This window comes from Oncorhynchus clarkii, chromosome 3 (assembly GCF_045791955.1).
Source record: "Oncorhynchus clarkii lewisi isolate Uvic-CL-2024 chromosome 3, UVic_Ocla_1.0, whole genome shotgun sequence".
Classification (NCBI taxonomy): Eukaryota; Metazoa; Chordata; class Actinopteri; order Salmoniformes; family Salmonidae; genus Oncorhynchus; species Oncorhynchus clarkii.
In genome coordinates, this window is record NC_092149.1 from 29,163,185 (window position 1) to 29,285,080 (window position 121,896).

The 121,896-nt window shown below is 43.2% G+C and overlaps 2 protein-coding genes and 1 pseudogene across 3 annotated transcripts; all 3 read right to left on the minus strand.

The window, feature by feature from the left end:
* Positions 1-22,869: 22,869 nt before the first annotated feature.
* On the minus strand, positions 22,870-39,526 carry LOC139392633 (nuclear receptor subfamily 2 group F member 5). The gene is made up of 4 exons (XM_071140750.1): positions 38,465-39,526; positions 27,489-27,769; positions 26,851-27,097; positions 22,870-24,933 (listed from the first exon to the last, which is right to left on the minus strand). The coding sequence occupies exons 1-4, from the start codon at positions 38,829-38,831 to the stop codon at positions 24,617-24,619; spliced, it is 1,212 nt and encodes a 403-aa protein (XP_070996851.1). The 5' UTR covers positions 38,832-39,526; the 3' UTR covers positions 22,870-24,616.
* A 24,417-nt stretch (positions 39,527-63,943) lies between these two features.
* Positions 63,944-64,426, minus strand: LOC139385415 (bolA-like protein 1; annotated as a pseudogene).
* A 9,061-nt stretch (positions 64,427-73,487) lies between these two features.
* Positions 73,488-121,632, minus strand: LOC139392638 (synaptic vesicle glycoprotein 2A-like). 2 transcript variants are annotated; one of them, XM_071140763.1, is made up of 13 exons: positions 121,504-121,632; positions 97,448-98,215; positions 84,393-84,573; positions 83,870-84,021; positions 83,403-83,536; positions 83,074-83,163; positions 82,546-82,653; positions 80,337-80,425; positions 79,783-79,947; positions 79,401-79,534; positions 77,836-78,042; positions 77,321-77,480; positions 73,488-76,615 (listed from the first exon to the last, which is right to left on the minus strand). In XM_071140763.1, exons 2-13 carry the CDS (start codon positions 98,052-98,054, stop codon positions 76,432-76,434), a joined length of 2,211 nt encoding a protein of 736 aa, XP_070996864.1. In that variant the 5' UTR covers positions 98,055-98,215; positions 121,504-121,632; the 3' UTR covers positions 73,488-76,431. The 2 variants fall into 2 exon arrangements, with proteins under 2 accessions (XP_070996864.1, XP_070996873.1); XM_071140772.1 differs by lacking the exon at positions 121,504-121,632 and adding an exon at positions 111,533-111,548.
* Between the last annotated feature and the right edge of the window lie 264 nt (positions 121,633-121,896).

Consider the following 121,896-nt stretch of genomic DNA (forward strand, 5'->3'; position numbering starts at 1 on the left):
ACCAAAATATTGATAAGAAATTACATTAGATCAATTGGCAATCCTGAATTATGTTTTTAAAAATGTATTTTGTTTATCTGATAATATCATGCAAAATTATTTCAACTTTAGTTTGCTGGTTCTCATCAAATCAAATCAAATGTATTTATATAGCCCTTCGTACATCAGCTGATATCTCAAAGTGCTGTACAGAAACCCAGCCTAAAACCCCAAACAGCAAGCAATGCAGGTGTAGAAGCATGGTGGCTAGGAAAAACTCCCTAGAAAGGCCAAAACCTAGGAAGAAACCTAGAGAGGAACCAGGCTATGTGGGGTGGCCAGTCCTCTTCTGGCTGTGCCGGGTGGAGATTATAACAGAACATGGCCAAGATGTTCAAATGTTCATAAATGACCAGCATGGTCAAATAATAATAATCACAGACAGTTGAAACTGGAGCAGCAGCACGGCCAGGTGGACTGGGGACTGCAAGGAATCATCATTTCAGGTAGTCCTGAGGCATGGTCCTAGGGCTTAGGTCCTCCGAGGGAGAGAAAGAAAGAGAGAATTAGAGAGAGCATACTTAAATTCACACAGGACACCGGATAGGACAGGAGAAGTACTCCAGATATAACAAACTGACCCTAGCCCCCGACACAAACTACTGCAGCATAAATACTGGACACTGAGACACGAGGGGTCAGGAGACACTGTGGCCCCATCCGATGACACCTCCAGACAGGGCCAAACAGGAAGGATATAACCCCACCCACTTTGCCAAAGCACAGCCCCCACACCACTAGAGGGATATCTTCAACCACCAACTTACCATCCTGAGACAAGGCCGAGTATAGCTCACAAAGATCTCCGACACGGCACAACCCAAGGGGGGGTGCCAACCCAGACAGGAAGATCACATCAGTGACTCAACCCACTCAAGTAAAGCACCCCTCCTAGGGGCGGCATGAAAGAGCACCAGTAAGCCAGTGACTCAGCCCCTGTAATACGGTTAGAGGCAGAGAATCCCAGTGGAGAGAGTGGAACCGGCCAGGCAGAGACAGCAAGGGCGGTTCGTTGCTCCAGAGCCTTTCCGTTCACCTTCACACTCCTGGGCCAGACTACACTCAATCATATGACCCACTGAAGAGATGAGTCTTCAGTAAAGACTTAAAGGTTGAGACCGAGTTTGTGTCTCTCACATGGGTAGGCAGACCATTCCATAAACATGGAGCTCTATAGGAGAAAGCCCTGCCTCCAGCTGTTTGCTTGGAAATTCTAGGGACAATTAGGAGGCCCGCGTCTTGTGACCGTAGCGTACGTGTAGGTATGTACGGCTGGACCAAATTAGAGAGATAGGTAGGAGCAAGCCCATGTAATGCTTTATAGGTTAGCAGTAAAACCTTGAAATCAGCCCTTGCCTTGACAGGAAGCCAGTGTAGGGAGGCTAGCACTGGAGTAATATGATCACATTTTTTGGTTCTAGTCAGGATTCTAGCAGCCGTGTTTTTGCACTAACTGAAGTTTATTTAGTGCTTTATCCGGGTAGCCGGAAAGTAGAGCATTGCAGAAGTCTAACCTAGAAGTAACAAAAGCATGGATTCATTTTTCTGCATCGTTTTTGGACAGAAAGTTTCTGATTTTTGCAATGTTACGTAGATGGAAAAAAGCTGTCCTTTAAACAGTCTTGATATGTTCGTCAAAAGAGAGATCCGGGTCCAGAGTAACGCCCAGGTCCTTCAAAGTTTTATTTGAGACGACTGTACAAACATTAAGATTAATTGTCAGATTCAACAGAAGATTTCTTTGTTTCTTGGGACCTAAAGCAAGCATCTCTGTTTTGTCCGAGTTTAAAAGTAGAAAGTTTGCAGCAATCCACTTCCTTATGTCTGAAACACAGGCTTCTAGCGAGGGCAATTTTGGGGCTTCACTGAAATGTACAGTTGTGTGTCGTCCGCATAGCAGTGAAAGTTAACATTATGTTTTCGAATGACATCCCCAAGAGGTAAATATATAGTGAAAACGGACAAGTTCTGGCCTGGTTTAGATCTTATCTGTCGGAAAGATATCAGTTTGTCTCTGTGAACGGTTTGTCCTCTGACAAATCAACTGTGGTCCTAAAACGGAGCCTTGAGGAACACCGAAATTTACAGTTGATTTGTCAGAGGACAAACCGTTCACAGAGACAAACTGATATCTTTCCGACAGATAAGATCTAAACCAGGCCAGAACTTGTCCGTGTAGACCAATTTGGGTTTCCAATCTCTCCAAAAGAATGTGGTGATCGATGGTATCAAAAGCAGCACTGAGGTCTAGGAGCACAAGGACAGATGCAGAGCCTCGGTCTGATGCCATTGAAAGGTTATTTAACACCTTCACAAGTGCAGTCTCAGTGCTATGATGGGGTCTAAAACCAGACTGAAGCATTTCGTATACATTGTTTGTCTTCAGGAAGGCAGTGAGTTGCTGCGCAACAGCCTTTTCTAACATTTTTGATAGGAATGGAAGATTCAATATAGGCCGATAGTTTTTTATATTTTCTGGGTCAAGGTCTGGCTTTTTCAAGAGAGGCTTTATTACATGAAGCAATGTGTGTGCTTATACAGTGCATTCTGAAAATATTCAGACCCCTTCACTTTTTCACCTTTTCCACATTTCGTTACAGCCTTATTCTAAAATGGATTAATTTATGTTTCCCCTTCATCAATCTACACACAAAACCCCATAATGACAAAGCGAAAACAGGTTTATTGGAGTCCACCTGTGGTAAATTCAATTGGTCTGATTTTTTTTCCTTTTTTTTCTCACCTTTATTTAACCAGGTAGGCTAGTTGAGAACAAGTTCTCATTTACAACTGCGACCTGGCCAAGATAAAGCAAAGCAGTGTGAACAGACAACACAGAGTTACACATGGAGTAAACAATAAACAAGTCAATAACACAGCAGAAAAAAAGAAAAAAAAGAGTCTATACATTGTGTGCAAAAGGCATGAGGAGGTAGGCGAATAATTACAATTTAGCAGATTAACACTGGAGTGATAAATGATCAGATGGTCATGTGCAGGTAGAGATACTGATGTGCAAAAGAGCAGAAAAGTAAATAAATAAAAACAGTATGGGGATGAGGTAGGTAAATTGGGTGGGCTATTTACCGATGGACTATGTACAGCTGCAGCGATCGGTTAGCTGCTCAGATAGCAGATGTTTAAAGTTGGTGAGGGAGATAAAAGTCTCCAACTTCAGCGATTTTTGCAATTTGTTCCAGTCACAGGCAGCAGAGAACTGGAAGGAAAAGCGGCCAAATGAGGTGTTGGCTTTAGGGATGATCACTAAGATACACCTGCTGGAGCGCATGCTACGGGTGGGTGTTTCCATCGTGACCAGTGAACTGAGATAAGGCGGAGCTTTACCTAGCATGGACTTGTAGATGACCTGGAGCCAGTGGGTCTGGTGACGAATATGTAGCGAGGACCAGCCGACTAGAGCATACAGTTCGCAGTGGTGGGTGGTATAAGGTGCTTTAGTAACAAAACGGATGGCACTGTGATAAACTGCATCCAGTTTGCTGAGTAGAGTATTGGAAGCTATTTTGTAGATGACTTTGCCGAAGTCGGTAGGATAATCAGTTTTACTAGGGTATGTTTGGCGACGTGAGTGAAGGGGGCTTTGTTGCGGAATAGAAGGCCGACTCTAGATTTGATTTTAGATTGGAGATGTTTGATATGAGTCTGGAAGGAGAGTTTACAGTCTAGCCAGACACCTAGGTACTTATAGATGTCCACATATTCTAGGTCGGAACCATCCAGGGTAGTGATGCTAGTCGGGCATGCGTGTGCAGGCAGCGAACGGTTGAAAAGCATGCATTTGGTTTTACTAGCATTAAAAAGCAGTTGGAGGCCACGGAAGGAGTGTTGTATGGCATTGAAGCTTGTTTGGAGGTTAGATAGCACAGTGTCCAAGGAAGGGCCAGAAGTATACAGAATGGTGTCGTCTGCATAGAGGTGGATCAGGGAATCGCCCGCAGCAAGAGCAACATCATTGATATACACAGAGAAAAGAGTCGGCCCAAGAATTGAACCCTGTGGCACCCCCATAGAGACTGCCAGAGGACTGGACAACATCCCCTCCGATTTGACACACTGAACTCTGTCTGCAAAGTAGTTGGTGAAACAGGCAAGGCAGTCATTAGAAAAACCGAAAGGCACATACCTGTCTACATAAGGACCCACAGTTGACAATGCATGTCAGAGCAAAAACCAAGCCATGAGGTCGAAGTCATTGCCCGTAGAGCTCCTAGACAGGATTGTGTTGAGACACAGATCTGGGGAAGGGTACCAAAAAATAAATCTGCAGAATGTCCCCATACACAGTGTCGTCCATCATTCTTAAATGGAAGAAGTTTGGAACCACCAATCTGGCCTTTATGGTAGAGTGGCCAGACGGAAGCCACTCTTCAGTAAAAGGCACATGACAGCCCGCTTGGAGTTTGCCAAATGGCATCTAAAGGACTCTCAGACCATAAGAAACAAGATTCTCTGGTCTGGTGAATCCAATATTGAACTATTTGTCCTGAATGCCAAGCGTCACGTTTAAGGAAACCAGGCGCCGCTCATCACCTGGCCAATGACATCCCTACGGCGAAGCATAGTGGTGGTGGCAGCATCATGCTGTGGGGATGTTTTTCAGCGGAACACTAGTCAGGATCAAGACAAAGATGAACAGAGCAAAGTACAGAGAGGTCCTTGATGAAAACCTGCTTCAGAAACCGATATTTCAGTTTTTTATTTCTTAAAACCTGTTTTTGCTTTATCATTATGGGGTAGATTGATGAGGAGAAAAAATAATTGAATCTAATTTAGAATGAGGCTGTAACGTAACACAATTGTTGGTCAGGTCATGTCATAGTTCTTTGTCCCTGCTCTTTTGAACAGTGCTGAATAGACTGTTGAACAGCCATCACTAGCCGTCTACCGGGTGATGCACACTCACTCACACAAAACACACACACACACACACACACACACACACACACACACACACACACACACACACACACACACACACACACACACACACACACACACCTCATACTCACAAACACATGCACATGCACATGCACATACACACATATACACACTCATACACACACAGCCAATGCTGCTGTCCCATGTTAGAGACATTGAACCACTGGTCACTTCCCGTTTCACACTGTGTATTTAAATACTTTATCCCCAATGTAGCTCATCATAATATTTCTACTACTGTACATTGTATTTTAGTTACACTGATTATACACACAATATATGTATTTACAGAATACACTGGATTCTTGACAGAGCTTACTCTAATATATCCCCTGCTATACATATATTCTATTTGGGTTGTTAATCAGATATGTCCCAGATTTCTTGTCCTTTTTTGTATTTTATTTCCTTACATTTTAATTGTTTGACATTTTACTGCATTGTTAGGCACTTGTAACATAAGCATTTCACTGCACCAGCTATAACACCTGCTAAACTGTACGCGACCAATAAACTTTGAATCGATTTTTCTTTGAATAAGTTATTCAGTCTGTTTCATGTACAGAGGACAAGCTAAAAGTGAAGGGGATCGGGTCCAGTTTGCCACCACCACCCACAGGGAGATGTGCATTACATGCTACATTGGTGTTGGCACCTCTCATCTGAACTCACTATCTCTGTAATTTCCTTTTTATCCCTTCCATGACTTTGACCTTCTCTGCGCTGCGAGCATTTGGTAAGCAGTGATTTATCTGCCAAATAAATGTGTTGGCTCCATTGAAATGTGTTTAAGGTGGGGGTCATTCTCCAGGCCAAAGATGGCAGCTAATAAATCCAAGTTGGGGTGAGGGGCGAGAGGAGAGATAGATGGTCCAGAAGATAAAAGGGGGGAGTTTACAACTGTGAAAAATGGGGAGGGCATTCTAAGGAGATATAGATTGTTTTATAGAGGCTTGAATGCTAAATGTCTCGGTACAGTGCAGCATGGGAGACCTCACCTTGAGTGAGATCTGGCAATAAGATGGAGAATCATTCATGTTGACAGTTTGAGCTTGAGCCAGCAGGTTAGAGGGCTCATCTAAAGAGTAAAGGGCGGTGTCCCTCCCTCCCAGCTCTTTGGGTTTAGAATGCTTTAGTTACATCACCTGCCTGAAAAATGACTGGCCTCATTCACATTATTACCCACAAACACTTCTCTACTCCTAGCCTGTATCACTGGCGTTATACATTACTTTGATGATCTGACTCTTTTAATGAGCATTTATGACAGTGTATATGATTTTATGAAGAAGGTGAAGGTTCAAATCTAGTTTGAATACTGTACTACTATCCCATATACACTCTTAGAAAAAAAGGTGCTACCTAGAACCTAAAAGGGTTCTTCTGCTGTCCCCATAGGAGAACTCTTTGAATAACATTTTAGTTCCAGGTAGAATGTTGTTATGGAAAATCAACAAAACAATGAGTTAATTTGACAAATCTGTTGAAATCACACTATATGTATTATACTTTAGAATTGCATTGGGGGCATACTTATTTCACTGTACAACCTTACCTATAGATTGTGGATCAATGACATGGGGTATCGGTCTACTCAGTGACACCCAGAGAACATTAGCTCTTATTGCGGGACTCTGAAACAACTGTGAATTAAGCCACATTTATTGTCAACCTATGTGGATTGAACACTATTCCAGAGGAAAATAATTACTGCGTGGATGTTTTGGAGTCTAACTCTAAGGAGGACATTGGGAGAAAAAAATATTGGGTATTGAGTAGACTGATACCCCATTTCATTGCTTCACATTCCAACTATGTGTAACAGTATATAGTCTGATTCCACCAATTATAACCTTCTGCATCACTTTCAAAGAGGTACTTTTATTTTGAAGGCAAACTGCAAATTCCACTATTGTGCCTAATCCTTACTGTGGCTAGCATCACAACACATAACCCAGTCCGGTCGAGCTTCCCTAGTCAGATGAAGCTAGCTGGATGCTTATAACATTAGCTTTGGGCAACAGGGTTAAGTAGCTGGCTAGCTATTTATTTTCATGAACTGAAGTTCAATTTCAATAGGCGAACAACAAGTGGCTACTTAGCTAATACTTACTCACAAGGATTCCTAAATCTTTGCTAAGAATAATGAAAATAACTGCAGTTTTTACAGGTCATTGTTTTCAGGCTGGTTGTATTGGTGCTAGCTAGGTACCAAGCTAAAGGTAGCTAGCTACCCCAGAAGTTGCGGTCGAACAAATAATGCTTTATTACCAACGCGCTATTGTAAACACATCGTTCGTGGCCGGTGTTTGCTTGTTTACAGACTTTTTTTGTACAGCTTTGACAGTGCTACTGATAGTAGTGGGGGCGCTTGGCTTGCATGTGCAAATTCAGAACACACAACATTCTACAATAGAACTGTTATTTGACGTGTCAAATCAAAAGCTTATTTAACACGTCAAATAGTGTTATTTGACGTATCTTTTTTGACACGCAAAGACCCAAACGGCGTTCCATATTATGTCATGAAGCTAATAGCAGTGACGTTATTACTGTGTAACTCTGGTAGGGCAACGTGTGTACCGGTGCTCGACCAGTCGGCGAAAGCCAACATCACCCACGACATAGAACGGTTGATTGTCAAGGGCAATGAATTCCATTATCTTGGCGTTAATGGATTTTACCGTTTGTGTTGTCTCACTGACATTTTCTTATTCTTTCAAATGACTGCTTGACTTGTTGACTGCTCGATACACACAACAGACATTGTGGGCTAGGTTAGGAATGCTGTGTTGCACGTGTAGCGCAAAATATTACACGTCAGCTTTAACATCGGTTTTGCACATCAGTGTTAAACTAGACCTCAAGCCGATACCGACGTTGGCATTTTTAGCTAATATCGTCCGATTCCGATATGTTCACCGATATATTGTGCATCCTTAGTATATACATATGAAGTGGGTTAAACAGTATATTTTTAGTAGAAAGAGGAGGAAGGGAAGTGCTACTAAGGTACACAATAGTACATTTTGGTACATAGAAGGTGCTCTTTGCTAAAAGGGGTAAATTGGTCATCAAAAAGAAAGGAGGACCAAGACACTCTTCATATAATTGATTAAAATGCCTTTATTAGTATGGCATGTTCAATAGAAACAAAGTTTTTTAAAACCAACACGTTTCGGCTGCATGGCCTTCATCAGGGAGTACAAAAACAGGAATACAATGTCCTCTTTTTAACAGCTTTTCAATTAGCCCTAATTGGAAGAGGGCGTGGTTACACAATTGATTGGACAAACCTAGTAAGCAATACTATACACATTCACGTTACTAGGTGTGTCCAATCAATTGTGTAACCACGCCCTCTTCCAATTAGGGCTAATTGAAAAGCTGTTAAAAAGAGGACATTGTATTCCTTTTTTTTTTGTACTCCGTGACGGGACTGGACTCTTACCAATGCCAAGTCGCTCACCCACCTTGTATGAAATGGTGGGCTGGACCTCACTTTACATGCGCGGACAGCTACATTTTTATGTGTTCATCTACAAAATGTTTCTGGGTAAACTCCCCCTCTATATTGGTACCCTGCTCTCCTATCAGATGCTTTCTGCTAGGTGGTTGATACTAAAAGTCCCCAGCCTTTTCCTATTGTGCACGGGAGGAATGGAACAGTCTGCAAAGTGCGCTTCACCTATATGTACTAGTGCCCCTTAGTGAGTTTAAAACTCTGTAAATGTTTCCTGTAGGCCGGATCATCTCTTAATGAATGTGCTGTTTGTATTGCATGTTTTAAATGTTGTAATGTTGTATTGACTGCTGCTGCTTTCTTGGCTAGATCTCCCTTGCAAAGCTGTGACTCAGTGGGTGTATTCCTGGTTAAAGAAAGATTAAATAAAACAAGATGGTGCTACATATCCCAAAAACATCGATCAAGAAACATCAAACATTCTGCAATCTTAAACTAAACCAAGGCCAATACAGCACATGACTGTACAAGCAACTTGTTGGCGAGTGTTGCTCAGTGTCAGTCTATCCATGATTGCCCTTTTGTTTACCTTAATTCACCACCAGCAGTTTCGCCACAAATGAGGTGGCCAGCTCTGGTACCAGGGGTCGTTTGGTGTGTTCACGCTGCTCTGAATTGCGTCACCGTGGGAGGAGAGGGGAGTGCAAGTGGCCAGAACCCCGAGCAGATGTCAGCAGCTCACCATTAATGAGGCCTAATCACTAATTAGGGAGGGGTGGCTAATGAAGGTTACTACTGAGAGGGAGCCAGGGAGCAGCCTGGAAAAGGGAGGATAGGACAGTCACTTGCATCTTATCAAAACAGGGCTATTATGGAAGGTTCACGGTAAACCGTAGACATATCCAAGCTAAATGTGCTCCATTGTTGTCCTTGGACCAGATGCGGTGTCTGTGAACGTTTGAGTTCTGAACTGTACACGGCCGTCGACCGGGGGTCAAGCACACGCTTGTTTGTCTTGGAATGGGAATAACTTTGTACTGGGGATTGCATTTGCTCGTGAAGGCAGCACAATGAGGAAATCAAAAGAGGTAGTAGCAGATGGATACAGAGATGGATGGAGGGTCCTAAGAGGCAGATGTTTATGGGCCATTATTTACAAGCTCTTTAATCTGGGCTATTTCCTCGCCCTTGGCAATGGACAGGTCTATGGGTCACGCTAGCTGAACCCTTCCACTCCTGGTCATCCATCTCCCACTGGCTATGAGATACAGAGGGATGAAGGGATAGAGAGAGGGAGGGAAAGAGGGGGGAGAGAGAGAGGACTAGTGGAGGGAGGGAGAGAGGGAGATTGATAGATGGAGATAGAGAGAGACATGGAGCCACTCCACTGAAAAGCTGTCACAACCATTATTCATTCATCTTTCTGTCGTTCTTTCACTCTTTTTCTCCCTCTGCATACATTAAATTAGTGGAGCCCTTACAGGGCTGTTACAATGCCAACAGCGCTCCTCTGGCTCAACTCTCGCCTAATTTTCCCATCTGCGAGATGAATATTAGCCGAATTGCTGTCCATATTGATTTGAGCTAAGGTTAAAAGTTTTGAAGACCTTGGCTTGAATATGAGTTGCCTAGCAACCGGCCCTTCGACCCCCCCCCCCCCCCCCCCCCCCCCCCCGTTTGACTGTGGTCCCGGCCTACCCAGACAGCTTAAGCCTGGACCTTGATTTCCTCTCCCATTTGTGATTAAATGCAGCCCCTTCTGCCTGACACAGCGACCTTAGCCCCGGACCTCCCTGCTCCAGGGTCACTTAACCTTGAACCCAATTACAAGATAAGGTTACTTAAGTGTAACCCATGCCTTGCTTCACTCAGTTAATAGGACAGTCAGGAAAATGGGCCAGCGCAGCTGATTCGCTTCTAGCTAATTCGCTGGTTTGACAAAGGTCGGGTGGCTTCCAAAAAGAACGGGCAGCTTCGATTTCTCCTGCAAAATGAAACTCAGCAATACAATATTGAGGTGGACTAAACAGCAGCGCTAGCAAACCTGGTATTCAGATAGGGCGGTTTCATCACTTCAGACACCTCTGCTGAGCCTTGTCTTCTGTGTTGCATATCAAGTAGGAACTGTCTTGTAGACATAGAGCTATGCTCTACGAAACAAATATATTATCTATTGTCAGTCCAACATTGTTCTAACAAAGCCAATTTGCTTTGCTATGATGCTTGGGACCCGTTATGGCTGAATTAACTAGTCATTATTTTGTTCTGCCATTCACCCCTCCAATCTGGCTCTACTCCTGTTGGAACCTGGCCAATGGGCTGGTTTAACAAGCTGTGCTACATCCATAGCAGACCAGAGGAGGGAGATCAAAGTCTACAACTGACGAGCTAGCATTAGCAGCTAATCCTGCTAGCTTGCTAGTTTTAATGCTGCTACTGGTGTTGCTGCTACAATGTACAAATGTGACACAAATGTATTCAAAGACTAGAATAATTCAAATATATTAATATGGACTGCAACTGTCAAACACTACAACTACCAAGCTAGCAATACATCATTACAGTGTGCTAGTTCTAGTGCCGCTACTGCTTGTTAATGTATCATTATGGGCTGCATTACTGTTATTGGTGTTACACTTTGTATTATTCTCCTGATCAATTTAAGATAGACTTAAGCGAAGACTTAATAGTATGTTACTAGCACCATGTATTTTATGCACTTGCCGTCATAGCAAAATATCTTCAAACTCCATTTCAAATGCAAATAGCCATGTATATGAAACAATGATCTTTGACCACAATGAGCAATGCGACAAGGGAATGACAATAATGTGAGCACATCGGCATTCGTAATGGCAACGACTGGCATATGTTCAGCCACTGACTGTAGAGGACACACTGTATTATAGTAGTCTGGTTTAGCCTATGTGGGCTTTGGGCTTGTTTTTCCCTGGGTTGTTGTGTCACAGTGGTCCTGAACTCTCTGGAACTTCCCACAGATCAACACATGGTTAACCTTATCAACACATCGCCTTTTTTTATCAACTCCCAAATAGGTCACACATTTTACCCATAGTGAAAGACAACGGGTTTCTGATCAAATTTTGCAACCATGTTTGCCGACATATGGATTTAACCAGATCACAGCATGTCAGGTCATACACACGTACTGTACAACCTCATCACATTCTCCCTCGTGAAATAAATGCTTTCATATGGCAGACCACAATGTACCACAACACAAATTATGTTCAATTGGATACAATCTCAACTACAACCACTTTACTTTGGGTATAGTTAAACGGTAAACAGGCAAAAACATTTACACACAGACACACATGCACTTAAACACTTAGCCAAACGCACAGCGTATATCTCCCTCGATCGAGCATGCATAGAGGGAACAATAAGGCTGTTGTGTTGGCTACGGCAGTAAAAATAACACTCTTTTTTAATACACTCCTTTGGAGAGAGTGCTGTCTGATTGCTTAACGCAGTCAAAAAAAGAGGCGGAGAAAGGAGAGGGAGAATGAGAAAAACAGAGAGGGGGGGGGCGAGCAAGCGAGAGAGTGCCCTGGTAGCAGCTTGCTGACCGCCAGTTGAACCTGTCACTGAACTGAGGATGAACCCTCAACTTGAGGAGCATCCGTCACGGATCTCCCTGGGAGCTACAAGCGAGGGCAGCCACCGCTGGGACACACACACATTGGTACGTCATACACGCATAATCCTCATTCATCCGGTACTGGGTGTGCAAACATACGCACAGACACATCCCCATTCACGCACGCGTGCGCACGCACACACACAGCAATGTAATAATGACACACTCACATGCACACTTTCGATCCCTGACACACAGGTCGACCCTGCATGCCATTTTCACAGGCACATGCCCTCTGGCCCGCAGAGGTGTGCGTGTACAAGCAGACATGCAAAAGCATCACGCACAGCGTTTGTGTGTCACACACACACGCAAGCACGCACATACACTTGTGCACGCTAACAACAGCTAACACTTTACCAGACACATTCGCGGCAGCTAGCCCTTTAACCATCCCACTGTGACACGCCCATGGGGACATGGCAGAATGCACCGCAGGGTCATGGACAGGTCAGCACAGAGCATACCAACCCTGTCCCGGTTTGGCATTCATCTCCAAATGTCAGGGGAGGGGAAAGAGAGAGATGGAGACCGAGAGAGATGCACGGGAAAACAGTTAAAGGTTGCAGAAGGGGCGCTGTTTTTCATGTCATCTGACTTTTCTGAGGGGTATTTGGTGTTACCATGAGATCCCAATGGAAATCCCCACTGTACGAAGTGGGGCAAGAGGGAGCTTCGGGGTGAGGAAGGACGGTATAAACAGGAGGATTTCGGATCACAAACCCCCCCCAACCCCCCTTGTCTGGTCTGGCGGTGCACTGTCAACATGTCAGACACAAAAGCACAAGAGTTCCATGTACTGGACCCCCCATCACGAAGCCCGCCCCTTCCCCCCCTAAATGTGACTTTTCCTTTTGTTTATTTTGATTCAGTCACATTATGGCGACCTTGAATCTAAACGCCACCAGGATGCACTGTGTTGGAAATTCGGTCTGTTGTTGAATGTTTTGACAAGGCCACAGCCTCATAGGATTACAGTTTGCGTGGTATGTACAGTGCGTTGAGTTATTGTCACAGATGCTTGCAGCAAATATACAATATTCCAAATCTATTTTGTCTACAACAGATTGTCTATCCTGAAATACCCAACAATATATTATGCAACCATTTATGTCGTAATTTAAATTAATTATCAACATATATATTATTCATTGCCCAAAAAATTCCTAAATACTAGTGTAAATTGATTTTTGTGAATTAGCATTTGCTCTGTAAAGGTAAGCAATATTGTCCCCATATGGAATTGACTCTGGCTTGGACACAGTCAAGCTTCTTGTAGAACTTGCAATATCCCATTGTTTGAGAATAGCTGAGTATTTAATTGAACGGGTGGATGAAATAAAGACATTTCCTACGTTTCCTCTGATAATTTATTCATATCCCAGAGGATGGATGTGGGAAGGAAAATGACAGAGGCTTGGTGTACTTGTACAAATGGGCGTACCCCAGGGACAATCATCACACAATCATTTCCTCTTTTAGTGGTGTTATGTTCTGTCTTTTTTCTTCTAACGTTTTTTAGCCACTTAAGTGGATCCCAATTAAACTGTAGTTGTTGTGTCAACCTCCTTACACTACATGTGTAATGGATGAGGCACTGCATAATTGGATAACCTATTACAGGGTAACGACACCTAGGTCATTCCACTGGCTGTATCTGGTGTAGGGCTTATTCATTTTAAAGTGTGACCTCTTTATTTTATATAATAAAAATGATCTTGAACCTCTTTGCAGAACATGCATATGTCAAAATGATAAAGACATAGGTCTGTGTAAATGATAAAAACATAGGTCTGTGTAAATGATAAAGACATAGGTCTGTGTAAATGATAAAGACACAGGTCTGTGTAAATGATAAAGACACAGGTCTGTGTAAATGATAAAGACATAGGTCTGTGTAAATGATAAAGACATAGGTCTGTGTAAATGATAAAGACATAGGTCTGTGTAAATGACAAAGACATAGGTCTGTGTAAATGACAAAGACATAGGTCTGTGTAAATGATAAAGACATAGGTCTGTGTAAATGATAAAGACATAGGTCTGTGTAAATGATAAAGACATAGGTCTGTGTAAATGATAAAGACATAGGTCTGTGTAAATGATAAAGACGTAGGTCTGTGTAAATGATAAAGACATAGGTCTGTGTAAATGATAAAGACATAGGTCTGTGTAAATGATAAAGACATAGGTCTGTGTAAATGATAAAGACATAGGTCTGTGTAAATGATAAAGACATAGGTCTGTGTAAATGATAAAGACATAGGTCTGTGTAAATGACAAAGACATAGGTCTGTGTAAATGATAAAGACATAGGTCTGTGTAAATGATAAAAACATAGGTCTGTGTAAATGATAAAGACATAGGTCTGTGTAAATGATAAAGACATAGGTCTGTGTAAATGATAAAGACATAGGTCTGTGTAAATGACAAAGACATAGGTCTGTGTAAATGATAAAGACATAGGTCTGTGTAAATGATAAAAACATAGGTCTGTGTAAATGATAAAGACATAGGTCTGTGTAAATGATAAAGACATAGGTCTGTGTAAATGACAAAGACATAGGTCTGTGTAAATGATAAAGACGTAGGTCTGTGTAAATGATAAAGACATAGGTCTGTGTAAATGATAAAGACATAGGTCTGTGTAAATGATAAAGACATAGGTCTGTGTAAATGATAAAGACATAGGTCTGTGTAAATGATAAAGACATAGGTGATCAACGGTTTGAAAGACAAAACGCACACAAGTGATTTTTGGAGTGACAGGAGGTAAGAGGATTTCCAGTTGATCCTCTGTTGTTTACTAACTGTAAGATGGATATGAGTGTCATCTCAGGTCAGTAAGTTATGTCAGACATAGGTCACGGAAGCATGTCTTACCCTTGTTGTTGTCCAGGCCAGCAGGCATCACATTGAGAGTCCTCACAGAACACTTTAGGTTTACTTGTGATATCACACACTGTGAGTGAAAAAGTGACTGTGTGACCCCTGGAGGGGTGGGTCGGGGCCCCCGCTTTGTTGTTCTGTCTCCGTACAGGGACACTGAGGTCTTTATTGGGTACTGAGGAGGTTTGAACATTGGTTCATGAGGTCTATCATGTTGGGAAGCGTGTTTGCGAGTGTATAATTAAAATTATGTGGATGTGATATAAAAAATCTACAGTATGATTGCGTATCAGAACGTCCACATCTAATCCTGAATTAAGTTCTAAAACCAAGACAAGATTTACAGTCTATTGACCAGCACTGTTTAAGTTTTTGTCCTCATTGTTTCAATACTGAATGAGACCTCTCAAACCAATGACTCTCACCATTAATGAAATACAAAGGAATAAATATCAACCAGCAGACATTTGAGCCTTCATGGAAACATGGACATTTTCTGGACTTTATAAAAACAACAGCTGGGAGTCTGGCTGTCCCTGAGGTAATGACAGGTGTTGGTATCTCCGGGTAACATGCCTATCGACAGCTGCCATGGAGACCTGGCTGGGCGTTGGCCACACAGACACCAGTGCAGGGGAGGCTGACAGGTGGTGGAGAGGGAACCGCTGTCAACATCCCTGTCATGAGTCATGACCTTAGATGGGGTTTCCCCTCCAGGCAACTGGTAGGTCATTGATACACATACGCAATTCCCTTTGATAGACCAGTGGTGGTTGCTTTGTTATCGTTCCTCACAAATACCGGAACAGGGTCCATACTGGTTATTCGAGGGTGACTCTCACACTCACTTTCTAACTTTCTCACTTTGAGTTTATGTGTGTGTGTGTGTGTGTGTGTGTGTGTGTGTGTGTGTGTGTGTGTGTGTGTGTGTGTGTGTGTGTGTGTGTGTGTGTGTGTGTGTGTGTGTGTGTGTGTGTGTGTGTGTGCTTGTGTGTGCGTGTGTGTGTGTGTGTGCGTGTGTGTGTGTGTGTTCAGTGTCCAAGCCAAATAACACATAATTTACAGCATTGATGGAATTTCTTTCATTCTGACCCCTGTGGAGAATTCATACACTCATAAAAGACTAATTTCACCAACACACACGTGCACACCAACATACACACACACACACACGCGTGCCCAAAAGTCTCACTCTTTAATCACACTCGATGAAGTACTCAGGAACATACAGCTGCATCACCCAGCACCAATTAGCACGGCGGTGACCTCACACATCCGGGTCAGTGATTCCCACAACAGGAACAAAAAGAAAGCTCGTCCTGGAATCCCTGTTCCCAATTACTCTACAGTGAGCTGCCCGGTGGACAATGCTGCAGGTGAGAAGTTGGATGGGGCCTCTGTTAGAGCTTGGCAGAGACACAATGGAACACTGTGGCTTCGGCTGGAACAGCTAGGCTACATGCTCGCTGGCGACTTGGCCCTCGCCCAGCTCTTGTATCATCTGATTTTTCACATAAAGTATGACAAGTCACAATTCTGGAAATGGATATGCTTGTTTTACTACCTGTCCTGATCTGGCGTCTCTATAACTTTTATTTAAATGGCAGTGCGTTGTCTTTATTAACATAACATAATGATCCATAAGGACATCAAATGTTACATATCTGATTTTAAACTATTTCAAATCTGTCCTCAACTTCAGTAATACATTCTGTAGGGTTACATGGAAACAAAGAAGATGAATGTATGGATTGCAATGCACAGACCATCTGAGGGCAAAAACCACAGAGCTCTCCATTGATCCCACATATGTGGCATGGGTCAAAATACAGCATGGGACATGTACTCCTGGGCCCATTGTAATTGTTTATGTTTCTGGGAAAACTTGCACCATGTTTTCAGTCCAATGGCCGCTCATCTCCGCAACAATGACCCCGCCCTCTCTGCATCCTGTGCGCTCAATGCAACATGCATGTGATCTAATATTCCTGATCTATGGCCACTGGTTTGAGGACAATGGAACCAGAGGACCATAATTAGTCTACTGTACAATAGAATGGAATGTTTCCTTTCCACAAAGAGTGGTTACAAAATCTATATGGTATAAAGTGTTCGCTCCAAACATAAAAAACAATGTTGATCTGCGAACCGAAACGGACTGACTGGCACTATTCACTCCAAAGACCAATCCTGAAATGGATCTGATAGGGGCATAGTGGATGATGGTTCGCATTGACCCCAGCAGCCAAGGCTTCAATGTCACAACCTCTGTGGGTCTTCTGTGGTTGGATGTTTACGCTCAGTTCACAACCAATTACAGAGGGACCCTTCTGCACACAATGCGCGATTGATATGCCTCTGGGCCATGTGAAGATGACTTAGTGGGTCAAATGGAGCCTGCAGACATGGCAGTGAATGAGAGAGAAACAGAGGGAAAGAGAGTTGAGAGGGAAAGACGGAGGAAGCAAAAAATAAAAACTGAAAAAGAGAGAAAGAAAGATAGAGAGGGAGAGAGACCGAGAGAGGGAGAGAGCAAGTGAGAGAGTAATGGAAAGAGACAGGGAACAAGAGACAAGGAAAGAGAGGGAATGATAGAAAGAGAGAGAGAGGGAACAAGAGATAGAGAGATGCACTAGTGAACACACGAGGGGAACGTACAAAAAGTGGAAACAGACGGGCTAAAAATAAATCATCTGAAATATTTAACTTACTGACCCAGAAACAGCCCCAGTGTAATCATATCTGTGCTCCAACAGAAGAGACTGCAATGGCACAGCCATGATATCATTTGTGCCAATGGAAACGGTAATGAAATGCCAGGAGTACGTGGCTCGTCGCAGGAGAACACAATAGAAAACCTACGCAAATGAACCACATAATGTCAGTGTGTCTGCCGGGTATAATGTTGGCAGCGAAAATCTGCATGACTGAGACCAGAGTACCATTGAGTAAAATGAAGACGACACACACTCAGAACGTTTGATGCGGTAGTAATTTATCAATGAACTCACAACACTTTTCACTCTGGTCCGGTTTTGAAACTCTCACGTGACCTTTCTCTGCAATGAACAGCAATAGGGTATTACTTTTTCAGATATCTCAATCAGGTATGGAAAATACAACTTTTGCATGGCAATACTGAAAGAAAACATAAGAACAATAGTCCTTCTCCTTATGATAGAATGGTCGAATGAAAATAATTGAAATGTATTTGTTTATTTGGATCCAAGTCAGCTTTTTGCAGAAGCAGCAGCTCCTCTTCCTGGGGGCCACAAGGAACAGTGACTAAACAAACCGTCGACAGACACGTATTGTGATGGTGAAGATGTTGGAGAAGACCTGGTGATTGGCATGTACCTTTGTCCCTTTCTACCTCAATCTCAATGCTCTCCATGTCCATATTCAGCAGTGAGATTGGCCTATAACCCCAGCCCTGTTTCCATTACCATTTTAGAGTTCCGACTGAGCAGCGAGGATGCTGCACAACACCATCAATATTAATGTTCTGTGGCTAAACCGGCTTTGGAAGAACTTTCTCCCACATTAATATTGATGCTGTTGCCAGATATTGGAGTTGGGCTCTCTTTAAGGATTTATAGCAGGAACCGGGGAGGCGCACTCCTCGCGAGGGGCAATGCCATTTTGGATCCGTACCTCGATGATGCAGACGATGTCTCTCTGTTCGTAGCAATTTCCGTGGGAGAGGGGTGACTTCTGTGCACCCTTGATGAGATCTGAGGAGAGAGGGTTGCCTTGACGCAGATCCAATTCCCTTCTGATGCTGCACGGCCGGGATGATTGTTATGAGCTTTCCCCTTTCAAGGGATATGGGAATGCCAAATGGGTTTGTTGATTCTGGAATATGGGTTATTGCTTCTGGAACATCTTCACAAACAGTCCACTGTTTAGCCACACACACTGACTCCCATATCACATTCATTATTTGTTTCTAAGATGTATTGCTTTACATATCAAGTGTCAAGTGGGCTTACTTATGAAGCGTTTCAGGCCTGGAGATTTTGTCATGGATTCTGTGAGAAATTGACTTTGTAGAAAACCCAGTATAAATAAAAACGGATGTGAATGACCTTGACATCGCTGCCTGACATACAATCATTCTATCAAGACTTAATAAGGACTCGGCAGTCCCGTTCTTTGAGCTTGTGTGGCCTACCACTTCACGGTTGAGCCGTTGTTGCTCCTAAACATAAGGAATCCAGAAGCATTGGTCATCTTCTTGACTGTTAAATTTAGTGACAGAGACATTATTGGTCATGATTTTGGGGGTCTCCTTCTGAATCTTATGTCCCTACTAGCACTTTATGAATCTGTCTATTTCCATCATGGACAAACATTTCTAACTAGGCAACACAAATTGCTTATCATACACTACATGTCCAAAGGTGCTGTACACCTGCTCGTCGAACATCTCATTCCAAAACCATGGGCATTAATATGGAGTTGGTCCCCCCTCTTCTAGGAAGGCTTTCCACTGGATGTTGGAACATTGCTGCGGGGACTTCCATTCAGCCACAAGAGCATTTGTGAGGTCGGGCGCTGATGTTGGGCGATTAGGCCTGGCTTGAAGTCGCCGTTCCATCACACCTGGAGTTGAGGTCAAGGCTCTGTGCAGACCAGTAAAGTTCTTCCACACCAATCTCAAAAAAACGTTTCTGTGTGGACCACGCTTTGTGCATGAGGGCATTGTCATGCTGAAACATGAAAGGGCGTTCCCCAAACTGTTGCCACAAAGTTGGAAGCATAGAATCGTTTAGAATGTCATTGTGTGCTGTAGCATTAAGATTTCCCTTCACTGGAACTAAGGGGCCTAGCCTGAACCATGAAAAACAGCCCCATGCCTTTATTCCCCCACCAAACTTTACAGTTGGCACTATACATTCAGACAGGTAGTGTTCTCCTGGCATCCGCCAAACACAGATTTGTTTGTCGGACAGCCAGATGGTGAAGTGTGATTCATCACTCCAGAGAACGCGTTTCCACTGCTCCAGAGTCCAATGGTGTCAAGCTTTACACCACTCCAGCCGACACTTGGCATTGCGCATGGTGATCTTAGGCTTGTGTGCAGCTTTTTGGTCATGGAACCCCCTTTAATGAAGCTCCCAACGAACAGTTGTTGTGCTGATATTGCTTCCAGTGTCAGTTTGGAACTCGGTAGTGAGTGTTGCAACCGAGGACAGACAATTTTTACATGATATGCGCTTCAGCACTCGGCAATCCCATTCTTTGAGCTTGTGTGGCCTACCACTTCACGGCTGAGCCGTTGTTGCTCCTAAACATTTCCACTTCACAATAACGACACTTAAAGTTGACCGGGGCTGCTCTAGCAGGGCAGATATTTTACGAACTGACTTGTTGGAAAGTTGGCATCCTATGACGGTGCCACTTTGAAAGTCACTGAACTCTACGTTAAGGCCATTCTACTGCCAATGTTTGTCTATGAAGATTGCATGACTGTGTGCTCGATTTTATACACCTGTCAGCAATGGGTGTGGCTGAAATAGCCGAATCCACTAATAGTGTATATTAAACTTTTGAATTTGCATGGACTATATAGAACAAAACGTGTCAACAATGAAAACCATGTCTTGGATCAGACTCCCAATGACCATGTTACTGACAAAACCCATATATCTCTGACATGGGTTGCCAAATACAGCTGTCCAGCTAAAATCCCCCTCTCTCCATCCCCCTCTCGCTCCATCCCCTTCCCTCCCTCCATCCCTCGCTCCCTCTATCCCCCTCCCTCCATCCCTCTCTCCCTCCCTTCAGCCCATCTAGCTTTTGCGTGCGAGCCAGTAAGTGGGACCTCTTAGGGGACAAAGAGTGACCTCAATTCGATCTGACGTCTCGCCTATCGATCTCCTTCGATGGCGGCCTGGGCTGCCGTATCCCCCGGAGACAGACAGCTTGGCCGTCCTTGTATGACTGACGTTCACGTTTAAAAACCTCTGGCCTGTTTATCAAGCACAACCCCCCATCTCCCTCTACCATCCCCCTCACCGAAATATAAATTACACAGGCTCAATCAGAATACACCCCCCCCCCCAATCCCCCAACCCTGTTTTACAGGTTTTCTTCATACGCATTGCTCATTTGCGGAACCATTTGCAAAATGTGAAGTGTTTGTCATAACAGATTGAGGAGGTGTCTGGGTTAAATGCATGTGACTGGTGCCTGTGTGTGTCATCTCCAGAGGCACCTGCGTGTTTTAGGGGGTGATGGGACCTGGAACAATTACTGTCAGGCTACGGGTGACGTATCGGCAGAGTTAATGTATTCATCATCCCAACCTCTGACTTGAGCCTTGATTGGTGAGAACTAACCTCCTCTTACATGCATGCAAGTCTTTTGCAATGCTGTTCAAATATTGGTTTATTCAATGAAATACTTCTATGTTCCCACATGGGGAAGTACTATACAACCTTGAATTTGGTGTTTGACTCCACCTACAGATTCATATGTCTATGTAGTTATGTTTTGATGGTATGTGTAGGTGGAAATGTTTGCCGTAAAAAGGCAGGTGTGCAAAACGGAAGGCAAGAGTAATTATTCTCAAGCCATTCAAAGCAGCCATGTCAGGGTTTGATTTACCCTTACCCCCAGTAGTGCACACACACAAACACACACACAGTCACTCACACACACAGATACTCACACACACACCTTTGGGCCACATGTGTTTTTTATATTCATACCAAGGGAGGGAAAAAATGTGTGCCTTCAAAATGGGGGTTGAGGGGTCATGGTGTTTGGCCAGGAGTGACAGCTCTGAAATGAAGGCATAAGTCACTCTCCTACTCACCACACGCACCATTCTGGGATAGTGTGAGAGGGGAGGGGAACAGAACAAGGCTATGAAGGGTAGGGGACTGAGGAGGGAGAAGGCTTTAAGGCAGTTGGTGGGAGGGAGGTGGGGTGTAAAGGGCACAAGGTTACAGTGTGGGGTAGTGGTGTGTGATGGGAGGAGGGGGCCGGTGGAAGAATGACTGAATATAAAGCATGTCTTTAGGGAGGCGGAGGACCTGTGAGCTCTTCTCTCTTACCTTTATCAGGCTGCCACAGAGCTGCCAATCTGAGTGAAGGACCACAGATGTTGTTTACACATACAGTACCCACCCACCAAGCCTCTCTCTCTCTCTCTCTCTTATACACACACACCACCTTGAACTGAAGGGTCGAAGACCATGTGTGCACTTTCTCTTGATTCTCTCTCTCTCTCTTTTTCTCTCTATTTTTCTCCCTGACTCAAACACACACATACATCATTAAGTGAGAGGTCAGAGTGTTTGTTTACACTCTCTCTCTCTCACACGAACAGCAGGGGAGTATCAACATTTGGGCTACACCCTGCCGTGAGAGTTGGTTGAGTCCCCCACTTTGTTTCTCACTGATTAGTTTAGAGCATTGATTTGTTTCATGCCTCTGTACCCCATCATATCCAAACAGCTTGAGATAAACACACTGTCCACACTGAGTGACTACTACTCATGGCCAATGGACTGCACTACATGGAATTATCCATATGACTTGAGCCACCTGTCATAAGCTCCGTCTAAAATAGCCACTTGAATTCATATCGACTTGGTGTATCACCTGATTTCAGCCTGTTCTTTGGCAAGATAATTTAGTTGTATTATGTTGTAGTCATAATGACAGAATATGCCATGGTGTTTGAAGTGAATAAAACTTTGATAGTATAGTTTAACATCTAAAATGTTAGTCATGGTTATGACTGGTTATGACATCTGTAAGTCATGTGTTAACAGCATTAGGCAATAAATTCATAGAGTAGGATGTTAGCTGGTTCGGATCATAGCAACACAAGATGGAGAAATAACTGTGAACAACACATTTTTATTTCAATTAATGGATCCATTTTTCCCAAACAAAAATAGAGAAAAAAAAACATACTCTTATAGAAATATTCTGTGAACAAATTTATCAACAGACAGTCCTGCTCTCCAAGGTCCCAATGGCTTTCAAATCCCAATAATTGTTGCTGATACCCCAGTGCCATGTTAAAAAACAGACTGGTCGTCCAACAATCAATGTTGCCTTACAGCCCGTCATCAATTGATGGTAACAAAAACACAATAATATCTATGCTAAATCACAGTAATGACCATTGTAACTTTAATTGAGGTTTGGAGGTTAGTAATACAATTTCCTAGTATGCTGCTTGAATGACAATTGAATTGAGGTGGCCTCATATGGAGGACATATTGCCTGTCATAACAGGTAACTTCAGATTATGGCACAGTCATAAAATAAATGCTCAGTGACAAAATCTTGTTCTAAGGCAAAGTACAACTATAGTTTTCAAATGCTTATTGGTCCAGGCTCCATAACAATTTACATTTTTTTTGTGATTGTGACATGAAACTAACAGGGATTAACTGGCATGTGTTATGTCATTCCTTTGACAGCATTATATAGATGTTATGAAGGGATACTTGTATGATATTCTGCTTTGAAACAGTGGCGGAAGTACACTGACCATTACCAGTTAGTGGCCCTGTAGTTTTGACCTCAAAATGGCGGCTGAGGAAGAATCTACCCGTGCTGTGTTTATGATGGGAGTGGGTCAAGTGTGGGTTCTGGATAGTTTCACATTGCAAGTGCCTATTTTTGTAAATATATATTTGTTTTGCAACTTCTCACACCCTCTGACGTCTAAATACAAGTAAAAGGTCAAACCAATTTTGTCACCACTACCACAAAGATAATCCAAACAATTAATATCCATGTTCCACTGTTGATAGGTGTTTTGCCCTGGGTGAGGAGTGATTCTCTGTTACCTACTGATAGTGGCATGTCTGTCCTGTCTGTCCTGTCTCCCCAACCTGAACCTGAGCTAGTCCCAACATACCCCTTAATGTGGATGTCTATGAGTCAATGACATACATATGGACACAATCATGAATTTCTCTCATTATAAACAGTGCTAATACACACACACACACACACACACACACACACACAATAAATGTCTTCTGAAAATTCCAAGGAAATTTGGCATTTGTTTTTTAATGGCTTCGGGTTAATTAAAAAATTATTGGTTGATGAAGAACCTTTGGCCTGGCTCTCTCGGTCAAGCAGTTATATCGGCCAAGGCCTTGCTCTAAATCGCCATACAGTGGAGATTCTTGGACACGTCTCCTTTAGATGCAAGCACAGTGCCGACAATAGAGTGACTGCGTCGCCAGTAGCCAACACCGCGTCGAGTCCAAGACTGACAAAGTCGTCTTTAACGGCGTAAGTCCGACAGAGCTGCAGGAGAACGGCGCAAAAACCCTTCTGCCAGCCTAGTGTCTAGTGTCACCTCTCAAATGTGGCAATGGCGAAGTAGGAGGGGCCATGGCAGCCTCCTTGTCTCTCTATTGGCCGTGGTCCCCTGGAGAAGAGGCATGTGAATGGCTGGATTGGTGAATGGGGTAGGGATGTGGTGAGGTGGTCAGTCTGCTTTTTGGCAGAACGGTGGTGGAGGGAGGAGATGGAGGGAGGAGATAAACGGAGGGAGGGATTGAGGGATGGTCGATGAAGGATGGATGAAGAACTGAATACCCGACGACTCGTCCTCCTCAGGGCCCGTTTTCATTGTAGTGGAGGGAGATGGGGCGGTCGCGCTGCACGGGCATGTAGGGCCAGTTGTAGCTGGAGCCAGAGAGGAGCATGTCGCGCAGCAGCGTCTCGATGGGCGTCTTGCCCACCAGGCGCACGAAGAAGAGCTGCTCGATGACGGGCGAGGAGACGATGCGTAGGGAGGGCAGCCGCAGGAGCAGGCGGCCAAAGCGGTTGGGCTGGCTGGGATACTGGTTCCTCACATACTCCTCCAGGGCACACTGGGACTTCTCCTGGATGCTCTCCACGTGGGCCACATCCGACAGGCCCATGGCATCTGAGAAAGGGATAGGAAGGTTAGGTGTTGATGAGTTTCTGGTTCATGTTTTTGATGAGTTGACCTCACACTGACATGCAATGTGAAATTGTGTCCAGCTACGTACATACCTTAGAGCTGAAATGTCTGCATCCCTAAGTAAATATGTCATTCTATGTAGTGGAATACAATTCCCTTTGCCTTCAGTTGTGGGTCGAGGTTTTGTCCCTGCTCTCACACCTCCCCTAGCACCAGTCCCTGGTGTGAGTCTCACATCACACAGAGAGTGTGTCGACTGTGTGAGATACTTTTCACATCCTTCGAGCTCCGTGGTTATGGGGTCAGAGATGGGTGAACTCAAAACAAAGTCCCATTTAGTGTACTGCACGGTGCTGTCCTGTACTGCACAGTGCCGTAGTGCACGTTCAGTACTACTGTGCCAGTGTTTCTGTCCCCAGTATGAACCTTGTTTAAAGGCTGCATCGAACAGCGAGGGTAATTTTCTCCCAAGTGCTTTACTCTAGTGGGCAGCAGAAGCACTGGGCCAGGATCTTTTACCCACCACCCAGCATGCTGGTCCCTTTGTTACAGTACCCTTTAATCCCCCCCCTGCGCAAACTTGGTCCAGCTGAGCTTCAGTTCCGCGTAACAAAAGATTCATGTGCCTCATAATTTTGTCTGGCTCCCTGGGCACACACAGCCACACTCTGGGGATGAGGATGGTGGCGGTGGTAAGATGGCCGCTCCTTGATTTAGGGTGATGGGACTGGGATATAGGGTGGAATGTCTGAGGGCGGAGGTGAGAGGGGGGTATTGAGATTTTGTCTGTCCTTGTTAGCTCATGCAGGCAGGTCTCGATGGGGGGCCTGGTCTACGAATGGTCTGTCTATCTCATTGTGTGTACATGCATGTGTGTGTGTGTGTGTGTGTGTGTGTGTGTGTGTGTGTGTGTGTGTGTGTGTGTGTGTGTGTGTGTGTGTGTGTCTCATTGTGTGTACATGCATGTGTGTTGGCTGGAGTTGTGGGACGGATCACATGGATGCTCAGGGCTACAGGGGTTGTGTAGGTCAGGGCCTGGGCTGTGGCGAATCCCCCTTGTCGCTGCAACCCACCATGAATAATTCAAGCACGGTGGTGAAGGCAGGGGTGAGATGGCTGGGGTTAGGAGAGGCGGAAAGGGGAGGGGCTGCCTGACTGGTTTCAATAATAGATGGAAGCGTGAAGGAGAAGAGGGTGATGAAATAAATGAGAAGAGCGAAGGGGTTCTTCAGCCATCCAAATGGAAGAGTGCGAGCCAGAACTTGGTATATGCAACGTGATTCTGACAAGCTGTGCGATGGAGACGAGGAAAAGGCCGATCGACAGGAAACAAAAAAGCAAGACCTCAGAGTTGGGTGCTCTCACACTCATACCCCCTGGGTCATAAACAATGAGTCCTCCACACATCCCAATCCCAGATCTGACAGACCTCAGAGTTGGGTGCTCTCACACTCATACCCCCTGGGTCATAAACAATGAGTCCTCCACACATCCCAATCCCAGATCTGACAGCATTCTGGGTGGCGTAGAATAACCAAAATGATGTACTGTGCCTCATACAATGGCAAAAGTGGTGTATCAAAGCAATAAGCAAAGTATTGTTTTTATATTGCTATTTCACCAATATTTACGCTTCTTTAGCTCATATAAGTAGTCCATCCATGATAATACTGATATGGTATCCATACATTATTGATACATTGTTTACAAAGACATTGTTAACCACTTGGTTGTTAACCACACGCTGTACTGCAGACTCTATACGTCAGCTAACTTATCTGGAGTGACCACTACGACCGAAATGTGTAGTTCCGCACAAAATACAACGCAAACTATCCTACAGGTGGACATAAACAAAGACATATAGAAACAGAAACCACTAAAGTCAACGCCACTCACCGGAGGTGAAGAGCACGATGGATTTGAGGCAGGAGTACTCAGCCGTGTCCACCTGCAGAACCTTCAGTTTCTCCACCTGCTCCTGGAACACCCGGATGTGGTCCATGAACGCCACCACGCGCTCCGCAGACATGGGCGATGCGTGCAGGCCAGCCGCCGCCAGCAGGGGCGCCACGTGCAGCGGCATGGAGCACTGGGCCGCGTTCAGCACAAACAGCTCACTCCATGACATGCGCAGGAGCGCCACCTAGGGCACGGGAGGAATGATGGCAGAATTGGTTAGTTCAGAGTGGACGAGGGTGGTTCTGGGAAACAAGGACAATAGTGTTTATCTTCCTTATGCAAATTATTGAGTATGGCAAATGTTAGTGATATGCTCAAACTTAAAGGCTGCTGACCCCACAATTGAACCTTTACATGACATACCAATATACATATATTTGTTCTGGGCAATATCTGTGTTGAGCATCTACAGCTCATCCATAAGGGACTACCCAAATAAAGTGACCACACCACATCTCTAAGCATTCATAATTTCTATTTTCTAGTCAGGCATAACAAAAAAGATCTAGTCAGGCATAAAAAAAAGATCTAGTTAGGCAGAGTTTCTAGTCAGGAATCAGGGTGGTCGTCCTCACCTGGTCCATGAGCTGCAGATCAGGGAAGAAGGGGATGTTCTTGGCCCACTCCACAGCGCTGAAGAGCAGCCGTGCGGCCAGCTCGCAGATGTTCTCGATGCCCATCAGGTTGTTTCCCTGCATGCACTGGGACCCGTAGCGGGACGTGGGATAAGGCTCGGCGCGCAGCAGCAAAGAGATGAATCCTGATAGGTAGGGCTGCCCGTTGTAAGGGTCGCTTCCATTGGTCAGGTACTGACCCGGGCTAGACTGGGAGTTGGACATGCGGCCTCTCTGGACAGCTGAGGGAGAGAGAAAGAAAGGGTTAAGAAAATGAGGAGATAAAGCATTTGAATTTTATGAGCAAAATACATTTTCCCTCTTTTGACATTTCATAAGTAAATACTCAAGTGCTAGAAGCTAATTGTTTGGCATGGGGCTAACTTGGTTAGACTACTGCATCTTTCATTCATTCATGTGGCTGTACTCTATCCATCTATCCTAAGAGGCTTTATTTCAATCCAGGCTGGCATAGTTACAGTAACATTTAGGACCTGAAGCTTCTCTGCATTCACATCGTCATGACTGCGTCCAACACTAACTGCCTTGATTTAGTAGGCTGCAATTACCACTGTGTCATAAAGCAGTATCTAGAGGCACTCAGACGAGTCTACTCTTTCTCAATGGGAATATATAGGGCCAAATCACACTGGGGCTAGCAGCTAAAAGCCATGTCTGGGGAGAGGAGGAAGGTGGGTGGAGGTTGGAGGTGGGGGGTGCAAAGTGTGGAGAAACGGGGGGAAATTTCTGCAGCTCTAAATGTGTCGGCACTCTGTCTCCTGACCGGCAGACACCGGTGCCGTGCATCAGTGAGTAATAGCAACCAGCAGCCAGTAAAGACACTAGGGTTCTTCACACCTCTGCCCCCCCCCCCCCCCCCCACTGCCAAATGGCTCAGCCGAAGGGGAAGGGGGCACGCAGAGGCTAAGCACACATCCCCACCCCCGCCGAGCTAAGAAGCGGCGGCTCAAAGCCCATTTGGAAAACACCTGTTCAGTCATCCCCGCTGTCTGACTAATAACTCCCTCTACAGTTACAGAACAAGGGAGAGAGAGAGTACGCGGGAGGGAGGGAGGGAGGGAGGGAGGGAGGGAGGGAGGGAGGGAGGGAGGGAGGGAGGGAGTACGCGGGAGGGAGGGAGGGAGTACGTGGGAGGGAGGGAGGGAGGGAGGGAGGGAGGGAGGGAGGGAGGGAGGGAGGGAGGGAGGGAGGGAGGGAGGGAGGGAGGGAGGGAGGGAGGGAGGGAGGGAGGGAGGGAGGACAGGCTAGGGTTTGGAAAATACTTTGAAACTCAGCATCACCTGTCCTTTGACACAACAGCTGTGAAAATTGAATACACTACAGTGTACCAAAGAGTACAGGTCAAATCACTCAAGAACATAGTAAGTCAATAGATATGTCCATCGAATTTCAAGACTGTTGAATGATTAGAAAAACATTTGAGTTTGTGACCAAAAAAATACTGGTCTCCCTTGAACACAAGCAACTCCTGTCCCAGGGAAAGAATGTTGCCTCATTTTGCAAACGACAACGTAGCGTACAGAGACAGCATTGCACAATGGGCCGTACCATGTCACTCACAAAAAAAACAAATCCTGGTCGTACCCAAACCTGAACTTTTTCTAGAGCATGGTTGCCCTTCATTAGAGGTTAGTATGTTATAACTATCTGAATTAAAATAATAATAATCAATGCATCATAATGATTAATGACCAGATGCCAAATCCACCCCATCCACTTGTCTTCTGAAAAGCCTCTTTGAGGAGGTTGTGTGTGAGTGCATGAGTGCTTGAGTCGAAATGACGCTTGAAAAGCATCTCTATGTGAATGAGCAAGGGAAATGAATGAGACAGGGAGAGAAGGGCATAGACAGGATAAAAGGGAGAGGGAGAAAGATAGTGAGTGGCATGGGATGAGAGAGAGTGAGAGTGAGGATGTAGAGACAGATTTGAATGCCTGCCACAATCGATTTCCAGATTTCTAATTGGTCAGCAGTGGCTTAGTGTGATTGGAAAGACCAAATCCCCGATCTCTTGACAGTAGAGGTACTGGCAAACAGTGGGACCAAACAACTAAAGAGCCTAAAACCCCAAACAGAAAGACCATGGCACTACATATAACCTCCTCTCCCCTGTAACTATTCCCCAGGTCGTTGCTGCAAATGAGAACGTGTTCTCAGTCAACTTACCTGGTAAAATAACGGATAAAATATGGTACATAAATAAGGCAGAGGGGAGAAAAGGGCACTAAACAGGTATCATGGGCGATTTCAGCCATGACTTTTAAAAAACACCACCAGTACAAGACAGTTGAGCAAACTATTGTAGATAAATACAATGAAGGACTATATGCTCCTGTAAAAGGTCATAGTCAGGCTATGCACTAGAAGCATGACATATTTGGCACAGCCTCATTGTCAACGGAGATAAGTGGTATAATGGTTTTCGTGTAGTCCCTTAAAGGTCTGCTAACAAAAAACACAAGATACTGTAACATTCAAACACAGATACACAAAAAATGGCTTATTTTGGACAGTAAAGCAGTGTGTATTGTGTAAGCCCGCTCAGAGAAGAGTGTGTGATGTGACATTCATGTGTTATTCCTGTGCTTCTGACAGACTCCTTTAGCTTGGGTTGAACTCTGAACTCTGGGGTCACTGCTCTCACTCTGCATGCAAGGGTTACAGTGAAGCACCAATCCCAAAAAAGTCAAACCATTTACCCTGTCAACTCCATATCCACAGAGGAAAGGGGGCCAAGGCTGTGAGAAAGATGTAGAGAGGAAGAAAGGGTGAGAGGAAAGGAGAGAAAAAAAGAGGTTGAGAATGAAGATGAAGGTGAGTGTAAGAGTAGAGAATTGAGAAATAGAGGGATGAAGTGAAATAAACCAGTGGTTCCCAAACTGTGGGGCACGCCCCCAAAGGGTCAGAAGGGGTGCCCCACTGGCTTTAAACGTACTCTTGAAAGTTGTAATAGTAGAATGCACAAGGTTGGGTAGTGCATCATCAGTTCCTCTTGTCATGTTAGTCACTGCATACCTTAGAGACCTATAAATATCACATGAATACACATTAGACATGACAAAATGCGTAGAATTGCAGGAAAGAAGCTTTAAACCTGCAAAATTCTCTCCGCCAACAAGAGGGCTGTGAACAGTTTGTGCCATGAACAGTGTTTGTGCCCATAGAAATAGACGTGGCGTGTGGCAGCGGGATATTCCCCCAATGCTGGAGGGGGATCCCTGAAAGAGGCAATGAGATCAAGGAAGAGGGAGGGAGGGAGACAGAGTTAAGTATGACATTGTATGGAAAGGGAGAGGGAACGGGTAAAGAGACAGGGAAAAAGAGAGACACAGACAGACGGAGATGGAGAGAGCTCCCGGTGAGGATGCTCAGACGCGTTAGCTGCAAACGTAGGCCCTTTAATATCCACCCAGTCATGTTGGCGCTGGTTTGATGAAGCAGATATGAATTAATAACAGAAATGCACCCTGCACGGAGGAGTGCTCTGGCTTTCTATCCATCTCTCTACTCACTCATATCCATTTCTACAATGGAAGAGATCACACAACAAGCTATGCTATACAAGCGATTCAATCATTTTCATTACATTGAGTTAAAAACTCAATGGCTGTATCTCAAGAAAATTGGTGTAAAGTGGCCTGGAATCAAAAACAACACGATACTTCAAAATGTAACAATGAATATGGATAACGCTGGACTTACTGTAAATGCTAGCCTTTCATATTGTGGCCACAGGCTAACCTGGCTATTGTACAGACAACAGAGAAAATGAGAGACTCAACAGAGAAATATGACAATATGACACGCAATGTATCGTGAACTGGAGTCTATTCACCTTGAGGTGTCAAAGGAAGCCCATCTCTGCAGAGTGAGCTCTATTCCTCCACTCACATCCCCCCTCCTCTAAAATATTAAATGCTAGCCTTGGGGATATCAGAATGGGAAACGACTAGTGCCTCAGCTCTACGGTCTCTTTGTGGCCTATCACTTCAATGGAGGCTGCTTTCTGACAGTGAATAATGGCAAGGCCTCTGTCAATATGGAAGCCATGGTGCTGGAACCTTACAGCCAGCTTGGACTTAAAGAGACCTATTCTAACATGTCAATAAACTATGACAGTATTGTAATAGGGGAATGTTTTGGCAGGCCAGAGTTTAGGGGTCAAACTAGTCTCGGTTTGTGATTGCCTGCTCATACAAACTGGACAACGTGTATGGATTAGTCAATAAAGGCAGTCAGTTAGCGAGCCCTGGTACTTTCTCAATAGAGTCAACCTCACATTTGGACCTTGAACATCGCCATTATTAATGTTTAGTTTCTGGTTCCTGTTGACCTACAGTATATCCGTCTCTGTGTTTGGTCGGTGTGAACCAAGGGTCACCAGCTGTAGCAGCGAGTCTCGTCAAGAGTGATGTGTTTCATAATCCTATGTATGAGTAACTGAATATCAATATACAGGTCTTTCCCTGTGTTATTTACCATTGAAGGACACACACACTAGGAGTCATAATGAAGATAATCTGTCTTTGAATGTTCTGTCTATGAACAGTCGTAACTATGTACTTACTATGAACAATCTAGAGCAGGGTTCTCCAACAGGTTGATAGCAAGCTACCAGTAGCTCGCAGCCCACCTATGAGTAACTCGCCAAACAATTCTGAAAGTACATGCAATTTTCATGTATTCCACGACAAACTGTCATAAACAAATCTCAGAAGTATCAGACACCACAAGCTCCCAGCTACTATTTATTGATATTATCCCACCCCTAGTTGGCCACTATTGGCTTAAAAAGCCAAACCTAACACCATCTGCCAATAAATGTCCATCAATATTGCCCCTGTCTGTCTGTGTGGTGCGTGTTTTTGTCACTCCGTGTGTAGCCAGTTGATGTGATAACTGTCTTGTGGGTTGACAGAAATACTTTCTCCCAATCCTTCTCAATTAAATTTTAACTGCAAAGTAGGCATACCTGGCAGAAGTATATCATGAGTAAGTATATCATTTGTATCTATTATTTGAAAACTTTGCCATGAAATGAGCATTAGTAGTACAGAGCCATTACTAGACCAGCACATTAGATGGCACAATCCTCACTTGCTAGATGTGCAATTAAAAGGCCAGATGCACAACTAAAGGGGAATAACACACAAACATAATAATTTGCTAGTTTTATTTCCAGACCTACAAAAATATATTTAATTTGAGCTTTGACATGGACTCAGACCATCCAATTATGTTGTTTCTCTATGAATCATTGCAACTTTGAGAGTGAAAAAAATCTGAAAATCTAAAACCAGAAAAAATAAAACAAAGAAAAAAACATCAGTTGGGAAAATCTAAAAAAAAAATCTAAAATCAAAAAGAATTCTATAGGACCCCGCTTGTTTATTAACCATTATTTTAGCAGGTATATTGACAGAAAACATAGCTAGAAAAAATGAGTAGCTCGCAACCCGTTTCATTTTTTAAAAGTAGCTCCCATACTAGAAGTAGCTCCCATACTAGTGGACAGGGTGCCTGTCCATGCCAATCTCTGTGACCATGTCACTATGTGCGGTAGCTGGTAGGGAATGTATTGTATGCATGAGAAGGCTGCTAGTTGTGAATGTAAAATTGTCAATGTGTCAAGTATACAGTGTGTTCTTCGAACGTGTGAATTTGACAAACATCACAGTCTATATTGGTCTTTTTTGGTCTCACTAAGGTCAGAGGAGCACATACGGAACATTCCGACAGCAGAACATGATATGCACTTCACTCCCAACTAGCCCAAGGAACTGTCAGCCAGTTGCACAGGTTCACTGTCTCTCTCTTCCTCACTCCCTCCTCATCCCTTAAACCAGTGTTCTACTCTAAGCAGGAATGTCATTGAGAAACATGTAGAGTAGAGATGCCAGAGGTGCCAAACAGGTAGAGCAGTGAAGAGGTAAACATGACCTTTTACATGACTGTTTAGTATAAATCAACCTTTAACACGAGATATTCGATATGTATGTGGGCTGAAATAGAGTGACCTCTCAGTCAAGTTACACACGAAGGGTCACCCTAAAGATCAACTGAACTGTCCAAATAACACTCCTGAATTAGCCAGCGAATGTGACACTGATCTTAAATAATGAAGATGTGTGTGCAGTACATTTTGTAGCAAGTTATGGCATAGATAGGATCAATTACTATTTTTTTGTACCTTACTAAAACGTTGCCATGTTTTACAGAATTTCGCCACTAGGGAGTGGTGCATTTTTGGAGAGGGAGGGGAGATGCTTCTACTACCGTGCTTCTACACCTGCATTGCTTGCTGTTTGGGGTTTTAGGCTGGGTTTCTGTTCAGCACTTTGAGATATCAACTGATGTACGAAGGGCTATATAAATAAATTTGATTTGATGAGGGGCAGCGACTTGGTCGACAAGAAAGGCCCGCCTAACCACAAACATAACCTGTCAGGTTTGTTTTTATATGCTTTGTTGTTGATATTCTGCTATATTTGTTTATTTTCACTGGCAGAGGCCTCCTACACCATCAATACGTTACTTTTACGCATGTTACCAACAGTAGAAGGGCGTGGGTAGAATCACTAGGGAAGCCAGGAAAAATGCCATATTACAACTTACTGTATGTGTTGTGATAATTACATGGTTTGCTCTATAACCAGTTAGTTCATATGCTTTGACACCGTGATATATTGGCCTAAAAGCAGAGACAATAAGAAGACACAGTGGTAGAATAAATTCCACCACACCTTTGTTTCATCACAAAACCAGAGAGCAACTTCTGTCCGGTGAAGTCCACAAAGTATTTAGCCTGTAACAAACAGCTACATGACCTACAGCATGGTCAAGCAGTTAATGTTTCTGACATTTTTGGACCTTTTAAACAACTATTGACTTAGAACAATGGAGAGTTACCTCAAGTCGAAAAGGAAACAGGAGCTGCCTCCACTATTCCAGCACCATTTCAACTTCAACATTTCAACCTCATCAAAATGTTTTGTCTAATACAGTGACAGCTAAAAGATACAAAAAACTATTTAGTCCAATCATCAAGCTAAATATGATGTGGCTGTCCATGGTTGATTTATGTGTGTGTGTGTGTGTGTGTGTGTGTGTGTGTGTGTGTGTGTGTGTGTGTGTGTGTGTGTGTGTGTGTGTGTGTGTGTGTGTAAGTAGAAAAAACATGTTGATTCACCCTACTTGTTGAGAAAGGCCAATGCCATCCTCCTCTCTTTCATGTTGACGAAGCGGTCTTTCACTCTGTCATACAGTACATGCTTTTATTTATTGTTGTCCTAGGCTACCTGGCTAAAATGTTTGCTCACTAATCTAACTTCCTTTCATGGGCAACATTAGCTCGTTACATTAGCCTTCTAAAACTTGCTACATACTGAACTTCCATCCTCTCAGGCCAGTGGCACAACAATGTATGAATTAATGGTTGGATCAGAATCGCCATTATAATTATTGCCAGTATGGAGAATTAAGTAAAACCACAAGTCCAAAGCCACCGGATGACAACAACACAACAACGCAACAATTCAAGTTGTTTCTGTCAATGACATATGCTCTCAATTCAATTTGATAGGAGTGACGCCAAATCCAAGCTGCTTACCCTTAACACTTTTGTACTTTTGGTGCACCAGGACCATTCACAGTTGAGCTCACTCAGTTTTGCTCAATGCTGATTGGCTATTATTTGATACTTTTTTATCAATAGAGGCCAAATGCTCGCTGGCTTCCCTTGCGTTCAATGCTACGAGAGGCAACAATGTCATACTCTTTTAACCAGACAGCATCAGATACATGGCCTACACATACAGAGACAGAGGGGTAGTTCATATAAGGTAATCAGTCAGTTGAAATAAATGAATTAGACCCTAATCTATGGATTTCAGCCTGGCTCCCCTGTCGGCCCACCCACAGGGGAGCCAGGCCCCGCCAATCAGACTCAGTTTTTCCCCACAAAAGGGCTTTATTACAGACAAAAATACTCCTCAGTTTCATCAGCTGTCCAGGTGGCTGGTCTCAGATGATCCCTTAGGTGAAGAAGCCAGATGTGGAGGTCCTGGGCTGGCGTGGTTACACTTGGTCTGCGGTTGTAAAGCAGGTTGGACGTACTGCCAAATTCTCTAAAATGACGTTGGGGGCGGCGTATGGTAGAGAAATTAATATTAAATTCTCTAGCAACAGCTCTGATGGACATTCCTGTAGTCAGCATGCCAATTGCACACTCCTTCAAAACTTGCCATTGTGTTGTGTGACAAAAGGCACATTTTAGAGTGGCCTTTTAGTGTCCCCAGCACAAGGTGCACCTGTGTAATGATCATGCTGTTTAATCAGCTTCTTGATATGCCACACCTGTCAGGTGGATGGATTATCTTGGCAAAGGGGGATTTGCTCATTAACATGGATGTAAACCAATTTTTGCCATTTTGTTTGAGAAATAAGCTTTTTGTGTATATGGAATATTTCTGGGATATTTTATTTCAGCTCATGAAACACTTTACATGTTGCATTTATATTTTTGTTCAGTATATATTTTTTTATTGGTCAATTTTTTGGGGACGCCTAGCTTCCCTTGGCAGCCATGAATTAACGTCACTGGTTACCAATCCATGTGCCGAGAATAGCATGATATTTAGATGATTATTTTGTGCATGGCTTGCATAACACAAGTAGGCAATACCTTGTAGTGGTAATAACTATTACAAAGTCAATTATTGATAGTTTCAACAATCAATTTGAGATGATTTCAAATCCATATTCAGGGCAGGAATGTACATTTGTGTATTTCCAAAATGTTCCAAAATTCACACGGATTATAACTCAGAAAGCCCAATGGCCTCCTCTGTCAGCCGACCCAGGTGCATTATGTAGAAGAAACATGACTTATGTATGACCTCTGGGGAAGACGAAAAGTAGCTTTGGGTGTGTAGTCTTGCTGCTTTCTCGCTGCTACCAGTAAGCCTTTAATGTGATTGCAATGCTGCATTTAAATGTGTACAATTGGTGATTTTATTATTAATTATCCCCACCATTAGGCTACCTCTGAACTTTTCAGGGCAAATAGTTAGCAGGACTTTATCTTTATTGCTGAGTTAGAAACATATAGGTAGACTATTTCACACCAAATTATGCCTCTAATATTTTGTTAATTATAATCTGATTTGATCATTTGATTTTCTTTCAGGGTTGGAAAATTATTGGTAGGCCTAAAGAAAACAATTTTATTTTAAATATGTTTTATCTACTACCTCACAAAGGTTGCCGTTTAAAAGCATTGCTAAAACTTGGTTGTAGTACAACACAACTCTGCATAGCATTTCAATTATAATTATTGTATTGAATGTCAATTAGAAAATTAGGCATATACAAAATAGTTATGCCTAGGCCTACATTAACCACGTCATCATCTTCAATTTAAAACCAACACTTTTAATATTTTAAAGAAGTGCGATTTCAAAATGTTCCTCAAAGGCACTGACACTTACGAGGACATGTCTCTAGGCCTGTAATCCAAGATGAGGATGAGTCTGTTTTGCGTATGACAGACCTGTATCAATTTAATCAACACTTGAAAGAATTGAGATTTTTTAATCGTGTTTTTGGTGAATATTATTCTAGACCATATAATAGTAACATAGCAAATCAAATCCCTTTTAAAATGTTATCTTCAGTAGTTAATATATAATGTAGCCAAATAATGGTCTGATAACATATTGAGCATGTTTATGTAGATGAAAGGTCAACAGACTGCACTGTGTCAGGAGATTTCCTCGGGTTCATTCAGTCAGAAAGGGGCATGGCTGACTAAATTTACCCTGCAGTGCTTTACATGAACTGTGTACAGTTTACACACTAGCACACTAACGAGATCCCTTGAATGATAATATTAGGCGATAGGACGGGTATTTCCACCTACAATGTATTGTATTATTGTAGTTCATTTTGACAGAGGCTACTGTATTCAAGACCTCGTTTGTAATAGGCCTGCCTGCTTGATACACTCACACACTGGAAGTTAAACACAGCGTGCTTCCTGCACAGAGCGCACGTCTTCTGTTGACTATTGTTTGTGTCACTATTTGCACTGTTTATGGTCATATCATAGGAACCTTTTGGGGTATCCACAACAGCTTGCGTGGCCAGATTTAGCAAGAATTACAGTACATAATATAATTGTTTATAATTTGCGATAAAAATCTATTACAATAAACTAACAAGGTTGACTCCAGAGTAGGCTACACTGCACAGCGATAAACATGTATTTAGGATTAGAGAAATGTAGTATTGTTGGTGGGTAACGCATAAAACACAGAGTACAACGACGTCCAGCATGGAGAAAGCTTTTATGAGGATTTCAAGTGTATGGTTCGCGTGTTGTAATTAACACAACTCGTCTGATTGAACATGACGCAGCAAGGTCCAAGCTGACTGATTAAAAGTGAAACGCAGTGCTTTGCGAACACGTTGCCACTGTTCATCTTTCGCACTAATTGACCCTTTCATAATCATGCACAATACAATACATGTAGCGGGCCCTCTTGTAGCGGATAGGGTGTAGAGGAGCAAACACCAGAATTAATTGGGGAGACAAAGGGAGCCCTTTTCCGAGGGGAGAAAAATAATTGCATACTATGGACTGAATAGGAAATACAAGGGTAGACGATCTGAAACAACAAACATTGCGTTACAGCAGACTACAAATGCCTTTTAGGAGAACTATGACTGATAGAAGCAGGAAATCTATAAGACACGGACATCCATCGTTAAAGCACTAACGTTATATGGTTTCAACTTTACGCACTAATATTCTTGACACCAAACGTCCGCCAAAACCCAATTTGATCATTTTAGTCATTTACATTACATTTGCATAAAGGCTACAGTCTTCACCGAATCTCAAATCCTGTCTTACCTTCTCTTCTCATGCCGACTTTGAGGCACTTCTTCAGTCGGCAGTACTGGCACTGGTTCCGATGATGTTGGTCGATGGGACAGTCGCGGTTCCCCCGGCATGTGTAACTGAGGTTCCGTCGCACCGAACGCTTGAAGAAGCTTTTACAGCCCTCGCAGGTGAATTGACCGTAATGCTTGCCACTGGACTTATCCCCGCACACCATGCAGTCCACGTTGGGAATCTTGTCCCCGGAAAGTGCATCGTTCCCCGGGGTGGAACCAGAGGGGGTTCCCGGTGTCCCGCCAGGCTCCTGACTGCAAATCTGGAGCTGGGACCCGGGATCCGCCGAAATGTTCTCTTGCCACTGGTTTACTACCATTGCCATGCTATCCTAAAACAATTTGGTTAGACAACAGATACGAGTCCAACTCCGTAGCGCGGGGAGGAGATAAGAATCCGTTCTGACGTCTTGGGAAAACAAGGCAGGACGAAAAGGCGCTTCCCACTTCCTCCAAAAAGTATTTAATATATTATCAAATTGATTTTCTCTAGTTAATCAAATGTCCCTGTCGTAAACGTATCTTCTGTAAACTTCTATCAAAGTTTACGAAGACAGCACGGTATCAACATGACTATTGCGTAAGAATGGAGGCTACTGCCAGTGTTCTGCTCTGCGCAGAAATCCATAAACACGCTCTCTCAAAAACGTTGATTGTATTTGAAAAGTCGACTAACAATACAGCATGTACAGAATGGAGAAGTGGTCGTTAAAGTGTCATTTTCATGAATATCGACTGCCTAGAATCTTATTCTGCTTAATATTCGAACTGAACTAAATCAAAATATTCTCTCAATCACAAAAACACAATACTGACCACAGTTCTACGCAATTATGTGATCGAAGTTATCTAGTGAACTCATACGGACGTGCAATCCCAAAATAAACGTTACTTTCGTTCCTCTAATGTTGTGCGCCACGATGAGGTCTGAATAGAAATGTCGATAAACCATGGATGGAGTGCTCTGTGGTAGATGCAGTATGTTCACAAGCAGATATCTCTGCCAAACATGTACTTCACTCGTCGGCTGTCTGTCCCATCTCTGAGAATCATAGTTAGAATTTGGTGAAAGTGACACGAAACAGCCGTGCCCATATAAGGCAAAAACTACCATATAAGGCATGACCCCTCCTCTCATCGAGAACGGTTATACGCATGTGCGGGCAGTTTCAATTGGCCAGAGGAGAATAAAGCAGTAAGGCACTCTCCAATTGGCGCAGCCGCCGTTTAGCTATACAGTATGTTCTGGTTGATAGAGTGGCTGTGTTATTACTGTATAGCAGAGTGTAGCTGGATACACAAATCACTGTATACATAGATATTGATTTATTTTAAATATAATAACACAAAACTGTTAGGCCTCAGTCAAAGGGTAAAATGCCTTTATCAAAGTAATATGTCAAATACGTCCCCAAACATCAGTCTTTATAAACTTTTCCACTCTAATTTAGCTTTTATTTTCATTGTTTATTTGATGGCTATTGAACTCAATCATACCCACTTTAATTCACTTAAAAAATAACAAATAAACGTTTTAATTATTTGTATATCCTACTGATACCACAATGCACTCTTTCGGAATGTTTAATGCTGAAAGCTATGCAGTTTTCACAGTAAGATTATCGATTGTGCCAAACCAAGTTGACAAACTTCTCACCAAGACAAACATATGGAGTGTTCATTTTGTCAGTTTGTTGTGCAGCTAAACTTGCCATCTGGATATCAATGCACAAAAGGTCATAGCAGTAATTAACGATGGCTACTGTGTTTTTCTCTAATGGGGTTTTCAAGCTGAAAACAGCAGGGACCTCATTATTTTTCCAGACAGGTCCTGATCTGTCATTTGAGGAGTAATAAGACCATTGTACATGACAGCAGCAGAATCCCATGTGAAGACTAGAAGCAAATTCAACTAAAATAGTGCATGTTTTCAACCTTTCACTCTGCAGAATTTGATAACCTAGGCCTGGGTCATTGGATATTAATAGTAGTATATGTAACAGACATTTATTTGTTTGTGACTTGAACATAGGCCTATAGCTTACCTTCGATATTGACTAACTCAAATACAAATTCATATTTTCTAACTCCGGCCTGAAATGTCAGATGTTGATAACAGCATTTAAGCCTAGCAACTTTGACAACACCAACAATGTATGTTTTCTCGTAACAGATCTGTGAGTAGATTTTTTTTCCCCAGACGTGTCATAACATGCAGAGAGAAATACTCCCTAAATGTCCCCAACCTTTGTGCGCCAAAAGTTAGCTCTCATAAGGCCAATAAATTGTCACAAATGGAAATGCCATTAACCCGTTGAAACTATTCTGACTTGAACTCATTCACACAATTTTAAGCTGTGCATTTTCTATTTAGCTTTTGTACAGTTGTACCAGAACAGACCGAACAGTGTGTCGTGAAGGCTTTGCGCTTTCAGAAATGCAAAGCTACACACATTTTGCTTTTAGGACTTTTACTTTTTCAATGAGGATAACTCATCTTTAAAATATCTTAATTACAATGTCATTAGCCAACCTATTGACGGTGCAGGTTGGTTTGAAAACCATGCGTAAAACCAAATATTCAGTAGGCCTAAAGTATAAACAGAGTACAACCTGGGTTAATCACATTCACAGAAATAAGCTACGGGAACGGAAAAACTTCATTAACGTTGAAGTGATTTACCCAAAGGAAAAAAGCGCGAAGAGGACGGGACCCCACTTAGCTTTTAGACAGGTTGAGTGCAGTGCTTCAAGTGCCCCGGGCGAAAACGTTGGCCTCGCGCTCGGCATAATTGTTGTCACATGTAACCTTACCTGTCTTCCAATTAGCCCCTTGACTCGCTATTAGAGCATTCCACTGGCTATAGGCTAGTGACCAAGGGCACTTTTTGGTTTGGGGGCCTAATAATTAGGGTGTAATTCTATACGTTGAAGGCTTATGAGGAAGGCTGGAGGAGTTTTCAAGTCAATTTAATTGAGCAAAGCGAAATTTAATGAGGTTCAACCAAAATTGTTCATTTTTTAATGCATACTATATGTACTCCTCCTCCATTCTTCAACATAAGTAGATGGACCAATACTAGTTGTATATTATGTTTTCATTGACTTAAGTGAACTGTTGAGATTTGGAACTAGTGAAATTGGATCAGTTTCCATGGCAGATTAATTAGAATGCATAAAAACGATCCATCAAATTCTAATTGTATTTATTTGTCACATGGTTCGTATACAATAGGCATATACTAACAGTGAAACGCTTAATTATGAGTCATTTTCTATCAATGCAGAGTTATAGATATAAAATATAACATAAATACTGACAGGAGTGGGAAAACATTACACAGTGAATAACGAATACCAATGAGTTAAAATAACATGGCTGTATACAGTACAATGAGTACCAGTACCAAGTCAAAGGTAATTGAGGTAACTATGGACATAAAGGTAGGGATAAAGTGACTAGGCAACATGATATATAATAGATAGTAGCAGCAGCATATGTAGTGAGTGTGAAAGTGTATAGGCTGTGTGTGTGTGAGGGGGGGGGGGGTGTTTGTGAATGTGTGTGTGGAGTCAGTATGCATGTGTGTGGGCATATGTAGTGTGCATGGGTGTGTGTATGTGTGAGTGTGTGAGTAGAGTCCAATGGATAACCAGTTCAGGAGAGTCATTGCAAAAAAGGGTCAATGCAGGTACAGATGTGCCATAAAGAGACCTGATTTGATGGACCTTTGTTAATTGCTTATTAAGATGACAATAAATCTTCTGATTGTATTTCTGAATATAAATTAGGGTAATTGTTCTTGTTATTTAGCTGTAACTTGGTTATTGAAATAGATATTACAGCTCATGCCAAGCTAACCCATGTCAAAACTAGTTAGTCCTAAATTAATGAACCAATACCGTTGCGTGTTTAAGTGATAAATGACCCCAGCAACTGGTGGTCAGGTTTGGGTTTAAGGGGTAAGAGGGGTTGGAGGGTAAACATGACCGCAAAGGATTGCCTAGCAAATGCAAAGGCAACAGGTTTACTGGGTAATTTATGGAGGCCCTGACAACACCAGAGGCCCACAATGCAATGCTTCTTCTGGCTATGCTAAATATGACCCATTTTCAGAAAGGTGTCCATAAACTGATCAGGTATGTGAGCTGAGTGTGGGGCAAAAATAGAAGTGGGACTTGAATGACCTGTTGGACAGGGCCTCGCTAAGGCCCTTAGAGAGACAAGAAGTGGTGTTTGGACTCTATGTATGTGATCAAGTCCAACTAGTTACATGGAGTGTAGTTTTCAAGAACTAGGCTAGCACAGAGACAGACATAAATGAAAATCCAAGGAAATGTGTGTTTGTGTCAAAGTGAATGTGTGAGCATGTTTACTTTTTATAGTGGTCTGAGCCGACAGTTTTTTTGGCCTTGCTGTTTCCTTTGGCCGATTGGGGTTGATTAAGAGGTTAACCATGGAGAAGCATGGCGTCTTTAAGGGAGATTTATCTGTTCCTGCACTGACCCCGTACGGGTTGCTTCCCTCACCCCTGTGTCCTTAGGATTTATTTAGTTATTTGTTTGTATGTTGGAAGGTGTCACATGTTTCCCCACTCCATTTTCCCTGTTTGTCCATCCCAAACTCATTCCTCATCCTTTTTTTTGCACTGGTTATGAAGTTGTTGCCATTTTGCTGAGCAAGCTATGTTATGACATGAATGAAGTCCCTGCTAAGTCTCATGACCTTAACAAAACCAGTAAGACACTCCCTAAAATTGCTATTATTATTATTGGTTCAACTTTGACCCTTGGATAAATGACTGTGTTTGTTTTACAGTATTCAATGTTTATTTTAATTCAGTACCATCTTATTGTTTTCAGTTTTCAGTTTCCCATTTTATGTATTTCTACATTAATTCATTGTTTACATTTTTAACAAACAAGCTCACTAACTTCCTGTACATTTAGTCCAAAGAGGAAGCTATGACATATAATCAGGCTTGTTATAGTTATATATATAAAGAGTTAATAGTTGTTAAACAATCTATTATAATTAATGTCTTCTAACTACTGATATTAGGACTTGGGTTGGAAAAACTACACATAAAAAAATTCTAAACACACGGACACTTTCTCCCAAAAGTCTCTTTCAACTGACTGTCTTAAAAACACACACACTTACTCACACCTTTTGTGTAGGGTCCTGCCACAACCTAAAGTCAGTGGGCCTTTTCCAGTGGGGCTATACAGGGAATGCTATGTGCTAGCATGACCTGACATGTCTCTGAAGTTGGAGGGGGTCTCGACCTCTGAACTCAGGCTCCAAAACTAGGAAGATGAAAAAAGGGATTGGGTGGGAGGGTTGCTCCTAAACAAGGGCTTCTGTTTCGACCACTCCAGGAATGTCAGTTCCATAAAAAGATGCCTACAGAGAGAGAGAGAGAGAGAGAGAGAGAGAGAGAGAGAGAGAGAGAGAGAGAGAGAGAGAGAGAGAGAGAAAGAAAGAAAGAAAGAGAGAGAGAGAGAAAGAAAGAAAGAAAGAAAGTGGAAGATACCACACTTTACCCATAGTCCTTTATGGCTGTGCCACATGAGGACCATGTAAGTCTATGACTACCAAAATCCATACATAAGACTGTATAAGGAGGCCTTGTGGCAGGCAGCCTTGAGTCCTAATAGACACAATTATAAATGATCAGGCGTTGAGACTGTGACCAATGGGCTTAACAAGATAGTGTACTTGGGGCTGAAACAGATACTTTTCCACCTAACCTCCTCAACCTTCATAATGCAATGTTTACAGGCATTTCTACACTGATCTGCGGTCATGCGATCGGCCAATAAATGAACCCCTGGCCCCTGCGGAGGGAAGGGAAGCCCTTGTGACTTGCTAGCCCGTGCGCACTAGGCTAGCCTGAACAGTTCTGACGTTGCATGGCCGGGGACTAGTCAGGAGATAACCTTGTGTGACACTGTTTTCCATTGAAACAACCATGAAGAAGACAGACATCTGGAGAAGAACACCCAGCACCGCCCAGCAAGGTTCCTAATGCATTCCCAGTGGAACCTCGCTGACACAGGCCTGCCAACCGTACGTCTCCTGGAAGCGGCTAGCGTTTTAGCCAAATGTCGTCTTTGTGCTCTTGTGGTGATAAGAATGCCAAAAACAGGAAATGAGGCAGCATACGAGCACAATGCGGAAAGATTGGGAATCCTGATGCCATTTAAAAAAAAAAGATTAATCTCCAATAACTCCAGCATGAGATTAAGGAGGTTTGTCTGTGTGGGCGATGATTTAGTCTATTCAATTTAGTCTGTCTAGTTGTCATGCTTTTGGACAGCATGCTGTTAGATTCACCTCATCAGGCCGTATAGATTATTTTATGATTATGATTCACCAATGGCCATGTCAAGGGCCACCCAGACTTCTGACTGATCCCAGACCTGCTCTAGTGTCTGATTGCATCAGATGTCCTCTATGTGACGTCCTTATGATGGAATCTCAACTATCCAGGCTATAACCCATGGTCCAATATCTAGGCACAGAAGACAAGAACCACCAGCAAACGTTTGGAGAAATCCTCTGTTCTCAGTATCAAACATTTGGAGAATACTCCTCTTTTCCTAGTAACGTAACATTAGGCCAGCAGGCCAGGTCAGTCCAGTCATCTCTGCGTAGTTAACGTGTGCAGGGGTGGAAAAAGGCCAAATTCTCTCCCCACTGTTAAAATCTCAGACGGTGGTCTTTAACACATTCTCCCTCTCCCTCTCCCTCTCCCTCCCTCCTCCTCTCCCAATAAAAATCTCTGACCAACAGTTGACCTTTCGCCATGGCCCCCTCCGTTTCCTCCTCCTCCTCTCCTTCCATTCCCTTCTTCTCTCCTTCTAACCTCCACCACTGAGGCTCCACTGCTGGCCAATAGGAACCAGCAGCTGTGGGGAGGTGGGGAGGGAGGAATGGTGGGGAAGAGAGAGGGGAGGTGTGGGGGGTCGAGGTCACGAGGGTCATGGCACTGGTAAAGTCATCGCTGGGACTCCGATGCGGGGCATCACTTCCCCCTTCAAAGGCAGTGTGGGGACGTCCATATCCCCCCCCCCCCCCCCCCGCCCCCGCTGTTCCTGGGCTCTCAGGGTCGAGACAGCCGAGGGTTAATAAAGTGATACCAGGTGTTGGCCAGGGAGGCATTTTCCTTCTTCTGTTTTTTGTTTTACTCCGCCACCAAACTGGGGGCCCCCCTATTTCACACTGCTGAATCCTGCTGGGGATCAAGCATGAGAGCAAGTTAGCCAGGAGGGGTGGCCATGTATTTCAACATGAAAACACCCCTCAGGTAGCAGTGAGTCACAGAGACATGGTGGACCTGTGTGTGTGTGTGTGTGTGGACATCCTAAGCAGAGGGGAGAACACATGTCATGTGACGGCAAGCTGAGTAGCATCAGAGTTCCAATGGGCCTCTATGACAATATGGGTTAACTGAGCCAACAAAGTGTCCGATTATGTACCACAGAGGAGGATTTTAGCCAAAAAGATCCCAATCCCAAATCCCACCAGCCACTTTCCCGGCTCAGTGGATACACAAGCACAGATCAGAGGTTTATAAGGTGGCATACTGGGGTTAGAGTTGTGTGGGGTGGCTTGAGCCCAGGAACAGTAGAAAAGAGGACCCCCTGAATAGCTGTGAAGATAAAACCCAGCGAGTGAAGAGCAACAGAGGGAAGCCATCAGCGGACAAGTGCTAGTGGCTGCAGTCACCATGCTAACAGAGAGTCCCTGGCTTGTGTGTGTATATGTGTGTAAAGCTCAAATTACAGTATATACAGCAGACAACCACCAGATTTGGTTGCAACACCCCGTGAACCAACTCATTGTAAAGCCCCCACCCTATGGCCCAACCAGCAATTCATATCAGTCCGATGTGGTCCTGATGGCACGTGAAAAAAAGGGTCAGGGCACGGGGTCTGTTCCATCAGTCTTGTTGTGTTTATAGACTGCAGCAAATGTACCTGTCACAGCAGGAAAAAAGTTACCAGATGATACATGCATTGTCTGCTCTGTGCTCCATCCATATTGAGATGCACTGTTTTTCCCCACGTGGGACCAATGCCATGCTTTGGGAACACCCCCGCACTCTGTGGTGATTGGCTCGTGATTTGCTAATGTCACAGGATGTCGAACCGACAAGACCGGACAAGACGATCAGATTCTCCGGGAGAATTTCTACCAATGCACTCCCGACATTTTCCCATCATGCTCCGAAATTCATTCACATAAAAGTGACGGTACTTAACTCTTCCGAGTCGCCCAGGTCTAAATGGACCCCTATGGGCTCTGAAAGAAAGCCTCCAGCGTACACACACAGGTTCCATGGCCGTACCCCCATCGCGTTTAATGAGGGGCTCCTAATTAACGCTAATTAACGTCAATGACAGGCAAGGGGCCATTAGTCGATCTAATCCGTAGTTTACATTTTCCCCTCTCTTGGAACCCTGCTGGCGATATCTCACCCCAATCACAGAAAGGACACATTGTTAAGAAACCCAGCCGGCATCAAAGCTACGGCCCCCTCAACGAGTTGCCCCATTAGGACCTGAGAGAGAGAGCCGGGCCTGATCAGAACACACCACTCACACAGCCCTAGGACTGGAAGGGGTGATTGGGGGTGAGGCGGGGTTTGTGCCCCCGGCCCCCCGAGTTTAGACCCCGGTCCGATCCATCAATGACTCGTTTGCTCTCTTTCATGATCCCTGGTCGTGTAAAAAATGTTGAGCGTGAAAGAGGGTAGTAAGGGATCTGAAACTGTAAACAGGCCTCAGTGTATAGGCTCTGTTGGGATGGGTTTGGGGCCTGAGAGTGGAGGGAAGTGTGTGTGGCTGAGGGGCAAGGGAGGGAGAGTCTCTGGTTTTGGAAGGGGGAACAGGGGGTGGTGGGAGTAGGTTCTGACCTTTGTGTGTTTCTCTGTGTGACTGCACTGTTCTCTGGGCCAAGGTTGTGCAGTGGAAGCTGTGAATGGGACAGTGAGTGGAGCACTTGTTCCCTGTTAATGTATAATAAAGCCGATACGTCTATTGGCATCCACAGAAAACCCCGAAACCGCATGATCTGCAACACACATTTTGTGCATAAATCAAAAGGGATAATTAAAGTAACTGTCCAGTATTTCAGATTTCTATGAAATATGACCTATAATTAATTACAATATGAGTCAAATATTTTTTCTTCCCAAAGGGATGATTTGGGATCCCTTTATCCACTTCCCTGGAGTCAGATGAAATTGTGGACACCATGTTTATGTCTCTGCATCCAGTATGAAGGAAGATAGAGTTAGTTTTGTGCGCCAATGCTAACTAGCGTTAGCACAATGACATCCAGTCATTACGCTAACGCTAGTTAGCAATTGCGCAAACATTAGTTAGCAACTTTCTTCAAACTGCACGCAGGGCATTGCCAAAATCTCGAAGTATCCCTTTAAGTACTTTAAAAAGCATATTTTCAGTGTTGGAATGGTGTCGGCATACACCAACAACAGAATGGTGTGGGCATATACCGGTCATTAAAAATATGAAATATATGACATCATCCTCTATAAGGAAATAGCAAATATTTTTTTAACAGTCTGATGTGGTGTTTTTTTTTTTTTTACCCACACGATTAAATAGCTATTACATCCACTCATTGGTATTATAACAAACATGGCTTGAGGAAGAGCAGTTGTAGTTGAATGACTTTCCCCATGTTTGCACCGTGCAATAATAACACACTATCCAGCTAATTCTCCATGGGTTTGACCTGACATGTCCCTTTAAACTCTCTTTAGTTCTCTGTGTAACTTTATCGGCCACAAACCACCTGTATGTCCATAAATCAGTCATTCTTTTTGAAATCATAAAAGTGAGCCCCTCACATTTACTCTAGCGCTTCCTACACACGTCAACCACCCAACACCTTTTTCACTCATCTCCTACAAGTCTTGGAAAGTAAACGTTAGAAATTCCAGCACATAGCCAGGCAGTAGGCTTCAGAGCGTTGTGTTATTTTGTGGCTCCATGGATAAGTACAATGGAAAGACAGCTGTGCTCTCTATTTGGGGTCTTGGAGCCACTGGAGACTTGGGAGCACATGTTCGTTAATGATCAATTACAAAGGCTACAATGGTGGAAGTAGTCGCTGAGGGCTGTAGTGCTTTGCATCTCAAATCATTTGAATGACCGAACCTTCTGCTAAATGTATAACCGAGGATGTCGTCTTAAATTGATCGTGGATGAGTCGACGGTTTAAGCCCATTGGGGCTGGGTGTAAAAACAGTTATTAGCTATTGAACATCGATTTACAAAACAAATCAGCAAGTTACTTGCTTCCCCTCAACTCTCCTCTAATTTGAAAGAAATGCTGTCATTAATAATGTTTGGAGAAACTTCTACATTTTTATTTGACCTTTATTTAACTAGGCAAGTCAGTTAGGAACAAATTCTTATTTTCAATGACAGCCTAGGAACTGCCTGTTCAGGGGCAGAACGACAGATTTGTACCTTGTCAGCTCGGGGGTTTGAACTTGCAACCTTCCGGTTACTAGTCCAACACTCTAACTAATTAGGCTACCCTGCCGTCCCAAACATCTGAAAACACCTCAGATTGTTTAAATGCTTTTCAAGTTTTCCTTATCAAAATAGTTCAGTTACATTTTCAAACACAACTATTTTGGTAAAACAATATATACTGAACAAAAATATAAATGCAACATGTAACAATTTCAAAGATTTTACTGAGTCACACTTTATATAAGGAAAACAGTCAATTGAAGTAAATGAATTAGGCCCTAATCTATGGATTTCACATGACCGGGAATACAGATATGCATCTGCTGGTCACAGATACCTTAAAAAAAAAGGTTTGGGCGTGGATCAGAAAACCAGTCAGTCAGTATCTGTTGTGACCACCTCATGCAGCACGACGCATCTCCTTTGCATAGAGTTGTTCAGGGTGTTGATTGTGGCCTGTGGAAAGTTGTTCCACTCTTCTTCATTGACTGTGTGAAGTTGCTGGATATTTGTTTTATTTAACAAATTAGCAAGTCAGTTAAGAACAAATTCTTATTTACAATGGCGGCCTACTGGGGAACAGTGGGTTAACTGCCTTGTTCAGGGACAGAAAGACAGATTTTTACCTTGTCAGCTCTGTGATTCGATCCAGCAACCTTTCGGTTACTAGCCCAATGCTCGAACCCCTAGGCTACCTGCTGCCCCAAATTAGAACGGAACTGGAACATGCGGTCATCCACGTCGATCCAGAGTATCCCAATAGTGCTCTATGGGTGACATGTCTGGTGAGTAGGCAGGCCACAGAAGAACTGGGGCAATTTCATCTTCTAGGAATTCCTTGCGACATTGTCATGCTGAAACATGAGGTGATGGTGGCGGATTAATGGCACAACAATGGACCTCAGGATCTCGTCACGGTATCTCTGTGCATCTGAAGACATTGGAGGTGGCTTATGGTAGAGAAATTAACATTGAATTCTCTGGCAACAGCTCTGGTGGACATTCCTGCAGTCAGCATGCCAATCGCACAAAACATGCGACATCTGTGGCATTGTGTTGTGTGACAAAACTGCACATTTTAGAGTGGCCTTTTATTGTCCCAAGCGCAAGGTGAATCCACCATATAATCGAGCCTGTGTTCCAAGTTATTTTGAAAAGTGCTTAAATCATTTATGTTTGGATGAAAAGGTTTAGCTTTGGTTCTCAAGTCCTGTCTTAAAATCTCTTCACACCATAGTCACTTTATCAGTAAATGCTTACTCTACAAAATACAGTGTGATGGGGTGTTCTAATCTAGACACCAAGTTAGGAGTGTTAGTTTTGCAACATGTTGGGCAAGTTTTTCCCAAAAGGCTTTTGCAGAGCAGTAAACTTCAAGAGAAAGTTTCAAATGCTGTGAGCACTAAAGCTGTAAGGATAAGTTTTAAATAAAGAGCTGTCCGGACAAGCTCACACACACAAACGCACACACACACACACACACCTATCCCTCTAGGGCAGTCCACGTCCCTCCCCCACCCCTGAAACCCGATCTGTAGGCATGCAGCACGGAATTCTCCAATCGCCCTGACTTTTGACCTCTGCCCTTTTTGGCAGCACAGAGAAGAGAAGATGAAGTGTCCAAGCCTCTCTTTCCCCCCAACACAAAAAATCCCCTGTTCTAGCAATCCTCCCTCCCTCCCTCTCTCCCACTCACACACACACACACACACACACACACACACACACACACACACACACACACACACACACACACACACACACACACACACACACACACACACACACACACACACACACACACACACACACACACACACACACACACACACACACTTGGGACGCCTCTAGGCCAAACCCTCCCCTCAGGCACATGGCATAATGAGTCTTAATATCTTGGTCTCTAACCAAGTTTTGAATGCGTGTGTGTGTGTGTTTGTGTGTGTGTCGGTGTGTGTGTGTGTTCATGCTCGCATTTATGCGGGCTTGCAGACGTGCATGTGTGTGCATGCACGTTGTTGTGTTAGTGTGGTGCGCACATGTGCGTAAGTGTGTGCATGTTTGCGAGATGTTGTGAGTCCTCCGTTCCCATGCCGCTGCCCCAACAGCCCCAGTACGACTCTAAAACCCTGTGGTGCACCACCTCTCTTTCCACCATCTGACCAGTGCCATTTGTGCATTGTGTGTGTCCGGCGTGACTGCTCTCGTCATTTTCCTTTTTGATTGGCCCTCTCACAATGTAATCAGTGTTGCAGCTGTCTGAAAAGGCCTCTTGTGCAGTATCTGAGCAATGTCGATCTGAACGATGTGTCCGCACTTCTCGTTTAGTTCCATTCACGTCCATGACAAACGGCAAACTGTCTGGTGAGTGTTTGTCAAACCACTTGATTTACTTCTGTGTTGGACTGTGGTGGCCTTTTAATGCTGTCTCATTTCTGTATTTCTAAGAAATGCCATGGCCATAAGCTTGAAATTCTAATGTACAGACTGAGAGACTGGAGAATAGAACCACAGACTGAGAAGAGAAAGAAGGTCACATGATCCTGCTAAAAAACAAGGCTTACTTTTTCCCCTTTTGCTAATTCTTTGAAGATTGCCTCATTTTGAAATTATTTGATGGACTCATCAATTGAAAACATGGCTGACCAATATCCTTATTAACTAACCCAGTCTAGCTTCTCCAATGACAAAGTTGTAACAATGACAAAACAGCTTTTTATGTTCGAAGCCTAAAAAGACAAGAAAAATTCCAGGAAACACCATGTGGTTTGAGTTAGTTTGTTACCGAGTGGCATGCCTTCATCTAAGGTAACTCGGTGTGGTGGATCCCTAAACTGTAGCCAATCCATTAAGACAAAGGTCTCTTGATCCCTTTCTTTAAACTCTGCACCGTGTCTGATTAAATGTAGCCGATTTTTACGCCTGGGCTATGGAGGCCAAGAGGCTGAATGGGTCCTCACAGTCAAACCACCATGTGCTGTCACTTCAATAGCCTGAGGAGAATAAGCCAAATAACTGCCAGACTGGTTAGAACTGCCAGCTTGCGATATGAAGATTTCATCAAGAGCCGTATGAAAGGTCTGTTTGTAGTTTCTCTCAAAGAGCTGCAACATAAAGACATACTGGGGCAAAAAAACTACAGTAGTATGGATATTAACAAGAACAAATGTGATTAGGGGAATGGTAACTGGAACTACTTTTTTAAAACGTGTCGGTCCAAAAATCATAGTTGAATTAACCCTATGAAGGTGCATAATTAAATAACTATATCCAATTGCAACTGCATTCAACTGTCAATTTGTGTTGCCCAAACTAACCATGTAAAATACTAGGCCTGTAAAATACTTGTCTTTACAGGATACTTTTATGGAGAACGACCCAATTAAAAGCCAAATCAGTAAAAGCACCCGAAATTACACCAAACAACGCATTCATTATGCATCACTTGACGCCAAATACATGACCCCTGGACAACAACAACCCCCCCCATCCCTCCATCCCCAAAAGGGCGTTAAGACCTGTATACTCTCTCCCTTGGGAATGCTGGGAAAGGAAGGCCTCTGCATCTGTCCTCAGCCCCAGGGGGAGAGAAAGGGAGAGGGACAGAAACAGAGAGAGAGAGAGAGAGAGGGAGAGAAAAAGAGAGAAAAAAGAGAAGAAGAGAGCGCAAGGGAGGGAGAGAGAGGCCAAAATTCCTTCACCACCACGAGCTCCTACTACCACCCCAGAAAATGAGAGAGATAGAGAGAGAGAGAGGCTGAACCACAAATCAGTGTCCCAAAGCTGAGGGAGTGCAAATTATTGAGGGTGTAGGGGCTAATTAGACCCTCCAATAGCCACTTCAACGAGCCAGCTATGCTGCCGGCTTCACAGCGAAGTTGTAACCCAACACGCACCGCGATATGTTTGGAGTTTGCATAATTTCATACAGAAGAATGGAGAGGCATGACTAATTATATGACATTGATTTCCAGGTGTGACACATGTAACAAATGAAACCATTTAGGTCACGGGTGTGTCCCAAAGTTGATGGGTTTAGTTGATCCCCTCACCACTCTGGAAGTCACCTTTTAAGTTCCGTCAGCAACACATGACAACGAAGGTCCTTCCAAGCAAGTTGGTAGGGGCAAGGGGCTGGTTTGGGATTCAACAACAGTCTCTTTATGAAGCCATCCATCACATCCTCAATAGCCCAGTGGGCAGAACTAGAGAACCAGGCACCCCGGGCGTCCTCTCAATAGGATGGGGAGGATAGAGGGAGGAGAAAGGAATACAGGAGAGGGAGGAGTATGGGACTGCTGCATTGTGCTTGTGGGGCTGTGATCTGTCACTCCTTCCCCTCTGAGAAGTCAGCGGGGAAAGTGATTAGGCAAAGCAGCCGCTCCTCCTCCTTCTCCTCCTCCTCTTCTGCCTTCTAATACAAGTTGTGACAGTTTGCACTGTTATAGAGAGCCTTGTTGCTATTTTCCTCACCTCTCAATGGATTGGAAATGCAGAATCGTCCTCTCTCCACTTCCCAATACACATCCTTGCTTTCCCTCAATACACATTCAAGCACACACTCTTTCGCTCTCTCTCGCCTTCTCCCTCCCTCCCCTTCTCCTATGTTTCTCTAGCAGCAGGTTACCACTGATCATCATTCTATTTCAGATGTGTCATTGACATTGGTCATTGAGCTAGCCATCTACCACAGGTTCCCAGTGAAGAGACGTGCAGACCAAGCCAGCACAGAGCAACACTCAGTCAGCACTCTTCATTCTCACCATTGTGTTTTACCTGCTTACTCTGTACTTGTTGTCAGAAGTATGTGACATTGTTGACCTTAGCTTGTCCTCTTCTCTCTCAGGTTTCCTAAACATTCAGCAGGTTTTATTGGCCCTCTAAAGTCATCAGCGCTTTGGGATTGGGTGAAAGCTTTCTGATGGAGTTGGTAATTAGTCCAATCAGTTTATTAGGTGCTCTGGTGGTGGGAACAGCTTTAGAGAAAAGTATACATAATTAGCAGAATACTCGTTTATTCAGTCAAGGTAAAGGAAATTCAGAAGTTGAAATTGCTTTGATTAAAGTATCTGTATTGTAAGGTAAAAACATACAACACTGAAATGAGAGGAAATGGGAGAGGTGGTCTAGAATGGTGCACATTTTGTACAACATCATAACTGCTTCATCCACTTTTTAAAGGGATTCCCTAATACAAACAGTGCTGCTAACTTGTCGTGAAAGTGTATTTCCTCTATTTGCTCTATTTGCGGTCGGTGCTCAGAGAATTGACAGAGTTGTAAAGAATCTCTCCACTGTGCCACTGAAAAAAAAGGAAAGCTTTGGTCTTTGGTTTGACCCGTCCTCTTAAAACACAGGGATGAGTGAAAGGTCCTGACTCTGCATTGAGCCTCAGCTTAGATGTCAAACTATGGCATTCAATCTGCAACACCCCATTCACTCGCACGCACACCCCTCGATAAAACCACTGCCGATCTTCTCAAACCAAGGGTTCTGGATGAGCTGACGAGAAAGAAAAAGAAAACAAGAGTGGGAAAAGCCCCCAAAATAGCCCCCACAACCCCCTAACCCATGGGGGGCTTTCTCCTCTGACCACTGTTTAGGAGCCCCCCCCCCCCCCCGGCCCTTTCACTCCAGCACAATGGCGGCCTGGCCGTGTTATTTGAGGCACTAAAGAGGTGGACCTCCTCGCCGTCCCCGGGACAATAGCTCCCCCGTTGAGGCCTTTCTTCCCTTCACCTTTCTAATGACAGGTTTCATCCTCTTTCCCCTGACCTGAGGGAGGGGCCTAGTCCACCATCACCGCCTTCCTCCTGCTGACTGACCCTCCAGCCCTACCACCTACCACTCCTAACACACACACATGAACACATACACACACAATCACAAACAAAATGGAGACCGAAAGAGATGCATACTATCTGTGAGTGGACTTTTTTGGGGTTGTTTTATGGTTACCGTACTTGAAGATTTATCAAATATGCTAATATTTCTGTAATAATGTATGATTGCTCATGGTCTTTTATTTCCTTTTGCAAAGCTGTTAAAATACATTTTTCCCGTCCAGCACACACCACCTGGTCCTCGCACACGCACAAACACACTCCCTGGTCCTCTGACTGGCCTTTACAGTAAATTCCTCAGTCATCAATTCCAAGCTGTGACCGTGGCTACCATACCAAACTATGCTCACTCGGGAAATCCCTCTCCATGCTCTTACATAAGCTTAAATAAGGCCACTCTCACTGATGATCGATTATGGTTTGGATTCTTCTGAAAGAAGCAAGCTCTGTCCAGTTTAGTAGTTTACATGAGTTTTGGACTGAAATGACCTTAAGTCGTTATGAACATAACACCACTGTCTTTGGTTTTGAATTAGTTGACGTCCCAAATCCTAACATAAGAAGTGTGTGCATTACTCACATTGTCATGTAAATCTTGGTTTGACATCAGTGCATGACTGTCTTACGCAATGGTCAGAGTTAAGCGTGTTCAACTCAAGTTTATGGATGGGATTTGGGCGAGAAAAGGAACACTGAGTCCAGGACTCCCTGTGACTCTCTAGGACTAGGATGGCTACTACTTGAATGAGTCAATGTGATGTTCATTTAACACACATTTCAAAAGGAACAGTGGTCACTGGTCAGTCTGCGTTTTTGAGGGACGTACTATCTGTGTTGATTGCAATTTGTTTGGCTACGGTGTCTTACTGGAAAATAAATACCCTTCTTAATTAAGAAGTGTCCTTTTTAAGAATTAAAATAAGTTTTAAGTACTAACAATGTGTATCTACACTGTAATTACACTTTACCTGTCTATGTTACTACAACCATAAATGTAAAAGTCTCAGCATTTAATAATGCACATCGGGACTAAATAAGGATTTACAGGAGAAGACAATCCCCTAGTAAATAATAGGTAAGTAACCGTAGCGGTAGCTATATAGGTGGATTCTGATATGGAGAGAGTGCAAAAAGAAACCTACCAAGTGGGGCAGCATGAGGCGACAGGGTATGGACAAGGATGAGTTGTTTGACTGCAGGGCAGATAACCCGGATTCCCCGATCTAGATACGTGCACACACATACACGCACTCGGAAGCACACACACGAACATACATGCACACACACCACAAAACATTCACAGAAATATTAGACACACACACTCAACATGAATAGACATACTATTCTAACTCGCGCACACACACACACACTCCTCTCCAGTCCTCATGGCTCCTCCCTGGGGGGTCACAGTGGCAAAGAGGGGGGGGGGGGGATTTCACGGTTGACCTTCTCCTCACGCCTTCGTGAGCCCCTTCACCCCCGTGTTGATTCTCTTGACCTAGTTGGCCATCCAGGAGCAAGCCACTTATATTACCCACATCTCTCCTCTCAGCACCATCTCACATCTCTCTGTCTTCTGCTGTCGGCCTCATCACATAATTGTGATTCTGGGTGTTGATTCTTTTCAGATGAAGAGTTAATCCATTTTTAGCAACCCTTGCCATGTTGGTGATCCTGTCTTGGTTTGGTGAATTTACAAAACCTCTATCAAGAATCTCACATTATTCAGCAATTAACGGGTCACATCTTCTTTGAACGACCTGTGCTGTTGTGTTCTGTGCTAGGCTGTTGTGTTCTGTGCCAGGCTGTTGTGTTCTGTGCCAGGCTGTTGTGTTCTGTGCTAGGCTGTTGTGTTCTGTGCCAGGCTGTTGTGTTCTGTGCCAGGCTGTTGTGTTCTGTGCTAGGCTGTTGTGTTCTGTGCTACACTGTTGTGTTCTGTGCTAGGCTGTTGTGTTCTGTGCTACACTGTTGTTTTCTGTGCTAGACGGGTGTGTTCTGTGCCAGGCTGTTGTGTTCTGTGATAGACAGGTGTGTTCTGCAGTGTTGTGTATAGCTGCTGTGCTTCCACTGTGCTCTGGGGTTTTCCCCCTCAGGGAAGGAGACGGGCACTGTCAGATTTCCCTCTCCCAGAATGAGCGCCTAAGTACTCCTGTCTCGCACTGCAATTTAACGCCAGGCCTGCTGCTGGAATACAGTGAGTGTACAAAACGTTAGGAACACCGGCTCGTTCCATGACATAGACTGACCAGGGGAATCCAGGTGAAAGCTATGATCCCTTATTGATGTCACTTGTTAAATCCACTTCAATCAGTGTAGATGAAGGGGAGGAGGCAGGTTAAATAAGGATTTTTAAGTCTAGAGACAATTGAGACATGGATTGTGTATGTGTGCCATGCAGAGGGTGAATGGGCAAGACAAAAGATTTAAGCAACTTTGAACGGGGTATGAAAGTAGGTGTGAGGTGCACCTATTTGAGTGTGTCCAGAACTGCAACACTGCTGGGTTTTTCAGCCTCAAAAGTTTCCTGTAGGAATCAAGAATGGTCCACTACCCAAAGGACATCCAGCCAACTTGACACAACTGTGGGAAGCATTGGAGTCAACATGGTCCAGTATCCCTGTGGAACGCTTTCAACACCTTGTAGTCCATACCCTGACGAATTGAGGCTGTTCTGAGGGCAAACCGGGGTGCAACTCAACTCATCAGTTAATGTAAACCATTTTCTGCTCAGATGATCCCAAACAAAGACATGCATGTGAGGAAAGAGGGGGAGGGCTGCAAGAGAGTCTGTTGTCTGTTTAGTAAACAGTGGAAAAGATGATGGGAGCATCAACTGTAAAGTAGAGGAACAGGGGAAGAGGAGGAGAGGGAACAAGAGAAGTGGGCAAGACACAGGGTCAGCAGAGCGGAGACCTATGTGGAAAGTGTTTACTGTAAATTGGATTCAGGAAGGGACATGGGCTGCCTACCTGCCACCACTACTCACTAGGTCAAATCACAGAGTTAGACAAGGGGACAACAGTCACCTGCCAATGAACAAACACCACACCAGGACTGGACTGGTTATGTGTGTGTGTGTGATTTATTTAATTTAATATTTGATCCCTGTGTGTGTGTGCGGGGGGGGGGGGGGGGGGGGGGCATACCTTTTCCATCTGTCTGAGAGAGAAAGAGAGAGTGAGAGAAATAACCCCTGCATTGGTCCTTGGTCCTCAGTGTGAGCCCATATGGTCACCAACCCCCCTCACTCACTGACGTCAACATATGATCTGGGGTCTCCAAGTCTGCGTTTTTCACCATTTCAGAGCTCCAAGGTCAAAGACAAAAACGGAGGGGTTCCTAAAATCAAACACGGTGACACCCCCATCTGACCCAGAACTTCACCTGAGCCCCGTTGTTTTATTTGAACCCTAATAAATCCTATTATTATTTTTCTCTCCTCCCCTTTAAAAGGCCTGGGTTTCAAAGTGCTAATAAAATAAACTGGAGGGCCCCATTTCTTTATTTGTTTGTGTGAAGGGTGTGTGGGAGAGTGAGGGCGGGGACTGAGGTTTTAGGTTCAGAGGTGGGGGGGGAGTAAAGGGACAGAGGTCACTGGGAACAAAAGAGCAGAGGACTCGAGAGGTCAAACACCCTGGTGTCCAAACTCCCTGAGCTGGCGTTGTTACAGGCCAGCGGCCCCGCTTGTATAATCGCCGGGTACATTTTGTCCGAGAGTGTAGGATAGAATATATCACGGGCGCCCGACAGATGAACAATAGATCACATTTTGTCGGAGCCCCGAGTCAAGCGTTCTGGCTCTTTTCAGCTTGACCGTACATCTGAAGCGATGAAGATTAACCCTCTATTCACTGGCCTTGCGTTGGGATGACCTTTATGCCCTACGCCCGGCCATACAATCTCTATAGGACACTACTACCACAACCAACGCACACCAGGTGCCTTTCCTCAGCAATTCAGCAGGTTGGGATAGAATGGGGGGCATTCATGAGAGTTTACCGCAACGTTAGGTTTGGGTGACCCGACCGTGACCACTTGTTTTTCCAACAGGAAAATACTTCCTCAACATCCTGAGAATGAAGCATTCATCTATTCAGTATCTGCGCATGGTCTGATCATTTCTTATAGACAGGGAATGAATTATGAGTTGAAGTTACATTTGTGAGTAACCATCCATGTCAGTGCATTTTGGGTCCAACAAACTAAACCAGAAAGAGACCATAAGGAAGAGAGAGTTGATGCAAAAGCAGGCGCCGCACCCTACAGCCATAGGCTCATGTCCCTCTGTCGGCTGTCACTCAAAATACTAAAAGATTCCCAACATTTATGTTTGAATAACTTACAACCTCTGACTAAAAACATGAACATTAAGTAATTCTCAGGGGGCAAAGCAATAACATCACATGGTAATATGATAATAGCTTCAGGCTGTGCATTAAACATAAATAGGCTCTATCAGCTCTCTGGGGGGCTCAGCATTGGTATTCCTCTATAAGAAGCGGAGCATGGAGCTCACTTGAATGGCAGGGCTGGTTGAGAAAAGTTGAGAGAAGGTTGGAGGACAAAGTGCAGCCAAGCTACGTTAGGTGGTCTACAGAGGTTGGACATGAGGGCCGGCTAAAAAGTTGAGAGAGAGTTGAGGAAAAGTGAAGAGTGAAATGGAGAAGGTTGAGGGAAGGGTTGAGAAAAGTTAGCAAAAGGCTGCAAAACAAAAACAAAAAGTTCAGAGAGAATGAGCGAGGCGGCTGGAAGTGGATTCAAAGGGGGTGCTTTGAAACAGTTGAGAGGGAAAGTTGAGAAAAGTTTGAAAATAGTTTGTGCGTAGAACATGGAGAGAAACTATGCATGGGGGCCGAGAGCGGATTGAGAGGGGGTCCTAAACTAAGAACAGTTGAAGGACGATTAGAAGAAGAGGGAAGGTTGAGAAAGGAACGGGAAGAGGTTAAAAGACGCATCATAGATCAACAAAAGATCAGAGAAGATCAGAGGTTGCTGAAACGCTGACAGGGGGCTGAGAAAGAGAGAGCTTGAGAGAGGCAGGAGGGAGGACAGAGAGAGACGAGGTTGAAAGAGGGAGTCTTATCTGTGTCCCATCTGTCTTGACATGTACACTCCTCTAGTTGAAGCCCTGCAGGGGAGAGAATAAGAGGCATGCATGTCAGTTACTGAGCGTGGATCCTCCAGAGGGCTTAGGGGTAAGGCCTGTGCACTCTGGCCCAAAACCAGCCTAACCAGCCCCAGACTCAACTCTGAAGTCATGGTTTTCCACTGTCATGTGAGTCAGCGAACCATGCACACCCCAAAAGTCGTCATCACACAAAGGCAGATACTCTACGTGGCAACAAGTAAAATGTTACTCAATTTCATAATTCCTTTGAGTTTGGGGATTGAGTAGATATTTTTACACAACTGAACATTTTGTCTTCTTTGGTTGAAAAGGAAAAAACAATCGATATGACATGCTTCTTTTATAACTGGAGTTTGTGAAGGTCAAATATTCTTGCACCCAGAATAAAATAAGTGAAAATGTAAAGGGGCAAAGGTAGAAGAATGCTTCTCATCTAATGACATGATTGACCAATGTGCAGAGGAAAATGTGCAAAAGTGATTACGTGTGATTGATTGTTTGAGATTGTTTAACTCCTCTCCCATGAAGACTGAAATATGCTTAGCCTCATTCTTAGTCTCAAATCACAACCCTTATCAGTATGACTATTTACTGACCATTATGACGTTTAGATCCAAGATGTTTCTCATTAAGAAACCCTCCAAGATGTTTTGCTTGACTTGGTTGTACTGCACACCTGGGAGATCTGCCTTAATAAATACCTGATGTGTAGCGCCAGTTAATTCCCCTATAAAATAACTCCCTTCCTTCTTCCTGTGAGCCCGGCTGGTGTTTATCAAACGAGGTAACGTCCTGTCATGTGACCCTGGTTTCTCCCAGAGCCCACCTGTGTGGACTTTTCTCTTAATCCCTGCAGCCCTTTTCTCTGCTTTGAATACTTAGACTACTGAGTGTAACTAATTCTCCCACACAAGGATATTGTCTTCCCCTATCTCTTTCTTTGTCCTTTTCCTTCAAGCCGCCCATTCACTGAATTCATTAGTAGGCAGTGTGCTGCGTGAGAGAGAAAAACTTTCCAATTAAAGGACTTAGTAGGCTTTTATAATAGGCTATTACTGTCATCTTAAATCCAACACTTGTTTTTTCTCACATTGTGAAACCAGATAATGATTATTTATCAGATCAGTGTGAACTTTTAAAACCGTTTCTGAAGTTTCTAACTTGTAATTAGTGTTTTGAATGTGATGTATTCCCTATCTGGACCTACGGGTGTACTGTGAAGACATGCCAAAGTATGTTTTTAAGGCAAAATAGGATAATAAAGCTAGTACAAATCATCCCATATAATAGTCATGGATCTTTGTAACATTTCCTACAATGATTAATAGTTTTTAATGTGTAACACCCCCAGCTTTATCATTCAAAACATGTCAATTTAACAAGTGTTGTTACTAGTGGGGTTTAATTAAATGTGTTTAACGGGCTCTTTTCCCTCCACACACATGCTGCACAGACACTGCAGCTGACCAGGGGGGCTGTGGAGGGAGATATTCCCCTGGGACGGTCAAGCAGGCCGCGGCAGGGCCTTTTCTCAGAGTAGACACCCATTTGGTGCCTCCCTTCCTCCCTCCCTCCTCTCCTCGAGCCCCCCTGACCGCCAACCTGGAGGGGTCAGCTGTGCAAAAGGAGACCTGGTCCAGAGCCGGGAGCGTAAATCAGGGGCCATCGCGGGAACCCTGCCTTGCCCAGGGTCCCAGACCGGCCTGGCACCATTACTCCTGGCTCTGACGTAGAGCAGGCTACCACTGAGGTGGGTTCCCACTGATGGATCACCCAGACCAGGACACGTGGGCAACCCGGGACCCCCTGAATGATCCATCATCACCAGGGACCAGCCAGAGGGAAAGCAGCCTATCTACCAGAGTTGGCTGTAATTTGTTTTAGTTTTTAATATTGTCCATCCATTAATTTAATTTCCTTTCAGTTCATGAATTGAAGATAACACATTATATGTCAACATTACTTATTGTTTTAAATGAATACATTTCAAAGTATTACCAATTGGAAAGCAATTTACCCTAACCCATGCTACCTATACACCGTCAGAATTTTTCTGATTGAGTTGTGAACTAGCAGTTCAATAAACTCTACAAACTCTCATCTCATAACAACTCATGAAGGATATCAACCAATCAACTTCGTCATTTTTGTTGCAACAGCACTATGCTATGCTGGTTTAAAATCGTTGACGTGTCTTCCTCGCCACTCCCTCATAACAGCACCTGGAATTGTGACAGGTAAATCTAATTTGCAGAGACAAGTCTTTGCTTCCCGAGGCAGTAGACTTTATTGCAATTGCCTTCACCCTTCGCTTTTTGCCCGTGTGTAGTAGTTTACGTCTCCCCCTGAGGCCTGACTCTTAATAGACAGGATCATAAAATGGTTGTGTTACTCTTTTCCTTTTTCAAACCAGTGACACCAGTTGTTCACCTTCCTTACAGGGCCTTTTGTAAGGCCTGACAGGTCGTCTATTCCAGACAGGGACGTTTGTAGAAGTCAACCTTGAGTTGACTCCACATTCAATAAGGACCATCTTTATGAGCTTTTCAGCACTTAAAAAATGTATGGGAAAAATGGCCGCTTGGATGGTTGTTTTGGCTCTGTTGAATATTGTTGATTTAGTTGCATATTTTAAAGTGATCCTGTTTGTTGATGTACTGAAATATTTCAATAAAACCTCCTAAAACATTAAAATGTTTACTAATTTATTGGAAAAACAGCACATTGGGAAAAGATGTTCGTTCACTGTTTGTTTAGGCTATCACCAACAATGTTTTTCATGCCATTACTCTTACATGTTTTTGTAATAACAGATATTCTGGCAGGTCCTGGGGTTGAGGGTAGGACAAGAGGACCTTCACGTTGACACATACAGCCCGAGACAGAAATAGAAACACACGGCCATGATAGGGTTAGGATATGTCATTCTGAGAACCACCAACATCTTTCACCCTGTCTTCTGGCCCTAAGCCATCCAGTTTAATTAGAAAAGACAGGCTAATAAGTCAAATTGATAAGGAAGTAAGTGAACTCTGATACACCCTGTATGTGAGTTAAGACAATCGAGTTTGACCACCTCTATTAACCAACACTTTATATTCCACAATTTGAGTGATTATCCCCTGTTGCTATAACACTGGCATTTTGTTATGGTGAGAACTGAAATAAAAAGTATTATGGGATTTAATCATTACTGTGTTGAAGAGTTGATGAAAGGCAGTGTCATAATGAAAGAATGAAGCCATGTTTCATCATTCTGTCAACGCTGTACTTCAAATCAACATAACATTTGCACATACTGCCCCCATGTGGTACCATTAGTACTACATTTAGAGTTCCATTTCAAAATCAAAACACAGCAATTTTTAAACCTATATTGCAGATGTGTATGCAAAGGTAGTATACAAAACAAAAACATTACATGCAATATTTTATTAAATTTGTATAATGATATAAATAATGTAATAAATAATGCCAACCACAAAACTGCCACAATGCACCTGAGAAAACATATTCTTTATTCTGTCTTGACTTCTCGTACTTCTGCCCTCACATACAAGACATTTTATTTTCAGACAAAACAGACACACTCCATCACTTCATATCATATCATATAGTTCAATGTACCACATACTACTGAACTACAAGATCTTGAGACATTATAGTGATGGCCACTAAATGCAAGAGTCTAATTAATCTAAAACACAACTCTTCTTGAATTAAACTGCCAAGAGACCGAAGTGATGCTGCTCATTTAGAAACAACCTCTCAAGCAGTAATGAAATTATATCACACTAGTTTACAACAATGTTAATAGACACCATCTTCAACTGCAGGCATATGGGCGTGCAGGTTTTTGTTCCAGACCTGATTAAACTAATCAAGGTCTTGAACAGACAACACATTTTAATAGATGAGTTAGTGCTGGAACCAAAGCCTGCACAGGCTGTTACTCTTTAGAACCAGGGTTGATGACTGCTGAGTTTCGCTGGTCAGTCCCATCCTCCTCCACCTTGTGGTCCCCCTTGGATCCTCCCATGCAGGGTGGGCTCTTGGCTATAGTGGGGTTGCTGCCCCACTGCTGGGGTGTCTTGGCCTGGATGGCCAGCGCGTGGATACAGGTCTTCAGCTCCTCGGCTAGGGTCTCATTGAGAAGGCGGTGGCGCTGTAGCTGGGAGAGGCAGTCGAATCTGGGCTGACCACCAGGACTGGGAAGTGGGACTCGGATCCAGGGGGCACGGCGTGCGTGTGGCTCTCGTTGTGGACTTCCAGGGGTTCTGGCTCCAGCTGCTGGGTGAGCTTGGTCCGTATGGCCCCCTCCATGGGCAGGTTGGGATCAGGAGCCATGTGGGGTCTGAAGTGGGCTAAGGGCCATGGTGAAGGCGTGGGTGGTGGAGATTGGACGAGCATAGCTGAGAACACTGGGCAACATTCAGAGGACTGGGGCAGGCGATGACTGTAGTCAGCTTGCAATGAAGAAGTGGTCTGGTGTTCCCTCTTCAGGTTCAGAAGTTACACTTTTAGGAGAAAAAGGTGCTATCTAGAACATAAAGGGGTTCTTCGGCTGTCCCGTCTGTGGAAAGGGTTCTACATGGAACCCAAAATGGTTCTACCAGTCATTCGGAAACATAATGTTAACTTTCACTGCTTTGCGGATGACACACAGCTGTACATTTCGATGAAACATGGTAAAGCCCCAAAATTGCCCTCCATGGAAGCCTGTGTTTCAGACATAAGGAAGTGGATGGCTGCAAATGTTCTACTTTTAAACTCGGACAAAACAGAGATGCTTGTTCTAGGTCCCAAGAAGCAAAGAGATCTTCTGTTGAATCTGACAATTAATCTTGATGGTTGTACAGTCGTCTCAAATAAAACTGTAAAGGACCTTGGCGTTACTCTGGACCTTGATTTCTCTTTTGACAAACATATCAATACTGTTTCAAGGACAGCTTTTTTTCCATCTACGTAACATTGCAAAAATCAGAAACATTCTGTCCAAAAATGATGCAGAAAAATGTATCCATGCTTTTTCCACTTCTAGGTTAGACTATTGCAATGCTCTACTTTCCGGCTACACGGATAAAGCACTAAATAAACTTCAGTTAGTGCTAAACACGGCTGCTAGAATCTTAACTAGAACCAAAATATTTGATCATATTACTCCAATGCTAGCCTCTCTACACTGGCTTCCTGTTAAGGCAAGGGCTGATTTCAAGGTTTTACTGCCAACCTACAAAGCATTACACGGGCTTTACCTATCTTTCCGATTTGGTCCTGCTACACGGGCTTGCTCCTACCTATCTTTCCGATTTGGTCCTGCTGTACATACAGTGCCTTGCGAAAGTATTCGGCCCCCTTGAACTTTGCGACCTTTTGCCACATTTCAGGCTTCAAACATAAAGATATAAAACTGTATTTTTTTGTGAAGAATCAACAACAAGTGGGACACAATCATGGAGTGGAACGACATTTATTGGATATTTCAAACTTTTTTAACAAATCAAAAACTGAAAAATTGGGCGTGCAAAATTATTCAGCCCCTTTACTTTCAGTGCAGCAAACTCTCTCCAGAAGTTCAGTGAGGATATCTGAATGATCCAATGTTGACCTAAATGACTAATGATGATAAATACAATCCACCTGTGTGTAATCAAGTCTCCGTATAAATGCACCTGCACTGTGATAGTCTCAGAGGTCCGTCAAAAGCGCAGAGAGCATCATGAAGAACAAGGAACACACCAGGCAGGTCCGAGATACTGTTGTGAAGAAGTTTAAAGCCGGATTTGGATACAAAAAGATTTCCCAAGCTTTAAACATCCCAAGGAGCACTGTGCAAGCGATAATATTGAAATGGAAGGAGTATCAGACCACTGCAAATCTACCAAGACCTGGCCGTCCCTCTAAACTTTCAGCTCATACAAGGAGAAGACTGATCAGAGATGCAGCCAAGAGGCCCATGATCACTCTGGATGAACTGCAGAGATCTACAGCTGAGGTGGGAGACTCTGTCCATAGGACAACAATCAGTCGTATATTGCACAAATCTGGCCTTTATGGAAGAGTGGCAAGAAGAAAGCCAGTTCTTAAAGATATCCATAAAAAGTGTTGTTTAAAGTTTGCCACAAGCCACCTGGGAGACACACCAAACATGTGGAAGAAGGTGCTCTGGTCAGATGAAACCAAAATTGAACTTTTTGGCAACAATGCAAAACGTTATGTTTGGTGTAAAAGCAACACAGCTCATCACCCTGAACACACCATCCCCACTGTCAAACATGGTGGTGGCAGCATCATGGTTTGGGCCTGCTTTTCTTCAGCAGGGACAGGGAAGATGGTTAAAATTGATGGGAAGATGGATGGAGCCAAATACAGGACCATTCTGGAAGAAAACATGATGGAGTCTGCAAAAGACCTGAGACTGGGACGGAGATTTGTCTTCCAACAAGACAATGATCCAAAACATAAAGCAAAATCTACAATGGAATGGTTCAAAAATAAACATGTCCAGGTGTTAGAATGGCCAAGTCAAAGTCCAGACCTGAATCCAATCGAGAATCTGTGGAAAGAACTGAAAACTGCTGTTCACAAATGCTCTCCATCCAACCTCACTGAGCTCAAGCTGTTTTGCAAGGAGGAATGGGAAAAAATGTCAGTCTCTCGATGTGCAAAACTGATAGAGACATACCCCAAGCGACTTACAGCTGTAATCGCAGCAAAAGGTGGCGCTACAAAGTATTAACTTAAGGGGGCTGAATAATTTTGCACGCACAATTTTTCAGTTTTTGATTTGTTAAAAAAGTTTGAAATATACAATAAATGTCGTTCCACTTCATGATTGTGTCCCACTTGTTGTTGATTCTTCACAAAAAAAATACAGTTTTATATCTTTATGTTTGAAGCCTGAAATGTGGCAAAAGGTCACAAAGTTCAAGGGGGCCGAATACTTTCGCAAGGCACTGTACCTACACGTACACTATGGTCACTAGAGGTTGACCGATTATGATTTTTCAACGCCAAAACCGGTACCGATTATTGGAGGACCAAAAAAAACGATACCGATTAATCTGACAATTTTTTAAATGTATTTGTAATAATGACAATTACAACAATACTGAATGAACACTTTTCTTTTACCTTAATACAGTACAACAATAAAATCAATTTAGCCTCAAATAAATAATGAAACATGTTCAGTTTGGTTTAAATAATGCAAAAACAAAGTGTTGGAGAAGAAAGTAAAAGTGGATATGTAAATGTGCCATGTAAAAAACGTTTAAGTTCCTTGCTCAGAACATGAGAACATATGAAAGCTGGTGGTTCCTTTTAACATGAGTCTTCAATATTCCCAGGTAAGAGGTTTTAGGTTGTAGTTATTATAGGAATTATAGGACTATTTCTCTCTATACCATTTGTATTTCATATACCTTTGACTACTGGATATTCTTATAGGCAATTTATTATTGCCAGTGTAACAGTATAGCTGACGTCCCTCTCCTCGCCCCTACCTGGGCTCAAACCAGGAACACATCGACAACAGTCACCCTCGAAGCATCGTTACCCATCGCTCCACAAAAGCCGAGGCCCTTGCTGAGCAGGGAGAACAACTACTCCAAGTCTCAGAGCGAGTGACGTTTGAAACGCTATTAGCGCGCACCCCGCTAACTAGCTAGTCATTTCACATCGGTTACACCAGCCTAATCTCGGGGAGTTGATAGGCTTGAAGTCATAAACAGCTCAATGCTGTTGGCAAATGCACGAAAGTGCTGTTTGAATGAATGCTTACGAGCCCGCTGCTGCCTACCATCGCTCAGCCAGACTGCTCTATCAAATATCAAATCATAGACTTAATTATAACATATTAACACAGAGAAATACGAGCCTTTGGTCATTGATATGGTAAACTATCATTTCGAAAACAAAAAAATTATTCTTTCAGTGAAATACGGAACAGTTCCGTATTTTATCTAACGGGTGGCATCCCTAAGTCTAAATATTGCTGTTACATTGTACAACCTTCAATGTTAATGTCAATGTACAATTCTGGCAAATTAATTACGGCCTTTGTTAAAAATAAATGGATTCACACAGTTCGCAACGAGCCAGGCGGCCCAAACTGCAGCATATACCCCGACTGCTTGCACGGAATGCAAGAGAAGTGACACAATTTCCCTAATTATAAGAAATTCATGTTAGCAGGCAATATTAACTAAATATGCAGGTTTAAAAATATATACTTGTTTATTAATTTTAAACAAAGGCTGTCACGTTCTGACCTTTATTTCCTTTGTTTTGTATTTATTTAGTATGGTCAGGGCGTGAGTTGGGGTGGGCAGTCTATGTTTGATTTTCTATGATTTGATTTCTATGTTTCGTCCTAGTATGGTTCTCAATCAGAGGCAGGTGTCATTAGTTGTCTCTGATTGAGAATCATACTTAGGTAGCCTGGGTTGCACTGTTTGTTTGTGGGTGATTGTCTATGTTGATTGCTTGTTTCAGCACAGTTCGCATTAGCGTCACGGTTGTTATTGCGTTTATTGTTTTTGTATAGTGTTTCAGTGTTTAGTGTTTTCTTTATTAAAATTAATGATGAACACCTACCACGCTGCATTTTGGTCCTCCGATCCTTCTCGCCTCTCCTCTTCAGATGAAGAGGAGGATCACCGTGACAAAGGCATTGATGTTTATGGTTAGGTTTGGTGCAACGACAGTGCTAAATCATCACCCGTTTGGCGAAGTAGGCTGTGATTCGATGAGAAATTAACAGTCACCGCATAGATTATATGCAACGCTGGACACGCTAGATAAACTAGTAATATCAACCATGTGTAGTTAACTAGTGATTATGTTAAGATTGATTGTTTTTTATAAGATAAGCAACTTACCTTGGCTTCTTGCTGCCCTCGCGTAACAGGTAGTCAGCCTGCCATGCAGGCTCCTCGTGGAGTGCAATGTAAGGCAGGTGGTTAGAGCGTTGGACTATTAACCAGATGATTGCAAAAACGAATCCCCAAGCTGACAAGGTAAAAATCTGTCATTCCGCCCCTGAACAAGGCAGTTAACCCACCGTTCCTAGGCCTTCATTGAAAATAAGAATGTGTTCTTATCCTGTTTAGGACATGGCAGATTTACGCCCCCTTTGGAGAAATTGGGTACCCCTAGAAAACTGAAAAAAAAATTATAAAAAATTGCTAATATATGCATATAATAATTATTATTGGATAGAAAACACTCTAAAGCTTCTAAAACCGTTGGAATTATGTCTGTAAGTATAGCAGAACTCACAGGGCATGCATTCTTCCAAACTAGTTTTTGTGGCCATGAAAGTTGGAGCAACTTTGACGTCATGGCCCCCACCCTTCCCGACCACTTATGGATCTGGGGACACTTTCCATCTCTTCCACTAGATGTCCTCTTTCTTTGGAGCGTTCAATCGTTCAAATCGCGCGAGAATTGGCCCTATAGGAGTGATTGGAGTAAGTGTCGCGATAAAAAAACCTGTGCGTTAGGGCGCGAATTGGTCACAGCCATTCCTTTGTTCCAGTACTCCTGGGAAGAGCAAACGATGCTCGGTTGAATTGAAGTTTGTTTTGCACGTCTAAAACATCATAAAGCTTGCTTCTGCACTTAGTTTGACCTGTTTAGTCGACATATAATTTGTAATTTTGAAGTTTTGATGCGCAACTTATCCGGACCGGAGGACGTTTTGGGTGCATTTCAGCTGATGTTATTAGCAGTAGCTAATACAAAGACGCAAGACTTGAAACCAAACGATGTATTGGGTAAGTATGAACCCTTCCAGAACATTCTGAACGAAGACCATCGAAGGTAAGGGAATATTTATGCTTAAATCTGTGTTTCTGTTGACTCCAACATTACGTAGAAATGTAGCTTGGAACTGAGCGCCGTCTCAGATATATTGAATAGTGTGCGATTTCTGTAACGTTAAAAAGAAATGTAACAGAGCGGTTGCATAAAGAAGCAGTGTATCTTTCTAACTATATGTGGAACATGTATATTTAGCCAAAGTTTATGATGTTTATTTACGTTATCTTGCCGTGCTACCTAGATTTCCTGCAGACATTTTTGAGTAATTTCTGAACATGAGTGCATTGTAAATGGACATTTATGGATATATATGGCATATTATTGAAAAAAAAAAAATGTACTGTGTAACGTGCCCTATTACTGTCGTCTGATGAAGATTTTCAAAAGGTTAGTGAGCGATTTATTTTTTAATCCTGCTTTTATAATTTTTTATTTTCTGGGACAAAATGGCTGCCGCTTGTCTTGATTTCGGTGGTGGTCTAATATAAATATGTGGTGTGTTTTCGCCGTAAAACATTTAAAAATTCTGACATGCTGGGTAGATGAACAAGGTGTTTATCTTTCATTTGAGCTATTGGACTTGTTAATGTGTGGAGGTTAAATATTTCTAAGAATATTTTTGCGTTCCATGCGCCACGGGTTGAGCTGGACGGGGGGGGGTGGTGTTCCTCGTGAGGAACTCCTGGCTTCAACAGGTTGACTTGCCTAGATAAGTAAAGGTGTAAAAAATGTTTTTTTTTACAAACAGCTGGAGGCAGGGCAAACAGCTGGAGGCAGGGCTTTCTTCTATAGAGCTCCATTTTTATGGAATGGTCTGCCTACCCATGTGAAAGACGCAGACTCGGTCTCAACCTTTAAGTCTTTATTGAAGACTCATCTCTTCAGTAGGTCCTATGATTGAGTGTAGTCTGGCCCAGGAGTGTGAAGGTGAACGGAAAGGCACTGGAGCAACGAACTGGCCTTGCTGTCTCTGCCTGGCCGTTTCTCCTCTCTCCACTGGGATTCTCTGCCTCTAACCCTATTACAGGGGCTGAGTCACTGGCTTACTGGTGCTCTTCCCTAGGAAGGGTGCGTGATTTGAGTGGACTGAGTCACTTACGTGATCTCCTGTCTTGTCCAGTGTCCTGTGAATTTAAGTATGCTCTCTCTAATTCTCTTTCTTTCTCTCTTTCTTTCTTCCTTTCTTTCTCTATCTCAGAGGACCTGAGCCCTAGGACCATGCCTCAGGACTACCTGGCCTGATGACTCCTTGCTGTCCCCAGTCCACCTGGCCGTGCTGCTGCTCCAGTTTCAACTGTTCTGCCTGCGGCTATGGAACCCTGACCTGTTCACCGGACGTGCTACCTGTCCCATACCTGCTGTTTTCAACTCACTAGAGACAGCAGGAGCGGTAGAGATACTCTGAATGATCAGCTATGAAAAGCCAACTGACATTTACTCCTGAGGTGCTGACCTGTTGCACCCTCGACAACCACTGTGATTGTTACTATTTGACCCTGTTGGTCATCTATGAACATTTGAACATCTTGGCCATGTTCCGTTATAATCTCCACCCGGCACAGCCAGAAGAGGACTGGCCACCTCTCATAGCCTGGTTCCTCTCTAGGTTTCTTCCTAGGTTCTGGCCTTTCTAGGGAGTTTTTCCTAGCCACCGTGCTTCTACACCTGCATTGCTTGCTGTTTGGAGTTTTAGGCTGAGTTTCTGTACAGCACTTTGCGACATCAGCTGATGTAAGAAGGGCTTTATAAATACATTTGATTGATTATCCTATTGGGACAGCCGAATAACCCCTTTGGAACAAATAACCCTTTTGGAACCGTTTTTGTGTGTAGCTTGCATCCAGTAGCTTGCTATCTGCTGTTAAGCCAGCTATTTTACAGCAGACTCTGCTTTACATAGCTACAGTATCTGTTATCTATAGCTTCAACATCTGTTCTTTAATACATGAATATGCAATGCTGCCCATTGACGTGGGCTAATTTATTTCACAACATACTATGACTAGCTACGTTAGCCTTCTAACGTTATCTAACTGGTTAGCTAGCTACTTGCAGTACTCACTGCCACATTGACTGCATTTCGTAGCCTCAAATAGTACCTTAGCTAGTTAGGGTTGTTATTAATAAATTAGCAAAGCTGTAATAACCCAAAGCGAGTTGTAATAAATGTATTTGCAACCTACCTTTTCACAGCGTCCTCAGTTATCCAACGTACACAGGAAGTGCCGCCTGGTTTGGACTGTCTGTGACTTTGTAGTCTTTGTAGACGACCTGGGACTAGGGCTAGTAAATCTAGTACTGGTGGAGGTTTGTTGCAAAGTAAAATTTTTCTCAATGAGCTATTATGCCTGTTGGTGAAATTACATAGAACCAACGTGGAATAAGACATTGGATTGACATCTGTGGCCAGTGGGATTCTGTTCTGACCCCTAGGCACAAAAGTCAAGAAATCAATTTTATCATTTTATCATCATGATCATATCGGTAAATGATATAATTACAAGGGTTTCATCATTAGGACAGTAGTTTATTTTTCTTTGCTATCCATTGCAGTTCTGAAAAGGTAAATAAATAAACGATGACAAAAGATATGAAAAAATCTCACACACAAACTTTCTAACAGAATCATGACGTTGTAACATTTAAGTATTCTTCATAACCAGTAGTATTTATTTTGATGTATTTACTTCTATTCCATTTTCATTTACAAAATACACAAAATCGAAGACACCATACAATAGTACTCTGTCATTTACACTTCAGTTTTTTTGTCCTTTGTATTTTTCTATGGTTCCACATGTATACCGTATCGTAATTTCTAATATTATGATATATACTTACATACAAACAACTACAGATTCTACAGCACAGTACTATGACAGTGATAAATTCTCTGTTACATGTAATTAATTGCAATGTTTTCTTATTGACAAAAGCCTCCAAAGACCTAGGGGTAGTTTTAGAAGTGAATATAAGCCATTCAGTCCCATTTAGTAGAAGCAAACACACAGCATTTCAGTGGAAAAGGCCCAATATATAATGTGTTTCATTTCCCAATAGTGTTTTGGGGAGAGATAAAAGACAAACAATCTAACACTTATTGCTATAATTACGTTTTTGCACTCATGATTGACCGTTGACCGAGCAACAAGTTAAGAATACAAAAAAACCTTGTAACAGAATTGAAAATATGCAACTACAGGTACTAGAAACAATCTTGACTTAAAATATCCTGAACTGGTTCACTGAGAGAGTAAATAGATAGTTAAGCATTTCACAGCGTTCCATGTCGTACTATACAACATTAATATTGACATCCTTGTTTATCATTTCATGGGCGGTATAATTATGACAACATAGAGATAGGATATGGAAACACAGATCAGACACATGCTGCAATGCTGATGCTGATTCTTCAATAACAAATTAATCTTTTAAGATTACTGTGCTTCTTAGAGGAATTGTGAATAAATGTACTTTCCGACAGACTGGCCATCCACGTCCCAAATCAGTTCATAAAAACTGCTCCCCCTACCACAGGAATATTTTCAAGGGGTCAAAGGTTATAAAGAGCTATAATATTTATTAATGATCTATGTTATATTTTATTTATTTTAATTTACATATTTAAATCTATATTCCAGTTTCTTTATGACATAGTATAAACTTAAGACATACAAAAATATTTGGCAATAATCAATGAGAGAAGTTACTCATGGCACACTTATAGATCGGCAGTCACTAAACCATCAGTGAATGGTTTGGATGTGTAGACTAATGCATGTCGATTTTGAGGAATGTGGTAACGGCTTGAAGTTCCTATATAGATTAAGGGGTCATACACTGAACGTACGATATGCTAGTTTATGGTAATGTAAACATAAAGTAAAGTGAGAGGTTGCTATGTCAATAAATAGTCAACTGCGACTACTGTAAATCAATGTATACTGATTATTTTGTGTGCGGTTCACAACTGCATGCGTGACTCATTTGGTACCAATGAATCATTTGGCTACTGTCTTAAATTGGTCGCTTGTAAGCAGTTATTGTGCGTACGTCAACTGCTCTACCTTCTGTTTCCCTTCATGTGCTAGCTACTGATATATTTTATGTTTCAAAGGTTTTGGTCTTTTTAAGAATGCAAGGCATTAACAACTGTGCATGTACAGCTAGGTACATTTAGTGCAATGGATTGGTCTTTATCTAGAATGCTGTTAAGTCTACATATGGCTGCTATCCTAAAAAATGGCAGTTTATGATCATTTCCTTTGTTGCTGAATCAGTGCTTTGTTGCTTTTCTGAGTTTGTTTCTTTGTAACATGCAATTGTGAACATACCACACTTGATCAATGTGCTTGCTATAAGGGGAATGTGGAACGTTGTTTGGTACCAAACCAATGTTCAGGAAATCTATGGATCAGATATCCCATGAGGACACTGCCCTTAGCAGTGTGTTTAGTCCTAGTCTATCATGTATGATAAAAAAAACCTCAGCGGAGGTGTGTAACGTGTTAAATGTACCCATATATCATGATGTTCTAAGCTTCAAGGGTGGAAATCAAAGGAAAGTTATACTACTTCTATTTCAATGCTCGGTGAAATGTTTCCCATAAACATCCAATAGCATCCAATAATGTTCCCCATCTCATCGAGGTTTAATTGTCGTTTTGATCATCCGATCAATAAAGCAGCTTTTACTTGTATCGCCACATCAGTTAATCATACTCCAAGTATCAGATAAAACAACTAATAAACAAGCTATCAAGAATCCACAAGAAACACCTCAATATTGCAGGTCAAAGTTCAATATTGCACAGGCAAACAAGCACAGTCTCACACCCATATCAAAATAAATAATAAAATATGGGCTATGATGTACATGATAGTATTTAATGACAGTGCATATATGTCCTTACCACTATAGTCTCTTTTGAAACACATTGCACCCAAAAGTAAATATATCTTAAATAAATACATCTTAAATATATCTTAATATCTTTCAAACTCAAAATAAATATCAAATGGACTCTACTGAAAATATGTCACATTGTTGCAATGTTTCACGGAGGTTTACTACGTCCTTTCCATATCTTTGTGTCTTATTTTCAACATCTAGTTCCTGTTTCACAATATCACAAAAAATGAAAAGGTATGTTTCAGTTGTGCACATTAAAGTGGTTTGATGTGTTTAAGGGTTGCGAGAATGTTCCTGAAATCCAAGGTCAATGTTAGAACAGGCAAATGATATCAAAGGCAGTGTGATTTCTCTCGTAAAAAGGACATGGATTCAACATCTAACATCTGACTTATTGATCTACAGTAACATGATACACTTCAATGCCATTTTCGTATTGTGTTCTATCTTTTTGGCTAATTGTCCACGAATTCACTTATGCATACCACTTTCCCAAAACACATTTTCTACGAGCAAAACATAAAACCTGTGACAGATGGAACAAAGAAGGCATTTGTTACTACAGGATACATGAAGCAAGAATGACACTTGAACTGTGGGCTTTTAAACGTTTGTTTAAAACGTTACAATAATAATAACTATTGTAACAAATTGTGACAACAGTCCTATTTGCATTAGCAAACATTTGTGCTTTAAATGTGGAATGTTTGAACAAAAGTGCTGTTCTAAAATGTACATGGCGAACAATGTGGGCTGAACAAATTTCAACATTGTCAGAAATGGAGATTTGAAGGATTGATTTGAGCAGCCGTTTATGATTGATTGAGATAGAACGGCTAGAAAGAATGTTTTAAAGGGAAAAAGCTCAACAGATCACTTTTGTCAACAGTCTCATTCAAACCATAATGAAAAGTAAACCTGGAATGTTCTAAAACCTATAAAATGGCAGTTATTTTGTACATAAAATAAACACAAGACCTTGGAAGGTATGAACATGAGGAGAGGCCTTGGTTTAACTGAATGTTTTGGTTTACCCATTAAGTCAAAAATGGTTCAAATCAAGGTATGACGTATCATTTATGACTGACGTTCTCCCATAGCAATGTAGACTCATGTAGATGGGAAGTGAGCTGAGCTTATCAGAGAAATTGGTGTGAATATGGATTGGATGGCTAGTGGTCATTTCTATTACGGGCTATAGGCATGGCTCATAAACTAGACCCCATGTCCCTACCCCATAACCCCAGTAATCTGTCTTCATTTTGGGGACCTGCATCTAAACTACCTCCTCAACCCTCATAAACACATACACTCAGTGATTAAGATTGCACTGAACAAGGATTCAAGTTGGAACAGCTTCTGTTGGTCTAGGGGCAGAGTTTGGTTGCACTTCCCTTTCTCTACCAACTCACAGCCTATTCATAGGGATCAATGTTAAGCATCGGCAGCACAATTCCACAGATCTTAGTAGTATAGAGATGTGTCTATCTAAACAGTACATCCAATATCAGGCAATCCACAATATTTACAGCTTAGTAGATCTGTGCAGCATCTGCATTGAACTCATTCCTGTGAATAGGCTCTGACTTCAATGGGGCGTACAGGGCAGAGTTTAGGGGTTTCTTGGACAACTTGTTGTTCACAGTGTGGCTTACTCATTCTGACCCCCCATGTCGCCCCCTAGGGGTGTGGCCACACTATTGCAGCACCTGGCCCCGCGTCTCCGGCAGCTTGAACGCCAGGAAGCTGCCCGCTGCAAGCGCCCCGGAGGCGAACAGGATGGGCACAGCCTTGGTAATGCCCACGAAGGAGGTGAAGATGCTGATGCCCAACACGGCTGCCAGCTTACAGAGGGCATTTAGAAAGCCAAACGCTGTGCATCTGGGAGGAGAGAGGAAGATCAGTCAGTTCCCTAATGACCTCTATTCAAACAGTCTCAGATTGAACTCATAATGTAACACCTACAGGAGGACTGTTCAGCCAGATGGGCAGCACTACTACCCTTTCTGAAATTGGAAAATAATATTTAATCATGGTCCGATATTATTAAGCAAAAAGGCTTGAGGGGGTGTGGTAAATTGGCCATTTACAGCAAACCCCCGAGGTACCTTATTGCTATTATAAACTGGTTACCGACGTAATTAGAGCAGTACAAATAAATGTTTTGTCATACCCATGGTATACGGTCTGATATACCACGGCTGTCAGCCAATCAGCATTCAGGGCTCGAACCCCGTTGATAATAATGAACAGCCAGTCTGCTATGATGAGATCTCAGAGTTTTGAAATGGCCAGAAATGTTTCAGTCAACCCAGTTTACTGGGATATACAGATTATTATTTATTTTTTAGTATATGGTGGTTGAGGCAGTGCAGTGTTCACTCAGCCATGGGGTGGCAGTAAGGATTCCCACCCAGTTTCAAGCTCCACTACCACCAATGCTCTTACACAGTACTACAACCTCCATTTTCCTCCATCTAGTGTAACCAATCACATCAAGGCACCACTTTTGCCAGTACACCCTGGAAGCTACAACCTTCCACAAAGCCAAGGTTTTGGTGTGGCTCTCTGGTTGGCGTTTCCTACCTCTTGTCAGAGGGGTAAAGCTCCACCGTCAGCACGTCCAGGGCATTCCAGGAGGCGATGCTGATGCCCCCGAACAGACAGAGCAGAGCGATCATGGCTGACTCGCTGTTGCCAAACGACAGGAAGAAACAGCTGACACAAGAGATCACACTGGAGCCCGCTGAAGAGTGAGAGGAGAGGAGGGAAAGAGATGAGGAGGGAGGGAAAGGGAGGGAGATATAGGGTAAGGAGGGGTCAAGAGAGAGAGAGAGAGAGAGAGAGAGAAGAAGAAGAGATGGAAAATGAGTGAATCTATGAATATGTCATCTAATATACCTGCTATTCTTGCTGAATCCATTTTGGCCATTGTGAGACAGAACATTCTGCCCAATCTACCATAGATTAAGCAGACTACATTTTGTTTTCTTAAGGTTGCTGATCTCTATGTGTCGAAGACATGCACCAACAGTACAGTGCAAAATCAGATGACACCCTTGTAGCCGTGACGACACTGTCGCCTCTCCTCGCTCTATTACCCAGCATCCTCAGCCGTCCGATCTTGTCCATGAGCAGCGCCGACACGATGTTGCCGGGCAACACGGCCAGGGTGCCCAGGAAGCTGACAAAGTATATCATGTAGGCACTGTTCTCGTCGCTGAAGTCGCTAAGCATGCAGCCCTCCTTGTTGTGCAGGAAGGTGCTGTTGACCAGTTTGCTGTTGATCAGCCTGTACTTGAACAGATCTGTTGGGGAGAGGGGGGGGGGGGGGGGGGGGGGGGGGGTGTTATTGACGAGAATTGTGGTTAATTCGATTCAATGTAGGGATAGACTTTAATGCATTCTGTACTGCTGGTATCTCTAATGTCAGCTGAGATCAGCTGAGATGATGGTATTGTGCTCATATGAGATATATGAACACAATACCATAAACTACAGTCATTCTAATGGATGAATGACAGAACATGAACTGGGGCGTAAGGTTCGCATATATAGGGCCTATTCAATGAGTTACAAAATAAAATACATTCATAATACTGAATTCTTTATTGGCGTTGTACATGAGAGACCGGTGTGTCCATACTGTCCAAGCCTAACCTCTGACCTCCAACCTCTAGGTTTTGCTCTGCTGTACTTCTCAGTATAAATCCATCATGTGGTTGGTCCCATAGTGGGTTAACATCCTACACTATGGCAACAATCTAGCAGCTTCTAGCTCTTAGTGGGAAAGAACAGAGGGATTAAGCATTAAAGCAGTAGTAGTGAAATGGCTTTTTAATTCAAATGCAAATGAGTAGCTCCTGCATGGCATTGATAGCAGCAGAGTGATTGCTTGACTAGCCTAATGACGGACAAACACCTAACAGAACGAGAGGGAGGCGTTTAGATCGTCACTATTGTACTGCTCTGATAACGTCTTGAGAGAGACAGAGAAAGAGAGAGCGAGAGAGACTAAGCCATTGTGGGCTTGTGTTTGGCTGATAATAGGTTTCCATCGTTGTAATGCCAGAGATAAAATTGGATTCTGCCGATGGATCGAGAGGACTTCAAGCTCATCAATATTGCCCATCTTTTGTCATCAGCCATACAGATGAATCATCTTCTTGTGCAGGCTGCCTTTGTTTTGGAAAAATCTATCATTCAGTTTGAGATGACTGACAGTTATGTAATTTGCAGGCTGAAGTAAAATAGCATTGGGGCTGTGTTGCTAGGATACCTCTCTCTGTCTGCATTGCCTCATTATGTTACAGGGCCATGGAGTAGAGTGATGGTAATTGAGCCATTTTGTCTTGTATGAAGAATATAATTGGAGCTGATTCTCTGCTCTGTTTCTGGCTCTGTTTCTGTAAGAGAGGTTTAACACCTTAGCAAGAAATGCATAAGACCTATATGAACAATATAAGACATGTTTATCTCCTTAGACAACAATATGGCATACAATTGTATTTTATCTGTCAATCAAACACAGAAGCCACTAACACAATTGAGATTACAGTACTTAGATGAGTTAATGAAGGGGAAACCCCTTATAAGCAAAACAAGACATTCACAACTTATAAACACTGATACAACACTCATCAGCAGAGAGTTGAAAACAACCGACCTGTGTTGTAGAAGAGGGTGGCGATGAAGGTGCAGTTCTTGAAGAAGGTGTTGCTGGAGGTGATGTCTTCAAAGTAGCACTCCTCAAACAGAGAATCCTCGAACACCATGGACTTCATCTTCAGATTCATAAACCTGTCAGAGACAGAGATACAGAGGGGGAGAGGGAGATAATCAGGGAGAGAGAGAGAGAGAGAGAGAGAGAGAGAGAGAGAGAGAGAGAGAGAGAGAAAGAGAGAGGGAGAGAGAGGGGAAGAGAGAGAGAGAGAGAGAGATAAAGAGTTTGTTTTAACATCAGAATGACTGACTGACCCTTGACCTGTATGAATGGCTTGGTACCCTGCTGTGTTCGCTGGTGAGGGAAGAGGGAAAGGGGGACCTACTTGTTGTTGAAGTACTCTCCGTTGCGGTGCACCTGGTTTTCCAGGGTGAAGTTGAAGGTGACGTGCTCCACCTTCTCCTTGATGAAGACCTTGGTGCGCGAGGAGTACTCCTGCTTCTGGAGATACTTGATCATGTCAGGGAACCACACCGTCAGCCCATAGTAACTGAGGGAGAGAAGGGAGATGGATGTTAAGACAGACGTAGGGATCATGATGATCAACTTAACATAATCCACTTAGAAGGGATAGGACACTAATTACATCATCAATATCAGTAATATCAAACTACATTTTCACTTGAGTCAGACACAATCAAATCAAAGTTTATTGGTCACGTACACACATATGCAGGTGTTATAGCAGGTGCAGTGAAATGCTTATGTTTCTAGCTCCAACAATGCAGCAGAATGCCTCGCAAATACAATACTAATACACAAATAATAAAAAAATCGAAACAAGAAGTTAAGTTAGTTTATTATACCTGTAGTTCATTCTATGCGAACATGACTTTGGCTGTAAATGACCTGAAAAAAGTTTTGGGAGCGTGACTTTACCTGAACGACATAGAGAACCACACAGCCATCATCATGAGAGTGGTGCGGCGGTACTCAGGAGAGAATATGGCCAGGAAGTTGCTCCACACCTACAGGGAGGTTCACACACACACACACACACACACACACACACACACACACACACACACACACACACACACACACACACGCAAACAATATATCTCAAAGGAAATCTCTCTACAATCTACAACAGCAATAAATAAACATAAAGTTCCACGTTCCACACAAGCCAACAGTAAACACAGCTAGTGAACATAGCTAGTAAACACAGCTAGTAAACATAGCTAGTAAACACAGCTAGTAAACACAGCTAGTGAACACAGCTAGTGAACATAGCTAGTAAACACAGCTAGTAAACACAGCTAGTAAACACAGCTAGTGAACACAGCTAGTAAACACAGCTAGTGAACATAGCTAGTAAACACAGCTAGTAAACACAGCTAGTAAACACAGCTAGTGAACATAGCTAGTAAACACAGCTAGTGAACATAGCTAGTAAACACAGCTAGTAAACACAGCTAGTAAACACAGCTAGTAAACACAGCTAGTGAACATAGCTAGTAAACACAGCTAGTAAACATAGCTAGTAAACACAGCTAGTAAACACAGCTAGTAAACATAGCTAGTAAACACAGCTAGTAAACATAGCTAGTAAACACAGCTAGTAAACACAGCTAGTAAACACAGCTAGTGAACACAGCTAGTAAACATAGCTAGTAAACACAGCTAGTAAACACAGCTAGTAAACACAGCTAGTGAACACAGCTAGTGAACATAGCTAGTAAACACAGCTAGTAAACATAGCTAGTAAACATATCTAGTAAACACAGCTAGTAAACACAGCTAGTAAACATAGCTAGGTAATCTCTGCACACAGGCACTTTATAAACAACGGGGGCTCATATACAAACAATCGTTCCAGTCTCTCATTCTGTAGTTAAGAGCATATAAACATGAACCTTCTCTGTTCTCTTTGATAGTAATAGCAGTGGTGATTGTCTATCAGAGAGGTATGTGAGACTATAGTAGCCTAGCGGTTAGAGCATTGGGCCAGTCACAGAAAGGTCGCTGGTTTGAATACCTGAGCCAACAAGGTGAAAAATCTGTCGATCTGCCCTTGATCAAGGTGCTTAACCCTAATTTCCTCCAGGGGAGCTGGACTACTACGGCTGACCCTGTAAACCAACACATTTCACTGCATCTATCTGGTGTATGTGACAATAAAACATGTTTTTTTTGTTATACAGATACTATTTAGTTTAGCTAGAACATAGCACATTTTTGTTAGACCAATGATGAGCATTCAAACTGTAGAAGAAGAAGAAGAAGAAGAAGGAAGGATAATCCTCCCATTCTTGTTAAACTATTCACTCAATTTAGCCCCAGTTGACCAAAGATCCTTAGGAGAGCAAGTGAAACATTACAATCATCTCTGAACAGGTGAAGGTAGAGTATGTTACCTGGTTGAACAGGTTAAGGTAGAGTATGTTACCTGGTTGAACAGGTTAAGGTAAAGTATGTTACCTGGTTAAACAGGTTATTAAGGTAGAGTATGTTACCTGGTTGAACAGGTTATTAAGGTAGAGTATGTTACCTGGTTGAACAGGTTAAGGTAGAGTATGTTACCTGGTTGAACAGGTTATTAAGGTAGAGTATGTTACCTGGTTGAACAGGTTATTAAGGTAGAGTATGTTACCTGGTTGAACAGGTTAAGGTAGAGTATGTTACCTGGTTGAACAGGTTAAGGTAGAGTATGTTACCTGGTTGAACAGGTTATTAAGGTAGAGTATGTTACCTGGTTGAACAGGTTAAGGTAGAGTATGTTACCTGGTTGAACAGGTTAAGGTAGAGTATGTTACCTGGTTGAACAGGTTAAGGTAGAGTATGTTACCTGGTTGAACAGGTTAAGGTAGAGTATGTTACCTGGTTGAACAGGTTATTAAGGTAGAGTATGTTACCTGGTTGAACAGGTTAAGGTAGAGTATGTTACCTGGTTGAACAGGTTAAGGTAGAGTATGTTACCTGGTTGAACAGGTTAAGGTAGAGTATGTTACCTGGTTGAACAGGTTATTGAGGTAGAGTATGTTACCTGGTTGAACAGGTTAAGGTAGAGTATGTTACCTGGTTGAACAGGTTAAGGTAGAGTATGTTACCTGGTTGAACAGGTTATTAAGGTAGAGTATGTTACCTGGTTGAACAGGTCAGCCAGCCTCATCCTCCATCTCTGGTGCCAGGCGGTGCCCTCTCCCATGTCCACCAGCTCATCCATCTGCTTAACTGTCTTGATGGTGGTCACCTAGGGGCAACAACACAACTCAGTCACACTAACTTCCTTAACATAATTACTCCCTAAACAAGTTTTTCAAAGATTAATTCAGAGCTTAATTCATCCTCAAATAACTAATAAATTCAAGCTAATTCAAGCTAATTCATGCATTACTGTAAATGTATGAGACAGGCTGTGATTGCTCAGAGGCGGGATTTGCTAGATGATTCATGAATATAAAAATGTCCCCTCATTTCTTTTCTCTGAATAAAAGACTGCTTCACTTCACAGACTAGATGTGTCTGATCTGGGTTTTATAGTAGTTTAGGATGGATGTACTGTGTGTGCATGTGTGTGTGTGTGTGTGTGGGGGGGGGGGGTGTGTGTGTGTGTGTGTGTGTGTGTGTGTGTGTGTGTGTGTGTGTGTGTGTGTGTGTGTGTGTCACTCACAGAGAAGACCCTCTCTGGGTAGCCCTTCGCCCTCATGTTGGTGTCATGGACCTGCTTCAGAATCATCCAAGCCTCATCGTGTTTCCCATTCTACAACAGACAAGACAGACACATTTGTCTAATGAATAGCTAAATAAATAGGAACTCATTATTGTATATTTGTCAGGATAATCAGGATCCCAGCAGCTGTATATTGAAAGTAGCTACTGTAGGTGTCATGATATTCAAACACAGCAGTAAGTCCCAAGTTAAACCCAAGATGATAAACGATGCCTTGGGTAGCTACTATGATTTTTTGTTATATTTTCATTGGTGGTTGGTGGACTGACCTCCAGGAAGAAGCGTGGGCTCTCGGGCATTGTGGTGAGGGCAGAGATGGCTGCCACAGAGGGGAAGGCACACACTAACACAAAGACACGCCAGCTGTGGAATTGGTACGCAGAGCCCATCTGGAAACTCCAGCCTGGGACAGGGACATACAGAGGTTGAAGAACTATGGTGCAAGGGTCATACCAGAGAGCAGTACACAGGACGATAAGCATATGCATCCATGTTTGATAGGAGCATAACAAAGAATGTAATGATTGTTTCTGTGTGTATAAACAGTGTGCATTCAATTGTATTTAAATGTACAGAATGTGTAATATTTGCTTGGAAACCAAATTTCACTCTGGGGTGGTAGAAATGAACCGACGAACATTGACCGACGAACAACCCCCCAACCGACTCACTGATTTGTTGATTGATTCATTGAGTTATTGACTGGTAGGTTGATTGGTTCATTGACATTTCTCACCATAGTGGGGGATGATGGCCCAGGCCATGGCAGAGGCGTAGATGCCACCGATCATCCAGAACATGCAGAGCCAGCTGAGGTGCTCTCCTCTCTTCTCCTGGGCCAGGAACTCAGAATAGTAGGAGAACACGATGGGGATGGAGCCACCGATGCTGCAGAGAGAGAGAGAGAGAGAGAGAGAGGGAGACAGAGAGAGGGATAAAGCGGGAGGAGAGAGAGAGAGAGAGAGAGAGAGAGAGAGAAATAGAGACAGAAAGAAAGAGAGGTAATAAAGTCTCTTCAGGCTATTAAGCCAGTTAAATAATCTGTGCCAGCACAATAACATTGTCAACATCAATAATAGATAGGCTTCATACACATTTCATCCAGTTGATTTAACCAAGCTGGGATCGCTTTCAGACTTCCAGCTTTGGGAGTCATTGTGGGGCACATTAATTTTGGCATAATTTACAGTCGGCACTAGTATTTATAGCCAAGTTGTTCTCAGAGGAGAAGGGGTGTGTGACACAGCGTGCTTCCTTACCCCACACCGGAGAGCAGACGGCATAAAAGGAAGGAGCTGTATCCTTGAACGAAGGAGGAGAAGAAGGCAAACACACTGTTGATGGAGAGGGAGATGAGGAGGGTCTGTCGCCGTCCAATCCGGTCGGCCAGGCCGCCCCACAGGAAGGCCCCCACCATCATCCCCAGGTACACAATAAGACCTGAAAGAGGGAGAGAGAGAGAAGGGGTGGGGAAGTGGGAAGGAGAACAAGGGAGAGAGAGAGAAAGAGGAGAAAAGGTGAGAGGGAATATAGGGATGGAGGGGGAGAGAGGAGGTTATTAATACCTATTAGGGTTATTATAAAAAAGGGTTCCAAAATGGTTATTTCGCTGTCCCCATAGGAGAACCCTTTTTGGTTCCAGGTAGAACTATTTTGGGGTCCACGTAGAACCCTCTGCGTAAAGGGATCTACATGGAACTCAAAGAGGTTCTACCTAAAAATAAAAGTGTTCTACCCGGAACGAAAAATGGTTTTTCAAAGGGTTCTCCTATGGGGACAGCCGAAGAACCCCTTTAGATTCTAGATAGCACCTATTTTTCTAAAAGTGTATGGATCATAGAAATAGAATGGATGGAACGGGCGTCCCTATTCAAGTCAATGATGGTGTAATGGGTGGACAGCCATTGTGAGTGTACCCATAGGAGCAAATCAGGAAGTAAATTACATTTACAAAAATGAGCCACATCAGTTAGCATCATGTGAATGAACATTCTAAACTCAGAAAAAAAAGAAAGAGAAGAAACATCTTCTCACTGTCAAATGCGTTTGTTTCCCAGCAAACTTAACATGTGTAAATATCTGTATGAACATAACAAGATTCAACAACTGAGACATAAACTGAACAAGTTCCACAGACATGTGACTAACAGAAATGGAATAATGTGTCCCTGAACAAAGGGATGGTCAAAATCAAAAGTAACAGTCAGTCTCTGGTGTGGCCACCAGCTGCATTAAGTACTGCAGTGCATCTCCTCCTCATGGACTGCACCAGATTTGCCAGTTCTTGCTGTGAGATGTTACCCCACTCTTCCACCAAGGCACCTGCAAGTTCCCGGACATTTCTGGGGGGAATGACCCTAGTCCTCACCCTCTGATCCAACAGGTCCCAGACGTGCTCAATGGGATTGAGATCCGGGCTCTTCGTTGGCCATGGCAGAACACTGGCATTCCTGTCTTGCAGGAAATCAAGCATAGAACGAGCAGTATGGCTGGTGACATTGTCATGCTGGAGGGTCATGTCAGGATGAGCCTGCAGGAAGGGTACCACATGAGGGAGGAGGATGTCTTCCCTTCAACGCACAGTGTTGAGATTGCCTGCAATGACAACAAGCTCAGTCCAATGATGCTGTGACACACCGCCCCAGACCATGACAGACCCTCCACCTCCAAATCGATCCCGTTCCAGAGTACAGGCCTCGGTGTAATGCTCATTCCTTCGACGATAAATGCGAATCCGACCATCATCCCCGGTGAGACAAAACCGCGACTCATCAGTGAAGAGCACTTTTTGCCAATCCTGTCTGGTCCAGCGACAGTGGGTTGGTGCCCATAGGCAATGTTGTTGCCGGTGATGTCTGGTGAGGACCTGCCTTACAACAGGCCTACAAGCCCTCAATCCAGCCTCTTTTAGCCTAGAGTCAGTAGAAAGGCCTCTTTAGTGTCCTAAGTTTTCATAACTGTGACCTTAATTGCCTACCGTCTGTAAGCTGTTAGTGTCTTAACAACCATTCCACGGGTGCATGTTCATTAATTGTTTATGGTTCATTGAACAATCATGGGAAACAGTGTTAAAACCCTTTATAATGAAGATCTGTGAAGTTATTTGGATTATTACGAATTATCTTTGAAAGACAGGGTCCTGAAAAAGGGACTTTTCTTTTTTTGCTCAGTTTACATTACCATGGAAATGATTGCATCACAATACCAGGTAGCCATTGAGAGTGTACCCATGAGTTTGCCAGGCAAATTGCCAGGGTTAGAGGTTCCAAGCATGTTCCTTTCATTGTATTTTATAGTATGGATCAATACATTCATTGACATTTCATTCAGTTTAGCTCTTGATAGAGTTCCAGGCAATCCTTAATCTAGCTAACTAGACAGTCTCATCGGACAGATACACAATTGCTTCTTCTACCACAAAAATGTATTAAAGAATGTTGTATACTTTAACATTATTACACATCAGGGGACATATGTGTCAAGTGTCTCAGAATACAGGTGTAGGATCTTAATTTGATCGCCCCGTTGCAGGAGAACTTTGCAGGGGGGAAAAACACGTAGATTAGAATTTCATTTTCCACTTTAAAAGACTTTCAGACTTGATTTTCCCTTAATTAAAATCTATCAACCCCTACAAAATGTGCATTCATTATAATCCACATAATAATTCACATTTCCTGTTGTGGCAGGATGCTACAGAAAACGGGTTCAAATTAAGATCCTACACCTGAATGGGTGTTTCATCTATATAGAGTTATAATCTATATTTTTTGCAGCTGTTTATATACCACCACAGTCAGAAGCTGGCACTAAGACAGCATTGAATGAGCTGTATTCCGCCATAAGCAAACAAGAAAACGCTCACCCAGAGGCGGCGATCCTAGTAGCCGGGGACTTTAATGCAGGGAAACTTAAATCAGTTTTACCAAATTTCTATCAGCATGTTAAATGTGCAACCAGGGGGAAAAGAACTCCGGACCACCTATACTCCACATACAGAGATGCATACAAAGCTCTCCCTCACCCTCCATTTGGCAAATCTGACCATAATTCCATCCTCCTGATTCCTGCTTACAAGCAAAAATTAAAGCAGGAAGTACCAGTGACTAGATCAATAAAAATAAGTGGTCAGATGAAGCAGAAGCTAAGCTACAGAACTGTTTTGCTATCACAGACTGGAATATGTTCCGGGATTCCTCCGATGGCATTGAGGAGAACACCACATCAGTCATTGGCTTGACACAACAGTGGTAGGCCTGATCACCGACAACAACGAGACAGCCTATAGCGAGGAGGTCAGAGACCTGGCCGTGTGGTGCCATGACACCAACCTCTCCCTCAGCGTGATCAAGACAAAGGAGATGATTGTGGACTACAGGAAAAAGAGGACTGAGCACGCCCCCATTCTCATCGACGGGGCTGCAGTGGAGCAGGTTGAGAGCTTCAAGTTCCTTGGTGTCCACATCACCAACAAACTAACATGGTCCAAGCACCCCATGACAGTTGTGAAGCGCGCACGACAAAAACCTATTCCCCCTAAGGAGACTGAAAAGATTTGGCATGGGTCCTCAGATCCTCAAAAGGTTCTACAGCTGCACCATCGAGAGCGGTTGCATCACTGCCTGGTATGGCAACTGCTCGGCCTCCGACCACAAGGCACTACAGAGGGTAATGCTAACGGCACAGTCGGGCCCAGTTCCTGCCATCCAGGACCTCTATTCCAGGCGGTGTCAGAGGAAGGCCCTAAAAATTGTCAAAGACTCCAGCCACGCTAGTCATAGACTGTTCTCTCTGCTACCGCACGGCCAGTGGTACCGGAGCGCCAAGTCTAGGTCCAAGAAGCTTTTAAACAGCTTCTTCCCCCAAGACATAAGACTCCTGAACATCTAGTCAAATGGCTACCCAGACTACTTGCAGTGCCCCCCCCCCCTCTTTACACCACTGCTACTCTCTGTTGTCATCTATGCATAGTCACTTTAATAACTCTAACTACATGTATATACTACCTAAAATAACCAGTGCTCCCGCACATTGACTCTGTTTCGGTACCCCCCTGTACAGTCGTGGCCAAAATGTTTGAGTATGACACAAATATTAATTTCCACAAAGTTTGCTGCTTCAGTGTCTTTAGATATTTTTGTCAGATGTCACCATGGAATACTGAAGGAATAATTACAAGCATTTCATAAGTGTCAAAGGCTTTTATTGACAACTACATGAAGTTGATGCAAAGAGTCAATATTTGCAGTGTTGACCCTTATTTTTCAAGACCTCTGCAATCCGCCCTGGCATGCTGTCAATTAACTTCTGGGCCACATCCTGACTGATGGCAGCACATTCTTGCAAAATCAATGCTTGGAGTTTGTCAGAATTTGTGGGGTTTTGTTTGTCCACCTGCCTCTTGAGGATTGACCACAAGTTCTCAATGGGATTAAGGTCTGGGGAGTTTTCTGGCCATGGACTCAAAATATCGATGTTTTGTTCCCCGAGCCACTTAGTTATCACTTTTGCCTTATGGCAAGGTGCTCCCTCATGCTGGAAAAGGCATTGTTCATCACCAAACTGTTCCTGGATGGTTGGGAGAAGTTGCTCTCGGAGGATGTGTTGGTACCATTCTTTATTCATGGCTGTGTTCTTAGGCAAAATTGTGAGTGAGCCCACTCCCTTGGCTGAGAAGCAACCCCACACATGAATGGTCTCAGGATTCTTTACTGTTGGCATGACACAGGACTGATGGTAGCTCTCACCTTGTCTTCTACGGACAAGCTTTTTTCCGGATGCCCCAAACAATCGGAAAAAGGGGATTCATCAGAGAAAATGACTTTACCCCAGTCCTCAGCAGTCCAATCCCTGTACCTTTTGCAGAATATCAGTCTGTCCCTGATGTTTTTCCTGGAGATAAGTGGCTTCTTTGCTGCCCTTCTTGACACCTGGCCACCCTCCAAAAGTCTTCGCCTTACTGTGCGTGCAGATGCACTTACACCTGCCTGCTGCCATTCCTGAGCAAGCTCTGTACTGGTGGTGCCCCGATCCCGCAGCTGAATCTACTTTAGGAGACGGTCCTGGCGCTTGCTGGACTTTATAGGGCGCCCTGAAGCCTTTTTCACAACAATTGAACCGCTCTCCTTGAAGTTCATGATGATCCGATAAATGTTTGATTTAGGTGCAATCTTACTGGCAGCAATATCCTTGCCTGTGAAGCCCTTTTTGTTCAAAGCAATGATGACGGCACGTGTTTCCTTGCAGGCAACCATGGATGATAGAGGAAGAACAATGATTGCAAACATCACCCTCCTTTTGAAGCTTCCAGTCTGTTATTCGAACTCAATCAGCATGACAGAGTGATCTCCAGCCTTGTCCTTGTCAACACTTACACCTGTGTTAACAAGAGAATCACTGACATGATGTCAGCTGGTCCTTTTTGTGGCAGGGCTGAAATGCAGTGGAAATGTTTTTTGGGGGGTTCAGTTCATTTGCATGGCAAAGAGGGACTTTTCAATTAATTGCAATTCATCTGATCACTCTTCATAACATTCTGGAGTATTTGCAAATTGCCATCATACAAACTGAGGCAGCAGACTTTGTGAAAATTAATATTTGTGTCATTCTCTAAACTTTTGGCCTGCACAGTACCAGTCAAAAGTTTGGACACAACTACTCATTCCAGGGTTTTTCTTTATGTTTATTATTTTCTACAGTGAAGACATCAAAACTATGAAATAACACATATGGAATAATTTAGAAATTAAAGAAGTGTTAAACAAATCAAAATATATGTAACCACCCTGTAACTTGATGAAAGCGTTGCACACTGGCATTCTCTCAACTAGCTTTTTATAAAACATGTATTTAACCTTTATTTAACTAGGCTAGTCAGTTAAAGAACAAATTCTTATTTACAATGACGGCCTACCAAAAGGAAAAAGGCCTGCTAGGACAGGGGCATGGGATTAAAAATAAATACAATAAGAGAGACAACACAACAAGAGAGACAACACAATACTACATAAAGAGAGACCGAAGACAACAACATAGCAAGAAAGCAACACATGACAACACAGCATGGTAGCAACACAACATAACAACAACATGTTAGCAACACAATATGGTAGCAGCACAAAACATGGTACAAACATTATTTGGCGCAGACAACAGCACAAAGGGCAAGAAGGTAGAGGCAACAATACATCACACAAAGCAGCCACAACTGTCAGTAAGAGTTTCCATGATTGAGTCTTCGAATGAAGAGATTGAGATAAAACTGTCGAATTTGAGTGTTTGTTGCAGCTCGTTCCAGTCGCTAGCTGCAGCGAACTGAAAAGAGGAGCGACCCAGGGATTTGTGTGCTTTGGGGACCTTTAACAGAATGTGACTGGCAGAACGGGTGTTGTATGTGGAGGATGAGGGCTGCAGTAGATATCTCAGATAGGGGGGAGTGAGGTCAAAGAGGGTTTTATAAATAAGCATCAACCAGTGGGTCTTGCGACAGGTATACAGAGATTACCAGTTTACAGAGGAGTATAGAGTGCAGTGATGTGTCCTATAAGGAGCATTGGTGGCAAATCTGATGGCCGAATGGTAAAGAATATCTAGCCGCTCGAGAGCACCCTTACCTGCTAAATTATGTCTCCGTAATCTAGCATGGGTAGGATGGTCAGCTGAATCAGGGTTAGTTTCAGCTTCATGTGGTAGTCACCTGGAATGCATTTCAATTAACAGGTGTGCCTTGTTAAAAGTTAATTTGTTGAATTTCTTTCCTTCCAAATAAATGCTTCACAGCGTTCAAGTAACAGACACATCTCACACCTGTTCAGAGGAGACTGCGTGAATCAGTCCTCCATGGTTGAATTTCTGCAAAGAAACCACTACTAAAGGACACCAATGAGATAAAGAGACTTGTTTCGGCCAAGAAACATGAGCAATGGACATTAGACCGGTAGAAATCTGTCCTTTGGTCTGATGAATCCAAATCTGAGATTTTTGATTCCAACCTCCGTGGCTTTGTGAAATGCAGAGTAGGTGAACGGATGATCTCCGCATGTGTGGTTCCCACCGTGAAGCATAGAGGAGGAGGTGTGATGGTGTGTGGGTGCTTTTTTGGTGACACTGTCTGTGATTTATTTAGAATTCAAGGCACACTTAACGAGCATGGCTACCACAGCAATCTGCAGCAATACACCATCCCATCTGTTTTGCAGTTAGTGGGACTATCCTTTGTTTTTCAACAGGACAATGACCCAACACACCTCCAGGCTGTGTAAGGGCTATTTGACCAAGAAGGAGAGTGATGGAGTGCTGCATCAGATGATCTGGCCTCCACAATCACCCGACCTCAACCCAACTGAGATGATTTGGGATGAGTTGGACCGCGGAGTGAAGGAAAAGCCACCAACAAGTGCTCAGCATATGTGGGAACTCCTTCAAGACTGTTGGAAAAGCATTCCTCATGAAGCTGGTTGAGAGAATGCCAAGAGTGTGCAAAGCTGTCATCAAGGCAAAGGGTGGCTACTTTGAAGAATCTAAAATCTAAAGTATATTTTAATTTGTTTAACACTTTTTTGGTTACTACATGATTCCATGTGTTATTTCATAGTTGTAATGTCTTCACTATTATCCTATAATGGAGAAAATAGTAAATGAAATCCCTTGAATGAGTAGGTGTTCCCAAACTTTTGACTGGTACTGTATATAAAAAAATGTATTTGAAGACATCCACACACACTCCTACAGTATATTATTAACACAAACAAATCCAATGTAAGTCACTGGTGAGTGAGATCTGCTAAAGGATTCTCCTTCTTTTTACATTTTAGTCATTTAGCAGATGCTCTCATCCAGAGCAACTTGCAGGAGCAATTAGGGCTAAGTGCCTTGCTCAAGGGCACCTGGACAGATTTTTCACCTAGTCATCTACGGGATTCGAACCAGCAACCTGTTTGGTAACTGGCCCAACATTCTTAACCGCATTCTCACAAGCACAATTTGTACACACATACCACAGACATCAATTCAGACCCACTTGTGTGTACTGTATGTCTGTCGTATGTGTGTATACCACAGACATACAGTCTCAAGTTCTTTTTATACCTCAGTGGTGTAAATACACCATCACGATGACTCACACACACCGACCACACTATGGGCCCATTCACACAGATAAGTCAACAAGCCCATAAGGGGTACAAGGGATCTATAATATCAGCTGTGCTAATCCATCACTAAGGCTAGGAAGCGAATTAGTGTTGGAGCTCAGGTGAATGCAGGGTCAGTGTAGGCTAACGTTGAAATAGCGATTTCATGGTACCAAGTCTAACAGTACAGAAGCACTGTGTTGTTGGTGAGTCAGAGACCTGTGTGATGTTGGGTGTCCCACCGCCTTCCCCTTCAGCTGTGTGTGTGTGTGTGTGTGTGTGTGTGTGTGTGTGTGTATGTGTGTGTGTGTGTTTGTGTGTGTGTGAGTGTTGAACAATGCCTAGATGGGTCTGAAGGTGACTTTCTTCCTCGTGCTAGGAGGTGTGTACGAGACCTCTCTATCTCTGTTTGTGCAGCGACGGTGTAGAGAGGCAGCTGTCAACGCCGTTGTGTGTCCCCCGCCTTAACAATAGGCCTGAGCGGCAGGAGGGAGCTGGTGATGATGACTGAGCTTGAAAGCCATCGCCGCAATGCAGTATCAGTGGCAGCCAGTGGCCTGGGTGGCTGTGCCTCTCTCCCTCTCTTCCCTGGCCTATAGGGGGAGCAGAGCTCTGCCAGGGGAGCTGTCTGTGGTGCTGATCCTCAATCTACCCTAGCACTCACTGTATTGCTCAATGCTTCCCAAATGGTACCCTACTTCCTGTATAGTGCACTTATTTTGACCAGGGCCCATAGGGCTTTGGTCATAGAGCTCTGGTCAAAAGTAGCCTCAATCTCTAAATCTGTATTTCTGTCGTCAAGTTAGCCACCAAGGCTATCGCAGCCACAGTCAGCAGCACATCCCAGGGACTGGCCGGAATGCAATAGCCCAGACACAGTCAGCAGCACATCCCAGGGACTGGCCGGAATGCAATAGCCCAGCCACAGTCAGCAGCACATCCCAGGGACTGGCTGGAATGCAATAGCCCAGCCACAGTCAGCAGCACATCCCAGGGACTGGCCGGAATGCAATAGCCCAGCCACAGAGGAAATCACATAGGGTGTGATAAATGCTTTATCTTTTAATGTTGTTCCTGGTGAATTGAGTCAGTCTGACACGGCCTGAGAAATACATCTACAGGCCTTTTATTACCAATACAGCGGGAGAATATTAAAAACGCCAACAGGTCTAAAAATAGAAGATCTGACAAAATAAATGATTTGCAATGTTAAAATAATGGTTGCCAATGGTAACTGTATAAAATATCCACACTCACAAAAAAAAATGCTATAGTTGAGAAGATATTCACAGATGGCTTGTGAATTCTGCCATGATACCCCTTCCATACTTCATATTAGGCATTTTACAAATTGTGGCATATTGGCTACGGATCCCATGATGAAACATACAGTAGCCTAAAGTAGCACTCATAAACATTGCTAATGTTTATTTTTCATTGATGCATAATTGAGTGAGTTTATTACGATATTAATTCTGTAGTGCCGACTTGCATCCAATGGTGGTGGTCTGTTATCATTCTGCCAACTCTGAGTGCTGTTGTTAACCAAAGTTGAATCTGTTTACTGTACCCAAGAGGATCACGGAAACAGTAGGGGAGACTCCCATGGGAGGCAGTTAGAGAGAGAGATGGGAGAGAGAGAGAGCCAGAGAGAGAGAGAGAGGTAGGAGGAGCCTTCCAGACAGCTGAGCTCCACATGATTCAAAAGAGAAAATAGGATGTGGGGAGGGGAGAGGAGGAGAAGAGAGAGAGAGTGATGAGAGGAGTGAGTCCACAATCTGTGAGCTGCAGCGTGGTGAGGCTCACTGGGGCTGCAGGGCTATGGAGGAGTGTGTTATGTGTATGTGTGTGTGTGTGTGTGTGTGTGTGTGTGTGTGTGTGTGTGTGTGTGTGTGTGTGTGTGTGTGTGTGTGTGTGTGTGTGTGGGCGTGTGTGCGCGCACGTGTGTGTGTGGGAAGGGGGGTTAAGGGGGCACTATTAATAGCTCCTTTCTGCGAGAGCGTACAGGGCTTTTTGAGTGAGCCAGGGGCAGAGGATCCTTCATAGAGTAGAGAGCATTGTGCCAGTTGATTTAGTTGACCATCACCATTACAGTCAAAATGCTACTGCTCTCACAAATTCTGTCCCCTCGTGTAAAAAAGCAGTATAAATCTATCATGGTGTTACTGTTTCTTTGCAAAAGCTAAAATGCTTCCTACTTTGCTGTACATTGTTAAAATACTGATGTTGCACACTGAACATAGGACATTCTGTTCCCTAAAATATAAAAAATGCTAATATAATACTACCAATGCTAAGATTGTTTTCTAATACACTACTATATCCATCATGCATCACTAAATGCTATCATGACTCTACCCTTGCTAAAAAGCTCTACACCAATTGCTAATATGCTCACACACTGCCTTCACAGTCCCTTAAATGCTAACCATGTTCCTCCTTGCTTTGCTGAGTAAAACAGACACACCTCTGCTCTGCTGTCACGGTCCAGCCCTTTTTTAAATTATCCCTCTCTCCCTCCTTCCATCTCTCCCACCCTTCCGTTGATATGCTAAGCAGTGCCATGTTGTCTAAAGGCCAAGGAGACGCCGGGAGAGAAAGGTTCTCTTTGCCCTCAGGGCTACCAGCCGAGCTATCTGAAAACAAGAGACAAGCACACAATGAAAAGACCAAAGGAGACAATGTGAATTTTCCCAAGGTTATGGCTATGTTAACATCCACCTTGAAAACATAACCACGGTAAAGAGAAAAGGAACCACGACTAACGGTCTGAATATAACCACACTGTCAACAAGACACAATGGTATCATTTTAGAAAATGGAGTCTTGATATTGTATGTCAGTAGAAAGGAAGTGTATCTGCTCAACTGTGTTAAATCTGTCTGACAGTGAAATCTTACAGCTACATCTCCAGCAGTTCCCCAGAAATCTCTTGCTGAGCGGCAGACAGTACTGCCGTAAAATGGCAACCAGAGATTCTCCATTTGCGTTCTGTACAGAGAAATGTAACAATGCATCTGTAGCCATGCACCTTTCTGTCTTTCGTGAAAAAAATGGATGTTCCAAGCACAGTGTCACGATTTCCAAATTCACCTCTTGGACTAATGTGGATACTTACCGCTGCTGGATGGGCGCAGCAGGGGGGAATATATTATGGTCATTGCCGCACACACACACACAGACACACACATACACTGTGTGGTTCCGCCAGAGTGCGTCAGGTTAAAGAGACTGGCTCCTTGACAACACTAACAGCGGTCTATTCTGACTACTAATACAATGGCAGGCAGGGAGGAGGGAACAGCGAGGACACTAGGACCCATGGGCGGCACCGTGGCATACACGAGTGAAGCACTCCAGCATGAGTCAGGCATGTTGTGTAACAGGGGAGAGACCAAGGGCCTTGTTTCCATACTGGCTCCCCCAACACAGCACGTACAGAGACCCAGTGAGGAACATAGAGAGAGAGAGCTTGAGAGATACACATGCAAGCCAGTCGTCAGCCAGAGACCACACATACAGTTCACACAGACACAAACACAAACATATACGCCTGCCAGAGCACATGTGGGGGAGTGTCACTGCTGGGTCCATACCTACACACCCATTACATACGAAAGCATGCACACATGTCATATGTCGACTAGAAAACAACCCACACACGCATGACTGAATGTCAAATGAGTCATCTCTATGTCAGTGTTATGTGGAGTGTATATGATCATTCACTGAATTAATCTAAATATGAGCGAAAACTGCCATTGACAAAATAATCAATATGGATCAGTATGACTTTTGGCCGAACAACAAGAGAGGGGAACGTAATGGTGATGGAGAGAGGTTGTTTGAGTCCATTCTCAATTCTGCTCTGCTATAAAAACATGATACCCCTTTGAACACGCCATTCAATACGCTGACCTCACTCCCCACATCAAACAAAAAGCAACAAGACAAACAAAACAAATCGATAAAAAACAACATGCATAACACATGGCCTGCCAGTATAAATACAGAATGAGTTGAATGTGTTAGGACCATAGCCCTCGTTCATTGTGTCCTTGCTGAATGGCCAAAGACAGATGGCATGGAATGGACATTGTCCCCCAGCAAGGGAAATGGTCACGTGAGTAACTTCACACAGCACACACCATTCTCTTAATGGGCCTATGCTATGGTCTCCAGTGTGCAGTATAATCTGCTATAAAACACCTGAACCAAAGCATGTATAGGATTTGGCTTGGATTTCAGAGACGGTTTGAGAATTAAAGGGGGCGTTCAGTAGTTACATGGGCAGTGAATCCTAAAGGCCTTTAGCTACTGTAACTTCATATAAAGTGTGTTAAAATAATAAGAGTATGGGGAAAATGTGGCATGGGGAACATTTTATATTAAAGGGATACTTCAGGATTTTGGCAATGCGGCCCTTTATCTACTTCCCCAGCATAAGATTAATTTCTGGATAGCATTTTTATGTCTCATTTTTTCAAAATGTACTTTATTTAACTAGACAAGTCAGTTTAGAACAAATTCTTATTTACAATGATGGCCTGCCTCAGCCAAACCCGGACAACGCTGGGACAATTGTGCGCCGCCCTATGGGAATCCCAATCACGGCCGGATGTGATACAGCCTGGAATCAAACCAGGGACTGTAGTGACGCCTCTTGCACTGAGATGCAATGCCCTAGACCTCTGCGCCACCCGGGAGCCCAGTATGAAGGACGTTAGAGGTAGTTTCTCGAGCTAATGCTAACTAGTGGTAGCGCAATGATACTATATAATACTAGCATGCATGCCTCATTGCCAAAATCCTGAAGTATCCCTTGAATAGGCCACCTCTTTGAACTCAAGCTTGCTTTTGTAGGGAATAAAGAGAAGCAGACAAAAACTGATGAAGAGAGTGAGAGGGCTAAATAGAGTGAGGGAAAACGAGAGTGAGAGGGAAAAAGAGAGTGAGAGGGAAAAAGAGAGAGGGAAAAAGAGAGAGAGGGCTAAATAGAGTGAGAGGGAAAAAGAGAGTGAGAGGGAAAAAGAGAGTGAGAGGGAAAAAGAGAGAGGGAAAAAGAGAGAGAGGGCTAAAGAGCGAATAAACAAGCAGGGAAAGAGGAATAAGGGAACCGGAATAGAGAGAGAGTAACACAGTTAGAATAATCGATAGCAGGCTGGCCATTAGAACCATCTTACCCAACATGCCCTTGCTTTCCTCTGACAGACACATGTCCTTCTCTGCGCTGGGCAGCACAAAGCCCACCACGAAGATCTCCACACCGTCTGCCATGAGGGCCAGCCCCAGAACAAAGTACAGCGTCCACTGGAACTTCCCATGGCCACACTCCTGCAGGATGGTCTCGTACTGCTGGGCCAGCTCCTCCTGATCCTTCCTCCTCTCCGCCTCGAACTGGGCCAGGTCCCTGATCTGAGCTTGGGGGGCCATCCCGTCCACCGGACCCGTTTTGCCGGACTCCGCCCGGGGGATCCCCTGGTACTCTCCCTCGTAGATCTCATCGTCTTCGTCGTGACCTTCCGTGGAGTCGCTGTGGCCGCCTTCGTCGTCGTTGGCCCGGCTGTCATTGCGGTAGTAGCCGTCGCCATCTTGGCTCTGCTGCACGGGGTAGTCGTCATCCTCGTCCTCTTCCTCGAAGCGCTTGTATGAGCGCTTGGTGTACTCGTCGGCCATTTTGTCCACACTGCGGCCCACCTTCTTGCCCGCCTGCTTCTTCACCACCTTGGCGATGTCTTTGGCACCGCGGATGAAGTCCTGACGTCCGTCTTGTCCGTAGCCGTCGTCCATCTTGGCTCTGGCGGTGAGGTTGGTTGCTGCTAGGAACGCGAGATATCAGGAGTGGCACAAGGGCATGGGTGTGCACTGGGGATCTCTGCGGATCTGGAATTCAGCGCCACGGACAGCTCCTTTATCAGCTACAGATAGAATATCTTCCTCCAAATTGAGACCTGGAATGAAAGAGGAGATTGTGTTAGAACGGCACCTCCAACACTGTGGACAGACACTACGCAGCATCAACTGTCCATCGCAGTTCTCACTCATTCTCACTCCAACTTCCAATCAAGAAATACAAACTATGGTGTTTACATACGGTTGGAATTTTCATGAGTATACACCTGCGTCTGTACATGACAGCTGGCCGGTGGCACCTTAATTGGGAGGACGGGCTCATAGTAATGGCTTGAGGGGAATAAATGGAATTGTATCGAACACGTTTGACACCATTCCATTTCCTCCATCCCAGCCATTATTATGATCCGTCCTGCCTCCTGTGCTGCACGTGCCACAGAAAGCCAAACTCAAGTGAAGTCAGTAACCGCATGGAGGTTCTCAGTACCTGTATTCATGATTCTCAACAAATGGCCTTATTCCTATGGCTGAGCCCATTCAGCCCACCTGATCTGACCCAATGTAATGTCCTTAATAAGTGGAAATGACAGCTTTAATTAGAAAATGACAGAAGAGCACCTGTTCTAACTCAGTGGCCTGCATTGATTGAGCACCAGTTATCTCATAGCTCTCTCCCAGCCCGTCCTCAAGTCACAGCATGGCATTTCTAATGGCTCTCGGCTTGAATCAAACCTTCAAGGGAACATTTTTTTAAACCTTTATTTTACTAGGCAGGTCAGTTACGAACAAATTCTTATTTTCAATGACAGCCTAGGAACAGCGGGTTCAGGGACAGAACGACAGATTTGTACCTTGTCAGCTAAGGGATTTGAACTTGCAACCTTCCAGTTGCTAGTCCACCACTCTAACCACTAGGCTACATACATCAACACTGAAGGTTAGGAGCAGTTAGGAGCACTGCAATTACATTTGTTCCCAGGAAGTCTATAAAGAGACATTAGTATTTCCTGTCTGACAATCTGGAGAATGGGGTGATATAAGCCTACATGTCTAGCAGATGAATGGATTAATATGATGAGCTACTGTAGGCAATTAGGTAACACTACCAGTTTCTTTTGGGAGGTAGCTTAGTCCTTCAGCTATATCAACTTAAAAATCATCTTGTGTTATTTGGTGAACTGATGTGACGTGGCAATAATGTTTTCTAAGTTTGCCTAGTGTGTGTCTAGTGTGTGTCTAGTGTGGTCTAGTGTGGTCTAGTGTGTGTCTAGTGTGTGTCTAGTGTGTGTCTAGTGTGGTCTAGTGTGGTCTAGTGAGTGACTAGTATGTGTCTAGTGAGTGTCTAGTGTGTGTCTAGTGTGTGTCTAGTGAGTGTCTATTATGTGTCTAGTGAGTGTCTGGTGTGTGTCTAGTGTGGTCTAGTGAGTGTCTAGTGAGTGTCTAGTGAGTGTCTGGTGTGTGTCTAGTGTGGTCTAGTGAGTGTCTAGTATGTGTCTAGTAAGTGTCTGGTGTGTGTCTAGTGTTGTGTCTGGTGAGTGTCTAGTGAGTGTCTGGTGTGTGTCTAGTGTTGTGTCTGGTGAGTGTCTGGTGAGTGACTAGTGAGTGTCTAGTGAGTGTCTGGTGTGTGTCTAGTGTTGTGTCTGGTGAGTGTCTGGTGAGTGACTAGTGAGTGTCTAGTGAGCGTGGCCCCTTTCCTCCACATTTCCTTCCCTATTTTTTCCTTTCCCCCCACTCGTCTCAGCCTCTCTCTTTCTCTATTCTCTCCTTCCCTGTCTTCATCCTCTCTCCTTTCCCCATCCTTCATCTCTTTCCCTCTTGTCATTCTCCCCCTCTCCTCTTTCTCATTCTCTGTCCCTCCTTCCCTATCTCTGTTTCTCTCTCTACCTCCTTCCCTATCTCTGTTTCTCTCTCTCCCTCCTTCCCTATCTCTTTTTCTCTCTCTCCCTCCCCTGGCTCTCTATCTCTGTTTCTCTCTCTCCCTCCATCCCTATCTCTGTTTCTCTCTCTCCCTCCCCTGGTTCTCTCTCTCTGTTTCTCTCTCTCCCTCCCCTGGCTCTCTATCTCTGTTTCTCTCTCTCCCTCCCCTGGCTCTCTATCTCTGTTTCTCTCTCTCCCTCCCCTGGCTCTCTATCTCTGTTTCTCTCTCTCCCTCCCCTGGTTCTCTCTCTCTGTTTCTCTCTCTCCCTCCCCTGGCTCTCTATCTCTGTTTCTCTCTCTCCCTCCCCTGGTTCTCTCTCTCTGTTTCTCTCTGTCCCGCCCCTGGTTCTCTATCTCTGTTTCTCTCTCTCCCTCCCCTGGTTCTCTCTCTCTGTTTCTCTCTCTCTCTCTCCCCTGGCTCTCTATCTCTGTTTCTCTCTCTCCCTCCCCTGGTTCTCTCTCTGTTTCTCTCTCTCCCTCCCCTGGCTCTCTATCTCTGTTTCTCTCTCGCCCTCCCCTGGTTCTCTCTCTCTGTTTCTCTCTGTCCCTCCCCTGGTTCTCTCTCTCTGTTTTTCTCTGTCCCTCTCCTGGTTCTCTCTCTCTGTTTCTCTCTCTCTCCCTCCCCTGGCTCTCTATCTCTGTTTATCTCTGTCCCTCCCCTGGCTCTCTATCTCTGTTTCTCTCTGTCCCTCCTTCCCTATCTCTGTTTCTCTCTCCCTCCTCTGGCTCTCTGTCTCTGTTTCTCTCTGTCCCTCCATCTCTATCTCTGTTTCTCTCTCCCTCCCCTGGCTCTCTATCTCTGTTTCTCTCTCTCCCTCCCCTGGTTCTCTCTCTGTTTCTCTCTCTCCCTCCCCTGGTTCTCTATCTCTGTTTCTCTCTCTCCCTCCCCTGGCTCTCTATCTCTGTTTCTCTCTCTCCCTCAACTGGCTCTCTATCTCTGTCCCTCCACTGGCTCTCTATCTCTGTTTCTCTCTCTCCCTCCCCTGGTTCTCTCTCTCTGTTTCTCTCTGTCCCTCCCCTGGATCTCTCTCTCTGTTTCTCTCTCTCCCTCCCCTGGCTCTCTCTCTGTGTTATTTGTGGGTAAGGATAATTGGTTCTCAGCTTCACTCTGTTCTTTCTGTGTATTCCTCTCCTCGTGGCGCTATCGGCAACGCTAACCTGCCTGGGCTGTGCTGTTTAACCTCCCAGTCTCTCTCTCCTGCTAGAGTCTCCAGAGATAGCAGGCAGGTTAAACCTTGACCCGGAGAACAAGGCTGACAGAAAAATGGGCAGCCGAGTGGCCTGCTCTTTTCCCTGCACCTCTGTCACCATAACACACACAGGCCCATCAAATGTGTCTCACAGAGGAATACAGCAATACAGCCAAGGGAAACAGACGCAGTCAGATTGTCAGATTAATATACAATATCTTAAGAGGGAAAGTGTGCACACTGTTCATTGAAATCCATGCACATTATATAGCCTAGCCTACTATACAAACTTAAAATATGATGTTTCTTTAGTGAATACTAATTCGATTTTTTTCAGAAATGTGACTGTATGCTGTTAGTTTGAGAATAACACCAATCCCAAATGGGGATGTGTAGGAGACAGTGTGAAGCTGATCCCTTGATAGAGTGGTGTTGGTGCCCACTGTGGCTGCCTAATGCTATTGGATTCTCTGGCCCTTTGAAGAGGAGGAGACACAGCAGGAGAAGAGAACAGGCCTCAGGGAGGGTCCATAGACCATAGCTGAACCCAATGACCATGCACACACTCTGAAATACTGTAGCAGTCCCCACCATTCTTTGGTTAGTGGCCCCCCTTTAATCTGTTAACACTTTATTTTACGGTCCTAGTTCAGCTAGTACCTGTTGGACAAGGGGTACTCTCTGGTGCTGCGATTCAGTACCTGGTACCTAAAAGGCACAGACGTAATTACCAAGTCAACTGTGTAACAGGCTAGTATTACAGCCTTACCAAACTGACTACTTCCTATACTGTGTTAGGAGTGTCCTGGCTAAGTAGCATGAGATCAGATGGGATAGAAACTGGAGGAGAGGAGAGGAGAGGAGAGGAGAGGAGAGGAGAGGAGAGGAGAGGAGAGGAGAGGAGAGAAACTGGAGAAGAGGATGGAGGGCTGGGGAGCTGCTCAGACAAGAGACTGGCAGAGATCACTGAACCCAAAGGTCTTCTGGGAAGACTGTGTTTCCAAGTAACACTCACTGAAAATGAACCCCGGAAACAACAGCAGCTATATCAGTCATCTCTGACCTCTGTCTTTTCTACCAAGGTAAGGAGCAGTAAAGTGCCACACATATAAAGGTGACTTTGGTGATGTCTATGCGTTGAGAATAATATGAATACAGTGGATGAATACAATGGATGGAAATGATTAAATTCATATAGAATATGACATACTATCCCAGCTTTGTGTCCTATGTATGACCAGTTCCTCCAAACATGCACTGTATTAGCAGATACTGTGACACTGAAACATGATTGCATGTCAATGTAAATGAAATAGATTGCATTGAATTGCATGTTAAAATTCTCTACATATCATGTCCTCTCCTTGTTCGCTGCTGGGCTAATATAGGCCAGAATGTTGTATGTGGATTTGCTTCATCTACTTCACACGGTAAAGTGCGCATTAGGTGCCACCAAAGTGGAACATAGAAGCCCGATTTCCATATAAATGGCAGTGAGTGAGGTGGCCCCTACTAGCCCTTGAAATCCCTGACTCTGAGTCAGACCCCATCTGCTAGCTACAGATGTAGGATCTTAATCTGATCACTTTTTTTGTTGCTGAGAATGTTCATGCACAGCAGGAAATGCAAACTTGTAGTGTATTAGAGTTTTAAAAAGGCTTCTAAAGTTTGTCATTTCCACTTTGAAATTCCAGACTTGATTTGTCCTAACGGAAAATGTATCAACCCCTTCAAAAATATCCATGAATTATTATCCACATAATAATTCACATTGCCTGTTGCTGTAAGGTTATTTTCCTGCTGTAGCAAACTGATGCAAATTAAGAACCTACATCTGTATTGCTCGAGAATCCTGAAGGCATTGCATTTAAACCTGGGTCCATTGTACCACAAGCATCGTTCAGGGAAGAGAAAGCACAAGAGAGACAATCTTCCATTCCTACTGCACAGAGCTTGTCGTGCAGGTGGGAATATGAATTATATTAAAGAAATACTTGAAAAACATATGGAGGTAAATATGAAATGGAAATCCTCCTGTAGGACCTTTGGCAGGTGAACAAGAGCAGACATACAGTATGTATAAAACATGAGGCCTGCTGTAACAAGCAGGTTTCCCAGGAAGGGAACAACCTTGTGGTTGCATTACACATGGAGTTAGTGCGTAAAGAGGAGGAAGCTCAAGAATAGTTCTATATGCTGATGTGTATGCCAGCAGCCTCTCTAAGAAAACATTAAATAATTGAATATTTTGACAACATTATATTAAATTGTAATGAGATTGGAAATGTGGGCTGAGAGGGAATCTAATGAATCCCTGTTGATATAAATTCCATTCAAAGAAGAGAAAAATTATATAATTTGAAACAGACAGATAATAGATATCAGAATATGTCACCATGCAAAGAAAACTTCTGTCCCTTGTGCCTGCCTGTATTGATGCAGGAGTTTCCTGCCTTGACATCATTAGTGTTTAATGGTCCATAGTTTACAAGGATCCTTACACAGAATGACTCTGTTGGGAGCTGTCTGCTTTGGTAAAACATCTCAATCTAGCAACCAGAGGAAATAGAGTTGAAGTTTACAATCACCTTAGCCAAATACATTTAAACTCAGTTTTTCACAATTCCTGACATTTAATCCCAGTAAACATTCCCTGTTTAAGGTCAGTTAGGATCACCACTTTATTTAAGAATGTTAATTGTCAGAATAAAGCAGAGATAATTAATTATTTCAGCTTTTAATACTTTCATCACATTCCCAGTGGGTCAGAAGTTTACATACACTCAATTAGTATTTGCTAGCATTGCCTTCAAATTGCTTAACTTGGGTCAAACGTTTCAGGTAGCCTTCCACAAGCTTCCCACAATAAGTTGGGTAAATTTTGGCCCATTCCTCCTGACAGAGCTGGTGTAACTGAGTCAGGTTTGTAGGCCTCCTTGATCGCACACGCTTTTTCAGTTCTGCCCACAATTTCTATAGGCTTGAGGTTAGCGCTTTGTGACGGCCACTCCAATACCTTGACTTTGATGTCCTTAAGCCATTTTGCACAACTTTGGAAGTATGCTTGGGGTCATTGTCCATTTGGAAGACCCATTTGCGACCAAGCTTTAACTTCCTGACTGAGGTCTTGAGATGTTGCTTCAATATTTCCACATAACTTTCCACCCTCATGATGCCATCTATTTTGTGAAGTGCACCAGTCCCTCCTGCAGCAAAGCACCCCCACAACATGATGCTGCCACCCCCGTGCTTTACAGTTGGGATGGTGTTCTTCGGCTTGCAAGCCTCCCGCCTTTTTCCTCCAAACATAATGATGGACATTATGGCCAAACAGTTCTATTTTTGTTTCATCAGACCAAAAGACATTTCTCCAAAAAGTACGATCTTTGTCCCCATGTGCAGATATAAACCGTAGTCTGGCTTTTTTTCTGGCGGTTTTGGAGCAGTGGCTTCTTCCTTGCTGAGCAGCCTTTCAGGTTATTTCGATATAGATACTTTCATACCTGTTTCCTCCAGCATCTTCACAAGGCCCTTTGCTGTTGTTCTGGGATTGATTGGCACTTTTCGCACCAAAGTAGGTTAATCTCAAGGAGACAGAATGCCTCTCCTTCCTGAGCAGTATGACGGCTGCGTGGTCCCATGGTGTTTATACTTGCGTACTATTGTTTGTACAGATGAACGTGGTACCTTCAGGTGTTTGGAAATTGCTCCCAAGGATGAACCAGATTTGTGGAGGTTTACAATTTTTTTTCTGAGGTCTTGGCTGATTTCTTTTGATTTTCCCATGATGTCAAGCAAAGAGGAACTGAGTTTGAAGGTAGGCCTTGAAATACATCCACAGGTACACCTCCAATTGACTCAAATTATGTCAATTAGCCTATCAGAAGCTTCTAAAGCCATGACATCATTTTCTGGAATTTCCCAAGCTGTTTAAAGGCACAGTCAACTTAGTGTATGTAAACTTCTGACACACTGGAATTGTGATACAGTGAATTATAAGTGAAATAATCTGTCTGTAAACAATTGTTGGAAAAATGACTTGTGTCATGCACAAAGTAGATGTCCTAACCAACTCGCCAAAACTATAGTTTGTTAAAAAGAAATTTGTGGAGTGGTTGAAAAATGAGTTTTAATGACTCCAACATAAGTGTATGTAAACTTCCAACTTTATTTCATGTGTAGTCAAAGAAGATGAATGAGGCCCTCCCATAGAACCTATTTAGTTATATGTTTGGATAAGAAAACGTGACAATAAAACAGAAGAATAAAAGCTGCATTAGAGCTCCTCCACCTACTGAAATATAGTTACTCCTTACTCCCTTGATCTTTAATAGTTTAAGAGGGCTATTACTCACCTACCCCATTCTAGATACCCCGGTGTACCTTACTTTAATGGCCCACTGATCTAAGCTATTCTGTAAAATAGCTGCTCCAAAACCAAAAGCATATTGTATCATCTCTTAGCAATCCAAGATCTTCAGGGCACATAAAACCGCCCACCTCTGCTCTTGGTCTAGAAATCTTGATCTTCGCACAGCGCCTCAATCTCTCTCGGAGGCGCCAGCCGGTTGGCTGGTCATTCTTTGTCTCCATGGTCACGACCTTCACACCAGGAGCCGCTCACTACTCCATCTAAATGCAATGAGCTAGCCATCACCATCAGATTACCCTTTACATCCCCACTACTGATCGATATGAGTAGGTACAAATAGGCTCTTTAGCCTGGAATAATAAGCCATTATCTTCTAAAGAGTCATGCTGCTGCAAGTACGCGGTTGTTAGCACTAAAAAATCTAGATGAGAATATTTAATTTCCCTAATCTGTGAGTCATGATATGGACATTTGGCAGCCAATCCTTCTGGAAATATGCAACAACAAAAGGCTTAATATATGGGATAAACAGCAAGAAAGTCGATAAGATAACAACGTAATGAGTTATTCCAAAGTAAAGCACATCTCCTATTGGGCCTGGCATCTTTAATGAAGTGTAAATTGATAATAAATTAAGTGTCCGAGAGGAGCCGGACCAAAACCCTAGCTGTCGTTTGCCAGTGATGAAAGACTTAATTATGTAAACCTATTTTCTTCTAGTGAGCTGAGAGGATGCCAGGGGGCCAGTGGAGCTCCTCTCTACACCACACACAATACTGGAACAGAGCAGCAGCTTGCTAACAACAAAAGAGAGCAGAGAGAAACAGGAAATAAGATAACGCTAGCTAGCACGTTAAAAGTGAGGCAGTGCACTAAAGCGGAACAGTCTTACGCTCTGGCTGAAGCTACTTTATTTGCTTATCTTAACAGGCCCTACCACGGCTAAAATACAGCTAGTAAATGTAGACTTGAGCACTGGGCTAGGCAACTGTCAACAGCTGAAATTGTGTGGCTCAATTTCCAATCAAAATCATTGTTAATGCTAACATGAGCAACCATTTGCTAAATGTGATACAACACTGCCCATTTCCACCCTTAAACCATTGTGGTAATAGTAATGGAGGAATATATGCTGACGTTAAAGACAACAACAAGTTCAGACAGTTCTATGCCAGAAGGGTACGTCACCGTGGCTTAAAACAACCCTAGCATGTTTCAGATTTAGCTTAGAGCTAATGCTACCAAGGCTTTTAATCCAGCCAAGAAGGTTTATGAGAGTGGGAAAACTGTATGTATGTTGAAAGAGAATTGTAGAGACACAGGCCCAACTTTATGTAATGCGGTATAAGGTGTGAGACAATCAATAAAAGTCACAAGTCAATGAAAACAGATTCGGTGGAGTAGGCCCTGTAACTCAATAGAAGATTTGTTTGCACAGTACAGTTGTCTGGCCGCCTGTCCAAAAGTCTTGTTTGTTTAATCACAGCATATGAGACCCTAAATACCTTTCAGTGTATAAATTCGTACCGTAAGCCGTATTGACTTTGTGCACAGTGTCTCCCTCTGTTCAAACAGTGGAGTAAGGAGGAAATATGATGTTTCCGTTTCAGTCGACTCTCTCTGACTCCTCTGTTTACAGTTCACTAGAGCCCATATTGCCAGATTGCCAGGGCAAGAGTCAAGATCCCATTAGAAAATGGCATGAGTCGCTCGGGGAGTCTGTCAGTGAACACTAACTGCTGTCATATCTCCTACCAGCAAGAAAACCCTTCCACAGAATACCAGAAAGATCCATAACTGTGCTGAATAAGGACACGTCAATTTAGCCTTTGGCTACACTTGGATAAGCTAGGTGAATGTGCATATAAATCGGCCATTTAAAACAACTAAATTTAAAAACAACTTCCACGAGAGCATAGTTTGCCTCAACAATATAGTATTGTTTGGCTGTCCAATACAGTAGTCTGGTGAGTGCTTACGTGAACTAGCTAATCAGGAAGATTATCCATAATGCTCCGGACGGAGTTTACAGTAAAGTATTATTTGAGGACAGAAGAGTGAATGAGATTGGCTCTTTATGGATGTGTTGATCTATGGGGTTTTGGTGACAGGGTACAAACAGTAGGGCTTTAGCATTGTGTTACATCTCTCTAGGGATGCATATACCTCCACTTCTAATCACACACACACACATTATCTCTCCCCACCTCCATGTTGGCCCTCTGCCACCTCCTCCAAATGCAGATGTCTGTAATAACTCCCCCATGTAGGTATGTGCTCCACTGTCATCACTCTAAATCACATTTTTTTTTTTGTATTTTTATTTCAACTTTATTTAACCAGGTAGGCCAGTTGAGAACAAGTTCTCTTTTACAACTGCGACCTGGCCAAGATAAAGCAAAGCAGTGCGACACAAACAACAACACAGAGTTACACATGGAACAAACAAGCGTACAGTCAATAACACAATAGTAAAAAAAAGTCTATATACAGTGTGTGCAAATGGCGTGAGGAGGTAAGGCAATAAATATGGCAATAGTAGCGGAGTAATTACAATTTAGCAAACTAACACTGGAGTGATAGATGAGCAGATGATGATGTGCAAGTAGAAATACTGGTGTGCAAAAGAGCAGAAAAGTAATTAAAAACAATATGGGGATGAGGTAGGTAGATTGGGTGGGCTATTTACAGATGGGCTATGTACAGCTGCAGCGATCGGTTAGCTGCTCAGATAACTGATGTTTAAAGTTAGTGAGGGAAATATAAGTCTCCAGCTTCAGCAATTTTTGCAATTCGTTGCAGTCATTGGCAGCAGAGAACTGGAAGGAAAGGCAGCCAAAGGAGGTGTTGGCTTTGGGGATGACCAGTGAGATATGCCTGCTGGAGTGCGTGCTACGAGTGGGTGTTGTTATCGTGACCAGTGAGCTGAGATAAGGTGGAGCTTTACCTAGCATAGACTTATAGATGACCTGAAGCCAGTGGGTCTGGCGACGAATAGCGAGGGCAAGCGAGGACTAGAGCATGCATACAGGTCGCAGTGGTGGGTGGTATAAGTGGTTTTGGTGACAAAACGGATGGCACTGTGATAGACTGCATCCAGTTAGTTGAGTAGAGTATTGGAAGCTATTTTGTAAATGACCGCTGAAGTCAAGGATTGGTAGGATAGTCAGTTTTACGAGGGCATGTTTGGCAGCGTGAGTGAAGGAGGCTTTGTTGCGAAATAGGAAGCCAATTCTAGATTTAATTTTGGATTGGAGATGTTTAATATGAGTCTAGAAGAAGAGTTTACAGTCTAGCCAGACACCTAGGTATTTCGCAGTGAATGGTGGAAAAGCATGCATTTGGTTTTACTAGCGTTTAAGAGCAGTTGGAGGCCATGGAAGGACTGTTGTATGGCATTGAAGCTCGTTTGGAGGTTAGTTAACACAGTGTCCAAAGAAAGGCCAGATGTTTCTTGATTATCGTGGATTTATCGGTGGTTACAGTGTTACCTAGCCTCAGTGGAGTGGGCAGCTGGGAGGAGGTGCTCTTATTCTCCATGGACTTTACAGTGTCCCAAAACTTTTTGGAGTTAGAGCTACAGGATGCAAATTTATGTTTGAAAAAGCTAGTCTTTACTTTCCTGACTGACTGGGTGTATTGGTTCCTGACTTCCCTGACAAGTTGCATATCGCGGGGACTTTTCGATGCTAGTGCAGAAAGCCACAGGATGTTTTTGTGCTGGTCGAGGGAAGTCAGGTCTGGAATGAACCAAGGGCTATATCTGTTCTTAGTTCTACATTTTTTGAAAGGGGCATGCTTATTTAAGATGGTGAGGAAATTACGTTTAAAGAACGACCAGGCATCATCGACTGATGGGATGAGGTCAATATCCTTCCAGGATAACCGGGCCAGGTCGATTAGAAAGGCCTGCTCGTAGAAGTGTTTTAGGGAACGTTTGACAGTGATGAGGGGTGGTCGTTTTACTGCGGACCCATAGCGGATGCAGGCAATGAGGCAGTGATCGCTGAGATCCTGATTGAAAACAGCAGAGGTGTATTTGGGGGGCAAGTTGGTCAGGATAATATCTATGAGGGTGCCCATGTTTACGGATTTAGGGTTGTACCTGCTGGGTTCCTTGATAATTTGTGTGAGATTGCATCTATCTTAGATTGTAGGACTGCCAGGGTGTTAAGCATATCCCAGTTCAGCCCAATTCAGATTTTTTTTTTTCTAATATTTGGTCTTTTGACCAATCACATCTGATCTTTTCACATCAGATCTTTTTCAGAGCCCAATATAACAATAATGTGCATTTGAAAAGCCACTTATACTTACAGTGCCTTGCGAAAGTATTCGGCCCCCTTGAACTTTGCGACCTTTTGCCACATTTCAGGCTTCAAACATAAATATATAAAACTGTATTTTTTTGTGAAGAATCAACAACAAGTGGGACACAATCATGAAGTGGAACGACATTTATTGGATATTTCAAACTTTTTTAACAAATCAAAAACTGAAAAATTGGGCGTGCAAAATTATTCAGCCCCCTTAAGTTAATACTTTGTAGCGCCACCTTTTGCTGCGATTACAGCTATAAGTCGCTTGGGGTATGTCTCTATCAGTTTTGCACATCGAGAGACTGAATTTTTTTCCCATTCCTCCTTGAAAAACAGCTCGAGCTCAGTGAGGTTGGATGGAGAGCATTTGTGAACAGCAGTTTTCAGTTCTTTCCACAGATTCTCGATTGGATTCAGGTCTGGACTTTGACTTGGCCATTCTAACACCTGGATATGTTTATTTTTGAACCATTCCATTGTAGATTTTGCTTTATGTTTTGGATCATTGTCTTGTTGGAAGACAAATCTCCGTCCCAGTCTCAGGTCTTTTGCAGACTCCATCAGGTTTTCTTCCAGAATGGTCCTGTATTTGGCTCCATCCATCTCCCCATCAATTTTAACCATCTTCCCTGTCCCTGCTGAAGAAAAGCAGACCCAAACCATGATGCTGCCACCACCATGTTTGACAGTGGGGATGGTGTGTTCAGCTGTGTTGCTTTTACACCAAACATAACGTTTTGCATTGTTGCCAAAAAGTTCCATTTTGGTTTCATCTGACCAGAGCACCTTCTTCCACGTTTGGTGTGTCTCCCAGGTGGCTTGTGGCAAACTTTAAACGACACTTTTTATGGATTTCTTTAAGAAATGGCTTTCTTCTTGCCACTCTTCCATAAAGGCCAGATTTGTGCAATATACGACTGATTGTTGTCCTATGGACAGAGTCTCCCACCTCAGCTGTAGATCTCTGCAGTTCATCCAGAGTGATCATGGGCCTCTTGGCTGCATCTCTGATCAGTCTTCTCCTTGTATGAGCTGAAAGTTTAGAGGGACGGCCAGTTCTTGGTAGATTTGCAGTGGTCTGATACTCCTTCCATTTCAATATTATCGCTTGCACAGTGCTCCTTGGGATGTTTAAAGCTTGGGAAATCTTTTTGTATCCAAATCCGGCTTTAAACTTCTTCACAACAGTATCTCGGACCTGCCTGGTGTGTTCCTTGTTCTTCATGATGCTCTCTGCGCTTTTAACGGACCTCTGAGACTATCACAGTGCAGGTGCATTTATACGAACACTTGATTACACACAGGTGGATTGTATTTATCATCATTAGTCATTTAGGTCAACATTGGATCGTTCAGATCCTCACTGAACTTCTGGAGAGAGTTTGCTGCACTGAAAGTAAAGGGGCTGAATAATTTTGCACGCCCAATTTTTCAGTTTTTGATTTGTTAAAAAAGTTTGAAATATCCAATAAATGTCGTTCCACTTCATGATTGTGTCCCACTTGTTGTTGATTCTTCACAAAAAAATACAGTTTTATATCTTTATGTTTGAAGCCTGAAATGTGGCAAAAGGTCGCAAAGTTCAAGGGGGCCGAATACTTTCGCAAGGCACTGTACATTGGTTCAAAATACCGCCTTCATCAAGGCAAAAGGATCTGTCCTCTCCAGCTGTGGATTAAGAAGGACAGCTGTCGGTTGGTATGATCACATATCTTCCCTTAAGCTATGCTATTCTGGTGAGAAGACTTGCTAAACCAGTAACCGAAAGGTTGCGAAGACGAAAACCCCGAGCTGACAAGGTAAAAATCTGTCGTTCTGCCCCTGAACAAGGCAGTAAACCCACTGTTCCTAGGCCGTCATTGTAAATAAGAATGTGATCTTAACTAAAGGTTAACATTTTTTTTTTTAAATAACAATGTTACAGCATATTATCTAGAGCTTCCGAAAGAATTGAATGAAACTTGCAGAACAACATAATAAAAAATAGATCAGAATTGGCCTGCCTGTGTAAACGCAGACATCGAGGCTGACTAAGAGGTAACATAATAGAACATTTAATGGAAAACCTCATCAACACCAAGTTACAGTAGAATACTGCAGAGAGAGAGTGGTCATCAGCAGCCTTGCAATATTCATCAGAAGTGTAGCTAAAGCAGCTCAGATAAACTGTAGCTCCAGTGCATTCATACCTGATAAACCCAACTGAAATACAGTGGAAAATGCCAGTAATTGCCTGCTGATGTCCAGAAGAGTTTTCTTACTATTAATAAACACACAGTCAAATGTGAATTCCGTTGCTGGGAATTTACGCATATATGATTTGAAGTGTTATGGTCCAAATTAATAGCAATGGGCTTCAGATTTACATGGTGACGAGATAAGACGCATGGCCATGATTAGTTATGGGGAAAACCATCAATATCCTTTATAGGTAACTGCAGTATATCTTCATCCCTGTCAAGACTTCTACCGAAGTCGAAGCCTCTCCTTGTTCGGGCGGTGCTCGGCGGTCGGCGTCACCGGTCTTCTAGCCATCATTGATCCATTTTTCAATTTCCATTGGTTTTTGTCTTGTCTTCCTACACACTTGGTTTCAATCCCATTCATTACCTGTTGTGTATTTAACCCTCTGTTTCCCCTCATGTCTTTGTCAGAGATGGTTTGTTATTCAGTGTTGTGTTGTTTTTGTATTGGTGTGTAACGGTGTCCTCGTACCCACTTTGTTTATTGTTACATTTAGTGTTTGGAGTATGTTTTGTTTATTTGTTATTAAATAACTCCATTACACTCAGTTTGATTCTCCTGCACCTGACTTCCCTGCCACCTATACACACGACTCTGACAATCCTTGTTTCTTCATTACCTGGGTAGGCCTACAGCATATGTAATTATAAACTGGGTGGTTCAAGCCCTGAATGCTTATTGACTGACAGCCATGGTATATCAGACTGTATACCATGGGTATGACAAAACATTTATTTTTACTGCTCTAATTACATTGGTAACCAGTTTATTATAGCAATAAGGCACCTCAGGGGTTTGTGGGTTATGGCCAATATACCACGGCTAAGGGCTGTATCCAGGCACTCCGCGTTGCATCGTTCTTAAGAACAGCCTTTAGCCATTGTATATTGGCCATATACCACACCCGCTCGTGCTTAAATATACCTCAAACAGTATCCAATGTATCACGTTTCTGGTTGAGCCATATTTTCACACCATACTCCCACTTGTGGTTTTGCTAACAACCTTGGCTTGCCTCAATGTCATGTGTGCAGAGCAATGCATGCTGGGCCGTGTCAGTGCGGCCCACTCACTGCTGGCACACGTCTGGTCTGTTTGAAGTGATCCCCACAGGGTCCAGTCAACAAACCCCTATGCTGGTACCATCCTGTCCACCATGGTGAAACACATACACACTGAGGAGGATGTGTATCTAGTCAAGTCTATTTGATTGGGAGTATGTTTCTGTTCAACAGGGAGCAAATAACACTTTGATAGGTATTACTCATTTCCAGTGTACACGCCGAGCGAGAGGTCAACTTCACATTCTTGTGAGTGTCTTTTTTGATTTTTATAATTTCCTCAATACCAGAAAGCTTGTTAGTAAATGTGTATAAATTGGTTCCCCTTGGAGCGGATGAGGTGCCGCTTTGAAAGACCAGAGGTTAAACCAATACCATTTCACTTCCTCTAACTCGAGGCAAAAGTTGCATGAGTTGCAGTTTGGAGAATACTCAACATGATAGACTAGACAGAGTCTGTCTAGGTAATAAAGTCATTGAATTGCCCTCAAGGAATAAGTCTAGGAAGACAATTGAGTGCTCTGTTGAGGCAAGGCAGACTAAGGTAGAGAGCCTTGGGACTCCCCTGAGGACATGCATACAAGCTCGCACGCACTCACACACCATTTTATTTAATGTCAATCTACCACAAACTGCAAAGAAAGGAGAGAAAAGAGTATCATTTTGAAAAAGAAAGTTGTGGAAAATAGGAAAGGGTGAGGTGAGGTTTTTACAGTAACTTTCGAAATATGATCTACTTAGACAGCTAAGTTATGACTCAGTTCCTTTTTTCTCTCCCATTATTCAGATATCTGCTGCTCTGGTTTTAGCATCCAGGGGTGGCCTGGGCTGGTCAAAACATCCATCCGTTATTGACTGCTCTGGTCTGAGCGTCCAGGGGTGGCCTGGACCGATCGAAACACCCATCCATTATTCATGCCTGGTTGTCTGGGCACAAGGACAGAGGTGCAGCAGCCAAGTCATCCCTAAGTGATGATGTATAGGCGCGTGAGGTGATAAACTCCCACCAACACGACATTGGTCAAATGTATTCAGCTTACAGTAGTCTACAACAATGTGGGCAATATACAATACCCGTCAAAAGTTTGGACACACCTACTCATTCAAGGGTTTTCTTTATTTTTTCTATTTTCTACATTGTAGAGTAATAGTGAAGACATCAAAACTATGAAATAACACATGGAATCATGTAGTAACCAAAAAAAGTGTTAAACAAATCCAAATATATTTGAGATTTGAGATTCTTCAAAGTAGACACCATTTGCCTTGATGACAGCTTTGCACACGCTTGTCATTCTCTCAACCAGCTTCATGAGGTAGTCACCTGGAATGCATTTCAATTAATAGGTGTGCCTAAAAGTTAGTTTGTGAAATGTCTTTCCTTCCTAATGCATTTGAACCAATCAGTTGTGTTGTGACAAGGTAGGGGTGGTATACAGAAGATAGCCCTATTTGGTAAAATACCAAGTCCATATTATGGCAAGCACAGATCAAATAATCAAAGAGAAATGACAGTTCACCATTACTTTAACCTCTACAGGATCGGTGTTCTCACCCACGGGACGGTTGAACTAACATAGGCTAATGTGATTAGCGTGAGGTTGTAAGTAACAAGAAAATTTCCCAGGACAAAGTCATATCTGAAATGGGTAGAAAGATTAACTTCTTGGTGACAGGGGGGCAGTATTGAGTAGCTTGGATGAATAAGGTGCCCAGAGTAAACTGCCTGCTACTCTGTCCCAGATGATAATATATGCATATTATTAGTAGTATTAGATAGAAAACACTCTGAAGTTTCTAAAACAGTTTGAATGATGTATGTGAGTATAACAGAACTCATATGGCAGGTGAAAACCTGAGACAAATCCAACCAGGAAGTGGGAAATCTGAGGTTTGTAGTTTAATTTAAGTGATTGCCTGTCCAATATGCTGTGTCTATGGGGCCAGATTGCACTTCCCAAGGCTTCCAGCAGATGTCAACAGTCTTTAGAAAGTTGTTTGAGGCTTCTATTGTGGAACAGGGTCAAATAAGAGCTGCGCGGTCACACGGGCACGCCGCACCGTTCCTTCTTTTTCCTCTGTATTGAATACGCTATTGTCCGGTTGGAATATTATTGAAAATTTATTATAAAAAGACGCTAAGTATTGATTGTAAACATCATTTGACATGTTTCTACAAACTGCATGGAACTATTTTGACTTTTCATCTGAATTTTGTGCCTTTGGAATAGTGAACTAAACGCGCAAACAAAACGGAGGTATTTGGACATAAAAATGGATGTAATCGAGAAAAACGAACATTTCTTGTGGAAGTGGAAGTCCTGTGAGTGTATTCCGACGAAGATCAGCAAAAGTAAGTGAAGATTTATAATACTATTTATGACTTTTGTTGACTCCACAACTTGGCGGGTAACTGTATGGCTTGCTTTTGTGGCTGAACGATGTTCTCAGATTATTGAATATTGTGCTTTTGCCGTAAAGCTTTTTTGAAATCTGACACAGCGGTTAAATTAAGAACAAGTTTATCTTTAATTCTATGTAAAAACATGTATCTTTCATCAAAGTTTATGATGAGTATTTATGTTATTTGATGTGGCTCTATGCAATTTCTCCGGATGTTTTGGAGACATTTCCGAACATTGCGCCAATGTAAACTGAGGTTTTTGGATATAAATATGAACTTGATCGAACAAAACATACATGTATTGTGTAACGTTAAATTCTTGTTAATCTAACTGCACTGTCCAATTTACAGTAGTTGTTACAGTGAAAGAATACCATGCTATTGCTTGAGGACAGAGCACAGTTATGAACTTGAAAATGTATTAATAAACCAATTAGGCACATTTGGGCAGTCTTGACACAACATTTTGAACAGAAATGCAAAGGTTCATTGAATCAGTCTAAAACTTTGCACATACACTGCTGCCATCAAGAGGTCAAAATCGAAATTGCGCCTAACCTGGAATATTACATTTAGGCCTTTCCCTTGCATTTCAAAGATGATTAAAAAAAAATGTTAAAACATGTTTTTTTATTTGTATTATCTTTTACCAGATCGAATGTGTTAAATTTTCCTACATTAATTTGACATTTCCACAAACTTCAAAGTGTTTACTTTCAAATGGAATCAAGAATATGCATATCCTTGCTTCAGGCCCTGAGCTACAGGCAGTTAGATTTGGGTATGTCATTTTAGTTGAAAATTGTAAAAAAAGGGTCTGATCCTTTATGACATGAAGGTCAGTCAATCCGGAACATTTCAAGAACTTTTAAAGTTTATTCAAGTATAGTTGCAAAAACCATCAAGCGCTATGATGAAACGGGCCTTCATCAGGACCGCCACAGGAAAGGAAGACCCAGAGTTACCTCTGCTGCAGATATGTTCACTAGAGTTAACTGCACCTCAGATTGCAGCCCAAATAAATGCTTCACAAAGTTCAAGTAACAGACACATCTCAACATCAACTGTTCAGAGGAGACTGCGTGAATCAGGCCTTCATGGTCGAATTGCTGCAAAGAAATCACTACTAAAGGACACCAATATAAGAAGAAGAGACTTGCTTCGGCCCAAAAACATGAGCAATGGACATTAGACCAGTGGAAATCTGTCCTTTGGTCTGATGAGTCCAAATTTGAGATTTTTGGATACAATCGCCTTATCTTTATGAAACGGATGATCTCCGCATGTGTGATTCCCACCGTGAAGCATGGAGGAGGAGGTGTGGGGGTGCTTATTTAGAATTCAACGCACAGTTAACCAGCATGGCTACCACAGCATTCTGCAAAAATACGCCATCCCATCTGGTTTGCGCTTAGTGGGACTATCATTTGTTTTTCAACAATTACCTAAAATACACCTCCAGGCTGTGTAAGGGCTATTTGACCAAGAAGGAGAGTGATGGAGTGCTGCATCAGATAACCTGGCCTCCACAATCAGCCAACCTCAACCCAATTGAGATGGTTTGGGATGAATTGGACCGCAGAGTGAAGGAAAAGCACCCAACAAATGCTCAGCACTCCTTCAAGACTCATGAAGCTGGTTGAGAGGATGCAAAGAGTGTGCAAAGCCATCATCAAGGCAAAGGGTGGCTACTTTGAAGAATTTAAAATATAAAACACTTTTTTTGGTTACTACATGATTCCATATGTGTTTTTCATAGTGTTGATGTCTTCACTATTATTTTACAATGTAGAAAAACTCTTGAATGAGTAGGTGTGTCCAAACTTTTGACTGGTACTGTACCTAGAAAGAGTCCCAGAGGAAATGTATTTCTTTATTTGATTACATTGTGTCCCTGCTGCCTGAACACTGCTCAGGCTGGACACTCCTGGGTTGGGCATTACAGGGTGGAAGTATTCCTGAGAGAGGATGATGAGAGGCTGTTCAGCAGGAGTAGCAAACAGAGAGTAGACAATATCTATTTATTTAGCTGTTCTTTTCTGTCCAGCTCCAGTGCCATGTTTGGATGTGCGTAAACACGCTCCTTTCATGGATCATACAGTAGCTCCACCCACCTAGACAGTATGCATGGTTCTGCAGAGAAAGAGAGAGAGAGGTCCCCTCTGGAAAGGGCACAGCCCAACATGAGTCACGTCATCATTGTCATCTTTCCCTGGGCGGAACCTCTCAGTGTGCATAGTCAACCTGGGCTCACTACAGCAGCTAGCAACACCATGTCAAACAGCATGTCATCCCAGCATCCATTTTAGTTCCCTTCACTGCTATATGGATATTCAAAGAAAAAACTGCTGTGGATGCAGTCGCAGTACCTATAATGAAAAAGTGAATTATAAGCATCTGTGGCAGTTGCCCTTGCTCCAGAAAAGTTGAATATACAAAATATTGTACTATTTGAGAGGGCTTCTTCATGTCAGTTTTGAGAGGTAACAAGGGAATGAAATGGGTGATATATGCAGAGGGAGACAACTCAATGAGCTTGTTATACCCTTCAATGATGTAACGGTCCATAGGTTTTAACAGTCCAGTACTTGAATTGGATGTTGGTGGTATCCATGTCAAGGGGAACTACTTTGTACCACTCCTGTCCACCTTTAAACGGGGGCTCTGATTCTCTAATAGAAGCTATTGGCATTTGATTATACCTACTGTAATGCCTGAGTTGTAATGCCTACGTATGAAATAATAGATATGTAGAGGGTTTTTACCATTTTCATGGTCGTTTCATGACTCATAACAACAATGTTGTCTTCAATCTACTGTTTCAAATGTAGCAGCAGGTGTAGATGCTAACACAATAATGCCAAGCTTTGAACTGAAATATGAGAAGACAGTGATTATGTGTGCTGGATTGTGAAAGCTTGGAGAGGAAAGTATAAAGCATCCTTGCTGGAGAAAAGGAATCTTACAAACAGGAAATTGTACACTGCAGTGAAATACCAGAGAGGAGAAGGTAATTTCTCTAACAGAACCCAAGAATATACTGCAGGGATTATGGGAGGAGAAGATGATGATGCTGGGGACTGGGGTAGTCTCTATGCAGATATCCTCACCACTGCATTATGTAGAAAATATGGCAAGCTCTCCATGCTCAGTGTTATGCATTGGATTAAAACCATTTGGTTGTTGTTGGACTCTGACGAAAATAGCCAATGTGAAGCGTTTGAAATGGCTACTTTACAGCTACAATGTTTCCTCTCCAGTACTGCGTGCACTGGGGCTATTTGTTGTGCTATTGTGCAGCTACACTGTGTGGTTTACTACCGCTTTACTGTTTGGTTTACAACATTACCTTCCTCTGAGGTAGATACCCCATATGGCAGATTAAAAGCACATTTGCTGTCAGTGGAAGACTGATGGTAATGTGCTTTGAGAAGAAAAAAGGCATTGATTATCTCTCAGTTGTACGGTAAATCTACAAGAGAGTAGAAATGTAAAACACGTAAGTATGTATTTGACCGATGGCCTGTGTTTCTGTGTCGCTAGGTGGTGATGGAAGTGGACTGTCTAAATTTAGCAAGACCTGCACTGATCAAGTGATCTCAATGATATGTATTGGATACTGGTGGATGGGAATGAGAATGAGTTGAATGTCTGTGTTGCTGGTCCACAGGCTATTTCAGCCTGTCTTAGGATGTGTTATGTTAATGCAGTAAGCCCCAGTGCTCACAGCCACCGCAGAGTGAAGTTGTAACTTGTGACAAGTCTAATCTTTGAGGGCAGCCCAGAGCACACCCTAATCAGCAGAGGTAGCAGGCAGAAAATAAGACCACCAAACTGTCCAGCTCCCTTCCCTGTCGTCTGGCTAACTGTGGAGGCTGTAGCTGCTGTCTCATATCCACCATACTCTCTCTCTTCAATGGGATAACCTCCATTATATTGTTATTGTATCGATTAGATCAACTCTCCCTTAGTATAACCACCCAGAGCTTGATGTCTCAATACTTCCCCAGTTTGCTGGTACTTGATGTACTTGATTGTACTTCTGTGCCACATCACACACAGCTAAAGGAGACCAAATAGCCACTGTATTTAATGAATACTGCCTTTAACACCACTTTAGCAATGGCTCGTCTGGCTTCAAAGGGTTGTTGAACAAGCACAAACAACAGAGGGAGTAATATCAAAACTCCAATGAAGATTATGCACTGAAGAGGAATGTATCATCATGGGCATAACTGTAGCTGTCATCAACCTGAGCTGCCAAGTCATTCTCAATGTATTCTGTTTTACCCTGTACTCTACAGTACACACACCTTTCAGATGTAATCTCTTAAGGTTACACTACAATGAGTATTGCAGTATCAAAAGAGTAGGGAATCAGCCAAGAGACTGACGGAGGAATTACTGCAAGGTTAGATAAAAACATAAATGTATATATCTGAGTCACCAACAGGCTTTGCAAGTAGCTACAGCAGGACTTGATTGACAACAAGCATAACAAATGAAAGGGAGGGTAGTAAATACTGTGTCACTATTTGGCAAGCACTGTAATCCAATCCATAGGCCTAGTCAATTAGATTGTGAACTGATGTAAATCACAAAGCTTCCAATCTTCCAATCACATTTCGATCTTAATAAATAGTGTGTTAGCCTATACATTTTTATTTTATTTGGCTATCATTATATTGGTAAAGGCCATATTGTAGTTGATCCTATCCAAGGTGAGAACACATGGACATTGTAACAACATTCTATGGCTATAGCCTAGTAAACAAAATGTAACAATGATTATTAATAAATGATTGTAAAAGAAATAGGTGTCAATTGTTGTCAAATTATTTTACAATCAGATCGAATATTTTTCCCTGAAGGCCCATTCTATCAGGCCAACATGTCAATCAGTAACCGTAGCCTATCCATTCTGGACGCTGGGACAACCCGCAGATGCCTTCAAAAATCGACTGTATAGGCCTATGTGTGATGTTTTTAAATGACAATGTCATTGTAGCAGAACTAACGCGACACTGCACTGACAAAGAAAAAAAGAAGTTCTAAGCAAGTTCCGTTCATCTTCGAGATCACAGAGCGCAAGGTCATTTATCGCGATCTACGCGTAATGAATAGGACGCAGCCGTTTATGCCGCTTATCTTAGAAATAATAATAAACAGTCTACATATAGCCTATGGTAAAAAAAAAAAAACATTCACTGATGCTCAACAGTGTGTGCAGCCTATACCTTATGGTTCAGGGTGAATATATCCAATCATCAAATCAAATTCAAGCAGTCCAGACTGGTGAAGCGGCGAGGCGATAAGGTGAGAGTCATTATTTAAATCAACGCCAATTAACCATAAACTAAACTATGGAAGAGTCTTCACCACTATACGTAAATGCACTGTAGCCTATATTTAGCCAGGTTATGTCATGCTTGAGAAGACCTCAGTTTTCAGTAGTAATAATGGCTAAAATGTGATGGCACGGGGATGGAGCAGGGATGCAGGTTTACATTATTACGCACGAGACCACCGGACCAAATTTGGTGGCTTTAGAAATGCTATTCGTTCTTTGGAGATATGTTGTTTTTGTTGTAGAAACAGATGTATATCACTTGTATTTTACACACAGACGTTGACTTCTCTTCTGGCTATTTCACTAACAGGCTATTTAGGGATGGGGTGGGGGGTAATTTTCTATCGGTTGTGCTTTCTTGGCTATCGCTCAAAATAACCTCGGCAGCTCGGCGTGGACAGCCGTGGAAAACTATTGACTAGTCTATTTAACACAATTATTGCATACTACCCTAAATGCTCTTGATAAACATCGAGTATGACGAAATTTACGGCAAATAAATGTAACTGAGACTTATAATCTTCCTTACCTTTGGTAGAGAAGGTTGGCGTTTTTCCAGTCGACCTCAACTGTATTTATTTGTTAATAAGGTTGTCACCGTGTTAAAAAAAAAATCAAAAGGTGTTAAATCCGGTCTATGAAAATTGTTCTGTGGTCACCTACCCAGTTTAGAATACAACAACCCTGTTGTGTGCACAAGGCTGACGTCGTACGCTACCCTACCACACAGCATCCTTCTTGGAGCACCCCCCTCCTCTGGAGCACCCCCCTCCTCTCGAGCATCGGCCTCTCGAGCATCCATCCCTCTAGTCTCGTGTACACAATTCTCTTCGGAGAGGGTGTTCTTCTTTTGCTTCAGTGTGGACGTTAGAATGTCAATGGAACCGTACGCTGTTTGTGATGTGGCATTCATTAATTCTTC

What these genes read in the sequence shown, in the direction of transcription:
- LOC139392633 (XM_071140750.1), bottom strand. Translation starts at nt 38,831, where the DNA reads ATGGCAATGGTAGTAAACCAGTGGCAAGAGAACATTTCGGCGGATCCC. An exon ending in AGTCGGCATGAGAAGAGAAG is followed by an intron (nt 27,770 to 38,464) that starts GTAAGACAGGAT and finishes TCTCTCCCTCAG; the next exon opens with CTGTCCAGAGAGGCCGCATG. An exon ending in CATCGTGCTCTTCACCTCCG is followed by an intron (nt 24,934 to 26,850) that starts GTGAGTGGCGTT and finishes TCCCTTTCTCAG; the next exon opens with ATGCCATGGGCCTGTCGGAT.
- LOC139392638 (XM_071140763.1), bottom strand. Translation starts at nt 98,054, where the DNA reads ATGGACGACGGCTACGGACAAGACGGACGTCAGGACTTCATCCGCGGT. An exon ending in GCCCACGCTTCTTCCTGGAG is followed by an intron (nt 83,164 to 83,402) that starts GTCAGTCCACCA and finishes TGTCTGTTGTAG; the next exon opens with AATGGGAAACACGATGAGGC. An exon ending in CTTTACCCCTCTGACAAGAG is followed by an intron (nt 76,616 to 77,320) that starts GTAGGAAACGCC and finishes CTCTCCTCCCAG; the next exon opens with ATGCACAGCGTTTGGCTTTC.